This window comes from Crocuta crocuta, unplaced genomic scaffold (assembly GCF_008692635.1).
Source record: "Crocuta crocuta isolate KB4526 unplaced genomic scaffold, BGI_CrCroc_1.0 scaffold25, whole genome shotgun sequence".
Taxonomy (NCBI): Eukaryota; Metazoa; Chordata; class Mammalia; order Carnivora; family Hyaenidae; genus Crocuta; species Crocuta crocuta.
Window position 1 is genome coordinate 8,340,473 of NW_027532015.1, and position 138,850 is coordinate 8,479,322.

At 39.9% G+C, this 138,850-nt stretch overlaps 2 protein-coding genes and 1 pseudogene across 2 annotated transcripts in view; 1 reads left to right on the forward strand and 2 right to left on the reverse strand.

The window, feature by feature from the left end:
* Positions 1 to 4,570, reverse strand: part of LTV1 (LTV1 ribosome biogenesis factor) — a 14,899-nt gene extending 10,329 nt beyond the window's left edge. The window contains exons 1-3 of the mRNA XM_077776017.1: positions 4,227 to 4,570; positions 3,092 to 3,223; positions 1,108 to 1,281 (exon numbers count right to left, since the gene is read on the reverse strand). Of these exons, the coding sequence (XP_077632143.1) occupies positions 1,108 to 1,281; positions 3,092 to 3,223; positions 4,227 to 4,229 (309 nt within the window). The 5' untranslated portion in view covers positions 4,230 to 4,570. The remainder of the gene's footprint in view (positions 1 to 1,107; positions 1,282 to 3,091; positions 3,224 to 4,226) is intronic.
* An 11,278-nt stretch (positions 4,571 to 15,848) lies between these two features.
* On the reverse strand, positions 15,849 to 121,392 carry PHACTR2 (phosphatase and actin regulator 2). The gene is made up of 15 exons (XM_077776161.1): positions 121,345 to 121,392; positions 120,246 to 120,404; positions 117,761 to 117,830; positions 113,761 to 113,928; positions 84,210 to 84,290; positions 79,197 to 79,355; positions 68,154 to 68,688; positions 67,928 to 67,984; positions 61,962 to 62,167; positions 60,578 to 60,734; positions 56,195 to 56,250; positions 50,234 to 50,295; positions 47,488 to 47,625; positions 34,023 to 34,099; positions 15,849 to 22,443 (listed from the first exon to the last, which is right to left on the reverse strand). The coding sequence occupies exons 1-15, from the start codon at positions 121,390 to 121,392 to the stop codon at positions 22,428 to 22,430; spliced, it is 1,989 nt and encodes a 662-aa protein (XP_077632287.1). The 3' UTR covers positions 15,849 to 22,427.
* A 2,705-nt stretch (positions 121,393 to 124,097) lies between these two features.
* The window catches only part of LOC144241582 (NADH dehydrogenase [ubiquinone] 1 alpha subcomplex subunit 5-like), a 16,321-nt pseudogene continuing 1,568 nt past the window's right edge, over positions 124,098 to 138,850 (forward strand).

Consider the following 138,850-nt stretch of genomic DNA (forward strand, 5'->3'; position numbering starts at 1 on the left):
GTCTCTCAAAAATAAATAAACGTTTAAAAAAAAAAAAAAAGATGAAGTTGAAGCACTACCAGACCCTATCCCCTCCCTCACAGGGTCAAGGAAGTAGGTGAGACAGTAAGATACCTACCCTACACCTGACAGTAATATCGCCTTGGGAAAGCAGCAGTAGAGAAGGTGGTTCTGCTAGGACAGAGATGTGGGAGTGGGCTGTGGGAGTGGCCTATGAAGCCTTACAAGAGAGCTACCACCTAGGAATTGAACGAGAACAGCTGTGTTTCCTACTTTCCTCTGGGATAATACCCGGAAACGCAACCCTGTTGACTCTTAAGCAACAAGCTATAGACTGAAGGAACTATGATCACACTTCACTGAGGAAAAGAATGCCTAGACCGTGACAAGACTGGAAAATAAGAAGCAGGAGACATCAGTGCCCTTTTTAACTCTTCTTTCTGTCAACAAACCCAATAAACGAATATCTTGTTTTAAATGCTAGGTGATATAAAAGTTTCACAGGGAAAATTTACTGTATACCAATACTAAATAAAAAGATAAAGTCATACGACACAGGTATCCTGAACATAAATGAAGAAACAGAACTTAAATTAGTAGTACTAATTTCGTAGAGATACATACTCTAGCTTGTACTTGAAACGAAAAATTAAAGCGGACTGCATTTTTGTTGAGAAGAGTAACAGGAACTTCATTATAATATCTACTGCTTCTATTCTCTTATGGTTGGCCCACAGATTTTTATAACTGTTAAAGATCTGAACATTCCACAAAAATTAAGTTCTGTCTTAGAAGACAGTTTATGACACTAAATAGTTAACATACACAATGTCAGTTGCTTTTCTTCTATTGGAAGGTGCTATCTAACACGACTACATCTATTAATCAAAGGTTCTAACCCTATCAAAGGCTGCAACTTTCAACAGCTGCCACCAGAGAATAGGAAGCCTAGTCTCTCCTGTGAGCACGCACACACACATAATTTTAAGTGAGGGCATGGCTTATTTTTGTGTTCTTCAGATTGACACCACTTCTTGCCCTAGTTATCTTGACTTACAAATGGTGGTTTCTTCACTCTCTCCCACATATATTGATAAAAAGTCTTACTGAAATTTCTAAAGTTTCTTCTTTTTCATCTCTTCGGCTAGGTACACTGAAGGCACATGTGGGAATAAGCTCTGAGGGCCCAGATGGTTCCTTCAGGTGCTGCAGATAGTCATAGTCATCATCGAAGAACACCCCATACTTCCTCTGTTCTGCTCGCCTTTCTTCATCATTTACCTAGGATAATAAACAAAATGGAATTGGTACCTCTTCCAAGCACAAGCCACAGGAACCTTCTAGTGAGCACAGCTTTCCGAATAGGAAGCATAAGGCACAGGAAACTGAGAGACAACTCAGGAAACAGATTCTAAACCCAAGTGCTATGTACAATTTAAATGAAATAACAATTACTGCTTCTACATTTCTGTGCAACAATTCAAGCCAAGGTAGAAAAATAAAAAAAAAATAACAAGTGTTGGTAAGAATGTGGAGAAAGAGGAACACTCATGCACTGCTGGTGGGAATATAAACTGGTGAAATCACTGTGGAAAACAGAAGTTCCTCAAAAAAGTATAGGAATCTCATATAATCCAGTAATTCCACTGCAATTTACTCAAAGAAAATGAAAACACTAATTTGAAAAAATATATGGAATCCTATGCTGACTGCAGCATTCTTTACAATGACCAAGATATGGAAGCAACCCAAGTGTCCACTGACAGAGGAAGTGATAAAGATGCAGCAAATATATAAATACATATATACACAATGGAATATTATTCAGCCATAAAAAAAAAACCAATGAGTTCTTGCCATCTGCAACACAGACTTAAAGAGAGTATTATGCTAAATGAAGGAAGTCAGACAAAGACAAACACCTATGATTTCACTTATATGTGGAATTTAAAAAAAACCACACACAAGCAGAAACAGATCCATAACTACAGTTAACAAAACTGATGGCTGCTGGCGGGGGGTGGGGGGCGGTTGGGCAAATAGGTGAAGGGAAATAGGATACAGTCTTCTAGCTATGGAATGAGTTAAGTCATGGAATAAAAGGTACAGCATAGGGAATATGGCCAATGGTACTATAACAGCATTGTTTAGTGACAGATGGTACCTTTGCTGTGGTGAGCACAGCTTAACATACAGGCTTGTCAAATCGCTATAATGTGCACCTGAAAGTCATGTAACACTGTACAACTATAGTTCAAATAAAAAACTCAGGCCAGGGCGCCTGGGTGGCTCAGTCAGCTAAGCGTCCAACTTTGGCTCAGGTCATGATCTCATAGGTCATGAATTCGAGCCCAGCACTGGGCTCTGTGGTGAGAGTTCAGAGCCTGGAGCCTGCTTTGGATTCTATGTCTTCCCCTTCCCGCCCCACTTGCACTCTGGTCTCTCTCTCTCAAAGATAAATAAAAACATTTTTAAAAAGGTTTTTAATTAAAACTTTTTTCTTTTTAAAATTCAGGCCAAGAAACACACACACACACGGAAATCTGTCATGTACTTGGAGGGCTAAAAGACCCGACAGTCCTGACAAGTAAGTACAATTTCTTATTAATTACAGGCAAAAAAACCTTCCCAACACACAAGTAGGCTTTACTAAAAAGCTAAATATGGTCAATGTTCCCCAAGACTTCCTATCAAATTTACCAAAACTTACACTGTGACAATTATCAAATCAACTTTTTAAAGGTTTCCTAGCATTTTTAAAAGCTAATTCATGAGTTAAGTGAGGAGGTGGCAAAATGCAGCCTGTGGTTTTGAAACAACAGGAAAGCCCTAAATAATCATGCAGCACTGTAGCTGGTTTAGTAAATATCCACTGTAACTCTACAAGATTTGCTCATTTAAACAACTCAAAGATGCTTTATCCTCTCAATCAAATATCCATGACGTAAAAATCAGTACATTTACTGAAAACTAAGTCATAGGTTTTGTTTCCCAGAAGATCACAGGTTGTCGGATAAAGGCAGCTGGCTAACAATTTAAACAACTACTGACAGTCCGCTTGCAAACCGATTGGCTGTAGAACAGGACCTACTTTCTGTGTGGGCAACAGAACCCTCTGGGGTGCAGTCTCATCCGCGGCTAAAGGATCTCGCTGGCTCCGGTGGACCAGGTGGAAAGATACAGCTTTCTTCTTCTCTATAAAAGGCTTTTTCTTCCTGTGAGGCTTCAAAGGAACAGAATCAGAGTCAGCCATTGAAAAAGAACAAAAAAGACCAGAGTCCACAGAGGCACCTTCAGGAAGTTATATAAAGGGTCTACAGATTTTTAAAACTTCCATTTTTGTGGTAAGCAATATCAACAACGTTGGAGAAAATCTTTACTTCCCTTCCTTTGATAAACATTAGATGACACTTACTCTGTGCCAAACCTTGTTATGGGGGCTGGGGATACAGCAATGAGGTCACAGATCCTATTCTTATCAAGCAAATCATAAGTAAAAAAAGATTTCAAGTAAAGAAAATAAAACAGAGTGAAGTGCAAATGAGAGTGACTTTAGACTGGGTGCTCAGAGAAGGTCCCTGACAGGTTGACCAGAATGACAAGGAGGAAGCCGTCAGCGGAAAATCCGGGGAAGACCATTTCAAGCCAAGTTATGCACCTCGTGTACCAACTATTAAATAAAACCAGGACAGCACGACTACAGTAAGATGCATCATCTTTCTACACTCGTATTCCCCTACCCAACTCTGACTTTCTAAACTGAGAAAGCACCATCCCAGGTGAGTAAGCCATCTTGCTTCGGGCCCAACCTTAGACCCTCCCACAAGTTCCCTATGCCGAGAACACCCGACGAGCCGACCTGGCACTCCAACGCCTGGAGAAACCGGCCAACTCCCCCTCCTCTCGACTGCACGGGGCACAAGGTGACGCGTTTGTGTGTCTGCGTTCACAGATTTTTTTTTAGCCCTCTTGGGACAAAAGGAAAGCCATTCTCTTCTTTCCACTCCTCGGGGAGGCCTGGCCGTGGGAGAAGTACTCTACACTGCAAAGTATGCCCGGGGTGGTGAGGGTGGCCCACACGGGGCACTGGGCCGCCAGGCCGCCTCCCCGCACCTTTGGGCCGGCCCTCCCAATCCCTGGCGGCAGCAGCCCCTGGCACCAGAGGAAGCCGCCTGGCGTCTGCAAAACCAGAGAGCCCCGTCCGCGAGACAACGAGCCCTGCTCACCATGTTGCAGCCGCGCGGCGCTCACCCCACAGAAGAGCGACTACGACACGCTGTTACCCCCGGGGAAGAGACTCGCTACAACCAAAACGCCGGCGAAGCCCGGATTCCAGCTGCGTCTTTAGGCCTCAACACACGTGCAACCCCGGAACCCAGACAGGAAGTTAAGCACCGGCGGTGGACATGGGCCAATCGCCGAAGAGCTGAAGGGGTCGCGGCCGGAAGTTACCCATAGCTGGCTCCGTCGCAACGATCGCGAGAAGCTATTGGGAGGTGGGGCTGTTTTCATCCCCGGGAGGGCGGGGCTTTTCCGGCCAAAATCAAGTTAGCTGGGAAAGGGAGTGTTGGGAGCCTTTGTGGCGGTGAGGCGCGAAAGAGGGGTTGCTGTTTCTAGGGGAACTTGCTTTTGTAGCGCCCTCTACCGAGAGCAGAGGCAGGCAACGTATGTAGCGTCCCTATTGACCATTGTATTCCCAGCCTATCCCATCCATAACACACACACACACACACACACACACACGGAAGGTGGCCACCCTGCCAGGTCAAACACACACACACACATACACACACACATACACACACACAAGGACACAAACACACACGGAAGGTGGCCACTCTCCCAGGTCAAACACACACACACACACATACACACACACATACACACACACAAGGACACAAACACACACGGAAGGTGGCCACTCTCCCAGGTCAAACACACACACACACACACACACACACACACACACACACACACACACACACACACACACACACACACGGAAGGTGGCCACCCTCCCAGGTCACCGAGGTTTCAGGTTCTGTCTCCTCTGGGCCGGCGCGGAATTGGTTGCCTTAGCAACGGAGGATCAGGGCCTTGCTATTCTAGGCTGCACCAAGCTTAATCAGGTCTTTGTTCAAACATCCGGTGCACCAAACCCCGAGATTCTGTTGAAAGTAGAGGCATTTGAACTAAATAAATATATTCGGAATGTCTGGTGTTTGCATACCTTATCTTATAAGAAGGAAACTAATGTTTATTTTCTTCCAAGTCGTTCCTCAAATGTTTTAAAGTGGTTTAAGCAAATAGGCTATAATCACACCTTCTTAGGAAGATGTCAGGCAGGTGCCTGCGCATGCTTCCAGCTTTTCCTGGGAAATAAAGGTGGGGAAATGCATCCATAGTTTTATTGCCAAATCTTTCCTCAAATTTGTGTTTACTCTTCCCATTACCTGGCGTGTTTCCAATGTCTGAATTATCTTGGATTGTGTATCTCCGTTCTCCTATTACTATTACAAATATTTATGGAGTATTACTTTTAATACAATACAAATTATAGGAACAATTTAGATTAGGACCACAGAATTTATCTTGGAATAATGCTTTGTAACAGATATGATACCTAACACCCCTATGTGCCAGGTGTTTGATATAGTTAAACTCCATGAGGTGTTTTGATCTGTTTTATTTACTACTGTGTCTGTTTACTCTCAGGGCCTAGAATAGTGACTGGCACATATATTCAATAAATTGTTTAAATGAATTAATGTGCTGGCACTTTACCTGAATGATCTCATATCTTCCTTACCAAATACTTTGAGAGGCACTATCATTTTCATTATCTTACAAATACTAAAACTGAGGCCCAGGAAAGGCCCTACACCTAGTAAATGGCGGAGGGGGATTTAAACCTGAGTCTGACTGACCCTACCACTTAAATAACTGGTTGGTTTTTAAATTTTCTGTTAATATTCTGTTACTGTATATATTTACTGATCTAATAATACACCAAACACACTGTGCTGCTCACTTTGTATTCATTACGTAATTTAACTACTTTGATAAATCTGTAGTTAGATGACACTTAGCCAATCTTATAGAGCCTGAAGTTCAGAGCATTGAAGTGATTTGCCTAAAGTCACACAATAGATGGAGACGTTTAGATGTTGTAGTCCATCAGTTTAGTCAAGAAGGCCACACCCTTAACCATGTGCTACACTGCTCCATAAAGCAGGTGATATCCAAAGATATCACTTCATTACCCCTCTTATCAAATTTATCATTTTTAGCACTCTAATCTGATCATGTCATTTTGCTGTGTAAAACCTTTCAGTGTCTATCCCGTGGCCTCAGGATGAAATCCAACCTCTTGCATACCAGCCAAGAGTTTCTATCATCTGGCCTCTACCCATCAATTTAGTGTCGTGTCTCCTAATTCCCCACACACCACTCTATGACTCAGCCCTGTCAAACTGCAGTTCCTAAATGTACCTAAAAGAGATGGGCTTTCTCCTGCCCATCTGAAAATTTTTCTCTCGCCTCCCTGTTCAAGTGTTAGCTTAGCCATTTCTCCGCCTAGGAAACTTTCTTCAAAACTAGGGCCCACCCCACATGCTCTCACTGTACCCTGTGATTACTCAGTTACACCAAATTATAAACCTGTACCATTTTCATCTGTCTTAAGGCTCAAATCACAGAAACCCACCTGAAGGCAAAGAGTTTTGTCTTGCCCAATTTACTTCCCCCAGGACATATAGCATAGTAAGGACTCAATAAGAATTGCATTGTTTAAAGCACTTTACATGTATTTACTCTCTAAATTCTTAAACAGGGATTTAAAGGGATTTAAAGGATATACTATACAAGGATTCTCTTGTTATAAATAAAATTTGAGGAGCATAGAGTTAAGTGGACTCTTGCCCAAGAGCACAGAGCCGTATGTGATGAAACCAGACTGAGAACTCAGGTATGACTGGAGAGTCACCCCTTAACCATTACAACATACCCCATTTCAAAAAGCCAGCACATATGGTGAGCTTACATGCCTTAGAGCCTCTTCTGGATGCTATATGTGTGTGAGCTCATTTAACATTTTTTAATACAATATCTAGAACAATGCATTCTTTAAAATAGTATATATACAAAACCTTGGCTTGTCCTAACACAAAAAACATTTCCTATCATCAAAACCATCCATAACTGAAATAGTAAAATAATAAGAACTCCAAACCATACTTCTCCTAGTGTCTTATTAGTATGCTCTCCTAAATGGCATCCATTTCAAACTAATTAAACAGAATTTTATTTTTAAAGGTTTTCTTAGTGTTTATTTGAGAGAGAGACAGAGAGACAGAGAGACAGAGCACGAGTAGGGGAGGGGCAGAGAGAATGGGAGACACAGAAACCAAAGCAGGCTCCAGGCTCTGAGCTCACAGCACAGAATTTTAATTAACTTAATTTTAATTTCTGGTTTAGTCTAGGCTTTGAAAAATTTTGTATTTTCTATGTGAAATAAACTTGCCGATTGAACCGTTTTTACCATCTTACCACCATTTATATCGTGTTTAGCAGTGGCTCTCCATCAGCACTGCCCAAGGACCCCTAGCACCAGGAAACCAATGGACACAAAAAGTGGAGAAAGCTTGCTTGCATATAGCAAACTAACTAGACACTGATGCAGGAAATTTAGGAAATATAAATTAAATGCTTGACAATATTAATAGAGCTAATGGAAATAGCTAATAAAAAGGGAAAGAGCATCAAGATGGATGTACCAGAATGTTCAGGGTAGCACTGTTTTTTAAGAGAAAAATAATGCAATTAAAATTCTACTAGTCAGGGATTAATTGGAAAAAAAATTAATAACCATAGTTTCTTGTGAAGCTGTTCCAAGAAAGAGGCAGATCAACGTGGTCACTTACACAGCCAGAAAAAAACAGGTTGTAGAACACCATGAAAACGGCATTTATTGTTATTGTTAAAAATTATAAATAGAAAAACATTTGACATAGAACTATCATAGTGCAAGCATTGAAATCTCTCTGGTTGACTATGCACCAAACCTATCATAGCAATTTTCCATGAGGAGCTGGGATTACAGGAATGTTAGAGGCCTATTTTATATATTTTTTTCATTGTTTATAATTGTAAGCAACAGGAAAACACACACTAGTTTACATTGTTTTATATATTTTATTGTTTATTTGTTCACAGTGAAGATTTGAAATATTATGTTTGGTATCTAAAAAAGGTACAGATACTTAAAAACCAAAGTGGGGCCCCTGGCTGGCTCAGCAGGTAGAGCGTGTGACTCTTGATCTCTGTGTTTTGAGTTGGAGCCCCATGTTGCATGTAGAGATTATTTAAAAATAAAATCTTTAAGGTGTGCCTGGGTGACTCAGTTAAAGAGTGAATCTTGGGAGGCCTGGGTGGCTCAGTCAGTTAAGCATCCAACTTCTGCTCAGGTCATGATCTCATGGTTTGTGGTTTCCAGCCCAGCATTGGGCTCTGTGCTGACAGCTCAGAGCCTAGAGCCTGTCTTCGGATTCTGTGTCTCCCTCTCTCTCTGACCCTCCCCTGCTCACGCTGTCTCTCAAAAATTAAATAAATAAATAAATAATAAAGAGTTTAAATCTTGATTTGGCTCACAGTTCATGGGATCGAGCCCCATGCTGGGCTCCATGCTGACAGCCAAAGCCTGCTTGGGATTCTCTCTCTCTCAAAAATAAATAAATAGGGGCACCTGGGTGGTTCAGTCAGTTGGGCATCCGACTTCAGCTCAGGTCATGATTTCATGGTTTCTGAGTTTGAGCCCCATATCTGGCTCTGTGCTGACAGTTCAGAGCCTGGAACCTGCTTTGGATTCTGTGTCTCCCTTTCTCTTTAACCCTCCCCTGCTCACATTGTCTCTCTCTCTCAAAAATAAATAATAAACATTAAATAATAAATATTAAAAATAGAATCTTAAAAATAACACAAATGAGGCAGGTTAAATACTAACATAATCTCGTTCAATAAATACTGTTAAAGAATAATTTTTTAATGGTAACCCCTGACTCTCATAAAAAGCATAAAGTGAGGGCACCTTTGTGGCTCAGTCGGTTAAATGTACAACTTCGGCTCAGGTCATGATTTCACGGTTCATGGGTTTGAGCCCCACGTTGGGCTCTGTGCTGACAGCTCAGAGCCTGGGCCTGATTGTGTCTCCCTCTCTCTTGGCCCCTCTCACACTCTGTCTCTCTCTTAAAAATAAATAAACATTAAAATATATATATATGCATAGAGTGAGCACATGTAAAGATTTAACAAATTGTTATTGAGGGAAACATAAGATGTTACAATTAGTTCCGAGGACAATCCATAGAAGAGAAACATTTATAGAGCAGGAATACAGAGAAGAATGTGCAAATGGAGACAAAACTGGCTTCTTTCCCGGTGACCTAGGGAAGGCAGTTGAACTTCCACTGGACAGAATTTATGTATGTGTCCGGAGCCAAGAATTATTCCACATTACCATCAGCTTTCTACAACTTACAAAGTTGTAAAATAGCTCAAAGGCAAGGAAATGTGCAAAGTCCTTGTAAAGCCAGAAATGGAAGGGTTTGCTGGTCTGAAAATGCATCATTTTCCAAAGAAGCAGAAATTAAATGACAGCAGTAGTGTGCTTGGTGTACCAGCTGAAATTAGACTGTGGTTTGTTTCACTTTTATTGTGGAACTTGGGGTGGTGAGCGGGCTTCTGTTTTCTCACCTGAATGTAAAACGGGAATGATAATATAATTATTAATACTTACCTTATAGGAATTGTTGTTGGATTGAATGACAAAACATGTTTTAAGAGCTTAGGCCTGTGCCTGACCTGTGCTCAGTGCTCAGCAAAGGTTAGCAGGTTGGTGTAAGTTACTCACCTAACTTTGTTACAGCTTCAGGATGGCCATCTCCTGAAGCCAGGGCTCCCCCGCACCTTGGATTTGTCAGGGAACACGTGCTGTGCATCAAAACGGATTCACATCATGGGAATCTCCTAGTTTGCGTTTTAATCCAACTTGTCAACTTCCTTTGGTCCTAATCCTTTTGATTTCTCTCAAATCCCAGTACCTTTCAGGTCCTTTATATTACATACTTAGATTATTTTGCTAGCTTCTAGTCCCCAGTAATTGTTGTGTGTTTTAAAATTCTTTTTAATGGCACAAACTCATAATATTTCTTGGCTTTTTGTTTTACGGACTCCTGTTCTTTGAGTCCAAAGTACATACATTTCATTGGCGAATACATTTTGGAAATATTAATCCTTTTTTTTTTTTTTTTTTTTTTTTTTNTAATTATAACATGAATTTTAAGTTTTCTTTGGTATGATTCAGTTATGCTCATTCTAGCTTTGGGCTATTAAAAGCTCACAAATCATTATTAGTCTCCCTTCTTTTAAGTGTCAATGACACTATTGAAACAGGTGATACATTTAGAAAAAATATGGGGTAATTAAATCATCCACGTCTTCAACTTACAAATTTAGCTGTATGCTTTCAGCAAATGAGAAAAAATTAAGATTACCATCGTTACTATTGAGTGATTCTCCCTGCCTTCCATCAACGAGCTCATACTAGGAATGTGGGTGAGAACTTGACCACTATTCATCCGTTACTATATTCCCTGTGCTTATGGTATGAGCATCTCATTGTGCTGAGTGTAATTCTTATGCTTAAAGGTAAGGTTTGTTTGGTTTTCAAGTACAGTTTGCTTGTTTATTCTTTTTCTTTCTTTAATATAGTACTTAAATGTAAACTAACTTCCTCATCTGTGGCTGAATTACAGAACCAGCCACATAATTCACTGTTGAAGTAAAAATAGGCTGTGTGAACCTATTGAAATATATGTATGTTCATTGTATTTGAGGCAATATATTTTCAAGTATAAGTTGCTTTACAACTTAACCCTCTAGATAAAGCACTACTCCATTTTACTTAAAATTAACCAATAAAACCCAGTTAAAGTAAAAAATATATGTAGCCTCCAAAGCACTCAGATGTGTAAATGAAATGATTTTATGGTCTTGGAGGCAAAGTCTGTTGAAGAAAAAATAGTTTATTGAATGTTTATTGTATTATTTAGTCTTCAGCTACATCATCTGTTGGGAGGATAATTCATTTCCAGAGTTTGTTACATGTGCGAATGATTCTCAACTTCCTCTATGTAGGTCAGACCTTCTTCCTGACCTTTAGGCTCATATACCCACCTGAATACTTAACATCTACCCACATGTGCTGCTGCCTCGTTTCCCCAGTGTAGTGGTTATCATGTTTGCCTCACATGTACCCACATGTGGATGTCCCAATGGGCAGACAATTCAAATTGAACTTCACGTCCAAAATTAAATGGCTCACCACTCCATACCGCCTCCAGTCTCCTGGCCTGGCTCCCTGTCCCCACACTCCCCAATCATACAACCTTACCTTTGCTGCTTTCTATTTCAGTACATGGCATCACCACCATCCACCAAGTTGCCCGAGTGGAAAATACAGGGTTAGTCTTTACTTTTCCATCTCTCTCATTTCCCACAAGCAACGATCACTTTTGCCGTTCAGCTGCCCCTTGAATTTGTCATGTCTCTCCATTCCCTTAAAAACCTTGTTTGAGGCCACCATCATCTTCCAGTCAGATTACGGCAATAGGAATGGTCTTCATGCTTCCAATATTGCCTCCTCCAACCCAGTCTTGACATCATAGCCAGTGTAATTAGGGCAAATGATTTTTTGCTGATTTTAAGGGATGTTGCCCCTGAGCTTAAAATTCTTCCTCATCTTAAGGATAAATTCCCAACTCTTTTAGAAAGCTTACAAGGACCTTCAAAATTTAGCCATTGTTAAGCTCTTTAGTCTTTCATCCCTTTATCTTCCACCTTCAGCTCAGCTTTCAGACTTTTTAAAAATATTTATTTTGAGACAGAGTGTGATGGGGGAGGGGCAGAGGGAGAGGGAGACACAGAATCTGAAGCAGGATCCAGGCTCTGAGTTGTCAGCACAGAGTCCAACACGGGGCTTGAACCCACGAATCATGAGATCATGGCCTGAGCCGAAGTCAGATGCTTAACTGACTGAGATATTCAGGGCCCCTCAGCTTTCAGACTTAATTGAACCATCTTGAGCATGACTACAGAGCTCTAGCCTTAGGGACAAACAACTCCAGACAAAGGTATGGGATGAATACAGAATCTAAGTGGATATGATTTAAATGAATTGTGTCTAATCAGAGAGAATATGAAAAAGAAAATGCAAAATTTCAACAAGCCAGTAAAATATTGCTGAAGAGAGTCAAGTGCAACTTAGGACTTTTTTCTACTTACCAGACAAGAGAGCTGTTTAGGATGTAGTTCAAATCTGTTTTAATAAGCCAATCCTCTGGGGGCCTGGGTGGCTGGCTCAGTTGGTTAGTGTCCGACTCTTGGCTTTGGCTCAAGTCATGATCTCATGGTTTATGAGATCGAGCTCTGCATCAGGCTCTGCACGGAGAGCATGGCGCCTGCTTGGGATTCTCTCTCTCCCTCTCTCTGCCCCTCCCTCACTTGCTCATGTGTGTGTTAGTGCACACTCTCTCTCAAAATAAATCAACTTAAAAAAAAAGCCAATCCTCTCTGAAGACGGTGGATTTGGAGACTCTTAAAGTTATGGGGACTGAAACTTCATTCTGAATACATCTCTGTGGTTCAAGTAGATTGTTCTCAGAAGTAAGAAGACCCAAAATCTCAGTCATCGATTTTTGATCATTAAGCAAATGGCAAATTATCAATCCAGTAGTTTTGCTTACCTATGGTTTTAAAATCTACGTTTCTTTGTGTCTAAGTGTTTCTACAAGCCTAGCTAGGCTTAGAATTAAATGTGGATACTAGATGAAAGGCAAATATAAATATAGTATTTTTGTGTTACATTTATGTTTTGTAGATATTGGGACAATCTGTAGGTACTTGGCATGAGTGTATTTGTAATTTTTTTTAAAAAAGAACATTGTAGAACATGACCAATTAGCCATGCAATTCCAAGTTAAACTACATAGTTAATTTTGACTTGTAAAGTTGATTTTTTTTCTAATGTTTATTCATCTTTGAGAGAGAGTGTGAACAGGGCAGGGGAAGAGGGAGGTGGAGAAAGAGGGTCTGAAGCAGGCTCTGCAAGGACAGCAGGGAGCCTGATGTGGGTCTTGAACTCATGAACCGTGAGATCAAGACCTCAACTGAAGTCAGATGCTCAACTGGCTGAACCACCCTGGTGCCCTTAGATTCGTAAAGTTGAAAAGCGTAAGAGTATTAAAATTTTTTTTAATGTTTATTCATTTTTCAGAGACAGAGAGACAGAGTGAGAGTGGAGAGGGGCAGAGAGGGAGGGAGACATAGCATCTGAAGCAGGCCCCAGGCTTGGAGCTGACAACACAGAGCCTGATGCGTGGCTCGAACTCACACACCATGAGATCATGACCTGAGCTGAAGTTGGACGCTTAACCAACTGAGCCACCCAGGCGCCCCAAGCATAAGAATATTTTTACATTTGTAAATAATACTGAAATTTACACAAAAGTTTGATTACATTTCTAACGTATTCAGCTTAAAAGTGTTATTAAAATGCTTCTTATAGTGTGACATTTGGGCCTTTGAAGTGCTTATAATCAAGTCTGTTAAATTTATATATGGTATTGAACACTTTATTTTATTAGAAATGTTTTTCTAACATATATTTTTGAGAGACAGAGTATGAGTGAGGAAGGGGCAGAGAGAGAAGGAGATACAGAATCTGAAGCAGGCTCCAAGCTCTGAGCTGTCAGCAGAGAGCCCAACACGGGGCTCGAACCCATAAGTTGTGAGATCATGACCTAAGCTGGAAGTCAGACTGAGCCACCCAGGTGCCCCTGGTGTTGAACACTTTAAAGAAACTATAATGCAATGGCTGCAGAAGACATCTGAACACTACCTAGAAGGATGGGTCAATGTCAATAAATACGAGAGAATTCTAACTCCAAGGCCCTGATGTTGGAAGAATGCATAATATACTTGGAGAACAATGAGTTTCATTCACTTAGGCACAAGTGAGGAATAAAAGGAGAGAGTAATCTGGAACCATGGTCTATGGTGAAAACATAGCAGATCTTGAGGGCTAGCTTGAAGCACCTGGGAGGGATTCAGTAGGCAGAGGGGACTCACTGGAAAGTTCTGAGAAGAAATCATAAGAGGGCTATCCTTTAGGAAGAATAATGTGGGTAGCAGGATTAAGAACAGATAGGTTGGGGAAGACTCAGAGAGGCAATGACTAAGATTTCAGAGGTAATCAAGGGGCTGAATGTAAAGAGGTAACAAATCTAAATTGACAGTGGAAAAGATGACTTCTAACTTAAGGTTGAGCTGCTGAGTATGCCTACTTGATAATTAGGGACAAATTCTTCCCAACCTTGAGTGCTTCCTATTCCAGAGTGTTTGACCAGGGCCAACTGAGGTCAAAAGTCTATCCAGGAACAAATCCTTGGGTCAAAAAGCATTGAAATGCCCGTTCTCTCCACCTTAGGATATTTTTCTAACTATGAAAAGTTATTATCTACAGCTTTTCTCCTTAAAATCCTAGAAACGGTAGCTGTTTGGGGCAAAAGAGCAAAAAAGCCTTCACACAAATTTTAGGTTCTTAGCCTTTCTCTAGAGTTTCACGTGTTCTACTCTTAGTGACCACCTGTTAAAGGGCAAAGAGTTCAAAACCCATCAAATGAGCAAGGACTGGGCTTGCATGTGAACAGCCACTCCATACAGATGTCTGAGTCGGGGTCCAGCAAAGAGACAATCACAATAAATCTGATACCATCACAGTGTTATGTAAAATGAAAAAAAAAGTTTATTTCTTACCTCTATTGAGTTTTAAAAATCAATGTTTCAATGTAGACCCTAGTTTACTATAAGCAAAAAAAAAAAAAAAAAGCATAATAGTTAAATATTACACTTACCTTGGGGATGTATAGCTAATTTTAATAGCATACTTAGGGCCAATTTTTCAAACCTACTTCACAAATTTTTAGCCCAGGGGCACCTGGGTGGCTAAGTTGGTTAAGCATTCGACTTCAGCTCAGGTCATGATCTCATGGTCCATAAGTTCAAGCCCTGCATCAGGCTCTGGGCTGACAGCTCAAAGCCTGGAGCCTGCTTCACATTCTGCGTCTCCCTCTCTGTCTGCCCCTTCCTCACTCATGCTGTCCCTCTCACTCTCAAAAGTAAATGAACATTAAAAAAAATTAAAGAATCTTTTTAGTCCCAATCGTCTTGTATATATCTTCTGTCTAGGATATTGATACACAAATTCCTTGTCAACTTTCCTATCACACCTTTGCCCTTATCTCAGAGTCGAGGGAGGCTGAGTTATAATTTGTAACCACTGTTGAAAAAGTGATAAATACATTCCAATTCCTTTTTTGGCCAAAATATGCTCCCAACCTCTCTTTGCTTATAATACATAAAATAGTAAGCATAATGAGGAAGTTTGTTTATTTTCTGTATTATAAACTCTAAAGGGACTAGCTTTTATTTTTACACAATATAATGTCAATAAAAACATCAACATCAAATATCCTCAGATATTAAAAAAACAGCAAGTCTTAAAAATATACTGTAAGTTGCTGTTTAAAGCAGTAATTCTTCGACAGATATTTCAAATAAAAATTACAAATCACAAGACCTTACATACAAAAATTTTTGAATTAGGTGCAGCTGGAATAATAAACAATTAGAAGGGCTACCTTATTCTTCCTTTACAGGGGAGAACTCAGTGAGATTTTAATTTAAAAATACCGAGCACTGTCTCAATACAATAGAACTGGAAGAAACTAAAGTTGGGGATTTCCCAATTATTTTATTGAGGTAACTTTTCCCGATTTTATACATATATGCATTTATATATACTTAAGAAAGCTAAACAATGTTCTAAGGCACTTGGAATTGTGCACAGCAAAGTTTCCTATAATATTATACAACTAAATAGAGCATAATTTTGCTTTTTAAATAACACAAACACCAGTAAGGAATAAAAAAGATAATACACAGTATGTCTTTCCGGTTGCAATAGTGGAATACATATACATATCTGTGGATACTTGGAGGTATTTCTACCCATATACTATAATACAGTACAGATCAAGAACAGCAACAAAAAGAGAAACTGTTGTGTTAATCAGTGTACAGTTCCAGTTATTTACACTCACAGATATTGTACCTGTGTAATATGTAGAATCAGATCACTCACTGGAAATCAGGAATCAGTCAGTCAGTCTGATAACGGTCACAGCTTACCATTCTTAACCACTTAAACCAAAGCTTGAAATAACAAAAGAATGCATACAGTTCTTTATTCAAAGATCACTATTACATAGAAAAAAAGGACAGGTTAGGTTTTTGCTAGGTACTAAATCTGGTAAAATTGGCGCAGAATGTTTGGAACACATTGGCACATTTCTAAGCCACAGAAGAAATCTTTAAAAAAGTAAAAATAAGAATTAGTGCCTATATTTTAAGTAATGAAAGTGGTTTGACCCTAGATTTATTCAGATTGTTTTCAAATGCTATATTGCAATGGTGACATCTCTTTCTGAAGGCTCTCTAAGCAATGCAATGATACAGTCAAACTATAATAAAAGCATCCAGTAAGGGAAAAGTCCCCTAAATTGGCAAGTGGCACAAATGTTATTGGCATTTTAATATACCATGAAATTGACCTGAGGGTGGAGTGGCATTCTGCCTCATTTACTCCCTTTAATTTATTCTTAAAAAGAAAAAAAAAATACTGGTATTTAACAAGATAAGAATTCTTAAGCACCATCTAAAAGTTCACAATATAACCAACTTTATCGACTCTGAGTTGCTCTGTCTCGAAAAAGATTATTTAGAAACTTTAATAATTAATAAAATTTTAGTGGCTAAATTATTCCATTCTATTAGCCACCATTCATGTGAATTATTTCAGGACATATTTACTATTCAGTTTTGGTGATAAAAAGTGACAAAGGACAAGTATGTTTATGTATTGTTCGCATAGTTTAATGTGTCACCTAGGTAAAATTCATCTTGTTTTGTGTATGACCATGACTGAAGTTGGAACGATATGCATGCAATCCAGTTAATCCACTCTTCCTTCATACTTCAGAAGTTTAGAAAAATTGAACGACATGACTATTTATACAGGGAGAGTTCAAGCATTTGCATGTAGATTAAATGCTTCTTTAAGAGGGTAAATGGGTGGCTACTTTGTAACTCAAGGGATGTACCTTACCAGGTGAAATCTAAGATTTTCATGGACCACAGGTTTTGCTGATGTGGGTGATTAGTTGTGTGTTAAGCCGTACAATTCAATCCTCATGACACTGACAAAGATTGTGATCAACAGTGTAGTTCTGAAGTGAAACTGTGAGACCAAAAGCGAGAAGAAACTTTGCTTCATCTGAAATTTCTCCTGAACAGAACAGAGGGACTAGCCAAGTGACTATGGGCCTCTGGCACGGCCAAGGCTGCCTGAAAACTTCCTCCCTGAAGAACTCGCAAACTAAAGCATCACTGGGGCAGAAGGCTTGAAAAATAAAAGGGAAGGAAACTCCTCGGGGCCCAAAGTAATGCAAGGCAGTCAGGACCATGTTCGGAAATAAGTACCCTCCCTGCGTGTCCTCAACCCGCACTAGACAGGGGTATTCAAGGGAGGTGGTACTGCCTTACGAGGGCATTTGAACACTGGGGAGGGCTTCTGGCTTTTGGTTTTACAGTGACTGGGCATTCCACTGGCATTTAGTTAACAGGGGCTTAGGATACTAAATGTCTTACAACGTGGGGAACATTTCTGTAAACAAAGAATTGCCCAGCTCCAAATGCCAAAGGCACCCCCCACCGAGAAACACTGATCAACAGTGCTTTGCTCATAGGCACACTTGTGTGAGCAACGCGACAAGCTGGATGGCATTTTTTGTGCGGTAAATCGTAGCATCACTAAAAATGACCCTCGTGGGTAGGGTTGGATTTTGGCGAGAATAGCTGCCACAGGATTCTTCTATTTTATTTTATTTTATTTTATGCCAGAAATCTTGCAGAATCTATATGGGATTTGTTGATTTAAAATGACCTGATGACCTATGCTTCCATTGTCTTCTAGAAATGTTAGCAGTGGTTTCCGTTTTCATATAAAGTTTAGGCTTAATTTTACCAAAAGTAAAAGGAGAGTGAAAATGAGAATGGTTTGGGAGTATTCTACCTTTGTCCCCACCACCCCTGGGTCACTGCCAAGCTCTTTGAAATCTGAATCTGAACTACCTAAAGATGAGTTTCCTCTCAGAAAAATGGTCCTATTAATCTGATGATGACTTTTGCCATTGCATTCCCCTCTAGGTCATATTTCATTTCCAGAAGTTCATTCCGATTTGCCAAGCAAAACAGTGTGACATATGCTGCCAATAAGAAGACAGAAAATGCTCAATAGTGGGGCAGAACCCATTTCAAGAGGCCAAGGGACAACCCTGCAAATAAACTGCATCTTCGTGGCTCCTTGCTGCTCACAACATACCCCAATGATATGAAGAAATCAATTCTTGTCACAAATTATATACTTTCACTAGTAAGGTTAGGGGTAATAATATGGCTGGAATTTAGGAATGCTTCAGCTACCTTACTGATGAAATGACATAAATGTATATATCTTCCATCTCACCTATTTTAAGGAAGACTTCTCACGGTGTTTAATGTGCTGCTGGGACCACTTAAAGAATAATAAAGAAGAAATTTTTGAGCCAGAAAGGAAGAAAAGAGCATTTTCACCCTTTAAATGTATATATACAACTATGTGGTAGGGAAGGCTGTCTTCTACTGTGAATGTGGTATCATTTTTGCAAGCTGTGTCTGTCTGACTACTGAGTATAAATACAATGCCTGCTATGTGTTAAAATGTGGTACATATCAGGATATGCAGTGTTAATGCGGATTGTTTTCTCTTTTAAGTGTAGGCTACTGTATTTTTTCAAAGTACCAATGCAGACTGAATTAATGGTAGGGTGTGACACCCAAAATACGGGTTTTAAGAAATGATCTCTCATTGATAATATTTAGTGATTTTTCAAAGGTGTATTCGATTCCTTTACTGTCTTAAATAGATTTCCACTTACATTTCAGGACTTTCTAACAGAAATATATCTACCAATGTTAGAGGAAGAAAAATAACTACAGTCATTATGGTAATAAAGGATATGAAAATGAAACCAGAAAGTCTGATTTTCTGGGTAAATCAGAGAGACAGATGAGTTTGCTTTTTCCTCCATTTAGAACAGCTATTCAGATACCCAAAATGGTTCTCTGAATATTATAGATTTAGTTTAAATAATTTAAGGAGTGAACATAAAGGTAAATTACATCAAACACAAAAAATGCAAGACATTTCACATACACAGGGAATTATCAGGCGGGGCTGCTTTAAATTAACGCTGATCACCAGAGGACTAATTTTGTCAGACCACGGAGACAAAGCCCAGGGCATCTTCTTACTACCTTAATGTTAATGTTCTTTTGCTCAATTTTTCGAAAGACAGAAATGGCCCCTTTGTGTTTTACAGTCTGTCTAGTTCTTTCCTGCCTGGGATCTTCCTGGATAGGAGTTTGTTTGCTTCCCTTATCATATCTTGGGGACTCAGAAAAACTCACTCACTTCCTCTATGTGAGCCTAATGTCTCATGTTAAGTAGGGAAAGGTCTGGTTTGTATTACAACAGCCCGATTCATGCACATATTTATTTTCTTCAGAGAAATGCAGCTTATTGGTTATATAGCAGAAATGCTGGCATTAGGCCTAGGGTGGTCCACAGACTTTGCATTCTTTTGGGGCTTCCAAAAAGACCCCTGATGGGCTACCAGGTGAATATGCAGTGTTTCCGCCTTCTCAAATTAGCTATTAACATAGAGCCTTATTCTGCAAGATACAGGTTAGCTCATATTCCTTCCATTTGTTTCCATAGCTTTTTATTTAAAGAATCATTCTCATGATATATAATTGGTGGTTCCAATTCTTAAATATTAGACTAGCGGTGGTAGTATTTTTGACTTTTTCATTTCTAACTTGTAAACTTTTCTCTAATTGTGTCAATTGGTATGAAGAAAAAATGTGGGTAGTTCATAAATCTGACATATCATACAAGCAAGACAGTATATTGAAGGACCAGAGTCGCATTTTTGAACTGGGTGCATCTCATTGGAGGCAATAAAAAACTGCATCATAGGCACCATGAACGGGGAAAAAATTGCTCCTTTTATCAACCAAACAGAGACTTGTCATGGCCTGTATCTCAAGTGCTAAAATGGTGATAAATGTCTTGTATTTAGCATTTTATAGAGGCCTTGTAACTAGAAATTAAGACTATTTAAAGGTTAGAAAATTAAAACAACATTACATTCCTTGGACTTTTTCCCAAGACACAAAAGTGATTATCTCATAATATTATAAGGACAAAGATGACTTTGGTAAGAATCAGAATAAAGTTAATGTCCATGGCTGGATCGGGGCACTATGACATGGACAAACCTTTCAGCCAGAGTAAGACACTTAGGCATGCAGAAAATTTTTTTCAAAAGCAAACGTCCATCTTGTACATAAAATGACAGCAGCAAAGAATCTGAGTTTATTAATGCACATAGCTGAGTGCAGCAATATGTGCAACTTCTTTTCTTGGTTATAAGATGGTCCTAGTTTTTTGTAATAGGCCAACTGGGGCTAAAAGTTTTGATTTTCAAGAAAAAACATTCCATTTCAAGTGGTTCTTTAAAATATAAATGAATGACAAGATCCAACCTATCCACCAGATTAAATGTTTGCTATTTTGGTTAAAATTGCAAATTACAGTCTTCCATATTATGAATCAGAAACATTTCAGAAAATTCTAGCCCGAGCTCTGAGAATAAAATAAAGTCCACTATGTCTTGTCTTGTTATTATATGTCTCGTGTGTTTTTAATACAAGGAGCACAAGACAATCACGAAAGAACAACTAAACTCAAGGGAGTATTTACATCTGATCACATGGACTTAGGAGCAGAAGCCATGATGTGCCCGTGACTCCATGAAAAATAGCAAGCTGGCAATTGAGGCTGTCTTAATGTAAACAGTACTGAGTGTAGGCTCACAGAGAAAACTTCCATGACTTTAATCCCACTGATCCTTTTGCATTGGAAGTCGATGCTACATTTATGGATATAATCTGCAGACTCTTAAAATCTAAGACAAGGTCCTCCTCACTTGCCACTTAGCAGAAATTTTCTGTGTTCTGTTAAGCTTTGGGTGAGTACTTTTTTTTTTTTTTGATCCATGTACTTAATATTTTTAATAGCAGCAATCCAACTTAATGCAGCCTTGAAAATGAGTAGTCCTTTCTGCGCCCACTCAGAGCTAACTGCTGGCAGAACACTTGGATTTGCTTAAGTTTTAACTTTGGACTCATTTTTTTTTAAAGAAGGTGGTGTGACTGTCAATATTATCCTCCTTAGATCAAGCAAGGTTGCTTTGACTTTGAAGATAATCAAGCTAGGGAAAGACCCAAAGATTTATTTCTAGAGCTTCCTACAGATTTATAGGGTCACATTCATCTGACTTTATTCCCATTTCTGTTATCCTTGTAGAAGTTTGGTATATTAGATTAGGAGTATAAAAAAAGAAAAAGTGTGTATAGCTATGTTACTTGAAACATGCAACAAAATTTGGGCACTCATGCTTGTTAAGAGTCAATAAACATCTCTTGCATTTAAGAAAAAGATGCATGAAAACACTCAGACTTATTTCTGGCAATTGGATTCACTGGCAAAACATAAAATAACGGTACTGTACTGCACCAACATAACGGTGAAACGAGAATATTCTTCTAGGATCAGGTCTTTAAGGAATCCACATTGGGTGATTAGATTCCCAAATCTCTCAGTAAGTTCTCAGCTACCAAAAGCCTACTTCAAAAATATTTATGCCTTGATTTTTTTCTTTTCTTCATTAACATAATGAAATATTTCTCTTTTTTTCTGATTTTCAACCCCTACCCCTTTCCAGTGCCCAGCAATTCCAGTCCCCATTTCTCTTTAATCTGCACTCTACAATTTGGCTTTCTGGTAACAGGGAGCCAGTGATTGTCTTCTGCTCATCTTCTTTGATTAAAACTCCTGATGGAGAATAACTGGTGTAACTGTGGTGTTGCTTACCATCAGTACACACGTTGGACAGCAAAGTCACTGCACCTGTCCCCTTGCTTACTGGCCCCATCTTGGCTGTACAGGTGGGGAGCAGTTTCCATACACTTCCTTCCCCAGTTAAACGGAAACACACACATTCAAATCCCAGTGCAATATCAGGTTTTCAGGAAGAGAGGCTTCCCCCAAAGATGATCAGTCTATGTTTCCAGAGTCTCACACTTCGTTATGGACGGTGAAACCTGACAGAAGAAACAGAAACTCTGTGAGTCTGTGGTATAGAAATACACTCTACAGTTAGTAAAGCAAATAAGGTACAGTAACGTGTATAATTAAAGGCAGCTCTAGACATCTCCCGACGGAATTACTGCTGGCACAACAGAACACTGTTACAGATGTTAGGCTGGAAAGCAGAGATAGCCCCTCTATAAAATACTCTGGTTATATCAACAAGGATACAGAGCAATCAATACACAAAATAAGGCAAATCTTGAGCGTCATTCTGTGATCTGTACTGAGCTGAGTGGGCTGTTTCATACAGGATTTGGTTACACCTGGGATGTAGTCATACAAGGAAACCATCAACAAATAATCACTGTTTCATTATCTTCAGCATCTCATCGCTTCCCATTGAAGAGGCTAAATCTACTTTCTTCACCTGAATTTCCAAATACCTGCCAGGCATTTCCAACTAAATGTTCCACTAAACATGTCCACAACTATATAAATGGTCTTTTCTTATAAATCTGCCTTGGCACCTTGAATATTGTTAAAAAATCTACCTTTTAAAAGATTTTTAGTTTAGGACCCTCAGATTTGCAACTCATTTCTCTTCTTCACCCTCCATACCCAATCTTGCCTTGATTGACCATCTTTGAGTCATTAACGTGTTCCCATCTTTTGCTAGTGCTATTTTAATGGCATGCTAGCTAGACAGTTGGTTTCACTTCCCTCCATGTGAATTCCCAAAACTTCCTTGCATTTTTGGAGCCCTGTGTTTTTGTGCACATGCTATGTTGCCTAGTATTGCCATCCCCTTCCTTCATTTCCCATCTATGTTTTCATATCAAGATCACAGTCAAAAGCCTTCTTCTCTATAACATTTCATCTGATCTACCTCTCAGCCCATATTTCTGTGGTTCCACACAGAAAATTTATGCAACTCTATTTAGTATTTCATTTGTCTTTTATAATCTAATGTTCACTGGTCCTTATAAATCCGTCTTCTAATTCATTTCCCTGCCTCAGGCTCAGATTTGTGGAGGTCAAATCTGTGCCCCACATTGTCACTCGCAGTATCATCATAAACACTAATCTGATCTTTCCAGTTCTTTGTTAACATCATTGTACTGTTCAGCTTTCCCTATGAAATAAAATTCAAATTTCTTAAGAGTAGTGATTGAGGCCTTTCAGGATGTGCCCCAACCCATGCTTCTAACTATATCTCTATTACTACTTCCAAAACACCTTCGCTTCCAGGGGTGCTTGGGTGGCTCAGTTGGTTGAGCGCCTGACTTTGGCTCAGGTCACGATCTCACAGTTCCTGAGTTCGAGCCCTGTGTTAGGCTTGCTGCTGTCAGCGGAGAGCCCACTTCAGATCCTCTTTCCCCCTTTCTCTGCCCCTCACCTGCTCTCTCTCAAAGAAAAAAAAAAAAAAAACCCAAGAAAACCCCTTATGCCCGCAAGTGCTCTCTACTTTTGTGTTCTACCTTTTGTCCTATCTTCCTTCCCATCTCTGTCTCCTGCAATCCCACTCTGTGGGTTCTCCAAACTCCCTTTCCTCCACTTCTCATGGAAGCATTAATCGCTTTCTCTTTTGTGTTCCCAAAACACTTGGTTTATACCAGTTACTTATCAGGGTTTATGATCTTTATGTAAGTGCTCCTCCATTAAGATCATGTGGCACTGAGGAAAGATTTGCTTTTAATCACTTTTAATCATGGAGTGCAACATCTGGCACATTAATCAACTTAAAATATGTTGCCATGTAAAATCAAAGCATGAAAAAATGAAAAATCAAAGACATAAGAACAGTTGAAGCAAGATTGGCTCTAAGTTGATAACTGGGAAAGCTGCATGATGGATGCATAGGGCTTCTTATATTATTACTTTTGCATGTTTGACTTTCCAACCTCAAAATAAAAATAAGATATACCAAGCTTTCCAACGTTAGCAAACTTGTTGTGACCCAAGTAGGGATGTGTTCACTTTGAGTTCAATTCCTGATGCCAGCTGTGGCCATAACCTCGGAGAAGTACATGAACTTCCAGGCTCTACATTTGTTTGTTTGTTTGTTTGTTTGTTTGTTTTAAAATTTTTTTTATAGTTTATTTATTTTTGAGACAGAGAGAGACAGAGCATAAGTGGGGGAGGGGCAGAGAGAGAGGGAGACACAGAATCCGAAACAGGCTCCAGGCTCTGAGCTGTCAGCACAGAGCCCAATGTGGGGCTCAAACCCACGAACCGTGAGATCTGACCTGAGCCAAAGTTGGACGCCTAACCAACTGAGCCACCCAGGCGCCCCCAGGCTCTACATTTGTTAAATGGAGATAATGTTCCTGTTTCAGTCGCCTGGGTGTCGTTTTGGCCCTCTGATCATGCAAAATCCTTACCCAACTGAGGCTCTTTGCACTAGCTACTCCTTGGAAATCAGCTGGTTCCCTTTGGAAGTGGAATGGTTTTCTCTCCCCCCACAGGGCTGATAGCTCCCTCTTGTCGCTTAAACGACAGAATACGTTTTATCCCCTAAGAGACCCCTTTCTTTGCCATCCTATCTATATACCCACTTTTGCCCCTTCAACAGCATCCTGTTACATTCTCTTTTGTTTAAAAATATTATTTATTTATTTTTGAGAGAGAGTGAGGGAGCAGGGGAGGAGCAGAAAGTGAGGGGGAGAGAGAGAATCCCAAGCAGGCTCTGTGGCATTAGTGCAGACCTCTACACAATGCTCCAACTCACAAACCATGAGATAATGACTTGAGCCAAAATCAAGAGTCGGATGCTTTAACCAACTGAGTCACCCAGTACCCTTACATTTTCTTGATAGTACTTAGCACAAGCTGAAATTATCATTTTTTATTTACTTGTTTACTTGTTGGTCTCCCTCAGTAGAACATAACCATGTGAGAGTAAGGACTTTATCTGACATGTTCTAAATTCCCAGAGTCCAGAACAGAGTCCGACTCACTCTATGTGCTCAATCAATATTTACGGAATGCATAAAAAACTGAATACATCTATACTGGCACTTAAAAAGTTATTTGATAAACTTTATATAAATAATTCTTATAAATGAAGAGTCTAATTATAAGCCCCTCCCTTAATTAACGACAATTACATTTACATTTATCTACGATACCCAGTAGAGTAGGACATTCCATCATGATTTCTAGGAACAGTCAACCATAACTTGATGAAAAACACAGAAATTCTATGAAAGCATTTCAAAAGAGTAATTAAAAACCTCTTAAACCAACCTATTTACATAAACCGTAAAAGAGGCAGATAATAACAGCCGAAAGTACTAATGTTTACTTTGTGTCCAGCACAAGTCCAAGTGCTCTACATATATTACCTAGCTTAATCTTCAAAACAACCCTGTGAGGTATGTAATTCTGTATCCCCTCTGTACAGATGTGGAAACAGACAAAGGGATGTTAAGTCATGTGCCCAAGGCACAGAGCTGGTCAGTGGAGGCTCCAGGCTTCAGACTCTCTTCTTAACCTACACCAGACTGTGAGAACAAAACACACCTTCACTCATAACTTTCACTAGAAGGGTTTTCTTGGTGCCCTCTGGGTACAATGTAACAAAGAAGGGAATCAGTTACACTTCCACATCTGTCTGTTAGTTCTGATCAGTTTTGACCACAGAAAAATCCTGTTCCACATCCCAGGCTCCACTTTGATTGTACACTGTTCTCCCAAAAACAGCTGCCTTTTGCTACAAAGCGAACTCGATGGCAATGGGCTCAGCACAAACTTTTTGCAATGACCAGAAAAGTGAGTCCAGTGATGGCCTCGGGGTTGAAACGAGCAGTGCCACCTCCCTCCTTGCAGGACACACAAGCGCTGTCCTTACCACACCAGAGGAGCACGAGTCCTGCGGGCCGTGACAATACACACAGACTGCGCCTGTAGGCCCTTCACCCCATGAGCCATCGAAGTTCAGCTTTTCTAGGAATTAAATACAAACCCATCTAAGGGAGCAATTCTCTTAGCCCTCTCCTAATTTGCTGGGCCTTGTACACCAGACATTCCGCAATGCTTTGATTTTCATTTGCTCCTGGGTTTAAAGGACAAGCGTGGGGAAAGGGGACGTGACAGGTTAGTCTTCCCACCGGTAATGTCTGTGGGATGAAGAGAGTGAATTAATAACTGATGGCACAACAAAATGAGTTGTCATTGGACCAGAAGAGTTGTACAATCTTCTGAAGACCAGCATTTTCCTGGAAAGCATTCTATTTTTAATTTCGAAAAATTAGCAGGACATCATAAAGTTGTTTTCTTTTTGTTTTTCTGCAGGCACTATTTGCCTGCTCCACGTCTGGACTGCGTGCAAGGTCACAGGCCATCAGCACAGCTTCCAGGGTCAGCTAAGAGAAGAAGGCGACCAAGCAATAGTGTGAAGGCAACAATGTGCTAACAAAGCCAGGGGTCAGAACCGTACCCTCTCCAGGGCGCCTGGGGGGGCTCAGTCAGTTAAGCATCCGACTTCGGCTCAGGTCATGGTCTCACGGTGTATGGGTTGGAGCCCTGCATCGGGCTCTGTGCTAACAGCTCAGAGCCTGGAGCCTGCTTTGGATTCTGTGTCTCGTTCTCTCTCTGCCTCTGCCCTACTCATTCTCTCTCTCTCTCTCTCTCTCTGAAAAACAAATAAACAAAACAAAAAGAATGTACTCTCTCCATATGGGCTGCCAGATCTGGTAAAAAACAAAACAAAACAAACCCCAAAAACTAAAAAAAAAAATCTCATATTTTCTTACACTATCCAATCAAAGAAGGACATTTATATCCTGGTTAAAGTAGGCACCTTTTCTTCCAATTCAGCTCCAAAATTTTATGGTTAGAGGTACTGAAAATGTAAATTGTTCTTACGTTTGTTACTACTAGATGGTTTGCATTCACTTTAAAGCAGGAGAAGTTCGGCTTTACCTTCTGAGAAGTCTGCCTCTCTGACGGTATGACAGTTTGGCTTTAGGCTTCCCACTGATGGAGCAACAAATAGATGTATTGTGCTCGAAGGATACCGAAACTTCTCGTCCACTCTTTTCTCAGAACTCTCCTAGGACTCAAAATTGAAGTTACCTATATTTTTTTCTTCTTATTATTAAAACTGGAATACATTTTTCTTATTTTCATACTGTTGAGAGGAAGTGAATGAGAGGGAGAGCTATTTTTAAGTCATGGGATTCAGGTAAAGATCATTCTTTTCCATAAAGATGATTCCTCCACAAATTAATACATTACTCACCTCCTGTAAATTCATTCAGATAATAGGAAATAGAAAATTACTCACAAATGTAACGTGTGTGTACTTTTGTGTTTGATATAGACAGAAATCCTGAATAATGGACGACTCCTTTACTTAAAAGGGTTTAATGGTCATGGCACATATGCGTTAAACACATGGCAGGTTCTAACCTTAAACCACAGCTCCTGGTTCTACCCGAGAAGCCAGACCGCACGCTGGATGGGCTTTTACTGTTCCAATTACTGAGCCAACTACTTTCAAGTCTAGAGGTTAAAGCTGCATTTTGCAGCTCTTTTCAGTTTCTGTCCAGGTAAATGAGGCACCCATGGAAGAGAACAGCACTGCAAAACAGCATTCTCATTCCTCGCTGGAGGACCCCTTATTTATTTTAATTTTAATTTTTAACGTTTAGTTTTGAGAGAGAGAGAGAGGATGCACGTGAGTGGGGGAAGGGGAGAGGGAGGGAGACACAGAATCCAAAGCAGACTCTTGGCTCCGATCCGTCCTCACAGAGCCTGAGGTCTCCAACTCACAAACTCACGAACTGTGAAATCATGACCTGAACTGAAGTCTGATGCTTAACGGACTGAGCCACCCAGACGGCTCGCCCCTTATTTAATTTGGATTGAGGTCCCACGTGTAATTCCTGCTATGTCATATTTTGATAAGCATATCTAGAAGCTGAAAAAGCAGTTGACTTTATCTGTAAATCTACATAGGATAGTAATCACTCAAAATGGTACAGAACAAGATAATCATTTTAAAAATACATGCCCACACCTAAAGGCATATCTCAACATAACCGCATTAAGAGTGTTTTAAAAAGTAGAGAAAAGAAAAAAAAACTATAACCCCATTCTACAAGGAACCATTAAGAGTTTTTGGATGTTATTTCTAAATTCTTTTCTATGCATCTGAATTTAAAAAAATGTTTTTTAAGTTTATTTATTTTGAGGAAGAGAGTAAGCAGGATGGGGCAGAGAAGAGACAGAGAGAATCCCAAGAAGGCTCTGCACTGTCAGTGCAGAGACTGATGCAGGGCTCAATTCCATGAACGGTGAGATCATGACCTGAGCTGAAATCGTGATTCAGACGTTTCATTGCCTGAGCCACCCAGGCGCCCCTTTATGCATCTGAATTTTAAATAAACATTCTATTACTACTTATAGTTTTATCAGTATCTCAATTTTCCACTTAACAATATGCCAGTGATCTCTCAAGGCTCACTTTGATGCTAAGAGTGTCAATTCAATGATTCTTTGCTTTAATAAGACAAGTAAATAATTTGTAAGCTAATAAAATTACACACATGGGAGTACTACACACTCTAAAATATGCTCTTACTTACTAGATTCAAAGTTTATTTTTTAAAAGTAATATTCTTTCTTGATTATAAATGTAATCCATGTGGACACAAAAAAATTCTGGAAAACAGAATATCCAGAATATTACAATTACTCATAATCTTACCATTTAGCTAGCTGTAACTATTTCAAAATTTACTTTTTGACAAAATTTGACCTTTCATACAATTTGTCTTTATAATTTAGAGAATCGTTTTAAATTGCGGAACTGCAACATTTACTATGGAAAGGGAAGTGGCTTTACTTTGCCATGGTGGTCTCCTTCCAGAATGCAATAATCCTATTAAATAATACACTGCCCTTCAAATGGTCTTTTGGGTTTTGAACAGTAAGAGGGGTGGGCAGCTGCTGGTGGCAGAAAACAGAGGATGTGGCCAGACAGCAGGAAGCGTTCTAAGGGGCCAGCGTGAGAGCTCGGCACCCCTCAGGCCATAGGATGAACTGTCTTGGGGACCATTAGCCCTCCCCCTTGTTACATGGCCCCAGAATGCATTGCAACGCCAGAGAGCCAACCAAAAATACTGGGAGACTTCAGGGAATTAGATGAAAGAGTGAATCACTGCAATTCTTCACCGCTGCAGATCCAACATGTCATGGAATATACTCCATGATGGAGGTTTCAAAAGGGTCTTCTCAGTACACCAATAACAAGAATGTGATGACGAATGTAGTGCTAGCATATTATTCAAGGAAGGCTACTGTGGAGGCATCCTCACTCACAGAGAAGTTAGCGAGTGGATCCTTCATTTTTCTTTTAAATGTTTGTTTTTGATAATAAATTCTTGGATTTCAAAAATTCAAAGAGTGAATTTTCCTCATGCCTGCCCCTACCCACCAATCCTCTGCCCCAGAGGCAACCAATATTATCGGCTTTTTGTGAATCTCTTCAGAGATACAGAAGCAAAGGAAATGCTCTCTACGGGAATGTATCCTTCCAGTGTTGACTGATACACCACAGTGGGGGAGATTATCTCTGGATAAAAAGGTGCCCGGGCAGAGAGAGCAGGGCTGTCTCAACCCTTTTATTAAACACTCTAAATCCACAGGGAGTTAACAGATTTAGGTTTTGAATGGCAGGCTTACTTGATATAAGGAGATAATGTCTGGCACTAATAAGAAGAGCTAATAAGTGAGCTGTCCTCTATCTAGGTTGCATTTAAAGGGCTAGGGAATGATCTGAGGCCTGTATGCTCTCTCCAAGGGGTTGCTGCTAAGAGCAACATCATTTTCTACATAGGCAATTTTCTACATGTACAACATTACCATATTTTGGTTTTATTTTGATTAAACTAAGCGGTGTTTACCAAACCTTTTTCCTCTTAAAAGAAATACTGAAAACAATGTGAAAATCATAAGCATGATTTATATAAGTCTTAGAGCCAAAATATTTCTCTATTGGAATGCAATTCTAATGATGTAATACAAATTAATGGAAAAATAGCAGTAGACATTTGCTTTGCTGCCAGGTTTTAAAGAGTACTTAAGCAAGGCATATTTATCTTAGTGATATGAATATTTAATTTTTCTATATTTGGACAGACATTTTACAGGCGTTAATCAATATAGTTTTTGGGAAATTTTTAAAGCTTACCTTTGTTACCATAAAAAAACCCTATAATTTTCTTTTGAAATGCAGCTCATCCCTATTTACATCTATTAATATTTACTTAAACAATAAAGACATCAATAGACTTTTATAGTATACAACAAGTATACTCTAAATTTCTGTAGATGAGTAAATATAGAAAAGTAGCCAAGGGAATTTTGAAGGTAAAAAAATATGCTATTAGATATAAAAACATACCACAAAACTATTCTAATTAAACAGTGTGGCATAGTGCAAAGATAAACAATAGCTCATGAGAGCATAATAAAGAATCTGGGGGTGCCTGGGTGGTGCAGCCAGGGAGCATGTAACTCTTGATCTCAGGGCTGTGAGTTCAAGTCCCACACCGGGTGTGGAGCCTACTTTAAAAAAAAAAAAAAAGAATCCAGGAACTGACCCATGTGTATATTAAAAGAAAACTTTCACATCAAGGGAGAAATAAATGGGGCGACTGACTACTGATTTAGAACAAAGTAAAGTTAGTTACTCTCTTTAATCATACATTCAGACAAATGCCCAATGGATGAAAGATCTAAGTGTAAAAAAAAAAAAGCATATATAAGAACTGAAGATAATAGATTTAGGATCTTGGCCTTCTTCCATAAGACACAGAACAATGAAGTAAAAGTAACAATTCAGACACATTTGAACACGTAAAGATTTAAACAAAAGACCATTAAAAAAAGTTAGAAAGTTAACAATAAATTGGGGGAAAGTATGGTGGCATATGTAATAAAAAGCCAGTATTCGCAATATCTAAGGAGTTTTTACTTATCAATATGAAAGAAACAACTCAAAAGAAAACTAGTAAAAGTAAATAAAAAATGTAAATGGTCAATAAAGTTATGTACAGATACCCAACCTTATAGAAAAAAATGAGATATTATTGTTCATTCTCTAGACTATAGACCCCTCACCACCACCACCCCTGCCCCGCCCCACCAGTGCTAATGAGAGTGATATACTAGGGGATGCTCCTAAACTGCAGGTTACAGAATAGCATTTTACGAAATTTAAAAAATACATCTCCAGTGACCTAGCAAATCTACTCATGGGACTATGATAGAAATACTGGCATGTATGCGAAAGGATTTATTTACAAAGAAAGTCAAGGTAGCATTGCTTTACTAATGAAACACTACAAATTCCATAACATCCATCATGAGAATAAATGTTCAATAACTTATGGTATATTATCTACAAAATGCCATAAAGTCATTCAAGTGAATGAGATATACACTAATATGGAAAGATTTTCTAGATCCTATTTTGTGTGGGACTCAGAAGGTATACAGAAAGGCACATGTGTACAAACACATAAGTCATACACACACACACACACACACACACATACACGTTTGTAAATGCACAGAAAAATGACCAGAAGGATGTACACCAAACTTTTCTTGGTGATTACCTATGAGAACTGGAATGAAGTTGGGGAAGGATGGAGCAACGGAAGTTTTCATTTTTACTGTATGGAGTTTTGTACTGTTTGAATGCTTAATTAGAATATATTGGTCCATTACAAATATATATGCAAAAAAATAAATGACCTTTACTCTCTTTGCAGCCTTGTTTTTTAAAACTTGTTCATAGCACACAATAGAAAGAACTTCCTTCAGTATACATTTTTATTTTTTATAAACAGAACTTCCATAGAAATGCATTTTAAAAATTTAGTTATTTTCTTTTGTAGTTGAGTCTTCATATAATGTTATCAAATGAAAACGAGGTAATCAGGATCTCTATGATTTCTAGGAAAACTACATAGAAGTAAAGCTATCCTGAATGATAAAGAATAGGTTGAGTGCAGTCACTCTATCTCAGGGGTCAGGACTCAAAAGCACAAACATGTGCATGTGATCTTTCCAGTTACCCGGAGGTCCCGCCAACTCGATGTCACCATAAATATTCAGCCACCTTATTATGATCAACTTTACTGGAGAAGTATGGCCACAGGTGTCAAATATCAGCATGAACTTTCGCTGACCTCAGAAGTGGAAGGGAGAAAAGGAAGGGACAAATAGGTACGGCTTGAAATGGGCATGTAACTGGTCCAGGGGTAGATCAGCGTAGGATGCAGCCCTCAAATAGAGAAAAATCCTATACATTTGGATGGCTAAAAGCCCTGAATGCATTTACAAATAAACATGATATAGGAGGAAACAAAACAAATAAACCTCCCCTAGGAGAAAGGGGGAGTTTCTTCTGCATACCAGACATTATTGTAGAAGCAATAGCTTTGGAGCAAGGAGGCTCTCATCAACTTTAGGGAAGGAATTTGCTGTTGTATTATGAAGTTATACCATGACTTCCTTTATTACAGGACATGCTCAGGATGGAACAGCTCACCAACAGGAGCCACTGCAGACAGAGTGGCACCATAATGTATGGCTGTCCTGCAGAGGCTGCTTCTAGCAGCCAGAACCAGTATTTGCTTTCCAGAAAGATCTACTGTGGTCTTCTTCATGTAATCATATGTCCTGGTGTGTTTTTTAAGAATTCAATTTTATTTTAATGTTTTTATTTATTTTTGAAAGAGGGAGAGAGACAGTGTGAGCGGAGGGGAGGTAGAGAGAGAAGGAGACACAGAATCTGAAGCAGCCTCCAGGCTCTGAGCTCTCGGCACAGAGCCTAACATGGGGCTCGAACCCGTGAACCGTGAGATTATGACCCGAGACAAAGTCGGACGCTTAACCGACTGAGCCACCCAAGTGCCCCAACAATTCAATTTTTAAAGATTTAATTGGCATGGACATTTTTGGGAATATACATGCTATATAAAAAAAAAAAAGAAAGAAGAGCACATAAATCCATTAGAGAGAAATAAACAGAACACTTATTAAGTGGTGGTAGTGGGGGGAGGGGCGGGTAGTCAGACTGTATGATCATATTCAGGTCCTTCTGGTTTCAGCAGAAGAAGAAACTGAGTTAAAAGGATAGGATTACTGCAATCTTCCACAGAACCAGTGAAAACTGGATTCCTAGTCTAAGTTACATCTTCTAAAAACTGAGTTTCCATCTTCTCTAGGTTATGTCTACTGTGACCCCAAAGCAGACACATAGGTGCCCATTGCGGCTCTTTCCAGCATCTGTTCTGGGCATAAAACTTCAACGGAGTCTCTTTAAGGACAGAATAAATGATCCTAATGCTTTTCTCCTGGCCCAGAAAATAAAGCTAAGAAAGAAACCCAAACATAGCCCTTTGGAATGATTCAGACTCCTGTGAAAGAAAAAACAGAACAAAACAAAAAAAGGCTTAATTTTAGAAATGTTCATTAGATGGTGTTAGGCTCATCTATATTTAAAAAAACTTTTAGTTGTGGTAAAATACACATAACATAAAATATGCTGAATTGCATTTTGCCCACCTACCTTGTAAACTGTCGACTCTCTTCATGAACTTCCATTTCTGTGCTTTTAAATTCATTTAGTTCTTTCCTTATTGCTGCCTAGAAAAGAGATAAACATAATTGTATTTAGGTCACATATTTCCTTAGCATAACAGCGTCAACAAAGCAGACATTCTTTTAAGAAATGTCTTGCAAAAAGTGATTCTTAATTTCTACTAGGTCTTTACCTAGTAGAGGTAAGATAAATGTAGTATCTTACTATAGCCAAAATAAAACCAGGTCAGATTTCCTTCAAGTGTCATTGACAAGGAGGAGAGGAGAAACGGCCTTTGCTAAACTCATTCTGGGGCCTGGTCTATGAGTCACACACATCCCCCACCCTCAATGACCACAAGGATAGCGCAGGTCATAAGATTTTCTCAGAAACAATATCATTTTCCTATGAAAGTTCTGCATTTCACATCATGTACAGCGACATGGCCTTGAGTAGCTGCCACTGAACTTCTGAGAAGTCAGTTTGCTATTTATTCTATAATATTGAAAGTTCAGACAATTAGAATGAAAAATTTCAGCATAGCACCTAAAGCTACTCGGAAAATGTGTACTAGAATGTGATTACTGTTACTATGTAACAAACACATAACCCATGTCATGTAAATGTTGGGATTTGAAGAGATGCTTATGTCCTTCAGGTTGAAATGCTGAAATAATCATAAGAACGTTAATGTGAGTTATCTATTAACAATAGTCATTAGACCATGGATGATTTCTGGTTTCAACTTAGTGCTTATCTTTTTTCTTTAGTTTATTTATTTATTTGGAGAGAGACAGGGAGAGGGAGAGAGGGAGAGAATCCCAGGCAGGATTCACACTGTCAGCGTAGAGACTGATATGGGGCTTGAACTCATGAACCACGAGATCATGATCTGACCTGAAATCAAGAGTCAGACGCTTAACCAGATGAGTTGCAGAGGCGCCCCAACTTTTGCCTATCTTTATTTCCTAATTTCTCTACAAAGAACTTTTCTCTCATGTAAATAAAAAAAAATTAATAAAAACATTCCCATATCCCAACCTCTATGAGAAATGGACTCTTCAGCCAAAACATAGAATAATATTACAAACCACAGAGTCTTGACTGAGAGATAAGAAAATCTACTATGTGGTTGGAAAAGGATGAATTTTAGAAAAGGGAAGAGAGAGGAGGAAGCCTGGAGGCCTCTCTCTGGTTTTCTCCCATCACTGACTGTCACTCTGCAATATACAAGCTTTCCCCAAACATGCTTTTCAATGTTATATTTAAATCTCGTCATCATACTGTCTCATCTCCCTACATGTATTCCTTAGCTGCTCTAGTTTCTATGGGGAACCTGTGGCTGGGAGCTGTGGCAAGAATTCTTGCTACCGAGTCCTGAGACACATGAAGCAAGCAGAGAGATGTTTGTGGGCCTGAGTCCCCTGTGCAAAGACCATACATCTTGTCTCCCAAGGGAGATCAACAGTGAGGAAACTTTGTTGTACTCAGCGTAAATATTGATTCCTAAACCAGGAGCTGAAGTAGTGAATATACCCTATACCAATTGTCAATTAGCATCTATCAGAAAGACTTCCTTGAAAGGGAGTATTTTAATAATAGAGAGTGGTAGAGAATTCTGTCTCCATGTTCATTTTAATTTTCTCCTCTGAGTGTAAGATTTCAGTAAAGAAGTACAGAGTGGTACACTTGGGTGTCAGAAGTCATGGGTTGTAGTCTTGCCCTTATGCTTTCAATAGCAGTGGCCCTCAGTAAATTATTTTGTTCCAAAACTTGTTTTCCCCTGGAAAATGGGGATAGGAATTCCTCACAGTATTACAACACTCAAGAGCATATGCGGGGGCTGCCTGGCTGGCTCAGTTGGTTGAGTGACTGACTTTTGATTTTGGCTCAGGTCATGATCCTGGGGCTGTGGGATCAAGCCCTGTGTCAGGCTCCACACTAAGCATGGAGCCTGCTTAAGATTCTCTCTCTTTCTCCCTCTCTCTCTCTGCCCTTTCCCCCTGCTCATGCTCTCTCTCTCTAAAATAAAAAGAAAAAAAGAAAGATCTGTCTTTTTGGAGCTTGTACTGAATGCAATATATTTAAAATTAAATATTTAAAAAAGAACATATGTGAAAGTGCTTTGTATGCCAAATATTCAAAAAATGTCATTATTGTGAAACTTTCGAAAGACGAACTAGACTTTAGTTTATGACTGTGACTAACAGCTCTTTCATTGTTATTTGGAGAGTCTACTACATGCAAGATAATGTCACTGAAGGGGACTCAAAGACAAAAAGGCAAAGTTCTTCTTTTCAATAGTAAGTTGGCTACCGATCTAGGAATCTGGCAAAAGTCAATGAAAGCATTCTTTTAGGATCATTTGGGATATCGAATCCACAAAAAGAGTACCAGATCGTTTATTTTTAATTGTACATTGTGTGCTATGCATCCTTTAGATCAGTAACATTTACAATTTATTTATAACCATATATATATGTATTCTTCCTGAGAAATTCAGTTCGAGATTCTCGGGCATATCCTACACGCACATCTGAATTGTGACTCTGTCATTCCCTCATCAAGAGGTGGAGTCTTTAACTCCAGCCTTGAATCTGGATGAGTCCTGCTACTACTTTAAACGAGAGAACACATGGGGCGCCTGGGTGGCTTAGTCGGTTAAGCGTCCGACTTTCGCTCAGGTCATGATCTCGTGGTTTGTGGGTTCGAGCCCCGCGTCGGGCTCTGTGCTGACTGCCAGCTCAGAGCCTGGAGCCTATTTCAGGGTCTGTATCTCCCTCTCTCTCTGACCCTCCGCTGCTCACGCTGTCTCTCTCTCTCCCCTAGAAAAAAAAAGTTAAACAAGAGAACACAACGGAGGTGAGGCTGTGCCAGTCTGGGACGTAGCCCTTAGCTGGTTTGGCATCTTTTGTCTCCTTCTCCTTGGAAGTCAGCTGCCATGTAAAAAATGTGACTGATGTCAGGAGACCACACTGTGGGAAAGTCAAGGTACAGGATGAGGCCAGGGAGGATGAGGCGCCGTGTGGATGGAGAGAGAGGCCACGGAGCAATAAGGCACAGCTGTGACAGTGAAGGAGCCATCTTGGAAGTGGCAAACACAGTTAAGGTGGTTAAGTCACTAAACAGTTGATAACCTGAACACTGTTTCATCTTACAAATGACAGAATGGAGGCACTGAGAGATGGAGTGACTTGCTAGATATTAAAAGGGTGTTAAGGGACAAAAATGGGGCTGATACGTAGGCCTTTTACTTCAAGTCCCACAGTCTTTCTAATGAAATGAGCATCAGAGCCTAAGTCATCCAGATAATTGCTTCAGACTTCGATGTTGTGCGTACCGGTTGTAATTAGGAACAATGAGTCAGTTACAGGCAATGAATACGATGTGAAATTACAGGGAGTGATTATTTAAAAATAGATATCAGCAAGAGGTAACTACTGTCAATTAAAGAAATGCAATACTCCTTTCAAAAATTCGCTGCCGAACCACCTCTTATACTCCAAGAGTTGCTTCCTCTTACTATTTAAAGACGGTTATGATAGGAAAAGAGTAATTAAAGATGCTTTATGTTCAGAAAATACACGTGCAATAATCTTAACTCCCTTCTATGCAAATGAGACCAGAGTCTAGGCCTAATGACTTTTCCCATAAATGTAAATGGGACTGTTCTGTAGAAAGACACAGGATAAAAGAGTTAGGCTGCTGTAATGCGATTGGAGCCTGAATGGTGCTGAGCCAGACCCAAAACTGGTAAGTCACTGAGCTGAAACCAGGTATTTCTAAGATTAAAACAAAACAAGCAGCAGGAGACAGCACTGAGAGCAATTACACAGCATTTTTTGGTACCATGAGAATAACAGAGAGGAAAGAGGAAACAAAAATGACTGAAATGAAGTTTAAAATTGACTAGTGATGACCAGTGACGGAAGGTCTGCTTAATCTCCTCCCGTCAGCTCAGGGGTCATCCTGGCCAGGAACAATAGGTAATTTGTTGAAAATGTGGGCTCTGCTGCCTTCTCAAATAGCATGAGCTCGGAGGCCAGGGTTAACTAGAGCTCCCATCATTTGATGCTTTTTTGCTTATTTCTTTGGTAAAAATCTGATGTGGAACAAGGAGGGAATTTCTTGACTACTCATCAAGTTCGACGCTATGCGGAAGTGAGTGTACTCTTCATTGCTGCCAGGACAATCAGAAAGAGGCCAAGAATATCTCGGCAGAGAATCAAAATCTCAGTCTTTCCTGTGACCTGTTTAGATAGTGCATTCTTGGAAGGGTAGTATGTTCATCTTTATGTCCCTGTTATCTAGGACAGCTCTATTTTATGATTTTATTTTATTATGTTAAGTTTATTTATTTAAGAGAAAGAGAAAGAAAAGAGAACAGGGGAGGGACGGAGAGAGAGGAAGAGAGAGAGAAGCCCACACAGGCTCTACGCTGTCAGCGCAGGGCCCGACACAGGGTGCAAACTCATGAACCATGAGATCGTGACCTTAGCAGAAACCAAGAGTCAGATGGTTAATCAACTGAGCCACCCAGTTCTTTTTTTTAAAGTTTACTTATTTATTTTGAGAGAGAGAGAGAAAGAGCGAGCGAGCATGAGCAGGGGTAAGGCAGACAGAGAGAATCCCAAGTAGGCTCCTCACTGTCAGCACAGAGTCCATTGTGGAGTTCAATCTCACAAACCATGAGATCATAACCGGGGTCAAAATCAAAAGTCAGTCATTTAACCTACTGAGCCACTCAGGTGCCCCCTAGGACAGTTCTTAATTATTACAAGGGTTTTAATATATAAGTAATTACTGAGTAACTTCTAGGCAAATCCATGTATTATCTGAATTTCAATTCTCTTTCACTGGATAATTTCATTCATTCATTTATATCTTTTAAGATAGAGAAAGAGAGAGAATTTTAAGCAGTCTCCATATTCATCACGGCCCCTGACACAGCGCTCGATCCCACAACCTTGCGATCATGACCAAGAATCTCACACTCAACTGACTGAGCCACCCAGGTGCCCCTCACTGGATAATTTTCCACTAGATTGTAAACTGAGGCTTCAATGCAGAGTGAAAATGTCACCAATGGGGAACGAAGCTTAGATTAGCAAGCCTGCCCATGAATATAACACTGGTAAGCACTACCATTTATTGATGAACTGGAACTTCATGAATACATTAGCTAATTTGAGATGGATATAATTGGCTCTATGAGGAAGGAAACTCAAACGATTTGGCCAAGGTCAAACCACTCCCAAGTGGCCAAGTCAGGAATCAAACTCTTACGTCCTCAGCTCCAAAGCCTGCCTTCTCCTCGGTACCTGTGAGCTTCATTGCCTACCTCAGGGAGATGGCAACTGTCAGGTGAGCCTTGGTCTTCAGTCCAAGTTGATGGCCTTTTCTGGCTCTGCCCTTCCTGTCATCCTAGGGCTCATCTATCTACTTCAGCACAGACACAGACAGACACCATCTGTATCTTAACTGTATGTATGTATATCTGTTTCTAGTGCCGTACTCAAGTACATATATTTTAAAATAGAAAATTCTATTTCATTTTTTAAATATTTATTTTTGAGACAGGGAGGGAGAATGAGTGGGGAAGGGGCAGAGAGAGAGGGAGACATAGAATCTGAAGCAGGCTCTAGGCTCTGAGTTGTCAGCACAGAGCCCAATGCAGGGCTCGAACTCAAGAAACGCGAGATTGTGACCTGAGCCGAAGTCGGACACTTAACCCACTGAGCCACCCAGGTGCCCTGAAAATTGTATTTTAAAGGTGAATTCGGCTCAATCAAATTCACAATTAAAAGGCATTTCTCCTACCACTTCTCTTTCCCAATTTGAGCAATTTAATAAGACTACTGGATTTATGAGATTCCCTACAGCAACTACCACAGTGTTTTCACAAAATGAACACTGGTTGGTTACTAACTGCTTCGCGATCCCTTCTCTTTACACTTGAACTTCAAAGATTTTTTTTAAATGCAAAGTCATATCTTAGTGGGGCTACGAAATAGTACCAGGAAAAGTGAGAAGGATGGCTCCTTTAGGAGGCAGGAAGTCTAGTGTTTATTTTGAGAGCATTGGTGGAAAACAGTTTCAATATTTTTTTTCTTTAAATGGGATTTATAGTTCAAAAGTTAAAAAGTAAAACTTTTTTATACCATGAAAGTTAAATTACAGATTGTTATACCTAACTGGTATAAAATAATTACTTATAGAAGAAAATATATACTCATTGAATAAAATACATGATCTGTAACCTGATCCTTATTATGAAGAGTTTTATTTTAAGGTAAAAAGCAACAGAAATCCAGAAATCCTTGTTATAATAATGATGTTCAGCATGTATTATTTTCATTCTAAAATAAAAAACACGCTAAGACCATTAATAGTATCTCTGGGCAGTAAGTAACATTTCATTATATTCCTCTCTTAACATGCAAAGAAAACAAATAACTTTATTTTTTTTCAGTGTTAGGTAGGTAGAAAATAATATTTTTTAGAAGTTCTTAAAAGTACCATCGATTGGTACCCATTATAATTATTATTTCTTCTTTTTATATTTTTGAATATTAAGATTTTTGCAGACAAATATGAATCATGTGTTTACACAATCTACTATACATTAGCGGCATTTTAAATTGTTTTGTTTTTCTATCTTCTATCTTTAAAAAGTATACAACATTTTTTAATTTAAAAGAAATGATTCTTGGGGCGCCTGGGTGGCTCAGTCGGTTAAGCGTCTGACTTTGGCTCAGGTCATGATCTTGGAGTCCGTGGGTTCTAACCTCGTATTGGGCTCTGTGCTGACAGCTCTGTGCTGGAGCCTGTTTCAGATTCTGTGTCTCCCTCTCTCTCTGCCCCTCCCCAGCTCGTGCTCTGTCTCTCTCTGTCTCAAAAATAAATAAACGTTAAAAAATTTTTTTTAACAAAAATAAAAGAAATGATTCTTATTTGTCTTCAAGAAAAAAAATTTATAATATAAATCCAGTTCTAAAAATGCCATCCTTTAGAGTGTCAGGAGAAATGGGAGAGACAATATCACAGGGAAAAAAATAAGCCTCCTATGTGAGGTGGGGGGGTTCTGGCTGGGCTCTGGGCCCTACTTACTCTGTAGGGGAGATGCCAGTCATGTGCCTTCAAAGTATTCTTGAACAGACACTAGGCCTGCAGAAGAAGAAAAACTGACCAAGTAGATCTCCCCTGCAGCCTAGAAGTCCAGCACAAAAATCTATTTTTGTTTCAACACAAAACTAAAAAGAAAAATCCTCTCCTTGTAACTAGAGATGGGGGAGGTTTAACCTTCCAACAATAGACATAAGTTAGAAATGACTATTTCTAGAGTATGGAGAATTTAATCATTTAGACTCTCACTGCATCCATACTTTGCACCTGCTGTGAACTTTACTCATTTCCCTGGCAACCCCCTACCTGCCTTTGTGAAGTTCAGCATTTGACTATCAGCCAACTGGGAATGGTGGGTGTGGCAATTACATTTGTAAAAGATGGCAGCAATAACACCTCCAGCCCACATGTTCTTCTGCAATATGACCTTGCCAACCCCTCACTGCCCTCACCCTAAAGCTGGGCCGATCTTATGACCTACTGGTAACTAATAGAATATGGAGGAATAGGGCTGGGTGTCTTCTAAAAAGAGGGTTAAAGTCATACAGCTTTTACCTTGTTCTCTTGGGACACTGGCTCTGGAAAAAGCCAGCTACCATGTAGTAAGTGTGACAACTCTGAGGCCACTATGAAGAAGAGGCCGTGTGTAGGTGCTTTGGTGGACAGCCCCACCTGAGCCCAGCTTCTGAGCCATCCTCTCTAAGACAACTGATGTGTAAAGGAACCATCTGGGACCCTCCAAAGCAACGTATTTGTCAGCTGAGTAACACTGAGTGGCCAGAGTCAGAACTGCCTAGCTGAGCCCTGACTAAATCCCCAACCCACAAAATCTGTAAAATGGAATAAAATAGTTGTCATTTTCAGCCACTAAGCTGAGAAGTTCACTGCACAGAAATGGTGACCCACTAAGTTTTGGGAAGTTCATTGCAGAGAAATGGTGACTGGAGCAGGATCAACTGAGAGTCACTGGATGAGAGGTGAGTGACCAAAAGTCTACTACTAGGGGAGAGGAATGTAAGAAAACGTGTACAACAGCATACACTATTTCTTTTATTTTTTTAAAAGTTTATTTATTTATTGTTTTAGTACTCTCTACATCCAACATGGGGCTTGAACTCGTAACCCTGAGATCAAGAGTTGCAAGCTCCGGGAGCCTGGGTGGCTCAGTTAGTTAAGCGTCCAACTTCAGCTTAGGTCATGATCTCATAGTTTATGAGTTCAAGCCCTGCATTGGGCTGACAGTACGGAGCCTGCTTGGGATTCTCTCTCTGCCCTTTCTGGGTTCACTCTCTCTCTCAAATTAAATAAAAAACTTAAAAAAACAAACAAGCAAACAAACAAAGAGCTACATGCTCTTCTGACTGAGCCAGCCAGGCACCCCTACACTATTCTTGCAAAACAACACATCTTGACTAACCCTTCTACTGAACAACAACTATAATGCCGAATACGACATTTAAAAATTATATTTTCTTAAAAATGTTTTTTAATGTTTTATTTATTTTTGAGAGAGAGATAGAGACAGCATGAGCAGAGGAGGGTCAGAGAGAGAGGGAGACACAGAATCTGAAGCAGGCTCCAAGCTCTGAGCTAGCTGTCAGCACAGAGCCTGACACGGGGCTCGAACTCATGAACCATGAGATCACGACCTGAGTTGAAGTCGGACGCTTAACCGACTAAGCCATCCAGGCACCCCTTAAAAATTATCTTAAATGTACTGATTAGCTGGTAAGAAAGTAAAAAATACTTCAGTGGAAAATAATAAATGAAGATGAAGCCCAGAGAAATGGAGTAAGCAGAGCACTGAAACTGGCTTTGACCTTGAGGGCATTTGCTATGTGGTGACTTCAAATGGTCATCTTCATAGCTTAATGAGATATTGAAGACGAGACGAAACCCGCGCAAGGTGGAAAGTCTAATACATGATCCTCCTGCCATAGAGAGGGGCCCTTACGGCATAGCTGTACTAGAAATTCTGATCCCCAGAGAACAGCACAGAAAATTTCGTACCTGATGTTTAGTTGGTGAGGGAGAATGAAATCTATACTGAGTATATGAATCCATAAGTAGCCCTCATAAGGTTTACAGTGTGAACTCACTGAACTAAGGTGGTCTAAAATTAACTCACCTTTATGTTAAAATAATATTAGATAAAATAGTCTTTACAACAGAAAGCATTTCTTGAATAGAGTCTCATCTTATGTTGGAAAAAAACAGCCAAATAAAGGCAAGAAACTTAGAAAACATACTAGACATGATCTATTCTACAGAGTTAAAGGCATATCTTATAACTTCTAAAGATATCAATTCTAGGTAAATTAAGAACTTAAATGTGAAAAAGCAAAACTATAAATGTTTTAGAAAACAGCAGAGCAGAATACATTTGGGATTTCGGTATGGGAAGAATATTTGCAAAGAAACAATATCACGAGCCATAAAGTGGATAAATTCACTGTACTAAAGTTAAGAATCTTTTTGTCAAAACATACCATAAAGAGAATGAAATGTTATAAATTGGGAGGAGATGAATATGTATTTGCAATATATATAACTAAAATATAGGAAGAACTCCTATGAATCAACAAGAAATTTATAACCCAAAAGAAAAGTTTCCACAGAAGTGGAATCCAAATGTGGAACAGGTATGAAAATATGTTCAACCTCATTAGTAATTAATGAGAGGCAACGTGTAAGTGCAATGAGATATTATTTCAGAACCACCAGGTTGTCAAGCAAAAAAAGAACAAAAAAAGAACAAAAAGACTGACCATCATATGTTGGCAAGAACATAGGACTATGGGAAGTTTTAACCTTTGCTGGTGGAAGGGTAAACCAGAGCAATTATTTTGGAAAGCTCTTGCCACTGCCTAGTTTAGCTGAACATTCCTACGTTCTAGGACCCAGCAATTCCATCATAAGGAATATATGCTAGAAAAAGTCTTTGATCGGTGTACCTGAAGACGATACAGGAATCTTCATAGTATATAGCTTGTAAATGTAAAATCTGGAAACAATCTAAATAATCAATAACTGAATGGATATTTACTTTCTGACTGATACATACGACAACGTATTATATTTCAGTGAGAAAGAGTAACAATGGCCTAGTGCATCAACCCAGATTCTTTGGTGTTGACTGAATGATGCAACACCCAGAAGTACATTGTATGATTCCAATCGTTTAGCCTCCAAAACTGGCAAAACTAAGAAATATACAGCAATTGCTTAGAGGTATAAATAAGGTGGTTAAACTCCTAAAAAGGAAAAAAAGGCAATGATTAGAACTCAGGGTGCTGGTTATTCCTTTTCTAAAAAATTTTTAATGTTTATTTATTTATTTATTTTTAAATATTTTTTATTTCTAGGAGAGAGAGAGAGAGAGCGTGAGCAGAGAGAGGGAGTCACAGACTCTGAAATAGGCTCCAGGCTCTGAGTTGGCAGTCAGCACAGAGACCGACGCGGGGCTCAAACCCACGGATCGCGAGATCATGACCTAAGAGACAGTCGGACGCTTAACGGACTAAGCCACCCAGGCGCCCCAAATGTTTATTTATTTTTGAGAGAAAGAGAGAGCGAGCGCACATAAGGGGCAGAGAAAGAGGGAGACACAGAATCTGAAGCAGGCTCCATGCTCTGAGCTGTCAGCATACAGCCCAACGAGGGGCTCAAACCCACAAACTGTGAGATCATGACCTGAGCTGAAGTTGGATGTTCAACCGACTGAGCCACCCAGGTGCCCTGTTGGTTATTCCTTATGGAAGGGAGGGAAATACAATTGGGTGGAGCACGCGGAGCCCCGTTCGGGTACTAGTAATACTCAGGGATTAATACAACAGGTCTCTTCTTTTTATTATTTAAATGGCACATTTGTTTCATACATTCTTTGCCATGTAATATAATTTACAACTAAAAAATCCCAAAAACCAAAATGCTGGAAGAATGTATATGACCAGATCTGAGATAGGGTTAGGTTGGGAAAGAAATGGTATCCATTGTTAACACTCACCCTAAAGACTGCATCTGACCCAAAGCCTCGTGTTTCTTTGTGAGGTGTCAGACAACACGTGAGGTCAGAAGTGAAGTCTGCTGTTGCTGAACAGCGAGGGGAAAGCGCAGGAAGGAAGGCAAATAAAGCAATGGAAACAATTCAGAATTATGTGTGAGGCAGGAAAGCCACGAGCAGAGGGCTGCTGGTTGAGGGCTGTGATCAAGATAAAACACACTCAACAGTCTTACTGTGTTTCACATCAGCCCAAGAGGGGCTCCCAGAGGGAGACGTGTTTTTCACACCCCGTGACAACTTGCTGGAGACCTGGATGTGAGGAGTAGGAAGCAGGCAAATGGCAGGCTCCCACTGCCCACGCCATGCTTAATGAGATGCCTTCAAGGCTCACCTCAAGAGGGGAGGGGCTTGCCCCCAATCCTCACACCCTTTACCCTCCCTCTGGACTCCATGCACACTGCACTCACAGCACTTGTGTCCGCTGAGTCTACCCTCTGACTAGAACACAACGCTCTCAGGGCCAGGCACTCTTCCTTTTGGTAACCTAGGGAAGGGCACAGGGCTGGCCTTTACAAAGGGAGCCGTAGGGGTGAGCGCAAGAAACCACAGTAAGTAGTTTACAGGCAATTCTTCGCAACCCATAACCTTGACATTTCCTTCAAGAAACAAGGCACCGACTAGCAGTGAGCTTGACACAGGACCCGAGTACCAGTCTTCTTCAATCCCTGGTGGCTTCCCTCAACCTGAGTGATTTTAGCTGCCTTGGAGAAGCCTCTGCCTTTAGGGGGTTCCTCAGCCTGTGCTCTCCATCCCAGCCGCACGGGTCTCCTTGCCTTTTCCACATACATACATTCTCTCTCTGCTGTTCCGTTGATTATGCCCTACTGTATCAGTTACCCACCTTTTCTCTTATATATTCAACCTTTCTTTTTCTTTTGCTTCCTTCTTTGTGGCATAAAAGATTCCTCATACATATAAAAGCCTCACACAAATAAAAGCCTCCACCATCATCACTGTTCAAGTGATTACCTCCTCCTACGGCTTCTCCTTCACAGCCAAGACTCTGGAGATTATATTTTATTCTCCTGGTCTCTGCTAGTCAGGCTTCCACCCACCAGACTGCGAAAATGTCCCCTCTCACCACACGACTAACCACTTGTGACCTGATCTTCTCCTTCCAAGGCTATTGGGCTACATCTTCTCCTCTTTCCCTACCTCACAGACATTTCTTCTCTGTGCTCTACCTCCTCTTCACCAGTGTTAGGTCCCTTGGGTGCTATTCCCAGCCTCCCTCCATTCTTTATTCTTATTCCAAACACCAGTCCTTTGTGATCGTTTTCCTCCCTACTTTTCACTTCTTCTTATGAGCAAATGATTTCTGATCTCTGTCTCCAATATGTGCTTGACATGCAGCAGGTGCTTTACAGGATGAGACCTATTAAAAAGCTTCAGCACAGCGTTTACTTAAATTACGGAGCTCTAGCATTAAGACTGGGTGTGACATGAGTTTATTTGATACCAAATTTTGCATAGAAACAAAAATTAGAAATCATTATTTGGGATATTAAGAAAACCCTACCCTAAGCAGTTGAAAACAAAAGTTTGGCAAAATTTTTTGGCTTTGGAATCAAATTACTCATAAAAAAGTCTTTCTCTATGATGGAACTCACCATACATTCAGTTTTTCTGGACTGTGAGCTATGAGAGAGATTTAAGAGTTGGTAAACCATGGCCTGACAGGGAAATCTGGCCTACCATCTGTTCTTGTAAATAAAGTTTTATTGGAACACATATATATCCTTCACTTACCTGTTGTCTATGGCTGCTTTCGGACTACAACAGCAGAGCTGAGCTGTTGCAACAAAGACGGTATGGCCCACAAAGCCTAAAAAATTTACTTTCTGGCTATTTATAGCAATAGTGTGTCAGCCTTCATATAGATTGATACCTTTTTCACTGTTAACATATCCCTTTAAAATGATAACTTGTATAAATTATATTTCTAAGAGTAAGGAAAAATCATGCCTGTGGGACCACCATGCCTTCCATCCAGGTATGAATGCAGTTACATGGTAACTAAGAACTCATTTTTTCTGAGACTTAGCTGAAAGCGCTCCACTGCTATTACTAAATGGATCACTTAGATAGCTCAAATAACCAAAGGCAAAAATCTGTTGAGTTTTATTACCAGAAAACTGGTAATAATCGTGCCTCTTGGGATGACCGAGTGTATGTGTGTATATAAAGTGGGATATTGAAGCTTTGACAAAAGCAGTAAAATCACAAACAAGTAAAAGCATGGCTAAGACCATGAGGATTTCTTGCCTTGTCTGCAGGTGTTAACCTGGCCCAGGGCTTGTCCGCCCGGCGATCGTAGTCGGGAGACTCGGTGACTTCCACATACTCGTTAAACCGCAGGATCCTTCGAGCTTGGAGCTCGGCCACGGTCGGTCTCAGGCTGAGCTGCAGGGGCATAGGGAAGAAAGGACAAGTGCAGGAGACTATTATTCACAGCCTCATGGTGGCAAGTCTATAGCGAACTTCAAAGGTATGGTTACACAAGGTCACTTTCAGATATCCAAAAGAAAAAAAAAGGCAGCAGCATCTTGGGAGTTTCTAATGAGAACCAGAAAGCAGTGTGCCCTAATTCTGAGACTATAAAAATCATCATTGTTAGATAGGTCACAGGCATTGGCGGCCATCTGCCTTATGCTATTTTCCCCAACTTGCCTGGCGTTGTGAGAAAGGCACCTGTCATCCCTGACACAAGGAACACGGAGCCACGCAGACACAATAGCAATCCAGATATAGGATGGCTGGCTAGGAATCATCCAGACAAAAGCACTGTACCTTCTAGAAATGAGAGCTCTCTTCCTATTATATTAAACCTCTATATCCAGAAATGTACATGACAAGGTTATGACAAGGGAACTAGTCCAGTGAAGAGTGTGTCTGTGGTGGTCTTCTGGGGGAGACTAGAGACCCAGGCCCAGGCAGGACATTATCCCGGTGGGAAAGGCTGCCGTGCAGAAATGCGCAGCGGCACGGAGTGCATTCAGGGGGCCACAACTGCTTAAAATAGGCTGAGACCTTTATGACACTTCTAATGACTTGGATTCCTCCTACGGTCTTAGGCAAATTCAAATTTATAGCTCCATTTAATCCACTCAGCCCTGTGTATGTGCTCTCCTCTCTTGGTGCTTTACCAAGCCCAAGAATGAAGAGAGATGGTTCTGAGACTAAAGATTACTCGGCACTAGTTGACAGGCACGATCTACTCTCTGCTACTAAAGTTCATGTTTCTGTGGCCTCTCTCAGTCCAGAGATCTCAACGGCCCAAGTTCTCTTTTACCCATGGGGTCCATTTCCAGTATCTTTTTTACCCATATATGTACTTTGTATACAGCCAAACCATTCACTGTCTAAGTGGCCCTCTTTGGAGGGGTTCCTTATGCGTACAGGAAAAAAATACCCTTTCCTGAGCCTCAGTGTCCTCTTGAGTAAAATCAGAGGCTGAAGTCGGTCAATGATCTAACATTAAAGTCATTTGAGTACTACTCTAAGGGCCTGGGTCTACACTCTGAGTTCACCTGAGCTGGGGTAGGGCAACCGTGGCTCCTTCTGGCTTCATAAAGCCCTCTGGCAATGAACAAAGGGAGGAATGATCTACATGGCTCCCTTATACTCAGATGTTGTCCAATCTATATTGCTAGCTTCTTACCACCTCTTCAGGGCATGTGGGCGTAAGGAGGTAGAGAAACCAGCGCCTCTGGGGAGTGCCCAAATGAGTTCCCCATCCAGTCTTGTCCTTTAGGACCATGTTATTAGTGTGATGAAATGGCCTGTGCCTATGGCAGAGAGCTCTGTAGAGTGGAGCAAAGTGGGAGTCCAGGGGTCAGGTTAGGCTCTGTTGCCTCTCGGAGGGGCCCAAATGGATTGAGGAAAGATGATTATGTATGGCAGGGGTGAGGCTGGAACAATGAGGGGCTACTGCTTATCTGTAGTTGGTAACGTTATAGCCACTGAATGCTAGAAGAGCCATCGCTAGCAATTCAGTTTACAGAATCTTTGTCAGCTTGATCATTACTTGACATTTAGGATCTTTGAAAAAAAAAAAAAAAAGGAGATGAATTAAGGATCTTGTTCCCTAAAAATAAAAGCCAAAATCTCTCAAAATAGTCTCCAACTTTTCCATGGGAATGGAGTTTCTTCTGTGAGCCTTAGAGTGCTTTTGCTGTGGGCTCCCCAGCCAGCTCAGATAAATATGGGTCAGGTCACACACTTCATTGCAGATGTCGTATTTTACTTAACCTGCCTTGTCTAGGCGTGAAAGGTATAATCTGAAGAATTATAAGTAAATCTTCATTTATATTTGTATTAAGATTTATAATGAAATATAATGAAAGATCAACTCTAATGGTTTCCAATAGTCTTTCCAAAGGCTATTATTATTCTAACACTTGAAGAAAAAGAGTGATGACCTTGGCGTCAGATTTATATTTTCATGAGTGGGTGGAAACAATAGTCTGAGTTTTGGAGGTAAGCCATTTGTCAAGTTAGGCAGCCTTGCAACAGGCAGGTTGGGTAATGAAGTTCACTTAATAAATTCCTGACCCAGCTCACCCATGGAAAAGTGGCCAATCTTCAATTTAATACTTATGTAGTATTTCCAAGACTACACAAAAAAAGTGAGCATTTTTAAAACCTGTATATTGAAATGTTAATAATAGTTATCGCTGAATAAAAGACACTTGCGTGATTTTCTTTTTTTTGTTCCTTTTTGCATTTAAAAAATGTTCACACAGATGCATGCTATTTTCATAATTAGTAAATGTGATTTAAAATTTTCGATTGTTAATTCTTCCTATTAGCATGTCACACAGTCATAAATATAAACATAATTCATATTGTATGCATTCCATTGATTTTAATGTCTTTGATTAGGTAGTAGCCTAATCGGAGTAATTATTCCTCAGTATCAAAGGTAATAAGGCAGAGAGCTGATCTGCATTTAAATAATGAAGTATTATCTCAAAACACACATGCTCATGAACAGTCATGGTTTTATCACCTTTCTGCTGAGTCTGCGCTTAAGTTCCATTTTTGCTTCTTGTTCTTCCTCTTCATTCTTTTCTGTTATAAATGGGGGCAGAGAGGAAAGGCATGAAGACTTAGTTACTAGAAATTATTTTATAATCAGAAAAGTAGATCAGACCACATCTACTTGACTTAGATAATGATCAAACACTCTGACATAAAAAGTTGTGAAAAGATTTTGTAGAAAGGTCGATCATTAATTTATATATATATTATTTTTCTCCTTATAGGATCAGTTTCCCTAATGTAACCTTTTTGTAGTCAGTTTCCTAACTGTAAATCTTTTTGCTTCCTGACTTCATATGTGTTCTGAAAAAAACTGTAAGGGTGTCCACACTGGTGAAAACCTTTCATTGCCGAACACCTCATGGGTTTATAAGCACAATCTATCAGAATTCAGATAAAAATTTACTTCTGGATCTGGCCTTCATATGAAAATCTGAGACGTATCAAAAGAGCAAATTAGAACCATCTGATACATGTCTGAGGTGATTTCCATTCAAATCCAACCAAAATACTTGATTTGTCTGCTTTGGTTTCCACAGAAGCAGAATGCAGTCATTTCTTTGGACTCTGCCTTCAAACCAGAATGTTCTGAATGGAGTTATTAGGGTGTACTGTTGACGGAGAGGATTTATTTTCTTGTGACTTTGACTTTCCAAAGTCTTCTTTTTCTCTAGTGGTTCACTAAATAGTAAAATTTCATGGCCATTTTAATGAATGCTGTCCAATGAATGGGATTAAGAGAAAAATGACCAGGGATTTTAAAGAAATAAATACCCCTTCAGGTCTTAATCATTACTTATTTGATGAACTTCTCTCTGTTGCTTCCACTAGCTCATCATTTGTTTGATAAATGAGCACAGATTTTACTTCTTGGATGCTGATGCTTTACAAAAGATGGTCTCTTAGGAGATGCTGTTATGAATTCTATTGAAGAACATCACATGATATGAAGGCTCAACCAAAACGATGAAAAAGAAAAGTTTGCTCTATGAAAAGATAAATTTATTTTAAAAATTCAAATAGACTTCTTACCACTAAGATTGTTTTTATAATGAATAAAACATCAGTATTCCATATTTGCACCGATTGTATTTGTTAGTTGAAAAGCCTAACTTCTCGATGAACTTTCCTTATCTGGACAGGGAAAAGTTCCCACAGTCTTCCAAAATACTAATTTTAATTCCTAGGAAAGAGAATGCTCAGTATGGCTATTTAGACAAAGAGTAAAACGGAAGCTGAAATCACCCTGAGAGATAAGAAACAACCAGTTAGTATACTTTCAGGAAGTGCCTGTATGTAAAACAAATTTCGTTATAATTCAGATTTCTCCCTATGAAAACACTATAGGTTTTTCTAATTGCTTCGCAAAATATATATCCTTTGATAGTCTTAAAATATCTCCTTAGGGTCAAATATTTACTTTATATGAACTGGGTAAGGCATGTAGGTTACAAATTATTCATAACAGACAAAAGCCAAATTTGTGGCTCATGTGAGTCAAATGAAGGCTTTACAAGGTCAGCCTTTAATGATATTACTAATAAAAAGGAAAATATAATTTTCAAAGCATTTTCGTCAACTTCTCCTATACAGTAATTGAGCTATATTTTTAAAGGTACTTTTCAGAGACAAAAAGTGGATATCTAATATGACTCAAAGCCAACAAATGTTTTAATTTTCATGAGGAACTATTGGATAATTTCATTTTATTAAGCATATTGTACATCTGAGTGATCGCAAGTTATCTATTTTAAAAAAAGACAGGCCATGAGCAGTTGAGGAAGTTAAATAAACAGGATTTTACCATTTGGGAATTCTTTTTTAACATCAGGAGCTGACTTCCTTACATATTTCCATGTTTGAAATCATGTGTTTAAAGATGTTAAAGAAGGTGAGAGGTGGAGGGAAGTCAACATGACTGACCTTCTGAATTCTTTTAAATACTTATAAAATCTCTTACAAAGAATCAAGGTTAAATCTTAGTTTAAAAAATTCACTGAATTTTTAAAAAATTTAAATTAAATTAAGTTAAATTTTATTATTTCTTTTTTGAGAGAGAAAGAGTAAGAGAGTGAGCGAGTGCTGGTGAGCAGGGGAGGGGAGGAAGGAGAGGGGGAGAATCTCAAGCAGCCTCCACACCCAGCGCAGGGCTTGATCTCACAATTGTGAGGTAAGATCATAACCTGAGCTGAAATCAAGAGTGGGACACCTAACTGACTCAGCCACCCAGATATCCCTTTTTTTTTTTTTTAATGTTTCCTTTGTTTATCTGTTTATTAAAGGACTAATCATAAAGTAGGATGTACACCTTTCTGGTCACGTTAAACAGACTGCAGGGATATTCATGAAGGAAGTGACGTGGCTCGTTGACAAATCTTGCCTTTAGTAACTCCATCAAAGCAGAGGGGGCGGATATTTCAGAACTGCCACAGGAAGTATTTGCCGTAAACACAGAAACAACACATGTGGTTTAACAGCCACGGGCACTACAGGAAACCTGCCTGGCTAGCCAGTGTTGCCCAGAGCATCTCAGGGATGAGCTAAAGGGGGAAGACAAAGAAGCACTGAGACATGAGCAACTGGAAAATTATATCCTTGAGTCATTGATTCAGATAAACTAGGTTAAAAAAGCCAAATGTTTGGGGCATGTGGGTGGCTCAGTTGGTTGAGCCTCTGACCCTCGACTTTGGCTCAGGTCAGTCTCTCACCGTTTGTGACTTCAAGCCCCACATGGGGCTCTCCACTGATAAGTGTGGAGCCCACTTGGGATTCTTTCCCTCCTTCTCTCTCTGCCCCTATCTCAATCTCTCCTTTTCAAAATAAATAAACCTAAAGCCAAATATTTTTTGTGGGTTTCCCATGGTTTTAGAAGGGTGTTTTTAACAAATGAAAATGTATTTATACAGTTACTTTGAAATAAAAAAAATAACATCGATCAATGCAAGGACAGATATGTGATAAAGCAAAATGTGATGAAATATTAATGACAAATTATAAATAGTACATGTATAGTAAACATAATTGTTTATCATAAAATTCTTTCAGTTTTTCTCTGTATTTAAAAAATTTCATAATAAAATGTCAGAAAAAAATACACATAGCACTCAGTGGCCTAAGACCTGTTTTCTCTATAGAATATACAGGTTATAGTCATAGCTAAATAGATATGTGTCTTCCATCCCTGCCCTGTAAAAGATGTTCCATGAGTTTCTCTTTTCCTGATAGGCAAACGTTGACCTTTCAAGCACAAAAACTTGCTTTCCATTTTAACAATATTAAGGAATTGGCTCTAAAATGTACAACTAAACCTAACCTTTTATGTTTTTTAAAAAAGCCTAGATGCAGTAAAATAGGGCAGAGATGGAATAAGATGTGTTACGGTGAGTGGTAAACTAAGAAATAAAATGCACCTGTGGTGTCCACTCAAAGTGACCTGCACCAACTGCCACATGACTCATGTGTATGAAACTAATGATGACCGTGGATTTTACAGCTGCTGAATTAGTTTATGCTGTGAATGAATTCCCTAGTCTGTCAAGGAAAGATGACCTAGTTAAAACAAGTGTCCTTAAAAAAAAACGCGCTATGTCACACACAGACTTTTCTTTAAATAATCAGTCATACCGCTTTTGAATAAAAGTGGAGATGAAATAAACAAAGACGAGTCATCTATGCAGAAGAGCCCAGAGGCACACAGGGGCTGAGTCCAGTATGACACTCAGTTCCCCAGGACTGCTTAGTGGATTGCTCCGGATTGACCTCTACCACTTCTCTCTTCTGCTTCCCTTGGCCATACAATATTATGTCAGGAGATCATAAGCCAGTTATCAGCCTCTCCAGACTGGAAATGTGTCTTTTGTTTCCAGAATAAGCATGGTTAGATAAACTAAGAAGGAAGTAAAAAAGGGCTGGAGTCAAATCTGAAGTTGACTTTGGCGTTTCCCTCTTCCCTGACCTCCAGGAAAACGGGGTATAGAAGCCAAGGCAGCACTTAAGATCAATGTGCGATAAATTTCTACATCTACAAAACAGTTCCTCAAATAACCAAACACCAATGTGGTTTGGCACTATTTGTCTCACAGAAGCAGAAGAGAATTACCCAGAATTCACTCTTCTTGTTTTTTTTTTTTTTTTCTTTTCTCCAGGTATTGCATCAGGCATCCAATAAGACATAATCTTTGTGTTAAATTTAGGGGCGTACAGTCTGCTCTTGAGCTTACCTAAAACTTAATTCAAGCAATATTTTCCAGGGACCTACTACCAAAAACCATGAGCTTTTTTTGGTTTTGGGTTGTTGTCAAAATTAGATGTTGCTTTCATCCTTCCTCATAAAACTAAAACACAATTTTATTTGCTTTTCTAGCCATGGCTTTTTCCATCTACATACTGGCTCTTCTACACACTGATGGTCACATTAAGTCCTTCTTTGGGTTCTACTCCAGTTTGCTCACAAACAGCCAGAAAAAAACATTCCAAGGAAAGAATACCATAGACTGGCAAGTCCCCTTACTGTTCAGTCTCTGCTGTTGGGTTCTGTTAATAATGGCAACTGTAGTATAAATGTACTATTAAAATCTTTCATTCCTGGGGCACCTATGTGGCCCACTCGGTTATACATCTGACTCTTGATCTCAGCTCAGATCAAGATTCTTGAAGGTCGTGAGTTCGAGCCCTGCATTGGACTCTGTGCAATGGTGTGGAGCCTGCTTGGGATTCCGTCTCCCTCTCTCTCTGCCCCTCCCCCACTTCTCTCCCCACTCTTTTCTCTCTAAAAGTGAATAAATAAACTTAAAAAAATTCTTTCATTCCTTAGGGAAAGAAAACAAGTCAGACTGAAAAATGGGGATCATCCAGACAAGAATTATTTCTAAAAGCCTGATTGAAAAATTTTTGATTTCCAGCATGCCTGTAGCTTACTACTATTGCAGTTCTGTCCACACCTCTACCCAGCCCTGATCTTTTTTATATTTCATACAATAAAAAGCTCTTTTGAAACTGGGTTAATAATATATAAAACTGCAGCTAGGCTCAATTTAAAAATATCCATTACTTAAGTCACTGTGGTTGGTAACCACATCGATACACTATATAACGACAAACTGTGCTTCTCTTAGTTTTATAGCTTTAACATACGAACTCCAGTGAAGTTGTACTGGACTAGTGAGTAAGAAATAAAGTCAAAGAAAACAGAAGGGAAAAGAGAATGGGAAAATAAAGTAGGAAAATGAATGGAGAACTCCTTAACGGCTGAGAAATTATAAATAACTCAAAAGGGAAACAGAGTTCTCATAACAAAGGAAAATGAAAAGAGCTCAAAAATTTCTTTTACCATAATTCTGTTTTAAATTGAGTCATTTGTTAAACCTGGCAATAAACTGTATTATTAATAATAATATAGGAATGTTTGATTTATATCCTTTGGGATTCTTTGGCCTTTTCTTTGACATTTATTTGCAAGCAAACTAGAGCATTTTCTTCTATTTAACATTTGGGTAAAAGAATACATGGACTATATCTCATCTTTCTTAAAAACAACTGTCACAAGCATAACTCTGGTCTAAGGGATATAAGGCGCAAAGTCATAAAATGAAATAAACCTTCAGGAAATTTTTTAAAATGCTTATTTATTTATTTTGGGGGGGGGAGGGGCAGAGAGAGAGGGAAAGAGAACCCCAGGCAGGCTGCAGACTATTGGCACAGAGCCACACACAGGGCTCGATCTCACCAACCATGAGATCATGACCTGAGCGGAAATCAAGAGTTGGATGCTTAACTGAGCTACCCAGGTACTTCATTTTTTAAAATTATATACAAATGTGATCTAAATGAGCCATTTTAAACATTTGTGAATAAACATATTGATGTTTCCTTCATCTCTACAGGGAGCTTGTTAATGGTTACAAGAGGAATCACCGTATAAGATACTCACGTTTTAGGATATTTCTTTGCTCTAGTTCTTCAGTTGTAGGCCTCTGGCTAAGTCTCCTATGATGACAAAAAGGATATATTGCAAGTTAAAAACAAGACCTCCTTGGTGGGAAATGTGAAATGTAGTAACAAAGAAACAAAGCTTTATTCTTTTCCTGTTTTAAGAAACACAAATCCATTTAATACCTACAAAATAAAAGTATCCTTTCTGTTAGTCTGGAGACTAAAGATTGTGGCTGAGACTGCTACCTACTCCCCCTGATCCATTCTTCCTCCTTCCTTTTAGACACAGAATTTCCTGAGCTGTGGCTGTGGGCCTCCCCCAACTACAGACTTCTGTCTCTCTAGCAGCAAGGTGTGGCTTTGTGACCAAGTCCTTGCAATGGGATATGAGAAGAGTGGTATCTGTAACTTCTGCTTTTTACCCTTAAAATGACTATTCCCTTTTCTTTCTTGCCCTTCTCCATGGGCTAGAACTCAAACATGGTCACATGAGCCAGCCTGGGTCACGCATGGGGATAGAAGAGCAACAGGCGACTGGAGGACTCAGTTGGTTAAGCAGCCGACTTCAGCTCAGGTCATGATCTCGCAGTCTCCAGGTTCAAGCCCTGCATCGGGCTCTGTGCTGGCTCTATGTCTCCCTCTCTGTCTGCCTCTCCCCTGCTTACTCTCTGTCTCTGTCTCTCTCAAAAATAATAAACATTAAAAAAATTAAAAAAAAAAAAAGGAAGAGCAACAGGATGGAAGAATCTGAGTGTCGGCTGACTGTAAGGAGTGGGTGGGGTGTCCCACCCATCCTGGATAGCCTACCTACCTCTGGACTGTTATGTGAAAAGGAAATAAACATGTGGAAGTGTCTTATTTGGACCACTGCACTTTTTGACCTCTGTTAGAATAGCCTAGCCTGTCCCCTAATTAATAACAGATCATTAGAATCTAAAGACGTCTTCTGCTTAAGAATTCATACTAACTCAAAAGACTGTTGATCTACACTGGACAGTGTAGTATTTCCCGTGAAACACTGCTTTTGTGACCTCAAATGGATTTATAACACATGTAGTAGAGTTATTTTAAGATATATGGACCCTTCTTACCTGCCTTTAAGAAAAGCCAGGCTCATTTTTAATTTTTTTTGTTTTTTTGAGAGAGAGACAGAGAGACACAGAGAGAGCACACGTGTGTGAGAGTGGGAGAAGGGCACAGGGAGAGGTAGAGAGACAGTCTTAAGCAGTCTCCACGACCAGAAAGGAGCCCAAATCAGGGCTCAAGCTAATGACCCTGAGATAATGATCTGAGCTGAAATCAAGAGTCAANATGTGTGTGAGAGTGGGAGAAGGGCACAGGGAGAGGTAGAGAGAGAGTCTTAAGCAGTCTCCATGACCAGAAAGGAGCCCAAATCAGGGCTCAAGCTAATGACCCTGAGATAATGATCTGAGCTGAAATCAAGAGTCAAACGCTTAACCTACTGAGCCACCCAAGCGTCCCAAGCCAGGCTCATTTGTGACTAGTAGCTACTTATTTGTACACAAAAGCTGAAAGTCCTAACAACACTTTATAACTTTTCTTGGTCTTGTTTATAGTGTTAGTTTTTTGTTAATTACAGAAAAAAATTCTTCTGGATATAGGTTGAGTTTTCACAAATTAAACTAATGTCTATGAGAGGTAATCTTACTTTAAGATACTATGAATTCTCAATGTTCCAGCTGTGGCAGGAATGGCGTGAGGAACTGAAATCAATGATATTTTCAAGACCACTTTAAAAATTTTGTTAAAGTTTAATCTTCATCAAAACTACCTTGAAAATAACTTGCATAATTGAGTCTACAAAAGAACCCAGTGAACTACCACGTCAGCCACCCAAGTACTCCGTTACATACCTGAACTATCTCATCCACCAAAGACCTCCTCCTCCTTTTGTTTATGGAGTTCCCTCCCTCAGGAATGCCTTTCTCTTTCTCTACCTATAGAAATCCTACAAATGACTACAATAGTCCCCTTTGGTTGGGTGTCTGACCTGTCCTGTCCTATCCTGTGACTTCTCTGCCCCTGTACAGCAGTCATACACAGATCCCGTATCTATTAGACCACTTACCACACAAGTAATAATAAAGATAAGACAATAATCACAGCTCTCGTTACCTCATACTTTTAAAGTCCTGGGTACTGTGCTAGATGCTTAATTATCGTGGATCCTCAAAACAACTCAGCAAGGGAGTAGCCAGTTCTCATTTTACAAATGAGGAAATGAAAGATTAAGTCACTTGCTTCAGATCAAGTACTAGTGAAAGTTAGAGCAAGGTCTCATACCTAGTTCTCTTGACCTACATGTTGGTGCTTTTCACATGATCTCAACCATGGAGTATCTCATTCTGTCTCTTCCACGACACATGGAGTTCCCTCAGGTAGGGACTGTGGGTGATTTATCTTTAATGACCGTGATCAGGTACGCAGTATTTATAGAAAAACAATTCTGTAAAATTTATATATTTAAAACTCTACTAGATAAGGTATTTTCTGGATGTGGTCTATGTGTATACTTTCAGACACTCTCAAGCTTTGGGGGGTTGGGGTAGAATCCTTATATAAAACAGAAGAGGGTGTTCTGGTTGGAAGGTTAAGCTTGGAATGAAGGATTCCCTCCCATCCCACCCCAAACACACCCCCACACTGCCCTGGAACCCCCCCCCAAGAAGCCAGAGTAACCCCTCCAAGAAATCCTTGATGAGGCAGTGAGAAGTCACTGTTCTATGATCACTTCACAACGTCCTTCATCAGCGCCCTGTTTCTGAGCATTTGGTTTATTTGTCACTGCTATAAATAGCCTTAAACATCTTTGTAAAATATACAGGTTTGCTTTTTTTCCGTTTTGGATTATTTCCTTCTTGTATATTCTTTCAAATGAAATTACCATGTAAAACAATAGACTGCAGTACAATTTCTTTTCTTCCACATTGTTAAATTGTTCTTCAGAAATACTGAACAGAGTTGCCGACTTTGGGTTTAATTTTTAAAAATGCTTTACCTGTTTCAGATATATGTAATGACTTAAATCAATAATGAAAAGATTTAATTTTATTAAGAGCATGCTACGATTCAGGCACTCAAGTGCCTTCAGTGTATCATCTCATTTACCCACCCAAGCCATTCCTGGACCCATGTGTCAAACAGGTAACAGCCTCCAGAGCCCCCACATGCCAGCCCTGTAGGTACAACAAAGTCAGACAAATCTTCCACTTCTAAGCAAGGAGAGGGATTTCTTCCACCTCCAAATCCTGCCCTGGGACCGCAGCCTGCTCCATTCTCCCAAATGATGCATTGTGCTGCTTACGCAGAGTGAGAGAAGTCAGCAAAACTGCTCATACTAAAAGACGCTTAAAGTCATCATCGAAAACAAGGGCTTGGGCACTCACTTCTACTAAAACTGCCAGTTAAGGGCGCTTGGGTGGCTCAGTCATTAAGCATCTGACTTCGGCTTAGGTCACGATCGCACAGTTGGTGAGTTCGAGTCCCACGTCGGGTAAGCATACGCTCCACTTTGGGTAAGCTTGTGCTTCACTTCTGGTGAACATGAGCCATGTTTCAGGTGAGCATGAGCCCTGGATGTGCTCTACTTTTGTCTCTCTCTCTTCCCCTCCCTCTCTTTCTCTGCCCCTCGCCCACTTGCACCCTCTCTCAAAAAACAAAAACAAAACAAAACAAAAAAACTGCCAGTTAAATGGACTTCCAAAGTCACTGGTGACAAAAGTAGAAACCCTATAATGGCTGGAGGCAGAAAGAGAAATCAGATAACCATTTATTTGAAGAAAAAAGGGGGAGGTTTTAATAGGAAGGGCTTGGACTTGGATGGAGCAGGACATTAAAGCTAACTAATATTTCTACAATCTCAAGGCCCGTAGGGCAGAGCTTCATGGCAATCATAGGAGCGCCAGAGAGTCCGTGGATTAGGCCAGGAGTTGACCAATGTATTACCTGCAGGCCAAGTCCAGCTTGCTGTCTGTTTTGGTGAATAAAGTTTTATTGGAACACAGCCACACCCATTTATCTATGTATTGTTTATGGCTGCTTTCATGCTCTACCAGCACAGTTGAATAGCTGCAACAGAGACCTTCTGGTCAGCAAAATCTGAAATATTTACAAACTGGTCCTTAATAGAGAAAAATTTTTGACACTTGGCTCAGGCTTTGGTGACCCCAAAGCTGCTGACTGGTTGGACCAAAGGGCAAGTTCCTTGAGTAGGTTCACCATCCAGGACCAACTTTAGAAAACCACACAGGCCATGCATGCCCTTATCCAAGGAATTCAAAATGATCTCAGTCGGGCAGGAAACCGCAGAAGGGAGAAAAGTATGAATTGGTCACCGCTATACTAAAATTTCAGACATTACCTGACAAGCTTGGTTCCAATTTGCTGCCGGATTTCCTGCCTCTCCTCTTCAGATGTGCGCTGCAAGATGTTTTTGTCTTCTAGTTCCTTTTTAGATGGTCTGTTGCCAAGTTTGATAGCAAGAGTATCCCTTCGTCGTATTTTACTTGCCAAAGCACCTGAGGATTGGAAAAGGAAGAAACGCAGAGAAAGAGGCTTTTAGCAAGCAGCACTCGGGTTACATATGGCATGGGCTTTAAACAGAGTCCAGAAGAAATTCTTTGTCCACATGCAAGAGTGGAATTTTAATTAACCTCAGGAAAAGAAAAAAACCCAATTTTGAGTTGGATATAGTTCATTTTGGAAAACTGAAGCACTATTTTTAAAAATGTTCTGAAAAAAATGTTTGGGCACCATGAAAAAACTCGCAAGTGTCACCTCATCATTTGGAAAGTGGTATTTGAAGTTTATTTTGCTGAGACCGCGTATCATGGAAATTACTGATTGTGTAATGCTTTCTTTTTTAAGTCTTAAAAACTCAGCTACATTGTACTGTACAGTAAACTCTTGTCTTCTTCTTTCTTCCACTTAGAAATCATGCTGGAAACAGTTTACCAATGGTAGCAGTGTCTTTAATCCTGAAATAGCAAGAATCCCTAATATCTCAACTGAGGATCGTTAATAACAGGTGGATGAAGAGGATTTTGTTGTTGTTCGGTACAAATTAGAAGGAATTTGACGAACTGATATTCAATCACTAACAGCTTTCCACAATGTGTAAATTCCATCCCACAGTGAATTCCTCCTAAGTCATAATGTTCATAAGTTAAAAAAAAAAAAAAAAAAAAAAGCACTTCTACTTTCTGAAGTTATAGATGAATGGTTGGCTTAATCTACTGTACTGTCATTCCTTTCTAGAAGGTATCCTATCCTATTGCGGAAGAGTTGATTGTTTTGAAAAGGTATTTGTCATTCTTGACTCATTCCTCCTTCTCCTCTCTTTAAACCCAATTATAAAACTGAGTGGAAGTCTCAAACACCTCCAATAAGTAATCCAGTGAATCCTGAATTTATACTTTTTATTCAAGAAAGATTTCAGGGTGGAAAGGCCATCTCTGACCATCCAAACTGCCTCTGTCATTAGAAAGCTTTGATTCCTTGTGCAAATACAAATGTGTGTATCTTCCTCATAGACAAAGACCCTCTGGCCTCTGTGGAATCCTTAACTAGAAAGGTCTGTCATCAAAAGTTAAACCTTAGACATAGACATTTCTAGTAAGAGAAAAGAATATGAGGGGAAAGAAAACACCAGATATCTGATGGCTCATGGCTCTTGTTCTTTACAAAATGCACCTGCTTCTGTCCACCGCTCACTTTCCTCCCCACCTCTTGAAAACAAGTCTTACTTTCGCCACTGCCATCCTCGTCCTCATCCTCTTCATCATCGTCATCGTCAGTGTACAAGACAGGCCCATCGGAGTCAGAGTCATTGGCCTGGTATTCCCTTTGGCCTTCATCCTCCGGGGCACTGAAGGATTCTGAAGATTCTCCCACCAGCCCAGGAGTCAGGAGATGAGGTGCCGCCTTTCCCGGCTCATCTTTGGTTGTAAAACTGTAAAGGCACAACACAGCGATCAGGTGAAGCTCAGAGCCACCTTTGGGGACAACACCAATGCCCTGAGAAGGAGCTCTAGTTTCCTGAGAATCTTTCAAGTTGGTAAAAGGAGAAAGCAGGCCCGGGCAACTTAAGGACAGCGAAATGGCAGAATAGTACTCTATTACTTCATTCTCAAGGTTTTAGACTCTTCATCTGTAAAACGAAAAGGAATGACTAGATGACATCTGACACATTTAGTACATGAATATGGTAAAACTGTATTTTGCAAACTGATTTTCCTGTAGCAGTGGGGGTTCAGTAGAAAGAACAATGGAGTAGAAGTTCCTGGATATCTGACTTTGTACTTCAGTACCTGTGAATCCTACTCATCCAAGTCTCAGCTAAAGCCATAGCCTCTTCAGGAATCTTTCACTGGCCTTCCATGTAGATCCTTGCCCCTCTTCCCAGCTCCTCAGGTGACCTGAAGACAACCTCACTGGAGCACTGAGCACAGTGCACCTCGACCACCATTCACTCGTCTGCCATCCCAATCCCCAGAGTTCCTTCACATGTGGGATTCATTCATACTGATTTGCAGTCTAGCAACTAGAAGGGTGGTGACATATTCCATCGATATATGAGTTTTCCTACTTTTTAAAAAAATGTTTATTTTTGAGATAGAGAGAGACAGCTTGAGGTGGGGAGGGGCAGAGAGAGAGGGAGACACAGAGTCCTAAGCAAGCTCCAGGATCCGAGCTGTCAGCACAGAGCCTGACGCGGGGCTCAAACCCATGAACCATGAGATTATGACCCGAGCTGAAGTCAGATGCTTAACCAACTGAGCCACCCAGGCGCCCCGAATTTTCCTACTCTTATCACAGCCAATGTGTCAAGTCAAAAAAATCATACATCCTCTGTGAGATGCTTTAGTTTCCCCATTTGTAAAACTGTTTCTCACAGGAATACGTTAGCAACGCGAGATGGAAAAGGTGGAAGTTAAATGGACTCTATCGAAGAAAGGACTCCATAGAAGATGTGTATGGATGCAATAATCTTCTATTATTGAAGCTTGGTAAGAGTCTCTGATTTAAAGTTACTACAAATATACGAAGCCTGCCAATTTCCACAGACTAGAATACAAAAAATGCTTTACATCAAAAACATATCAAAACCAACGTAACCTTCATTTTAAGAATCAGGAAATCCTCAAACTGCCTTCTAATAAATAGAATTTATATTTGGAATGTCACATGTCAGAAAGACTGCTTCATGCAAAACATGTGCTTACTGTTTTCATTAACTTAAAAAACCAAAAAACAGTTCTATGAGTAATAAAAATAGGTAAACACTGTCAGAATCTCAGGTATGGACAATTGCACTCTGTGGTGATAAGTCTAAGCACTCTAGAAACTCTCTATTTTTCATTTATTAGAAAACTCCAACAGCTAAAATTCTCATTTTCAAGGGGGAAAATATGAAATTTCATTTTTTTATTGTGTAAAATATGCACGGCATAAACTTAACCATTCAATGGAATACTACTTGGCAATGAGAAAGAATGAAATCATGCCATTTGCAGCAATATGGATGGAACTGGAAGGTATTATGCTGAGCGAAATTAAGTCAGTCAGAGAAAGACAGATGTCATATGTTTTCACTCATATGTGGATCTTGAGAAACTGAACAGAAGACCATGGAGGAAGAAAGGGGAAAAAGTAGTTACAAACAGAGAGGGAGGGAGGCAGACCACAAGAGACTCTTAAATACAGAGAACAAACTGGGGGTGATTGGGGGTGGGGGAGAGGTGAAAATGGGTGATGGGCACTGAGGAGGGCACTTGGGATGAGCACTGGGTGTTGTATGGAAGCCAATTTGACACTAAATTATATTCATAAAATAAGATAATAAATTCCTATTGTTTTAAGCCAAAAAATAATAAAAAATTAAAATGTATAGTTCAGTGGCACCGAGTACGCTTACGCTGCTGTATAAACACCTCCACCAACCATCTGAGAACCTCTGCCATCTTGCCAAACAGAAACTGTCCCATTCAACCCTAATTCCCCATTCTCATCCCCAAGCCCCTGGCAACCACCATTTTACTCTCTGTCTCTATGAATTTTGCTAGTTTAGGTGATTTACGTAAGTGAAATCTTGCAACATCTGTCTTTTTGTGTCTAACCTCTAATTTGCAGATCTTTCACTTTCATCCACGTTTTCATATATGCCAGAATTTCTTTTCTTTTAAGTCTATTCTGAATAATAGTCCATTGAACCACATTTTGTTTACCTACTCATCAGTCAGTGAACATTTGGGCTATTTCTACCTTTCAGTTGCTGTATGAACACCAGTGTACACATATCTATTCAAGTACCTACTTTTAATTTAACTTAATTTTGTTTTTATTTTTATTTTTTTGCTATATACACAGTAGTAGAATTGCTGGATTACATAGTAATTCTAAGTTTAATTTTTTGAGGAGCCATCATACTGTTTCTACAGTGTGAAATCTCATTTTAAATGTGGGAAAACTTTTCTCCACCAGGATGTCTGGCACTGGAGGCCATCCCTATTTGAACAGTCATTGTGGGGGACCACAGCACACTTAATAGATGTGTCAGTTAATAACACAGTCTGAAGAGAGGAACAAAAGATACTTCAGGCCTGAGGCTTGATATTTGCTCATGTCAGTCTTCACTAATTTATTGTGATATCTATCATTGTAACGTCATCATTTGTATTTTATAATGGTTTGTAGCTTTGAAAGACTTTTGCATACATTTACAACTTACGATCTGTATAAGGGGCCAGAGAAGTAGTTATAGTTCATGGAACCCAGTAAAACCATGGGTGTGTTACCCAAAACAAGGTATCAAGTCCCGTCTAGAACCTAGACTTAAGACTCTTAATCTATGTATTAAGTGTTATGTATATGATACTATAAGTTACATTAATCTATTATGTATTATGTAGATTATAATTAACTTAGTTATGTAGATTATATTATTATGTAGATTATAATTAACTTAATATTAAATATTAAACTCCAAATTTGTTATCAGCCAACTCATGATTTGGCTTTCACTTCCCCCCAGAGTTTCTTAGGCACATTGGACAAAACAGTGAGCTCAAAAAGTGTTTGTGGAAATGGACTGAACACAGTCAAGTCCCCTCTGGATATAGGCTCCAAATGGGTTTATTAGTTTCTGCCTTAAATTATCCCAGACCTATATGATACTAATGAAGTTGCCAATAAATAGAAATCTAACACATGGTTACTACCCTGCAATATGTGAATAGAGGAAGATATTTTTACACATAGCCACTTATCTTCTTTAAAGCTTTGATATTTGTATTCCAAACAGAAGCCTCTTCATGAGATGACAGGATTTTCACACATTCGTTGACTAAACATAACTGAGGGAAAGTTCTAAGTAAAGCAAGTGACTAAGAGCTAGAAATTCTAACTGAAATATCCACTTAAACACAGAAGAAAGAAAAAAAAAACGGAAGAAAAAATTTGGAAGAAAATTTGAGAGACTACTTATTCTAGGCTCATTAACTCCAGAGCAAACAAACCATTCCTGTGGAATGAATTATAATTTAAAATTTTAACTTTGAAGAATATACAGAGAAGAAAATCTCGATGTCCTCTTCTAGGAAAGGATTCCAGTTATTTGGAGTGACAAGAAAATCTATTATAAATACCTCGATGTCTAATGCTGTCCTAAGCTTGCTCTCTGATCACAGGTTCAGTGGGAGAACAGATACTCACCTCTTCTGTCTGACAATCCTATGCATACTTGGGCTGAAGACTGACATTAAGCTGCCCACATGCACCACAGCGCTTATTAGCACAATATAGGGCCTTCCCTAAATGTTTGAGGAAGTGGACTGGACACAGTCAAGTTACCTTTGCATATGGGCTCTCTCATTGCCTGAGACTATCTAAGCTGTACCTTGTTCTTTAGTTTATTGAATAATAAACCGATATACTCAATCTATTCAGACCTGTCTTAAACAATTGTACTTCTTGTGCACATTAGACATTATCTTAGTAAAAATGAATTTTAAGTATAACGACTTGCTTACTTCTTATCATTGGTGCTGAGTACACTGCCCAGCACATAGAAGGCAAGTAGAAAATATATACTGAAAAATTGATTCTTGAATTCTGAAGGCTGCAATTCATTGCAATGCTGGAAAACACTCACTATAATTAAATGAAGAAATTTGCTGTGTGCTGGAAGTATTAAGGACATCACAGCCATTCATTTCAATGTTTTCTCCCATATTGTTTTTTTTTTATTTTTAAAATGTTTTATTTATTTCTGAGAGAGAGTGAGCGTGAGTAGGGGAGGGTCAGAAAGAGAGGGAGACACAGATACTGAAGCAGGCTCCAGGCTCTGAGCTAGCTGTCAGCACAGAGCCCGACATGGGGCTCGAACCCACAAACCATGAGATCATGACCTGAGCCTAAGTCAGACGCTTAACCGAATGAGCCACCCAGGCACCCCTCTCCCATATTGTTTATTAAAAGGTCAAACAAATAAAATGATTTGTAATTTAATATTGTTTATCTTGCCTTGGCTTTCCTTTGAACCATGCTGCTCAAAAGGATAAAAACAAAAACAAGAAACAAACAGAATTGAAGTTGCAGAAGAAATAGAAGCAACTGCTTTGGAAACGTAGAGTTTCTTAGAGCATGGAATTCGACATGCAACTCTGAGTGCGCATTCTGGTTTTGCGTCTTACTGAGTGGGGAATTTAGGACAAGCTCTTTTATCTCTCTCAGAGCCCATTTTCTCATCCATTAAACAGAGATATTTCAGAAGACTTATGTGAATTAATGCTAACTTGACAGTGCCTGACATTAAATAACTATTCAATAAATGAAGGTGATTATTATCAGCAATTAAATAACTAATGCTGATAGTCTCTTGATCCAAATCAACTTAATTAATGTACTAATTTTTTTAAGCCCTAACATGACAGGTTATTTTGAAAGAGAAAATATGAAATTAAAATTATCATGAGAGTGAATTTAGGTTTTATTCTTAGAAGCAGGAGAGAAAAGGTTGGACTTAAGAGCTCTAATGCTTCCCTACACAGAACTGGTTATGATGTCTCTTATACCCAGACAGCCTTCTCTTCATACCTGAGAGGCAGAAGAACTAATGTGTCTTTTTGGCCTGTAAGTAGAAAATGTTTAGGACTCTGGGAGGGATTAGATGCAGGGAACGAAGAGGAATGACGTCTCTTAGGATGAATCCCAGGTTTCTGGCTTGGGCAGCTGGATGATGTCATGTCTATGGCATACCAGATTCTGTACCGGTTGCTGGGGATTCAGAGGCAAACATACAATGTTTAGCTCTGCTCATGAGGAGGAAAAATGGGCTGCCAGAAAAGAGTAGATGCAACAACAAATTCTGTCTGGATGAGTACGGAAATGTGTCAGAGAGGAGGTTAACAGGTGAGTTGGGTGCTGGATTGAGGAAGCAAGAAAGGACATCCCTCTGAGGCTAGAGGATAAGGAGATGGAATCTGAGAGGTCTTTCCTGATGGTCTTTATTTTCTTAGAGAAAGAGAAGGCTAAATGGCTTGTAATCAAGGTAGGCAGGAATGGGTGAGCAATCTGGACACAAGTCGTAAAGACTTAAAATAACCACTTTTAGGAAAGAAAAGGGAAATGTACAAGGAAAAGTAAAGGTGCTGCTGAACAGTGATGAAGCAGGCTCTACATACACTTAAAAGCCAAAGATAAGAAGTGGTACCTGTCATTAGGAGAGATGTCATTTTCTCCAGTTGCCTGAATCGTTCCTGGGGCGGGGCTATGGAAAACCAATGGTTAGATGGTATGTGTGTTTACCTAACAATCACCGATTAAATTATAAGACAACACCACGTAGGTTGTTTCATTTCCAAAAGAGTGGCTTAGTGACCTTCGGGACTCAACGAAACATGATACAGACAGAACATGGGGTTTTTGCCCCGACTCACCATTTTGCATTTTCTCTGCTAACACTTAAGCCAGTGCCTGAGAGGCCAGTGGTTCTGTTGGCTGGTTCTTCGGTCCAGAGAAGCTGACTTGGGTCTAAGGCAGGGACGGGCAGGTCAGCTCCGTTGCTGACCAGGACAATAGGTGTGTCTGGGGTAACAGTGCACTGCTGCTCGAGAGTGAGCGGAGGGGCGGGGGGAGGAGGCGGTGGAGCCACGGGGGCTGGAGGGACTGCAGCCTTGGATTTGCCTGTGCTCTGCTCGTCGGTCCCGGGGACAGTCTGCTCAGGTTTGAGACTCTCCACCCTTGTCTCTGAAGGTTCTCCTTTAAGGTCGGACGTGCCAGAAGTGGTTGCATCGGAGGACGGTCGAGAGGCTGGCTGCTTGCCGGTTTTTTTCCTGCCCTTTGTGATTCCCACCGTCCCTGTTTTGCTAGAAAGTGTCTCCTTTGAAGCTTTGGGACGAGATGAGGTGGAGGAAGTAGATGGTGAAGCTGATGCTTTGGACCCAGTTGTTTTTTTTGAATGAGAGGAACCAGCTAAAATAGAGAGAGTTTTCATTAAAAGTCAAAGAAGCCTTTTAAATAAACAAATGAGCTGCAATGGTCAAACCATGATGTTCTCTTTAAAATGTTAACATTTGTTGATTAAAAGGAAATAGGCTAATAATGATAATGGTTATTTTCTGTCCCCTCCCTACCTCAAATCTTGGAGGGAGCCAGTGATGCTGAAGGCAAAACCCTAAGGAACAAGAGTCCTCTCCTAAGGGGACCAGGAGTCTCTCTAGTGTTTTTAGCTGGGTCCAGCCAAAGGGAAATCCACCTTGTCCTACAGTCACCTGAATAAGTCCTTATATGCTCCAAAGAAGGGACATTACAGTGTGCAGAGGACAGACAGCAGCTGTCTGGGTATAGCACAAGGGTGGACTCATCACATGATGTCTACTTGGGAATGGTGTGGCCCACATTCAGAAATGGCCATGGTATATCCCTCTGGCTCCTTTCTGGGCCTGAAACAAATGTACTCAACTCCAAACCCGTTATCCCCATGGCTCCAGAGAGAGAAGCTCGCCAGGCTGGCCCACACCTCCATCTGCAGTGGTGATGGGCAGATGATGGGCAGATGGGCAGAATGAAAACATATGGCGACTTATGAAAGACAAGTCCCCTTCAAAATATCAAGAGGCAGAAACATTTATTTTTTACAAAATAATGCTTAAATGGTAGCATCCGAATAACGTGAAGGGAAAGAAGTGTCTTTCTTGGATCTTATGACACTTTCACAAATCCAATCTCCTTACCATTTCTGTTCCTGGAGGGTCTTCGTCAGAGGATGGCTGTGACCATTAGAAGTGGCCTACTTTTCGATAGGATTGCCTTCAACCAAACCATTTTCAGGAAAACAAAGCTTAACTCTGCTTTTCTTTGTATCATTTTGGGAGACACAGTCTTTTGTTTCATGACCTTTACGATCTATAAATTTCTCCTAATTGCTTCTTCTATTGTAATGTTATATGTTCTTTTTCATGAGGGGTTAAACTATCTTCCGCAGAACTATTAGAAAATACCTCCTCATTAGCATCATGGGGCCAATCCACAATAGATGTGACTGTAACTTACCTTTATGCTTATAACTTTATTGAAGTTGATTGGGAGGGTCAAGAGATGAAGAACAAATAAAAGAATAAACAACGAGATGTAAGATGTCATCAACTCTGATATACTAAAAAAAAAAAGTGAGTTTCACTTGGTGACAAGATACAGGCTTGAAAGAAACCTCTATTCCTTGGGAGCTTTATTAATTTAGATATATACAACTATAATTCATATTACCCCAAGTCTGGGCATGCTAACACTACTTCTTTGAAGCCAACAATCTTCATTGCCTAATAAGACAAAAGTATTAAGCATACTTCTACTATCTAAGTCCCAACAAAGATCTAAGGATTTGATGTGTAAACATGTTCAATTATTTTCTTAGGTAAACTGAATAAATCCCTTTCAGATGAATGTGAATTTTTTTTTAAAGAAAATTCTTTCTTTTAAAACTGCAAAGGTAACTTTAGCTGCACTTAAAGGAAAAGACAATTTTTGCAATGCTTAGAGTACAACTTCCAAGTCACACTTTTCTAGATACTTCTTTACATATCTTCTAAAATGACAAGACTTTGCTGAAATCAACCACCTTGCATAAATTACCTCGGATTAAGGCCATGACTAAAAAAATAAAGCCATCTCTCCTCAGTTAAATACTTCTGTATTTACACTGTGTGTAACAATAAGAAAGAAAAAAAATATGGGAGATATGACCTTACTTCACTCACCAAGTGGGTGAATGTGCTAAGCCAGTATCTGGTTATCTGGAGGTCTATACTCATTTAGAAACTCAAGAAGAATCTTAACTGATAGCTTTTACAAGAGTTTAAATCATCTTAGTAAAAATCAAGAGTTGTATTTGAAGTTATTTTTCTGGAAGGTCAACATTATTCAAGTAAAACAAAGTTATTATGTAGAAAATTCTAAACGGTTACAAATGGAATATTAGTTGGATTCTGAAGGAGTATTATCAACTGTTGATGAAAGGCTCTTTGCACAATGGGCTTGTTGGTATAATTCAATGCAATCTGTTTCTCTGTCATGGCCTAAGAGAAAAGTAACACTGTTATTCACACTATGGGCCAGTGGAACCTCTTTTAATACAATGGATAATAACATGACTGTAGTATTCTCCTAGGAAGATCATGAATCTACAAATAAGCCTTCAAGTAAAATATCTGGAAATAGCTCAAAATCTCTTATGCAAGCATCCCCTGCCCGAGCATTAATCACCAGCTTTCTTCTGAGAGAAGTAAGAGAGAGTCTAAGCCGAGTCAATAATGAGCTGCTATCACATGGGGCAGGAGGAAATGGGGAAGTCTGTGCAATACCCAAGCATGGGGTGCTTATTCGGGACTTTTCTTTAAGAAGTGGATCACTGCCTGCCTCAATTCAAGCACTGCTCCCAGGGTCTGCTAGGCAGTCTGGGAAATGCAGAGACACCAACAAGAATGGATGCTGACCTGTGAGGGAGGCTGGTGCCTGAGAAAATGGCCCATAGGCACTGTGAGCACAATGTTCTGAGACAAATCATTTCAGAGCTTTTTAGAAAACACTCAGACACAGGGGGCATCTGGGTGGCTCAGTCGGTTAAGTGTCCGACTTTGGTTCAGGTCATGATCTCACAGTTTGCAGGTTTGAGCTCCTCCTTGGGCTCTGTGCTGACAGCTAGCTCAGAGCCTGGAGCCTGTTTCGGATTCTGTGTCTCCTTCTCTCTCTGACCCTCCCCTGTTCACACTGTCTCTCTCTCCCTCAGAAAAAAAATAAAAACATTAAAAAAATTTAAGAAAAAAGGAAAACACTCAGACATTCAAGGTCAAAGGCTGAAGAGAGGAGCACAGGCAGAGAAATATCTATTTGGATTTGGAGGTCCACTATACTTTCAACTAAACCATTTTCTGAACTTGAGCATGACGGGTATAAATGATGGGGGGGAAAGATCAATATGATGGCATATCCTGGTAACCACTTGCAGGAAAGCTGCTGCTAATTTTAAGGAAAATAAGGTTTGCTATAACACAGGAGAATTTTTATGCATATATTAATGGGAAAAGCCATTTAGGATGTAGACTTTGATTACTGTCCTTTTTAAAGCTGGTAGACATGGTAGCTTCTTTATTCTACCTCACTATAAGGCGGGGAGCTCCACGATGCATGAAGCATATCTGACTTGAAAGGAAAGTGGGACACACGTTACAAGCAGTTACTGTAGGTCACACAGACAACCTCTGGCAGTGTGCACTTGTGACTCATAAACAGACTACCAGGATGCTGTTCCTTACAACACACTGAAGTCTGGAAAACAGGGTGGAGGGTGGACACTGAGTATGTGACTTTCAACTCAGATGAAATAGCTGTGACTGCATCGTAGAGGGTGGTGGCGTGGAGCTGACCTGAGTGATAGGAATCTTCGTCATTTAACAGTAGTGAAATGACTATGTATGCAGAAAGATTTAAGATATTACGATCCAGCAAAAACGTCAAAGATGTAAGCGTCATATTCTTCTGTGTAACTTAAGGTAATGTGGAAGGAAAACTCAAGCCAAAAAGCCACCCATCAACTCAAATAGGCAGAAGGCCAGTCGCTGTGTAAATAACGTCGTATCAGATCACTACCATTCATTAGACACACAACACCCTGAATCCTTCCGCTGGTTCTTACACAGATAGTGGATACTTGGGATGAAAGAGGTCTATTCACCCAAAAACTAATGAGGTCAACTAATTAACTGGCAGACTTTCCTTCGGTAGAGACAGCAACAAAGGAATCTCCTGTGTACTGTCTATGTCAAAACTAAATCCACTGGTGTTACATTCTACGACACCAGACACCAAAAGGTCCATGGTTTCTAGAAGAAGCAATCAGCCCCGCCCCAGAGCCAAACACCCTAGACTGAAGCCCCCAGGGGGCATACTCACCAGCCTCTCGGGTCGTGTTTCGGCTTGCTGGCTTGGGTGGAGGGATGGGGGCCTGCTTACCAGGAGCCTTGGTAATTTTTTTAATAGGAGGCGCTTCGTCACCCTTGGGGCTTGCCCCAGCAGCAGCCTCTTTTGGAAGCCCAGGTGTTTTTTTGTGTTTAGGTTTGGGTTTAGGCTTAGGAAGAGCAGGAGGAGGTGGAGCAGGAGCTGCCGTTGTTTCAGAGTGGTTTTCAGTGTTCTCTACAAATGAGAAAGTGAACAGAAGCACACTGATACAGACACACACCAGAGAAACGGAAGGAGCAAGACATACGGCGACAGTGGCAGGAACACACGGCTGCTTGGCCCTCGAGAACCAGTGTGGGCTCTACACCAGCGCGAGCACAGGTGGGGGTAAAAAGGATCAAAGGTACAAAGGCTGAAAGCCAAACTGGGGTGCACTGTCTGGGTACATTAATCATTCCTGTGATAAAACACACTTGCCCAAGTTACTTTGATGAAGTTCTGCTGAGGATGAGGGTCAAGGTCCACTGCCAGGGGCTGACACCAGCCCTGAAGTCAGTGGCTGCTGGTTGAGGATATGGGCTCGAGGGCGCAATTTAAATGTTAACAAAATCCAAGGGCACCTGGGAGTGGCAGGTCAGTGCACTGCAGTAATGCCGTGGGGGCTGACAGCGAGGAAATGACTGGACTCCATGACCTTCATGCCTTCTGCATAGAGACGTTCTCTCAGGAGAACTCAAGTCCCCACCAACCAGAAAAGGATTTGAGCTGTGTCTCATTGCGGTTAGAAATCAAATAACTTTGTAAGTTAAGGGAGACTCTGTAGAATCTTCCAGGAAGCACAATGCACTGAAGGATAAACCACTTTCTATGATTACAATATTCTCAAGCTCTCCCAGTAACACAAGGGCGGCTTCCTGCTTCTCGGTCACTTCCTCTGACCTTTTCAAACTGTCACAACTCCAGGTACAGAGGGCGCAGAATCCCCCCAAGTCTCAAATTTGTTTTGTCGTGTAAACACAAGTAACAATTTTGAAAAGCCGAAGGTTGAAATCCATTAAATAAAAATTCATACCTAAAAACAGAAGCCTCTCACGAGATTTTGCCTAACTGCAGGAGAAATGGTTTGAGGCTCTCGTTAGCAAAAGTGGAGATGCGGAGTGTTCATTCATGTACTCACATCCGTACTGTCTCTAACAGTAGCTGACTGAAATTAAAATAAATTAAAATACAGTTCTTGTCCAAAGAGCTAAGCAGCATTTCTTTAAAAATGGAACACAATTAAAGAAAAAAAAAATAAGACAGTGTTAGACAAGACCAAGCCTTTACTAGATAAATCCTCCCATTATTGAACGACCAAAAAAGGACTTTATATTAGAATGCATCATATTTTATTATGATTTCTTTTGTCTCATGTCCCATTCTCATGAGTGTAAACTGAGGATTCCCCCCATTTTTTTGGACTTCATCTCATCAATCCACATATATAACTACCATAAGAATTATTTTTTTAAAATTACTTAAAAAAAAAAAAAAAGAGGGGGGCACCTGGGTGGCTCAGTCAGTTGAGCGCCTGACTTCAGCTCAGGTCATGATCTCACAGATCGTGAGTTCGAGCCCCACGTTGGGCTTGCTGCTGTCAGCGGGAAGCCCACTTCCCATCCTCTGTCTCCTTCTCTCTCTGCCCCTCCCCCACTTGCGCGCGTGCGTGTGCGGTCTCTCTCTCAAAAAGAATGAACATTTTTTAAAAATTAAGAAAAAAAGAATGATTCAAGTTATAGTAGTTAATCAATAAAGCCTTTATTTTATCTTCTCCTGGCCATGAAAACTACCATAGTTCTTTCCTGTCACCAAACTTACTCATATTTATGGTCTGCACTACTTATTCAGTATTTCCCAGAGGCTACTTTGTATGTATGTCTTTGTGTTGTATACGTATTGTATCTTTGTAACTAAGTAGTGACTCTCCTAACCTACCTGGTCTGAACCAGAGGGCCACTTACAAAAGTCAGGGTCAAGAACAATACAAGTTGATGGGACACATAAATCACTTCATTTTAACACAGAACATATAAATCTATGTTGACTTGCCACTCTTGTGACGTGGGTCAAAGGCCCACTTGTTACATACTTCTGTAGATGATTCTCTGTAAGATTAGACGGCTGCATAACGCACCAAAATCAAGCCCAGTAACACCGTCCCTGGTGAGAGCCAAGGACTCCTCTCGGCACCAGGCATCTCCATTCTCTTTCACCCTACAAACCTGCACAGGTCTTTGCCTGTCTGCATAGGCCTATCACTGAAGAACTGACTTCTTTCTACCTAAGGTTTTAAATTCTAAACCTGTGCCCCAAAGAATGCAGTTACTGGGTTTGGGAGGGAGGAGATGGTGGTTCTGTGACAGCTGGGAGTGACAATCCCACCTAGGCTGAAAGTGAACGCACTGAGTGTGAGCCCCCGGTGTTCGTGGATGGGCAGCATCCACACTCTGTCCTCTGCGAACTCTGCCAATGCTCTGTGTATGTTTGTCAGAGGGCGAATACTGAGGTCTACTCTGTGGAGAACTGTATGCAAACTGCATGCTCTTCTGACTCCACTGTAAACTCCTTTTGTCTAAAATGTCGTATCCCTTGGGGCGCCTGGGTGGCTCAGTCGGTTAAGCATCCAACTTCGGCTCAAGTCACGATCTCATGGTTCATGACTTTGAGCCCTGCGTTGGGCTCTGTGCTGATGGCTCAGTTTCTGTGTCTCCCTGTCTGTCTCTCTTTCAAAAATAAATAAATAAACATAAAAAAAGACTTTTTAAATGTCGTATTCCATTAAACACAATGCTTTGAACATGAGTTTCTATTCAATGAATGAATGTGACTGGCTGATAGTTATTACCAACATGTTAGTAAACAAACTCTCCTTGTATCTGGGAGGTAATGAATGAATGAAGTCATTATATCTTTGATTATTACCACATGATCTGAAGACATGATATAAACGGATGGTGTATGAGTATTATCTTTTCAAGAGGGGGTTAAGGATGGGGTGCCCATTCACTCTGGGTTGATACAGATACTATGTTTCAAAACAGTATGGTCTGCAGGATAGCTGTTTACTATAATTCCAAGTTTGGCTCCTTCCACCCCATGGAATGTTCAGGTCAACACTCGGAGCAAACCTGAGAACAGCATGTGGCCCTCACCTTACCTAGAAGGCACCTTTGCTCTTATTCCTCTCCTTCACATGACTACCTCCTTGTCTCCTTCAGGTCTTAGTTTGGAAATGTCTGCTTCTAAGAACCAAATGTGGTTCTCACCGCAAACTTTTTGGCTCCCTGTACTCAGGTGTTTTGATGCTGGTCTACTGGGGCCACAATCTGCTTAAAGTCAAAGGGCATTTCTGACTCACCATTTGTTTTCTAGCCCCAGCAAAGTCTTACCCATGGTAGACCTTCATTCTTCTTTGTGGAACAAATGCATGTCAATCACTTGTTATTTCACTGAAAGTGCTCTATAATACCTCAATGGATATAATATCAAATAAGTTTCAGATTTCTTATATTTAATACCAATCTATCTTTAACACAGTACAGATCAGTTTTTCCCATATATTTAAAGGCACTTATATATTTAAAGGCACTGACTGAGAAAGAATACTAGGAGACTAAAAGCCCTGAAGGTCTTAAGGGAAAAGTCCCCAGTGTTGGACATCGGAGGCCCAAGTACCAACTCGAGATTCCGGTGCAGACCAGAGCCTCAGGAACACCCAAGTGTCCTGGGCAGAACCCACACTCGGTGTAATGGAAAGGGCACTTGCCATGTATTTTGTTTTCTTTGATACTGATGTTTCAACTCTTAAAATACAGACAGGTTATCTTAAAAAGGGGTACAAGCATTGGGACTTTAAAGGCACATGATTTTGGAAATATAACTAATTGACAGATGAAATAACACGCTTGGAAAAATTGGCTTCACGTGAAAGCAGAGGGCACATTTTACCTGCCAAAAGGCAATTAAGATTAATTACATGGGATTGTGGATTTGCAAGGTAGTGAGACCATGAGAAAAGCAGAAGGGAAAGGGTTGTTGCTTGGAATTAGATGGTGTCTTTGCAGAGAAATAAATGGTGATCTTGGTTTATGAGGTATTTTCTATTTAACCTAACACTGTGTAATGTGAGTTATGAGTGACGTTCTTTCTTATTCTCCGGAAGTAGCTTCCACACCAAATGCTTCCCACCACTCGCGGCGTAGCTCTGGCTAGATGCACCATCCACAGTGAGGGGGAGGCTTCACTGCCTTATTAGTGATTCGGCAGCGTGTCTAGCATTTCTATCTCTTCAGGTACAGACTAGCTGAGCAAGATGCCGTCTGGACCCTATTTGACCCAAAAGAACTGGATGTAATAAGTAAAGAATAAGAAAGCAAAGACACTCTCAAATATCCATGGACCTATGACTATGAGGCTTGCCATCTTTTTAGAGCATCAAGGCCTGCTGGCTTTATTAACATAAAACTGTCAGCAACTTTTTATTAGGTTGATAAGAGAAACACTTCTTTTGAAGTCTGGAAGTCAGTCCAATGACTGACTGACATGCCACATGGAGCAGGCAAACACTCACGATGAATTGTTACATAATGAAGGGTGTGATTTTTCTCTCTTTCTTTTTTTTTAGGGTGTGATTCTTGAATGTGAAAAGACTATCAGGGACAAACCACAGATGGATTTGAAATTTAACAGTTTGGTGAAACAGGACAGTTGGACTTAAAAAAAATCACTATTTGCATGAATACTTTCAAATTAATCCCCTTGAAATCTATTTAGGTCTATTTTCTCTTTATGTTCCAGGAATATTATCATTAAAAATACTAATCTCTTATAACCAGTACTTATAAGTTTAACCAGAGTCTTTCGATGGAACAATACTACGTAAAACCCCACGAATACTATACTTAATACTGAAAAAAGCAAAATAATAAATTTCTAACAGATTGTTAACAAGGCTTCTAAAACTTTTACAGGCAAATTTATATGCAAACAAGGGGTGATGGATTTTCAGAGAAGATAATTTTAAGTTACAATATCTGTCAAATGCCCTTTTGTTTTTTGGGGTGGTTTTTTTTTTGGTCTTTGAAGGATTTGGGTCAAGAACAGAGGAAGAGATTTGCTTTCAGCAGTTTCTAAGAAACTACAGAACTTAAGCTGGGTCTGACAAATTTTTGCCATTCAACTCATAGGCAGACATTATAGAACAGGAAATAGTCTGACTCCTAAGGACTGGTTTCTGTGCTGCATGGAATCATCTAGAACCAGTGACTAGGAACTTGTGAATGTCTTGAGGGGTCCTTGATAGACAGATATTGTGCTGCTATCTTAACCGACCATAGCCATATTCACTCTAGAAACCAAGGTCTTTAAAGAAGCCTTCAGAGAATGGCATCATTGCCCCGGCATATGTTGAAATTTCCAATTACACAGACAAATCATAAAGCGGGTCTCTGTGGTTAATTCGGTAACCACGATCCCCAGCGTCTCAGGGAACTATTGCTGGGTCTCTCTCAGACATGGCTAGAACCTGGACTAGGGCCTACGACACTGGGTGTCTGGATGCCGCCAGCCACGTGCCCACCATTGGAGAGCCATGCTATGCTGAAAGAATTATCTTGCTTTTGATGCTCCTCCACACTGACATGCTCAGAGGGGTCAGCTCTAACCAGTAGAAAAAGATAGTCACACTGAAGCCATTTTTTCTTAAAAGAAAAAAAAAATAACAATAATACCGAGAAGGAGTTTCTGATGGGGGCGTCTGGATGGCTCAACTGGTTAAGCATCTGACTCTTGCTTTCAGCTCAGGTCACGATCTCACAGTTCATGTGATCAAGCCCTATGTCAGCTCTGTGCTAACAGCACGGAGTCTGCTTGTAATTCCCTCTCTCTCCCTGTCTCTCTGCCCCTGCTCCACTTGTGTACTCTCTCTCTTTCAAAATAAATAAATAAACTTAAAAAAAAAAAAAGCTCTCCAGAAAAGGATAATATTCCCAGAAAGGGGGTGTCTGGGTGGCTCAGTTGGTTAAGTTTCTGACTTTGGCTCAGGTCATGATCTCACAGTTTGTGGGTTTGAGCCCTGCCTCAGGCTCTGTGCTAACAGCTCACAGCTTGGATCCTCCTGCTTTGCATTCTGTGTCTCCTTCTCTCTCTGCCCCTCCCCCGCTTGTATTCGGTCTCTCTCAAAAATAAACATTAAAAAAAAAATTCCCAGATCTCTAATGATTGAAGAGACTATCCCTTCTGATTACTACTGCTAATTGATGCTTGTTAATTAATTAAATAAAAAATAAATGATGTGCTTACAAAATGGATGCACCTACCGAAGAAAATCATCCTATTTCTCTCCACTAGTTATAATTTCTCTCTTCTTTGTATTTGCAAACCTGTTCTCTAACTGGTCTTAAGAATCACTGTTTGGAGCCTAAGACCTGATTCTCAATATTGAGCTGCATTGAAGTAAAAGAATACGGCGGGGTTTCTCTTGATTTTACCTTTCTTATCTTCTGCCTTTTCCTCCAGAGGTGGCGCTTTTTCAGCTACACAGCCATTACCTTCTTCAGCTTTTACTACATTTTCCTCTCGGGTAGATTCCTCTCCGATGGGTATCATGTGCCCGTTTGAATTTTCAAAGTTAACTGTTACATCTCCATCTAAAATGGGGAAAGAAACACCTAGATGTCTAACTTGATGGTTTTCTTAAAACCCAGCTTTCCAGTTATTAGGAGTGTAGGGTTTGGGTTCATGTGTCAGGCCTTGGGAACCAAATACATCCTGTGTTGTTTCACCATGTTTTAGTAAATAATGTATTCAAACGAAAGAGCTAGGAAATCCTTAGTCTTGGGGGAAAACAGTATTGGGGGATGTCCACATATTATTATCCTAATCATAAAATACCCCAGGGCAGCAGAGCCCTTCTCTTCTTGCACTTAGGTTTTGTTGAAGTCAGGACTTGGGAGTCTGTCATTCAGACACTGAACGGTTAAAGGAGAAATCTGAAAAAATGGAATAAACATTTTAACAAGCACTAAAAACACAAGGTGACTATAAATACACAACACAAAATGTAGTTACACACACAAATGATTAGAGGCAGAATATGAAAATTTCCCACTTCCACTGTCTCCAGATTGTTGCATCTGTGATATGCTAACTTTACATAGAAATATAACTGCCACTCTGTATTCAGGAAAAGCTGGTAGTGAGGCTAATTTTGTTTTCATTTTCTCAGTTATGGAAATATTAAAATGTAGTCAGGTCATTGTTACATATAACTGGCTAAAAGCCTTTAATGTGACCTAATAATCTGAAAACATTAGGGGAAAAAAACATGTAAAAAAAAGTAATTACAAAGTAACATTTTTTACAAATCACAACTGAAAATAAGATTTCTAATATGTTATCTAAATCAGGAATAACTAATTTTATCGCTGAACTTTCATAATTTCTAGAAGCTTCTAAAGTGAATGATATTTTGCATAAACCGTTAATTCAGTGATATCTGAAAAGATTAACCTTAGGTCATATATGGAACGTTTCAAGAGGCTTTGCTACCATTGTAAAAATTAATAATAATAATAAATAGTTGAAGTTTTGACTTTGCAAACTTGAAGAACTGCAGATTAGAGCTATTTTTATGCAGTTTTTTATTAATCTTATTTTGGCAATCGTTATAAATAAAGCAGAGATCATCTCTCAAATTTTCATTAAATATGTCTGAATTGCTTTGGCTCAACAATAAAATCCCTTGACCTTCTCCACAAAAGCAGGCATGACATTTTAATAAGAAAAATACTTTTCATGGAATTATGTCATGCTCAAAATGAAAAAGAAATCATTGCTTAGCCATACAACTTCCAAGTACCTATAATCTGATTCCTGTATAAAAGTAAAACAGACAAACTTATTTCAATAAAATTAAGGTTACTACTTTTCAAAGAGTATATAGGTCAAAGCAAAGAGAAACCAAAAAATTTCTTCATTCTTATTAGTAGATCTCAAGGAATTCACTATTAAAAACAAGGGAGGGGAGACATAATGTAATGCCCAGGTATTAGACACAGGAAAACTAAAAACTAATGTAAGAATGGAAAATTCCAAACAAAATGGAAAACCACTTCTTTATATAAAAAGCCTCAATTTTTAGGCAACCCAAATATAAATTTACCTTTGATTACTCTGGCATTAATTGATAACAAAAATATGTTGAAGTTATGTTAATGAAAATTGAATTATATTTTAACACTTATTATGCTAGAATTCTTTAGTAGGTTAAAGAACTGACTTATCTAAAACAAAAAACACTAGAGAGAAAATTAATAGTCAAGGTGCAATAAGAACTTGGATTATCACATAATAGAAAGTCAACAATGTGGAAAGATACTTACTTTGAGGTATGAAATAAAGCTACGCATATGAAAATAACTGTTGAAAAAGGAGACATATATGTGATAAATACAGAATTCAAGAATAAAACACAGTAGAGCTGAAGTTATTAATAATTAATTGGTGTGTGTATTGAAAAGGTTTTCTAGTTCTGAGCATTACTGTAGAGTTAGAATAAGTTAAGTCTTTGATATAGTTGATGTATGTAAATAAAATACACACGCACATGCCAGCAAAGGACAGCAGGGAGACAGTGAGGTTAGAGCACTCGCGTGCAAAGGCAGAAGACAACTCAGAAAAGGTTGTAAGCTTAAAGTGAACCAAGAGATACACAGACATAAGTAGTGAAACAAGGGGGCAGAAGAGTGTTTGGGGGTTTTACCTCCTTCCGGTCAAACAAGCGTATCTGGGATATAGTTCACAGAGAAACAGAGATAAGGAGAAAGTCGTGTGAGACCAAAAGGTGAGTGACTCATCAGAAGGTGAAAAAGTATACCCCGGGAGAGAAAGGAGGCTGGAAGGCAGGAAGAAACATCTCCATGCCCTCGTGTGAAAGCTAAGAGAAAAGATGGAAGGAAAGAACCAGAAAATAAGCACTGAACTTGGACTAGACCTTGGAATTCTCACGAGAGAAGACCAACTGTTGAGCTTTTAGATGGAAGTTACATCTTCCTGTAAAAAAGATAATCTAAAAGGAATAATAATAAAAATAATAATAATGGCTGAGAGAGAGGGTATGGGGTGGGGTGGGATGGGTCAAACCCAAGGGAGCTAGAGGGACTCAAAAAGTCTATCTGGCTCACTGAATAAAGGGGATAATTGACAATAACTGTCAAGAGCTAAAGCCAGGTCAAGAAGATCAAGGCAAAGAATGAATCTTCACTGGCAGAAGACAGGAGGCTGTCACCAAGCACAGCGGCTTCCAGTCTCTGGCTAGAGCTGGAAACAGCCTAAAATTCTCGAGATAATTGTTTTTGGAAAAATGACAGAAAACTGTTCTCTTCAGCCCTTGGCTGAAAAGGGAAAAAGACTATTTACAATAGGCATCAGCAGGAACTTTCAAGGTTTAGGTCATTTCTATAGCTCCATACAGGGGCCATGAAAAAGGCAGAAAGTAAAATTCAGTAATTTATGGCTTCCCAAACGTTAAACCTATTAAATTATGTTTAGGTGAAAAAACTGTTTTATTCTTTTGTGCTTTAAAACTTTTAACGTTCAGTCTGCAAAAGTTACAAAAAGTTAACTAGTGTCTGATTTCTGGGAAAGAAGTATAGGAAATTATAAGCGATCAAGTAAATAGTTCAAAAGATTAAGCACAGCAAAAACCAATCGACACTAAGCATTTCTTTAAACTGACCACTGCCACTTGTTTTTAGAAAAAGTAAACTCTTTGCTAGCTATGATTTTTTAATCAGGTGAAAAGGGGGGTCTTTACATCTGTCTTTCATACTCAGTAATAGTTTCATCATAAATTTTCCCATTTTTCTTTTCTTTAAAAAATTTCCAAATTGGGGTTCCTGGGTGGCTTGGCTGGTTAAGCACCCAACTTCAGCTCAGGTCATGAACTTACAGTTCGTGAGTTCGAGCCCCGCAATGGGTTCTGTGCTGACAGCTCAGAGCCTGGAGCCTGCTTTGGATTCTGTGTCTGTGTCTCCCTCTCTTTCTGCCACTCTCCTGCTCGTTCTCTCTCTCTCTCTCCCTCTGTCTCAAAAATAAATAAAGATTTAAAAAAAATTTTTTTTTAAACAATACCAAACAATTTCACTGGCCCACCCCAGAAAGGGGATTGCTCGGTGAGTTTGTAATTTCTCTCCTGCCTCCCAAGAGATTAGAGGGGAGACAGATTTTGATACTGCAAGTCCACCTTCAACTAACAAAAAGTTAGGGATGTGTATTTTTTTTATGTCCCAGATAGGAAATACATAGCTTCCTGGTAACAGAAAATTAGAGAAGACATAAAATTCATTCATAAAACAGTATAATAGGTCAGAGATTGAAATCAAATGGCTAAAATTGTGAGGGCTCAAGAAAAATGGTATTTTTCATTCCAGACTGCCCTAAATTCTTTGGAGCAGGAGTAAAATAGTAAAGCATTCCCTAGTCCTGCTCTGGAATTATTCAGATGTTGGAAAAAGTGTGTCATTTGGATTTATAAATAGTGAATTCCAAAAGATGTTCTTTGTAAGAACATTTATCAGGAAAAGAGAAGTACAATAATTTCAATTCCAAATTAATAGTACTTTATTTGTTTCCATAAAAGTGCAGTAATAGAACCTTAGCCCAGTAAGTGTCCAGGGGATGCGGTGAGGGAAGGCATGAGGTAAATTAACAATTTTGCAGCAAAAATTCCCTTTAGTTTTAACAATAGAGGGAGCAATGAAAAATATTTGGTATTATTTATTTGGAGAAATAATCAATCTCAGTGTCTTCTGAGGCCTATCTTGGTTTCTACCTAATCCTTGTCTTTTTGAGCAAGACTCCCTCTTGGAAGGATAGAGGGAAAAAAATGGGGAAAAGATTAGGGGTAGGGAAAAATACTTGGAAATAATAATTGTTAGTGAAAAGGTGAAAGACAATTAGATTCAAAGAAATGAAAAGAGCACAATAGTAGGAAAATTACTTGAGAGAATGCATAAAGCAGATTAATTGGTCTATTCATGCCTTATTGATTATACATTTGAGTGTATTATAGAGAATAAAGGACAAGCGCCACATTGACATTTCTTTTCTCTCTCTTTTTTTACTGGTAGATGGAAGAAACCAAAAGACCCCAGCCAAGCTAAAACTTTGCATTTACTCAAACAGTTGAGAATAACTTGTATAGAAAGACTGAAGCTCAAGAAAAGGAGTCCTATAAGCATTTGTATCTTATCTGTATCTTCAGCTTCAGGGTCAGTGACATAGGGTGAAGGACTCACCAAGAAGGTCACTGAATTTCTTTTCTAGAACACCTTAGATTCTCTGCAGCCCACAAAGGCATTCTGAATGAAAACAAGAGTCTCAGAGTGCCATACTCACTGCTTTATCTCCCAAAGACCATGATCATCTTAAATTTCAAAAGAAAATGAAAGACCAAAGAATGAAGGATCAAGTTACTTAAAATGTACGATTAATTTCCTCACCTTGATCAGGCAACTCCTTAAGAACGCCCCTTCTTATCAGCTCCTCTCTACTTTGTCTTGTGGATATCTTCCTTTCTAATACTTTTAAAAAGAATAAGCATAAGTAAGAATCAAGTCATAGCTTAAAATAATTATGAAAAACATTCCAAGTAGAATTGAGCACATTTGTTCTGTTCACGTGAGGACTCAAACCGCAGTTTTTCTAGTCGCCTTGGAAAACATGTGGTTGGAGTCAGTATCATGAGGACCAGGGCAAAGGACAGCAGCCCATGCTCTGAAATCCAGCCACCGAGCCTGGTCCTTCAAATAATGATGTTTGGTCAAGAATGCAGACACATTATTTCATACCAACTACAGAGCACACTTTGAAATAGTCTTTTTTTTTTTTTTTTGGCAACCTAAAATACGCTTCTATGAATATGCAATGTATATAAAAGATATGTATGCTTACATTTAAACCAAACAAACATTCAGTAAATATTCAGGTAACTCATCTGAATCTCAGAGAAAAAGTCTACTCTTCCAGTGTTTTCTCTCTCCCACCACTATCACAAAAGTCCAACACTTCAGATCTCTGTGGCTCATTTCCTTGCCATACTCAAAAGGTCTAGCATCTTCCAGTATATCCCCTGACAAATCCCAAATCTTAAGAGGATGGAATCAATTCATGCTTTCCCAGGTACTTAAAGGGATGGAAATCTCAACACTGCTTCTTCCTTCTTGAAGAATTTAAATTTCTGTTACAACTTCAGAATGGAGCTGAGGAGCTCAGGGAGGGACTTTAATAGTATTCACTTTATGTGTGTATAGTATCAGTTTCCTGAACCTTGCATGTCTGCCTCTACTCCCCACTTTGAGGAACCAAAGAGGTGTGTAAAATTAACGTCATCTACTAATCCTCTGAACCAAAATTCTCCGAAGTGGGTTCTTATAGAAGTCACTTCCTCTAGATGCCCTGTTAGAAAAAGCACCTTGACACCGCAACAAGGGGCCACAGAGAGGGCTCTTTAGGGAGAAGGAAAGGTACCCTGGTGGAGACTGGGTAGCCGCAGCAGGACTGGATTCTGTTTCTCCCTAAAATTCCTATTCCCGACCTCAAAATCTGCAAATCCTAGAGCCACATGAACAACATAATTTCAAGATCCAAACTAAACCCCATTACCGCAAGCCCTGCTCTGACACACAGACACAGACCTCCTAATAGCACTAAGCAGATGTTTTTTGGGGGTGCTCCAGGCGGCCTCAAGCAAGGACATTTGAAGACAGAGGAGGGAAGGGAGAGGTGTTGTCTTGGGCCAAAAGCTTTGGGCCAAGCACCTGAAAGTCCTCAGTAAGTGGTTAGTAATGGCATGAGTCCCAGAATACCAACACTTAGTCTCTCTTGAAGAAATTGAAATATTTTTACCTTTTCTGATAACTATTAATTGTGTATTCCTCTTTTATCCTGGTTGCCAGAAATGCCAGAGTAAAATCTGATATTTAACACAGATTTCATACGACAACTCGGACGAAATCTGTTTCCTCCTTCTTAGAGACCTGAATTCATTTGTATGTTATTTACACAGCATATGTGCCCTTTGTTCCCGGTTTTGCCCAACATATTTTCCGACAGAATCAGGATATAAACAAACAAGACAATGAATAAATGAGTGAATGAACGAATGGTCAAAAAAATAATAAGTACCCTCTTATTGGTTCACACTAATAATAATAAGTAACATCTTAAAGAGACACACACACAACGTTCGCCTCGCCCTTTAGATGACCACCCACCCTCACTCTCCACCCTCTCTTCCAGAAGCAAGTAACAACAGCTCCTGTAAATGTTGGTGATTTCAATGGTCAAAGTTAACTGGGTGGGGGAAGGGAGGGCAGCCAGAGCTGTTCTTTGATGGGAGTTCTTTTATGTAAAAACAGTGCTGTTATTTCAGTACAGCTTCAGTTTGTTCAGGCTTTTGTCAATGTGCGCTCCTGTCAGCACAGGAAGCCAAACAACACCCACAATGACACTGTGGGGCACTGCAAAGACAGTGCAGGTGGTTGAAAAGGACCCTGACCACTACAGTCCACCAAGGACTGTGCAAACCCATTCAGGCTTGACTGGCGCTCTGAGGCAACCCAGGCCCGAGACAGATTGAGGCAGAAGATGGGGCTGAACTTGTCCGGGGAAATGACGACGGGACTTGAGGCGGGATAAGACCACAGAAGAAGGAACAGATGTGGGTTTAGGCAGCCGCACCGGGGTCCAGACAGCTGGTCGACCTCAGAACCCAGGACTTCTGCGGCCGGCCATGTTGGGGTCCGGCCTGCTGGTCAAACCTCTTCGGACTGCGGGACTGCTCCTGCACACTTGCCCCAGCCCCCAGGCCTGGAAGATGGGCCGAGGGCTACCACACTTGAGGACACAGGTGGCAACTGCAAGACCAAGGGCCATTAAGCCACATTCTGAGAGGCCAAATGCAATTGTTGATTCACAACATAGTCTTTGTGGCTGTCTGCCCCTTGACCTTAGGAAACATCTTTTAATTGTTTGCTGTTTCTGCAAAGTGACCTAAAACATGAAATGGTTGTCAGGGGTCCTGGATTCTGGTCCCAGAACTTTCCCCAATGAATTGTGTGACACTGAGCAGTCTCTTCAGGTTCCAGGGCCTTTGATCTGCTATCTGTAAAGTGAGGGATGCTATTCAATGATCGCTGACGGACATGTTGTGTGATCCTGGATCGTTAATCAAAGCCATGCTGTGATCTCTGCTTTGGGTGCCTTTAAAAGCTTTCACTCTTTCACTGAAAGACCATCTGAGAGTCCAAACGTATCTTTTGTTTCTGCCTTTCCATTATGGATCCCAGAGGATGCTTCAGTTTTAGTTTTAAGCTTTCTGTTGCTTTAATTCTAATTTAATCTCAGTCAAAAATCCCTCATCCTTCTCCCTTGCAAATTCTGGAGCTTTGAAGCAGCTTGGCCTCCTGCCAGGAATTAAAACAGACAGCTTTGTTCTTTGCTTTACCTCTTATAAACGGGCCCTGATAGGAAAATGCCTTGGCAATTTGTTTGGTCTTTGGCTGAGCAGGTTTTTAACACATAGTGCAGATAACTGTGTACCGGGCCAATGAGAACACACTGCAGGCGACTGAGCATGGAAAGTATGTTGCTAGGGCACAAAGTTCCAACCACCGCTCTCCCAGAAGAACAAGTATCACACTCTTCATCTTCTAAAATATTTGCCTCATGTTTATATAGTGTCTGTATGTTTGCAAAGCACATTCACTGGACACTTTTTCATAGGCTTGGAAGCGCTCTGCATTGGAATGAGTCTGAGAGGTCACTTTCGTCCAACACACCGCACAAAGCAGGAACCATTTCAGGAACATTCCTGAGATATGCTCACCTGCGTGAAAACATTCAGAGGCAAGATGGTCCACTCCAGGTGTCTGTCACCCTCATTCTTAGGAAGGTGTTCCTTATACCCCACTCCCTGTGCACATTCATCAAACCCATGCTCCCCATAGCTCTAAAGTAAGTCATCTGTGATGGGAAAATAGCATGAGTTAGCTCTGTGTTCACTGAGAGCAAAGTGGGTTATTGAAGCCTCCTAGAACCTGATGCCTAGTATCCAACCAGCTGCTCTTTGACTTTGAAGTTTGCCCTAATCTGTGCAATAATACCAATAATGTTGGGGGGTGGGGGCAGCTCACTCACAAATACTGCTGGGAAAGAGACTTAGCCGGGAGGTCAGATCATTAGATGTGGTAGCTAGGTCTCTCCATGAATGTATTGTTACCAGATGAGTAAATAGCTCACGGTTACTCACTTTTATCCCAATTAAAAAAGTGTGTGTGGTTTTTTACGAAGATCAAGCAAACCCATGGTTTCTGGTTTCCTCCCCGGATTGGGTGAATTACAGCTTTGACAGTTCACAGACAGTTACGACAGCACACACTTTTCTAAGTCAATGGTGCACTGTGCCCTCACTTTCCCACCTTCAGGCTTATACTCTGGTGTTTCAAGTATTTGAAGAGGCTGATCTTCCAAAAACCTCCACTGGCTGTCCATCTATCTCACTGAATTCTCTATTCCTTGGTATGGTCTCCACAATGGCCCCCAGAGGCTGTCCCCCACATGATGCCCCCCCCCCAGGATCCCTTCCCCACCTTTCCCTCCTGTCTCTGTCTGCTCCAGCCCCTCCACTCCCCTTGCTTGTCACCTGATGCAAGCAGCAAGCTCCTGCAAGATAACCTCTGTCCCTACAGGATGGGATTTCCCCAGCCCCCCACACGGCTCATTCCATCACTTCCTTCAAGTCTTTGCTCAAACGTCACCTTATCAGAAGTCCCTTCCTCGCACACCCAACGGAATAGCGTGTTCCTGCTCCCGCCTCTCCCTACCTTATCCTGCACAGCATGTCCCTCCCTCCTGAAACGGGACCCACTCCCTAAATGGAGTCTCGATGAGAACCAATGATCTTGTTTTGCTTACTGCTGTTTTCCCAACAGTGCCTTGCAGGTCGTTGGAACTCAGAAAACATGTGCATTGGTTGCATAAATGAATACAAGAAAATAGGCTAATAATGCTAACAGTCTTGTTTTCTGCCCCTTCCCCACCTCCAGCCTACGAGAAAGCAAACAAGGTTGCGGCAAAACTCTACGAACAGGAATCTACTGTTTTCCTGAGCCCTCTGCTGCTTGGCTGGGCCCGCCGAAGGGAAAATCCTGAGCTCTCGCTCTGTCCTATGGCTCATCTGAAAAAGTCTCTGTGTGCTCTGAAGAAGGAAGGCTGTAGTGTGCAGAGGACAGACGGCAGCCAAGTAACAGGATGTAGCACACGACCGGGCTCATCATAAATTTTAAATGATTTATGATGTCCTTCTGGGCACGAAGCCTGCATTCAGGAGAGGAGGCCAGGGCACATGCCACCAGCTTCTTGCTGTGGATGCTTGGCCAGGATTTTATATTACTCTGGAAGTATCTGGGAGAGTAAATCTTGTAGTCAACAAGCCACTTGTGTTTTCTTTTGGCGAGGAAAGAGAGTCCTAATTCTCAATTCTAACACCGTTTAATGACGGAACAAAACAGAAGAGCAATTAGACTATTAAATAAGCGTACCGTGTTATCTTCTTGGTTCTGAGTACTGAATGGCCTCACTGTACGACTGTGACAGAAACAGAGAACTGCTTGTCTTGTGTTGAAAGGGTTCTATAAGAGCCTGGCTTTGCTTTACCTCTCCTCAATAGCAGTTACAGAAAACAGAATGTCAAAAAACAGCCTTCTTTTTAAAAGACCCTTCAATAAAGCGTAGCGAAGTCATTTAAAGAAACAACCACCAAAATGCCACCCAATGGGGCCTTTGCAAAAACCTTCCAAAACATCTCAAGAACATAAGGCAGTGAAATAAAGCCAACATCCCCCACTAAAAATATTCAGGGGTCTGACCATTTTCTTATTTACCCCTGCCCCTCTTCTACTTAAAAATCCTACTGGCTATGGAATAAGGCAAACTCATCTGAACCCAGCCAAGCTTTACCACCGGTCCTGGGGATCCATTTCCCCCTTCCCTCTTGTTCATCTCCCTTTTTCACAAGCCCAATGTTAAAGTCAAACCTTATTTCCCATGGTTTTAAACACTTCCTGTACCTCTGCAGCTCCATTGCTTCACTGTTTCTTTTTCTTCGAATCAGACCTCTGCCCTCTCTCCCTCTCTGGTGGGAATCCTTGGAAGATTCTAAGACCTTTTCAGACAGTGCCCCCCACTCGGCGATCTCACCATCCGAGATTCCGTAACAGCTATGTTCCTGACAGGCTCCAAAGTAGTTTCTCTGTGCCTGAGTTTTTTCTCATCTAACACAATGGGAGTACAGCTGCTACCTTTTCTGGTTCTTTTGGAGATTAAATGAGTTAAAAAGCTAAGGTGCTCAGCAGTTCCTAGAATCTGGAAAGCACTAAATAACTGTTAGCTATTACTATTACTTCTGTTCTAGCACTTCTCCATTTTTCATTGCTACACATGTAGAGAGTTGCATATTGACATGACTCTGAGCCCTTTGAGAGATGTCTTGTGTATCATCTCATCCCCATGATGCCCCAAATAATATATTGCATTAAGTTTTTGCATTTGTTTTTTGAGGGGAGGGAGGGAAGACATGTCTAGCACCCTTTCCTAATCTTTTCTACTTCTTTTAGACATGGCCTTTGAGGAACCATCTTCCTCCTCTCTCAGTCCATGTGATTTGTGTGAGGCTAACCCCAACCCTGGGCTCCAGGGCTCACAGGCTTATCCAAGGGCCCAGGATCTTCCTGGCATTGGCGACTGGTCCCAAGAGGGGATGTGCCCCAGATGTACCAATGACACCCAGCCCAAGAATTTCTGGAACAGGAAAAGAAGGCTTTCTCTTTCTTCTGTATCCGTCAAAACTAGCTGCATAGGCGCCTAGAGCCCCTAATAATCATTTTGCCTCCATAAAAGGAGAGTCTAATGATAAAAAAAAAAGAGCCAATATTGAAGAACATAGGCTCAAAGAAGGAGATGGATTCCTAATCTTAGCTTTTGAGCACCTGGATCCAACCATACCTGAAGGTGGTTGCCCCTGGTCTTTTCCCTTTCATGAACCGATAAATTCCCCATTTGCTTAAGTCTATTATTATTCATCAGCAGTAAAGAGCTTTTACTTTTGAACAGTCAAAAGAAGGTATTACATAGATGCTTTTTTTAAAAGTGAATTTTCTTCCAAGAGAAGCCAAAGATTCTCTAGAGTTTCAAGGCAGAAATATGAAAGAAGAACTACATAGACCTCTTTCCCCCTCAAGAATTTGAAACTGGACCAGACCTTAAAAAAGAGGAAGATGGTAATTTCTATGTCCCTCCTCCTCTTGGGAAATCAGTACCACAACTTCCTCCAGAAAGCTTATAGTAATCATCCATTTATTTGGTGCTTAGATGGCATTTTTATATTTACTTTCTCATCCTGCTTCCCAGTATTCCTGAAAGACAGGCAAAGCAATTCTTTTTAGTTCTCTCGAATAGATAAGGATATTGAGACTTAAAGAGGCTAAATACATTTTCTAATCATATACTGAGAATCTGGTTGGACCCAAATGTGTTTAACCAAAAGCCTACTGCTTACATTCTCCAAACTCAGCTGATAATTTTCAGCTTTCCACTTTCCCATGACAGGTATAATGCTTTCCAATTTTCCTTCAAGACGTGAGGTAGAAAAACTTTTTTAAAGTTAATTTTAAATGAGCAATTTTTAGATGGCAGTACATTCTCATCATTCAACTTATAAAAGGATACAACACAAACTCTCACCCTCACCTTGCACCCCACTATTCAAATTGAACCCCACCTGTACTCCGCAAGTAAATAATCTTTCATCAGTGCCTCGTGTATCCTTCTAGACTTTCTTAGGCAAATCCAAATATTCATTTTTATTACTCTCTTTTTCACACCAAAGGTAAGCTGTTTTACAAACTGTTCGGCATGATGCTTTTTCATTGAATGCTGTGTGTAATACTTCTAAACTTTCAGGTGATGGGGTGACAGAAAAAGGCCGGGTTGAGGAGAAAAGATGTGATGATCTCTGCCTCGTGCAAACAGCAGCAGCTGAAATCACTGCTGTTTGCAGAGGGGGCGATCTGGGAACGGCCATGGCAAGTCAGCTCAAGGGACTGCTGGATTGTATTCCCAAGGGGTAAGATTTAGGCCTAGAACAATGAGCAAGTCACCGATCCCAGATGGGCCAGGAAGTACAAATAATCCCCAGAGCCTCATCAGAGGCCAGGGTGTGTGAGCTACGTGAAACACTGCTGGTCTTTCTTCCAGTAAGGCTCTCACAAATGCGTGAGGAACACAAATGTGTAAGACAGGTGCTTCTGGATTCAGCCTGTCTTTCCATTTCTTGTTTCTTCATGTTAAAAGATGGCAAACCCAACACAGGGTAAGACCACAAAAGGTATAAATAAAGAGGTTTGGAAGAAAGAGAATGATAATCATCCTTAGAGCAATTAATTCTAACTTCACACTAAGAACAAGTAGAGACCTGATATAAAAATGAATCTCAGCTCTAAATGGTAAAGAGGTTTTTCAAACTAGAAGATTGTGAACAATACCTGTTAGAGAATAAGTTCACGGAGAGCCTGAACTTCTAGTTCTGAGCCTCTTCTCCTCCATCTCCTCTAAGACAGTCTTACACATTTCATGGACTCAATAATGTTGATTGAGATGAGATCATATCTCATTTCACCATTGATCAGACAGCCAAATGGCAGGCAAGAGTGGCTGTGAAAGAGATCTTAGTGATACTAAACTATTCTAAACGATGACATTCCCGCTTGTTTAAATAACAAATTCAACTGCGCAGGATTCAAATTCAACTGTATCTGAAATTATTCCTATCTTAGGCCAAAATTTTTTGAAGGCGTTAATGTGTAACCTTTAAAAGCCTGTTTTTATTTAGTGAACCCAAAAGCAATACATAATAAAACATCACCAACACAAATCAAAAGGTGTGAGTAACCGGTTGGAGTTAATAAGAAGAATGGGTAGGCATTCCCCTCACTCCATGTTTACCAGCTTCATACACATGTCTCAGCAGACTAGGATTCTTAAGGTGATTAATTTTTTTTAAAGCAGCTAGAATTTTAAATAAAATTTTTTAATGTTTACTCATTTTTGAGAGGGAAAGAGAAAGAGAGAGAGAGAGGGACAGAGAATGAGTGGGGGAGGGGCAGAGAAAGAGAGAGACACATAAACTGAAGCAGGCTCCAGGCTCTGAGCTGTCAGCACACAGCCCAACGTGGGACTTGAACTCACTAACCACGAGATCATGACCTGAGCTGAAGTCTGACCCTTAACCAGCTGAGACACCCAGGCACTCCCAAAATTTTGTTTTCTTAAACAACCTAAGCATCCATCGGTAGATGAATGGATAAAGAAAATGTTTACACACACACACACACACACACACACACACACACACACACACACACACAAACACAGAGGAATATTACTCAGCCATAAAAGAGGGGGAGATCTTGCCATTTCCAACAATATAGATGGACCTAGAGGGTATTATGCTAAGAAAAGTAAGTCAGAGAAAGACAAATGTCATATGATTTCACTTATGTGTGGAATCTGAAAAACAAAACAAACAAATGAACAAACAAAGCAGAAACAGACCCACAAACACAGAGAACAAACAAGTGGTTACCAGATGGGTGGGGATAGGAGGATGGGCTAAAGAGGGAAAGAAATTAGAAGATACAGCCTCCCATTTATGGAACGCGTAAGCCACAGGGATGAACCGTACAGCACAGGGAATATACTCAACAGTATTGTAATAGCATCACATGGTGACAGATGGCAGTTAACACCTGCGGTGAGCACGGCAGAACACACAGACTTGTCGAATCACTGTGTTGGACACCTGAAACGTAACATTGTGTGTCAACTGTACTTCAATCATATAAAATTAGGAAAGAAAAAAATTGGAAAGCTGGTATTAACTTTCTTGGATTAATGCAAAAAAAAAAAAAGTTTTGTTGAGCATGTTAACCATTGTCTTCTATCACCTTGCCTGTATTACACAATGAACAGTATTTCTTTGGCAAACCTGGTCCAGACCTGGACTAAACCAGGACATATAAATGATACCCGATTCCTATTGGAGCCTGCAGTTACTACTAAAGTTTTTATTTTCCAAGACAGAACACCAAAAAAATATTAGGGGTGTAGGGAAATGTACCTTTTCATTGTAATTAAAGTGATAACGTTTAAAATTTCATAGCAGTGCTGTTTCCATTTGGACATAATGCTCCCTTTCAGGAGTCTCCCTGTCTGCTCTCTATTTCCAAATTTCTGATTATTAAGCTGGTAAAGGAGTCTCATCATTCTTCTTTAAGACTGAAAAGGCTAGAAAATAGGGGCAGCTGGGTGGCTCAGTCAGTTAAGCGTTGGATTCTTGATTTCAGCTAAGGTAATGATATCACAGTTTCATGAGTTTGAGCCCCGTGTGGAGCTGTGTTACACTGACCACGAGGAGCCTGCTTGGGATTCTCTCTCTCTCGCTCTCTCTCTCTCTCTGCCCCTCCCCTACTCGGGCTCTCTCTGTTGCTCTCAAAATAAACTTTTTTGTTTTAAAAAGGAAAAGCTAGAAAATAGAAAATGAATCAGGAAGCATATATTCTAGCCTTTTTAAGAATATATCTTAAACTTAAAAATATATATTTCAACTTATTAGAAGGTGATCATGGACATGCTCCAAACTCCTCCAGGCCTTTGTTTCTGTATATGAAAATAGAGATAGGAAAAGCTGACTTGGATGGAAAACAGGATGATTAAAGCATTTCATAAAGTATTTGATACAAAGTAGGGACCTTATAAATATTAGTTTTTTCTTCCCTATGTTCTACTTTCTCTTGTATACATGTGTATATCTCTTTGATAATATTCTTTTGATATTTTTACCTTGACATGGTTACTGATCTAGAAGGTGGTGTAGCACAGGGATTAAGAATAAAGACTCAGGACGCCTGGATGGCTCAGTCAATTAAGCAGCCAACTCTTAATTTCAGCTCAGGTCAAGATCTCGTGGTTCGTTTGCTTGAGCCCCATGTCGGGCTCCCTGCTGACAGCGTGGAGCCTGCTTGGGATTTCTCTCTCTCTCTCTCTCTCTCTCCCTCCCCCTCCACCCCCCAGTCCACACTGGGGTGCCGACGTGGCTGCTGGCAGAATAGGGACCCTGGGGGACAGGGGTTAGGATTCTCTCTCTCTCCCTGCCTCTGCCCTTCCCCTGTTTGCACTCCTTCTCTCAAAAAAAAAAAAAAAAAAAAAAAAAAAAAAGGCAAGAAAAGAATGAAGACTCAAACCAGGCTTATGAAGTTCAAACATGGGCTATGCCACTCATGAACCCTGAAACCTAGGGCCAGTTATTTAACTTCTCTGTGCCTCAGTTTATTCATTAGTGAAATAAGGGTTATAGTGAGCAACCTACCTCACAGGGTAATTGGGAAGATACTTAAAACACCATCTGGCACACAGTAAAACCTCAACAAGCGTTAGTTATTATTACTGATACCCATGTATCCTGTTCCTACTTTAAGTTTAATCCCAAATAAAACTTGAAGTGAGTAACAGAAATCAAAGTTTGTCTACTTTTATTTATTAACACGTTACTTCACACACTCTGCATGTAGCAAATTATGCAAATTATTCAAAGGGAACTTTTTCAAATCTCATGGGGTTGAACATTTTATTTTTTTTAATGTTTATTTATTTCTTTTGAAAGAGAGAGAGCACACACACAGGCACAAGTGGGGGAGAGGCAGAGAGAGAGAGAGGATCCCAAGCAAGCCTCACACTGTCATCAGGAGGCCCAACATGGGACTCAGTCTCTCGAACCATGAGATTATGACCTGAGCTGAAATTAAGAGTCAGATGCTTAACTGACTGAGCCACCCAGGCACCCACAAATGGAACACTCTAACACTGTATTGTGAAAACAGCAAAAAGCAAGGACTATGTATGTAATGCCAGCAACATGTCAACATCAGATTTAAATAGATAATTAAATTTTAGTTAGTGTCATAATGTTTTACACTCGATTCACCTAGGTTTACTTTAAGAACAAATTACAAGGGCTGAGTGAGACACAATGAGGAATTATTGTTTAATGGTAGAAAGTTTAAGTTTTGCGAGATGAAAAAGTTTCGGAGCTCTGTCATATAACAACGTAAATATACTTGACACCAATGAATTATATACTTAAGAACGATTATTAAGATGGCAAAATTTATGTTTTGTGTTTTCCACCACAATTTTCAAAATAAATGAAATTGTAAGACAGTTTTGGACTACACTCATGCTAAGAGCCATTCATCTAAGGTGAAAAATAAATCAGTAGGTATTTTCAAAGAATTCTAACCACCCTGATGGTTACTGTGTTCATCAACTATTCTCCAGTATCCAGTCCTCTCTCCAGCTCTGCTTTTTATTCTCTTATATTTCTCACATAGCCTCTCACGCCCTGTCTTTTAGTGGGTACTAAGTAAACACTTGTACTTTAGAATAATGAAAACCTCAAGAGCATCTGTTTCAAAACCTGGAGAGTCTGGGTCTGGGAAAGCAGGTAAAGAAAATTTAGCACAAAAATGTCATAAGCCTCAATGAGCAGACTCTTTTCACTTAAGAAAAATAAATAAGAATTAAGACTGCAATTTATTTTCCAAGTGGGAAACAAATCAGGAAAACACAGAAGCTAAAAAACAGTCGCTTTTCAGGACTTAGCCCTTAGCGATAAAGACCAGATTCGTATCACAGGATGAAAAAAAATAAAAACAAAACCACAAAGGGAAATAATATGCAAAGGAAATAAAATAATGGACTTTCCTGACACGGTTCTCTGACCCAGGCCAGAAAGAGTTCTGTGGCACCTTTAAAAAGTATTTTAAAAGTGGCACCACTCCAAAGGAAAATGAAATTAGGAAATTATCCACCCAAGTAAGGCTTATAAACAATCAGACTGTCTCTTAAAGCAATACACACTGACTATGTCTCATCCCAGTGTAAGCCTTTTTTATCATGAGGTCAATGGGAACATAGTTCCTCTCCTCTACATCCCCCTCAGGAATTAAATGTGGCAAAGAAAAAAAGAAATGCATGTTAACAATTCTATATTCCATTCTAGTGAGTGTGGTTCTTAAAAAAAAAAAAAAAAGAGAGAGAGAGACAGATTCATTTATAATCAGAAATCAGTAAAATCAGTAGTATACATGGCTCATTTAAGAAGGTTTTCATAGAATGCTCAGTGAAAATTCCTTNAGACCTGAGATCTTAGTCTGCGCCATAGTTCAACAAATTTAAATCTAAAGCCCAGTTTGCTTTAAACAAACCATATCCCATTTTCTAGAATGGACAAGAAGCAAGGGAGTCTCCTCAACTCCATTTAGAAATAAGATTTTATGGTTTCTATTTATCTAAGGAAGGTGGGTCCTAAAGGTTTGGCCATTCATTGTGAAGCTGGCTAACTTAAACCCGTGATAGAAGGTTCTCCTATTTATGAAGCCACTAATTTCAATTATGAAAAATATACAAGAAGTTAGCACTCATATTATTCTTTCCCATAAATGGGTTTTATCCCTAGAATACATCTATAATGAATAATAAATTCTCCATAAATGAAAAGGTGGGGCCTTATTGCTTCTTTTCTTCCATCTATATATGAGGGAAGATTGAAACAAGAAAAATTCATTCTACTGGGAGAAAAAAAACTGAAGAGGAATATTTAGTCTCCTTCATTTTTAACATATAGACAGCAAACTTGTTTTAATGCCATTATATATCTTTACAGAAAAAAAAGAATTAAAGAATTTAAAAAAAGAAAATACGTATGATCCAATTATTGTATGGTCTCTTACCTACAAAATTTTTAACACTCATTTGGTCTAATTTGGTTAATTTATAAAATACACAGGTACACAAATGGTCAAACTAAAACACAACCCAGGCCTTCTCTTTGTATCACGGATGCCGTGACATTGACCTTTTAAAGGCTGTTGCCGTACAGAACAGATAGTAACAGTTACTTAAGTTCATTATCCATTCACAAGGGAATGGGTCCCCAACCTGTCCATTAAATTTGGTGAAATATTAATTTTGTCTATTTTGGCTTCTTAATTCCTTAAGGCTCTTAAGCAGCTCTCAATGACATGAACAGTAAGATAGAATTGGAAACTGGTGTAGTCACCCCCTTCCCCCCCATTCTAGCACTTTCCAAATCACATTCACTAGCAAATACCACGTAGATGGAATAGGACAAGGCCTATCAAGAGCCTTTCATTAATTCATTCGACAAACATTTACTAAATGCTTTAACATTAGACAGATGCCATTCAAGTTGCTTTCAGATTTTATCCAAGAAGAAAGCAAAAATCCCAGTTCTCATGGAATTCATAATCTAGTGGGAGGGGGGACCAGTTAATAAAAAATACAATTAATTTCTAAATGTTAGAAGGTAAGATGTGCTGTGGAAAGAACAAGGTAAGGCAGATAAAAAGGAACCAGGGATGCCAGAGGACCAACCTGACACCCACTAGGATGGCAATAATAAAAAAGCAGATAATAACCAATGCTGTCCAGCACGTGCAGAAATTAGAACCCTCACACACTGCTCAGGGGAATGTAACACGGTGCAGCTGCTTTGGAAAACAGTCTTGGCAGTTCCTCAAAGTGTTAAACACTGAATTACCATATGACTCAGCAATTCCATTTCTAGATACATAACCAAGAGAAGTGAAAATACGTGTCTCCACGAAAATTTGTATACGAATGATCATAGAAGCATTATTCATAAAAGCCAAAATAGAAACAGCCCAAACAAATGTCCACCAACTGATGACGGATGTGTAAATAACATGTGATATATATACAATGGAATATTATTTGACAATAAAAAGAAATTAAGTATTGATAGATGCTATAATATAAATGAACCTTAAAAACATTATGCTAAGCCAAAGAAGCCAGTTGCAAATGGCCATATATGTCTTGTACGATTCCATTTACAGGAAACCTCAAGAACAGGCAAATGTATTAAGAGTGACTCCTCAACAGGTTTCTTTTTAGGGTGCTGAAAATGTTTAAAATTGACTATGGTGCCAGCTGCACAGTTTGTGACTATTACTAGAAACGACTGAATTACAAATAAAATGGGGGAACTGTATGGTATAGGAACTATATCTCAAAAAGGCTGTTAAAAAAAAGAGCACCAGGAGAGAAGAAAGATTCTGTAGAGACTGAAGGCAGCCTTCACTGAGAAGTTTGCAACTGAACACAGACTTCGTTGAGTGAGCCACGGTCAGACGCTTAACCAACTGAGCCACCCAGGCGCCCCTAAAATCCTTTTAAAACAGAAATATCTAGGCCCAGATTGTCTCATTGGTATATTCTTTTTTAACATTTAAAGAAGAAATCACACCAATTGTACAGAATCTTTTTAAAATTTTTTTTCAATTTTATTTATTTTTGACAGAGAGAGACACACAGAGAGAGACAGAGAATGAGCAGGGGAGGGGCAGAGAGAGAGGGAGATCCAGAATCCAAAGTGGGCTCCAGGCTCTCAGTTGTCAGCACAGAGCCCGACACAGTGCTCGAACTCTCGAACTGCGAGATCATGACCTAAGCCGAAGTTGAATGCTTAACCTACTAAACCACCCAGGCGCCCCAGAGAATCTTTTCAAAGAACATAATGAACTCATTTTATGAGATCAGCATCACTCTGATCCCAAAATCCAAAAATAGTACAAAAGAAAACTGGAGAGCAATATCACAAATCCTCTATAAAATATTATCAAATAAAACCCAGCAACATATGCAAAGAACAATATACCACAACACAATGGAGTTCACCCCAGGGATGCACAACTGATTCAGTATTCAAAAATCTATCAATGCAATCTATCATAATACTCATCTAAAGAAGAAAATCCACATGGTTGTATCAATTGATGCAGAAAAAGCATTTGAGATATTCAACATCTGTTCATAATACATGCTCTCAGAAAATCAGGAATAAAAGGGAGCCTGCTCAACTTGATAAAGTGCATCTATAAAACACCTTCAGCTAACACCATTTTTTTTTTTAAGTTGAGAGAAAGAGAGAGAGAGAGCACGTGAGGGAGGGGCAGAGTGAGAATCCCAAGCAGGCTCCGTGATGCCAACATGGGGATCGAGCCCATGAACTTTGAGATCATGATCTGACCGAAGTTCAAGAGTCAGATGCTATTGCCAGGCACCTCCACCTAAAACCACACTTAATGAAAGCTTCCTTTTAACAATGAGAAAGAGACAAGGATGTCCCATTTACCACTCCTATTTACTATACCATACTGGAATTCCTAACTGGGCAAGAAAAGATAGAAAAGGAATATAGATTGGGAAAGGAGAAATAAAACCATTCCTAACACAAATAACATAATCATCAACATAGAAAATCCTTTAAGAAAAAAAAGAAAGAAAGAAAGAAAAAGAAAATCCTGAAGAAGCTTCACTAGAACTAAGTAAGTTTAGCAAGGTAGCATGATACAATCATTATTTCTGTAAACTAGCAATGGATAATTAGAAAAAGGATTTTTAAAAACATATATCATTTCTAATAGTTTTCTTAAAAGAAAGAAAATAAATACTTAGGTATAAACCTAATACTGTTTTCTGAAGATTTCAAAATGCTAATGAAAGAAATAAAAAAGCTAATTAAAATGGAGAGACATACCAGCTCATATGCTGTGAGAGTCAACATAGTAAAGGTACCAATTTTACACAAATTACAATATAGATTTAATATATTTCCAATAAATATCCCAGAAGGAAAATTTTGAGCATATAAAGAATCTGATATCAAAATGTGTATGAAAAGGCAAAGAAACTAGTTAAAACAATTTTGAAAATGAAAAATAAAGTGGGAAATATTATATCTAATTTTCAGACTTATCAAGTTACAACAATCAAGACAACATGATATTGGTAAAGGAACAGACAGATTAAGAGAACAGAATAGTGAGTCCAGAAATAGACCCACACAAATGTGAGTCTTAATTTTTGATAAAGACCATTTGGCCAATTAATTTTTGGCGAAGGAAATTCTAGGAGAAATTCTATGAGGAAGGATAGTCTTTTCAACAAATGCTCTTGAAAGTTCTTACAAATGACACCAAAAATATGATCCTAAGAGAAAGGAGTAATAAATTGCATTTCATCAAAATTAAGACCTTTGCCGAGTAACAGTCATTGTTAAAGAATGAAAAGACACTGGGGCGCCGGGGGGGCTCAGTCAGTTAAGCATCTGACTCTTGATTTCGGCTCAGGTCATAATCTCATGGTTTGTGAGAATGAACCCTGCGCTGGGCTCTGCACTGACAGCATGGAGTCTGCTTAGGATTCTCTCTCTCCCTCTGCCCCTTTGCCCCTCACCTCTGCTCATGCTCTCTCTTCTCTCTCTCAAAATAAACCTTTTTTAAAAAAACAAGCTACAGTGTGACAGAAACTATCTTTAATAACATATGTAATAAAGGCATAATATCTAGACTACATAAAATACTCTCAAAATTCAGTATTAAGAAGAGAAATAGCTCAAAAAAAATTGGCCAGGGGCACCTGGGTCGATCAGTCAGTTAAAGAGCTGACTTGATTTTGGTTCAGGTCATGATCTCATGGTTTGTGAGTTCAAGCCTGGCATTGGGCTCTGTGCTGACAACGTAGAAACAGATTCTCTCTTGGGATTCTCTCTCTTGCCCCCTCTCTCTCTGCCCCTCCTGCTTGCTTGCTCTCTTTCTGTCCCCCGTCCCCCCAAAAAAAACCTGACCAGAAGACTTTAACAGATATTTATCAAAGGGGAGTATATGGAAGAAAAATATGCTTACTGATTTTTTAAATGATACAAAGGTGACTGAATGAAGGAGAGGATAATCTTTTCAACAAATGGTATTAAAATAACTGGGCATTTATACGCAAAAAGCAAACCTTGACCTAAACCGTTTATCTTACATAAAAATTAACCCCAAACTTGACCACAGATCTAAATGAAAAATGTCAAACTATAAAACTTTAAGAAGAAAAAACAGAAGAAAGTCTTTGTGATCTGAGGTTAGGCAAAGAAATGAAACACAACACAAAAAACATGACCTATGAAGAGTAACTGATAAACCAAACTTCATCAAAATTATGAACTGTTGCTCTGGAAAAGAGATTAAAAGACTAACAAGACAAGCTGCAGTGGGAGAAAAGTATATGCAAAGCACATATTCAACAAAGAACTTCTACAGAAAAAATATAAAGAACTCTCAAAATTCCACAGTAAGAAAACAACCCAATCACAAAATGGGCAAAAGACCTGAACAGAACCTTTACCAGAGACAATATCCAGATGGCAGATATGCACATGAAAAACATTAAACATTAGTAGCCGTTAGGGAAATACAAAGTAAACCTATGACAACATACTACTATACCTACTAGAATGTCTAATATAAAAAATAATGACAGGATATCCATGGTCACTGGGGCACCTTTTACAACAACCAAGAGGTGGAAGGAGCCCAAATGTCGCCTGACAGATGAATGGATGAACAACATGTGGTAGACACATACAATAAAATATGATGCAGTCATAAAAAGAAAGGAAATGCTGATGCGCACTCAACATGAATGAACCTTGTGGACATTTTACGCGGCATGAAATAAACCAGTCATAATAGGATACCTACTATATGATTCCATTTACGTGAAATATACTAAAGTAGTCAAATTCATACCTGTAGACAGTAGAATGGGAATTACCAGGAGGTATGGGGAGTTGTTCAATAGGTATAGAGTCTCACTTCTGTAAGATGAAAATGTTCTAACGATGTATTTAATAACACTGTAAAAATACTTTACATTTCTGAAATGTTCATCTAAAAATAGTTTAGATGGTACATTTTAGGATATGTCTTTTTACCACAATAAAAAATAATAATGACAATACCAAGTGCTAAGGATAGAGGGCAATGGAACTTTCCTACATTGCTGGTTGAAATGCAAAACTCCAGAAAATAGTCTGTGGCAGGCATCTACCAAATCAAACACACACTTAATGAATGGCTTAAATCTCACTCCTACCGCTTTTTCCTAGCAAAATGAAAACTTTCGTTCACTCACCAAAAACCCTTTACGTGAATGTTTATAGCAGCTCCATTCATAATCACCCCAAACTGGAAGCGGGGTACATCCAGAGCAGAGAACACTATCCCAAAATCATAAGGAACGACTCATACATGCCGCAAACCAGATGAATGTCAAAGGTGAAATGCTGAGTGAAGGAAGCCAGGCTCCAAACTTTTCACGTGAATGATTTCAATTTTTATGACATTTGTGAAACAACAGAACGATAGTGAAGAACAGCACCGTGGTTGCTGGAAGTTAGGAGTTGGGGAGGTGACAGAGGTGGGGCAGGGTGTGACTATAGACGACCTCTTTTAAGAAAATCATGACCACAAAGGCAGTAATAATGAACTAGTCAGTAGTTCCTTTGTATATTTGTTTCCAACTGTAGCCAATCACAACTACTTCTGAGAAAAATCTCAGCAGTCCAGCGTCAGACTTGTCAGGAAAGACAGCTATATTCTTCCAGGGGCTATAGGCACATTGGCCCATGGCCGTAGTCAAAAAGATGCAAGGCAGAGAAAAGTTTTAGAAAATCAAAACCCTATTTGTGTTTTCTGAAAGGCCTAAGGTTTGACACAGCAAGCACAAACCAGTGCTTGGTGGAAAGCTTCATTCCTGGGGCCCCAGTTCGCTGGGGCAAGTTTATAGGAAATGATTCCAAAGGGGCCGCCAAAAAATGACTACAGGTAACCTTGAGGCTATGTCTGGGGGCGCCTGGGTGGCTCAGGTGGTTAAGCGTCTGACTTCAGCTCAGGTCACGATCTCGCGGTTCGTGAGTTCGAATCCCACGTCAGGTATCAACACAGGAAAATAACTCTTTGAGAAGTGGTGGGACAAGATTTGTGGTAATTGGAGATAAATCTGACCCAAATGGGAGGTCTAACATAGGAGGGAGCTCTCTCAGCTGTCAAGAAGACACATAGAACGGCGCAAGACACATGTTGGAGAACATGCAGTAACGTACACAGAAAGGACACATGGCCGTTGTCAAAAGGGGGTAAATATGGGGGTGCCTGGGTGGCTCAGTCAGTTAAGCGTCCGACTTCGGCTCAGGTCATGATCTCACGGTTCATGGGTTTGAGCCCTGCATCAGGCTCTGTGCTGACAGCTAGCTCAGAGCCTGGGGCCTGCTTCAGATTCTGTGTCTCCCTCTCTCTCTGACCCTCCCCTGCTTATGCTGTCTCTCTCTCTCAGAAATAAATAAAACATAAAAAAATTAAAAAAAAATAAAAATAAAAATAAAAGGGGGTAAAAATGGATCATCCAGCCTGAAGGATTCGGCTGTTTGTCTATATATAGAAACTGAAGTGAGTGGAAGATATTTAATTCCTACTGATAAATTCTTCTCATTTTAATAACAAGCTGAATTCCTATTCTGGATGCAATTCTAAATGTAAAAAATGTGGTTGGCGAAGTACAATCGTAAGAATTTGGGGGAAGTCCCCATGTCATCTTGGCATTAAAAGAGCTGAGAAAGGAAACATGAGGTCTAGCTATACTGTGGGCTCTGAGGAAGGACAGACCTTGTCAGGATTGTTCCTCAGTGTCCTCAAACAGGCTCCCTTGGGCTTGGTACTCAATAAAAATGTACTGAATAACCTCGGCAATTTAGTATGGCCCCATGGTGAGAAACTCTGTATTGAGAATACATCAAGGGGATGAAAGAATCTTAAGAAAAGATGGAGGGAGCATTATGTAACACTGTGATCAGGAGATCTGTATAAATATATATACTAGAGCCAGGGGATAGCTGGAAAAATTGGACAGAATTTGTTTCAGGTCAATGTAAAAGAAAAGTTCCACAATAATTAGAGTGAGGAATTAGGGGCTCAGAAGCAGAGCCACTACATCTTGTCAGGTTTGCTGGAAACAGGCATCTACTCCTGCCTTGGAGATAGATCCAGAGGACTGGTATGGCACTCGATAGCCCTAAAATTCTTAATTTCAATGTACAATACAGAAGATATTTTCCTGTAGTTTTAATAAGTAGTGTTCAGCTGTGTGTGAACAGATCCTAATAGTACCTAGCTTCAGGTGTATTGTAGATCAAACTGAATTTTGTAAATTAATTTGGAAACGTACTTGTCACCCATGTAATTTAGCAAAGCAGTATTGCAGACACCACTAGCATGTAAACGAAGGACCACTTATCCACAGAGGCGATCATACATTAATTCTTTGAATTTATAAAGGCAGTCTCTGCAGAAGTTGATATCCAGATCCACAAAAAAACCCACCAACATATGAGGGATTCTAAACTTGGACTCCATAAAGCTGGATATCTGATGCTCTGTCAAAATCTGGCTCCTAAATTCTAACTTAAGAAAGAAAGCTGTAGGGGCGCCTGGATGGCTCAGTCGGTTGAGCATCCTACTCTTGATTTCAGCTCAGGTCATGATCCCAGGATTGTGGGATCGAGCCCCACAGTGGGCTCTGTGTTGAGGGTGGGACCTGCTTAAGATTTTCTCTCTCTCTCTCTCTCTGTCTGCCCCTCTCCTCTACTTGTGGCCTCTCTCTCTCTCTCTCTAAAACTCTAAAAATAAAAAATAAATTAAAAAAATAGAAAGGAAGCTGTAACAAAATGTTTATATTACAGAGTTAAATTCCTTTCCTGGATTCCAGCCTCTCTTCTAGAATTGTATAGAGTGAAATTACATGGTTTGTCGGGAGACATGGTGTCAGCAATAGCTATCAAGATTAACAACCATGAAGTTCATGAATGTGAGGTATTTTAATTGTTAAATGACTCGTTAAAGTTTATTAAAGTTTATAACGGACTACATTCGGTATACTGATAGCATTGTTAGATAGAAGGAAATACATGCTCTCACTCCTGTGATTACTTAGTAGGATTTCCCTGAGTGCTTTTCCTCCCCTCCTTTGTGTCTTTGTTCAAGTGTCACTTTACTAGTAAAGTTTTCTGACTATCACATCTTAAACTGTAACTTACTTCCCATATTTCCTATTCCTTGCTTTGTATTTTTCCTTCTCATTTAGAAAAAAATTTTTTTTAATGTTTTATTTCTAGGAGAGAGAGAGAGACAGCGTGAGCAGGGGAGGGTCAGAGAGAGAGGGAGTCACAGACTGAAACAGGCTCCAGGCTCCGAGCTGGCAGTCAGCACAGAGCCCGATGCGGGGCTCGAACCCACGAACCACGAGATCATGACCTAAGCGAAAGTCGGACGCTTAACCGACTAAGCCACCCAGGCGCCCCTTCCTTCTCATGTTTTAATATACTGTCTAACTCTGGGGGTTTACTTTCTGCCTCTTACCCCTACTAGAAGATAAGCCCCATAAGGGAAGGCAGTACTGTCTTTGTTCCTCGCTGCATCACTGTCTGTAACAGTGCCTGACGCATATAGTAGCTGTGGATGCTGAACAAATATCTGTTGAGAACACAAATGAGGGGAGCCCTCGGCAGAACTGGTTGGGCTGTGTGGTCTTTGGTTGGTTTTATCACTTCCTTCTTCTACTAACTGTAGGGAGATTCTCTTCCCTTCCTCCAATATGGTGCTAAAGTAAATGATACACAAAAGTACTTCCATCATTTTAGTAGAACAAGATAGAGAAAATCAAAATGCTGTCATTTATTAATGCAATCAGACCGGTTCTTAACAAGTATCACCCTAAGCAAATCTTCTAACTTTGCCCTACTTTCTAGATAGAATAATCCCATGCAGCAATATTATGCTGCTATGGCTACAGAGAACATTACCTTTAATAGGACCCATCATCAAATTTGACCTTTGCCAACCATTTTTCTACGCATACGCTGCTGAAATTAGGCAGGTAAGTATAACCTAAATTATTCTTAAGACCAAATCCTTCTCATAGTAAAACTCTGGTATATGAAGCAAACCCACAAAGTAGGATCACCTTTCAGTGCTCAGTCCTTACTGATCTGGGTAGGACGTTATCTTCTAGAGATACAACATAGTAATGGTCAAAAGTATTGGCTGTGGCACCATGTTGCCTGGGTTCAGACACCTCCTTGGTCTCCATCCAGGTGTGCCTCCTAAGGCAAGTCGCCTGAATTTTCTGGCTTTAGTGACCTCATCAATAAAACCGGGACAACAGTAGCACTAACACTTCATAAACTTAGGTGATTAAATGAGTTAATGTGAAGAAAGTTCTTGGAGCAGAACAAGACCTGGCACGTGATATCATTATTACTAGGGAATGCAGAGTATCAGTAAATTAAAGCCTTTGACCAGATGCCTCTCTACAAATCACTCTCCATTCTGAGAATGCTGATAACTTGCAACAATGTTATCTAAAAATCTAGATAGGCATTCCTTCTGCATTACTAACAACACAACTATAAAAGCCACGACTATAATGAAGATAAATTTCTTTAGGAGTATAACTTACTTTTAAAATAAGGGCAAAAGACAGAAAGAGAAATTTTCCCTAATTATTTTATTGACTTCTTTATAGTTGTACATGGCTGTAATTGTGAGTACACGCTTTCGGTCAATATTTTCTTTACTATCTTTCTCTTTTCCATTATGATTTTTCAATCTTCAATTTCTTTTACAAAGTCCTAAGAATCCAGTGCTGTATTTTTACAGTGGATATTCAATCAATAAGCAATTCAAGGCACATACCAGGTATAAATTATTACATAAAGCACCTAAAGTGAGACAAAAATGAGTGAGCAAGTCTCTGCCCTTAAATATTAAAAAAAAAGTTTTTAATATTCATTTTTGAAAGGGACACAGATAGAGTGTAAGGGGGAGAGGAGCAGAGAGAGAGGGACACACAGATTCCGAAGCAGGCTCCAGGCTCTGAGCTGTGAGCACAGAGCCCCATGTAGGGCTCGAACTCACGAACTGTTTTATCATGACCTGAGCTGAAGTCGGTCACCTAACCAACTGAGCCACAAAGGCGGCCCTACCCTGAAATAATTTACATAGCAAATTAGGAGCAGATGCTTAAACTAGAAAAGTCAAAATATACATATTTTACAGAATCACAAGAAAAGGAGGGAAGGCTCCTATTCACTTGATACAGAATCGAGGTTAAGAATATCTTTAAGAGGAACACCTGGGGTGGCTCAGTCGGCTGAGGGTCTGATTCAGCTCAGGTCATGATCTCATCATTCGCAGGTTTGAGCCCCACACCAGGCTCCCTGCTGTCAGCACAGAGCCCACTTTGGGTCCTCTGTCCCCTTCTCTCTGCCCCTGCCGTACTTGAGCTCTCTCTCTCTCAAAAATAAATAAACATTACAAAAGAACAAAAACAGTACTTTTAAGAATTAGAAGAGATGTGTCACGCCCCTTGCATGACATATTATTTCTCCCAGGTGTAGCTGTGTGAGGAGGGTGCTCGGAAAGAAGAAAGGGAGACATGAAGGCTTAGGGGCATGTTCAGCAAGTGACCCTGTGTGACCAAGAGCCAATATAAGTGACAATTTGAGAAAAATAAGGGGAAAGGTCAGTCTGGGTTACACTGAGGAGAGCTGAAGAGTCTGGAATTCACTTAGGAAACAATATGGGGTCGGTCAGTCGCACTCTTGAGCAAGAAACGACAGGACCAAAGTTCCATCCGGGGAAAATTCTTCACGGTGGAATCCAAAATGAGCTAGAGGAGAGAGGGCCGGGATGCACAGTCTGCCTGCCTATTTCCCCAAATCCACAGTGAGCCTTGCTCTTTCTGGCCACCTCGCACAGGAGCCCCTGCACCTAAGGTCTGGAGTCTGTGGGGACCACTCCCCAAAACCCATATACTGCCTTCTACTCTATACAGTGAGTTTACGTCCTGAATCCCTTGGTAACTTCCTGTCCTACTTACTGACTCTATTCTCTGGAAAAAAAAAAAAAAAAAAAAAAAGAAAAGGATGGGAGTTCTGTTTGAGTTTTCCTAATTCCCATACCAGGTACCATCTGCCTGTGAATACTCCCACCTACGTAAAAAACGTGCTGGTTACTAAGACTCGCCTGGATTTCCCACTCTCCTTCTCCTGGATGCTCTGTTACTCTACTTTATTGGGTGGAACCCAGGACATTTTGCTATGAAATACCCACTGTTCTATTTGCCTGGTCTGACACTTGGGAAGTTGTCATTGTGGTTACTCTGGGGTTCCTGACAGCCCCTGGCATCCTGAACTTTCTCCATCAGCCTCACCAGCTGGGTCAGGTTCCCCTGTGGGCAGGTTTACTGCCAGAACCTCACCTCTCCCTACCTTCTCTCACATTCTGTAGCTAGTTTCTATAGCTAGTACAGCTAATATCTAAATACAGCAAAGAGGCTACCTGCAATAATACAGTGATGAGGACCAAACAATGGGGACTGAGAGGAAAGGCTAATGGTAGAGACCTTGCACTAGAAGAAAACACATGAAAGGTTTTGGAACTAATGGAATGTAGAAGATGGTAAGAGGCAAGGAAAAATCAGAGGACTCCATGGTTCAAAGTAAGGATAACAAAGAAAGCCATGTCTGCAACAGCATGGATAGCTGGGATTGCCAAGGGATCTGTTTTGCTTTGGAATGTATTTTGTACATAGTACTTTTCCATTCCCTCTTCCCTCACTCTGTGCTCATTCATAGCATCGATGAGTAGTTTACCACTTTAGAATGAAAGCTCCAGGAGAGCAGGTACCTTGCTTACTCACTCACCAAGTACACCCGTCTCCAGAACAGTGCATGGCATACCTCACATTTTCAGTGCAGATGTATGTAGAAATTAGGAATGGACCTGGGGTAACACGCACTCCTCAGGCATTGCTACCCATCAAGTGCTTGGGTAGATGTGGCTAGGTCTTGGTTGGAGACTTAGTTTGAAAGACGTGAGAAGAGATGAGAAGAGCACGTTCAAAGAAAGAGAAGAGTTAAGACACACAGCAAATTCCCTAAAAGGTTTAGGGGATGTGAGAAGCAGGAAAAGGAGGGGAAGGAAGGGTAAAGAGAGAATGAAAAGTCAAAGACAACTAATATAATAATGTCATTTGTAAATCAAAGAAGGACTAACCAGTGATGGCTTATGTTGCAGAGTTTGGAATGGATGACCATGAGAGAGTGCCATGAAATTTCCTGGTTGGGAGGTTTGGAATGTCATCAGTGGACTGCTGGACATGGGCATGTGGCAGAGGGAAAGGAATGACCCCAAGGAGAGAACGTGGGCGCAATGACACAGGCTGTATTTTCAAGACGTTTGGTCTTTTTTTTGGGGGGGGGGGGTGGAGGAGGGAGGATGCAAGCAGAAGAGAGGGGCAGAGGGAAAGAGAGAAAGAATTCTAAGCAGGCTCCCTGCACAGTGTGGAGCCCAGCGTGGGGCTCAATCCCATGACCCTGGGATCATGACCTGAACAGAAATGAAGAGCTGGAGGTTCAACCAACTGAGCCACCCGGATGCCCCAAGATATTTCTCTTAATGGTAACAGACTATGCAGAAGTTAGAGAAACAACTGTGTGTAGACAGGGGATTTGTTTGTATTCTTAGCTTTGGGGAGAGAGAAGCATAATTAAAGATCCAGAGGGAGGAGCCTTAGCCACTACCCCCACTCCACTCCCAGAAAAACAGATAGAAAAAAAAAAAAAAAGGAAGAAATGATTATATAGGAAAAGAAGTAAATGACAATTTGAGTTCTAAAAACACACAAGGGATGTAACTATAAAGAGCAGAGAAGGGCTCTCTCACTCAGATGATGACAAGAAGCACTGGGGGAAAATAAATGGAAAGAGGACTATTCACCTATACTAGCACCTAACAGCCTACGGTCCAGCCTAAACAGAGTTGAAGATACAGGAAACTTTCCACTTTAAAATAAGGCCAGAGAACATGAAATCAGGGCACAGGCCCAGACAAGATGGCCTTCCAAAATAGAGTTGACAGCCAAGGACCACCAAAGCAGGCAGAGGATAGTACCCTTCTTCTATTTCTTCTTCTTCCTCTTCTTTTTTTTTTTTAGATTTTTATTTTTAAGTAATCCCTACACCCAACGTGGGGCCCCAACTCACAACCACAAGATCAAGAGTATCATGCTCCACTGAATAAGACCCTTCTTAACTATCACCACCATAGGATTACAATGGCATTTATTACAGTGGCATTGATAAATCAGTGTTGCATCTTATACATACTAAACACTCCTACAACAGAAACCCAGACTAGGATAAGTAGTATTAATCACTACATAGTGAAACACAGTAAGATTCATATCCATGCAATTATAATACCAGGAGCTTAGGAGAAGGAAAAACAAAGAAGATTTATTATCCTTGGAAGAAATGTATCTTCTTTCAGATCCCGACATATCGTGGGATGTGCCTACGGTATACTTTATAGTTTACCAGACAGTGCATGGCCTTGGTCATATCCAAACAATTAGATTTCATTGTTTGAGAGAATTTATTAAAGAAGAAAACACCTTTCTCTTGGTTATTTCCAAATGCATCAGTTTTCCTGAGGACATGACATCTTTCCTCAATGTGAATGAAACATATATATTATTTTGTGTCTCCCTGTATTTTTAGCCTTTAATGGTATACTTCATAAAGCTCAGCATTAAAATAAGCACATGTTTAAGGTGACAATAAAATACTTTATATTGGGACAGTTGATAACATGAAATTCAAGTAAAACAATATTAGTAATATGGGTTTAAAAGGAAATGACACAAAAAGTGTAGGTGATAAATTCACAAAGAATTGTTAACATATCTATTCGGCTTGTTTTTATTCTATGTCTATATTTTATTCTATGTCTTGTATTTTACTTATTGATGCAAAAAAAAAAGAGAGAGACATCTAATAACCTTTTCAGGTTTTTAATGCACTTTGGTAGTCTTTAGGAGCTAGGAATACAGTATCCACAAATAACTCCTTGGAGCTAACAAATCCTTTGTGACTCTGAAAAGAAAACAGAAGGCAAAGATGGGTAGGCTGTTCTCAATAAAGATGAGATAACATAAAATAGCTCTTGATGCCTGTTTAAAATGATTTATCTTAAATATTCAGGGTTACAGACCCTCTACTGATAAAATAATGAAAAAGAGATGACAATGAAAAGTGACGGATAATTTCTTTGTAGCTGTCTTTTCTACATTAGGGAGAGAGAAGTGAGTAGCCTAGATTCAAGTAAAGGGCAAACTAGACAAATGAAGACACTTCCTTCCACCCTCCCTTCTCAGTATCTTCTTACTACTCCTGTCTGGAGCCCTACTCCCATCTTGGGTAGCCATGGTAACCTGAAGAGCCATATTCTCTCAGTGCATAGGGAAATGCAAGAGCGGGACACTTAAGAAGATCAGTATGGTTCCATTCACAACTGAAGAACAAGGGAGAACAAGATACCAAGCCAGGGATTAGAGGGAGACAACAGAATCTGGAACTGAAAGCACCTTAGAATTCAACTCTAACTCTGATCTGACTTGCTCAAGGTCACACGGCACCTAGGTGGCAAGGACAATATCAGAACCCAGGTGTCCTCACTCAGCACAGCACACTGTTTACTTCCCACTGACTCCTCATCCCAGAAGTCAATTAGACACCACAGAAAATTTAATAACCAAGCTAATCTTATTTCCCCCTAAACCAAATCTCTTTTTTTTCTATCTTTTCATTATAGAAATTTCCAATACCGCCAAGTAGAGAGGTAAGAATAATAAACCCCATGTACCCATTGCTGAGCTTAAATAATTACCAACTTGTGGCCAGTCTTCTTTCATCCATACTCACATCACCTCCAGGATTATTTTGACATGAGTCCCAGATATAGTATCATTATTTCTTTTTAAACATTAAGTGCTCAAAGAAGTTATATAGCTACACATGCATTAGAGACAATTTCGTTAGGAAGCTTTGGTGTCCCTATTCCATACCCTTGTGCTATTTGAGGTACTTTCTGTCTTTCTTTTTTTAAAGATTTTATTTTTAAGTAATCTCTACACCCAATCTGGGACTCAAGCGCACAGCCCTGACATCAAGAGTTGCACACTCTACTGACTGAGCCAGCCAAGTGCCCCTGAGGTATTTTCTATTTTATTTCATTGCCCTAGAACTAAAGGCCAACTCTTTGGTCAGCACAGACCAGTAAGATACGCTCTGTGACCCTGCATACACTGACAATATTAACCTCGGGGCAATGAGGAATTCTGATGAAGGGATTGTATTAGGCAACAAGCAGGGAGAGAGTTGAACTTACATCATGAGATAAATGCCTTTCTACCTTAAAGATAATCCCACTGATATCAGACACTTGTTTAAATTGGGCTTAACTCTGGCCTGAGATTAAAGCCCATTTCTTCTGTGAGTCCACATGAAAGTTACCAAATAATGTAATTCTTAAAGTATAACAAACCCACAAAATGATTATAATAAATCTTCACTCCAGTAGTGATATGACTCTCTTAGGAAAGAAACCATTTATATGTCCTAAAGGCATGATGAAAATTTTAAATTTAACAATAAATACAGCAACACTTTGACTTCAAAATTTAAATTTTGCCCACAGAACAAATACATTCCAAAAAGACATTTAAAAGTTTCTAAAATTAACAAACAGGATTGTACTGGTAGAACTAAGCAGATAGATAATAGTGTAGGTGTGTGTAAATGGATACTTTCGCTACCATGTTGACCATTAACATTTCCACCTCTAATTTTCTATTTCAACTCTCTCTTCCTCCACACTAGTTTTCTGTATGAATTTACAAGTATATATTTAAAAACAAGAATATATTAGAAAATCAGTGAGTGGAAAAGGAGGCGAATCAAAACTCTTAGGTTGTTTCATCCTAACTACTTTCATTTCAAATATGGATTCCCCCCCACCCCCCATGGGGAAAAAAGCCTTACAAGACACAACTTTTTATCTTGTCAAAGATTTAACAATTTATCTTTTAACAAAGTTCTGATATCCATACCTGCTGAGGTTTCTCTGAATTTGTCACTGGTCTTCTTTTTCCTCCATTTCCAAGGCTTAAAGATTTTACCGATGGTGGAGAGTTTCCCCTTCCTCTTGAAGGGAGGTGTTTGGGAGCCTGCTGTTGGACCATCTGAGTTTGCTATGGAAGCTTTGTCTAGTCCATCAACTGTATAAAGAAAAATAAAGTCAGAGAAAAGCTGTAATAAAAGTTTGAAACGACATCATGTGTTTCTTCCTGTACTGTAATAGCAAGCATGGCCGCTTTAATTGGAATCTCACATAAAGTTTATTTTCCCCTGCTTCCCAGCAGGTAGAACTCCCCTGATCTAAATCAGCAATTCAATCAGTCACAAATTACGGCCCCCTCAGATAATCATTTTGGGGAAAAAGAAGAGAAGCGAGAGACTTACATACTGGCTAGGGCCAGACAAATAAGGGACTGTGACACACAGATGATGCCATCTGCAGCAACTACATCAATATTTTGTGAAGGAATAGAATATTCTGCGTAGTAAAACCTTGGTTTGTGAGCCTAATCCATTCCAGAAACATGCTTGTCATCCAAAGCACTTGTATATCAAAGTGAATTTCAAGAACGCTTGGCTCAGTTGGGATCTTGTGACATTCAGTGTCACATTCGTATTGCAAGACACTGCTTGTTTATGAAGTTAAAATCTGTTAGAAATGGGGGGCGCCTGGGTGGCTTAGTCAGTTAAGCGTCCGACTTTCGCTCAAGTCATGATCCCGCGGTTCGTGGGTTCGAGCCCTGCGTCGGGCTCTGTGCTGACTGCCGGCTCAGCGCCTGGAGTCTGTTTCAGAGTCTGTCACTCCCTCTCTCTCTGACCCTCCCCTGCTCACGCTGTCTCTCTCTCTCTCTCTCCTAGAAATAAATAAAACATTAAAAAAAATTTTTTTTTAATTAAAAAAATTGTTAGAAATGTTTACTTCTCTTGCAGAACACTTGCAAAACAAGTTACTTGCAATCCAAGGTTTCACTGTATTCCTAAAATTGAATTTCCTCAAAAGGCTAGTATGACATTCTCAGTAATGAATATTACAGTTATGGTATAGTTAAAACCATAGCTTCTCCTCCACAAAATTAAACCGAGTGCCAAGAAGCTAAATTCTAATTTCAGTACTAAAATTATCTTTTGCTCCTATTGAAAAAAAAAAAGGGTTTCAGCTTCATATAAACTGGTAATTTTCACTAACAACAAGAAATGTGTGGAAAGGTGGCTATCATGTGTGATAGAACTTTAGTGTCTTAATCATTTTATTAATTAGAAAAAGGCCCCAAACCCTAAGTTGTCTTGCATGATGTTCAGAACAGAAGGAAGACAATGATGGCTTATGTTATTCCAACCATTACATTTGAACGACAAAAAATTGGAAGCAGCCCAGAATGGATAAATTATGGTACTGTTCATGCAATGAAATAACACTCAGCAGTAATAATGATAAAAACCCACTGACATATTCATACAAATACATGAATGTATCTCAAAAACATTGTGCTGAGAAAAAGCCAAACACAACAGAATACATACTGTATGGTTCCATTTATATGAAGTTCTAAAGGAGCCAAAATGAATTTATGACAATAACAAAAAAAAAAAAAAAAGAAATAAGAAAATCAGAACAGAATCAGTTGCTTCTTGGAATGAGATGGAAGTAAGAATTGAAGAGAACTTACTGGGGTGACTGAAATTATCTCAATAAGGGATAGATCATGCAAAACTCATCAAATGGTAATTTTGATATTGTTCATTTTACTTTATATAAAATTTACCTCTAAAGAACCCATAAATAAATAGTGAAGTCCAATTAATGATATGCATGCTGATATGTTTAGAGGTAAAGTGTACTGCTTTCCATCAAAAATAATTAATAGGGGTGCCTGGGTGGCTCAGTCAGTTAGGCATCCAACTCTGGATTTCAGCTCAGGTCATGATCTCGTGGTTTGTGAAATCGAGCCCCATGTTGGCTCTGTGCTAACAGCACGAGTCTGTTTGAGATTCTTTCTTTCTCCCTTTCTCTTTGCCCCTCCCCCACTCAGGCGCGCACACACACACACACACACACACACACACATACACACACACACTCACACACACACACTCTCTCTCTCTCTCTCTCTCTCTCTCAAAAAAAATTAACTCTAAAAAAAAAACTAATGGACAGATAGATGGAATGAACAGAGAGATAAATACAATAAAGTAAAATAGAGCAAAACATTAAGTGTTGAATCTGGGGTGGATACATGGTGATTAACTGTGTAATTCTTTCATCTTCAAAACATTTGTAAGAAAATATTGGGAAAAACAAAAGAAAAATTGAATGGCAAGGACTTCTGCTTACAAGAAGATAGAGTAGACTCACTTTTTCCTATTCCTTCTGCTAAATGCAACTTAAAAACCTTGGACGCTTCTTATAAAATAAACGTTTAAGACTTTGTAAAGTGAAAAGCAAGTAGATCACCCTGAGACCTCAGGACCCAAGAAACAACATGGAGGTAAGACCCCTGGGGTTTCTTTTTGTCTCATATATACCAGACTTGTAGCTGAAGCAGTCACCAACCTGGAAACAACATCAGGCATAGACCAAAAAGCCTCAACAAAAGCCTACTCTCTCTAGTCAAAAGAGGAAAAAGGGACAGCCTAGAAAGATGGAAAATTTTTAGACAAGAACTGCTCTACTCCAGCTAAATACCACAGAAGAAACTATGACCATCAATGCCAGCAAAGGCTGAGTGTGGAGACTAGACATCTACCCTCACAAAGCTCTAACAAGAAGCCCCAACTCATCTGTCAGAGAGATGTCAAGAAAGACAAAGTATGGAGTCAGGACCTTCATGTCTACCAGATGGCGACGAACCATCCTTTACAGTGTCAGTAGACACCGTGTGGGAGCCTGGACTTCTATCTCTACCCAGCAGTAACAAGTGTCTCTCTTCCTCCCTACCTGCAAATATTGGGGTGCTATCAAACCACTGCCCAGTGGGAACAAGACCATGGTATGAGTGGAGAGCACACAGAGATCTGGAAATACCACCATTCTCAAAAGTAATGATGAGCATCCCTCACCCCCCATTTCTACCATAAGGCATTAACAGAGGATGAATGGAAAAGCTGGCTTTGACCTCTACCTGGCAGTAATGAGGCGGCACCCCTCCTCCCATTGCTGGAAAGATGGCAGACAAAGCCAGTTTAAAAAAAAAGGATTCAATAAGATTTTGAGTCCCATAATAAAAAAATGTCTACATGTCAATCAAAAATCAGTTGGTTAAGAGTCCGACTCTTGGTTTTAGCTCAGGTCATGATCTCGTGGTTTGTGAGTTCCAGCCCCGAATCGGGCTCTGTGCTGACAGCACAGAGCCTCCTGAGATTCTCTCTCTCCCTCTCTCTGTCTCTCAAAATAAATGAACTTAAAAAAAAAATTTTTTTTAAATCACTTGACATACCAGAACTAGAAAAATCTTAAACTGAATGAAAAGAGATCATCAACATACACCAACACCTAAATACTTATGAGCATTTTCCAAAAAAAAAAAAAAAGATAAATTCCATTCTTCCCTCTAGTGATATCTATTCTAATTTTAGGTAGAAGAAATGCAAATCCTGCAGTGACTGATTCTTCCATATATGTTTCCTGACCCTATGTTACCCTACTCATACTGGCCAAAGCACAAGCAGAGAGAAATATCGGACAGACTGATTTGGAAGCTAAGCCAGAGTGAAAATGTAAAATCCTTATTTACTTAACTTCCACTCTAGTCCAACCACCTTCCTCAAAGAAGGGGTAAGTCTAGAGAGGAACAATGTGTATAGTGTTTCTTCTTTTTTGAGATTTTATGCTGAGGCTTAATTTTGAACAATTTAAATGTTGTGAAACATGTAAGGGCTGACTATCACAAACATAGGAATGAGAGTCTACATCTCAAATTTGTCTCTGTGGCTATAGACACACATCTACTTCCCATTTTCTTCCAAGCCACATACCCCGTTCCCTGACACTCCATAAAAATTCTGCTTTTGATATAAACCATTTTAGAATAATCTTCTTTTTCTCCTGAAAACAAAAATAAACAAAAGTTACATAATTCTCTAGATGACAGATGGGGAGACTGAGTGAGTGAAGAATTAAAGCGTTAATGTTAAGTTCACAGCTGCATAAGAAATTAATTGCTGTTATCTTTCTTTATGATGCATTTACAGTTCCAGTCTTTATCTCTACTCTGGAAAGGGCCTGGGCCAGTGCCAATGACCACAGCAGTGCACACATAGGCATATCTTTTTTCTGACTGAATACATTCACCTGTAATTTTGTAATTGTCAGGTTAGTAGAGCAAACCACATTTGCAATTAGTAACCATATGATGGCACAGATGGCCACACTCCATTGTACTTCTCTTAAATCATGAATGTGTAGGGGATTTTCATCTGCTTTTGAGTAGTATGAACATAATATAAACCCTCTTCTCTCCTCCAAACACCTTGGACACTGCCAATTCCACTGAATTTTGCATTTACATGCAGAGAACAACAAATTGCTAGGTAAATCCCAGATGAAAGCCTAAATTTCCTGACTGTTTTGAAGGTTAACTGTGATCAACTTTTATGATACAAAGAATATCCTGTTCTTCATCAGAAGTTTCTTTTTCACACTTGAGATCGGCATTCTAAACTACATAAAATATTTTAGATCTTTAAATATTTTAATACTGTGAAATACAGTCATTAGCTGTTCTAAAACAGACATTTTAAATAACAGCTAGGTCTATCGTCCCACCGAAAGGAGCTTATGACTAACAGGACTTCTCCACGTCACCAACTGGTGAGAATTCAGAGAATATAGGCAGGTTTTATTTTTCATTTAAACAGAAATGTATCAAATAGGCAGCTAATAGTAATGTACCAATGCTCTGTTCCTTGGTTGTAACAAATTTATTCTACTGATAAGTGAGATGAACAATAGAAGAAATCAAGTAGGGGGTATGTGAGAACTCTCTGTACTATCTTTGCAACTTTTCTACAAATTTAAAACTATTTTAAAGTTTTATCTATTTAGAGAGAGAGAGAGAGCATGCACACACAAGTGGAGGAGGGGCAGAGAGGAGAGAAAGAATCCCAAACAGGCTCCCACTGTAATTGCAAAGCCCAATGTGGGGCTCAAACCCATAAATCACGAAATCATGACCTGAGCCAAAATCAAGAATGGATGCCCAAGTGACTGAGCCACCCAGTTGCACCTAGAACTATTTTAAAGGAAAGCATTCATTTTTTATAAATATGACATTAGCTAGCATGAAGGTGTATGGGGATGAAGATTTAAGAGATTCTTAAGGGTGAGAGTTATCAGCTGAAGGGAACCCTTAGGGGGTACCGCCTTTTACTAACAGTAAACATTTCTACATAAAGACGTTTTTGGAAGTTAATATGCTTTAGAATTGCCCATCTTTCTCTCTAAAATCTCTTTTTGTCAATATTTTCAATTCCTAGTATTTTATCACTAAGAGGTATTTACAGGTCATCAAATTAGTATTTCAGCACTTTTTAGCACACAATAGACCCAAATAAAGGTAATTGATAATCAAAATCTTTCAAAAGGGTAGATAATGGGATTTGAAAAATGGTGTCAGGAAGTATTCACCCTTGCTTACTGTGAGACCATACAGAGAGGAGATCCAAACATACCCCCAATACTCTCTCTCTCTCACCACGCTGGGATTGGAATCTAACACAGAAGGACAGCTCTGGGAATGAAAAGGTTCTTTGTTCTTTATTTTTAAATCATTAAAGCTGAACTGTTTTCAGTAATAGAATTTTATTTAGGAATCAAAGTAAATTTAAAGAACTGAAACTTATTTCATGACAATTGAGAACACGTTTTTATCCATTTTTTCCCCTACACTCATGGGGACGGGAGGAGAGCGAATGGCCCGAGTCAGGAACAGAAATCCCATCACTCATGCTGGTGTGAAAGGTCTGATGAACAAGTACCCCGCAATGAACCAGCCACTGACCCACCTTGGCTTTCATTCTCTCCTGAAGGTGGCAATTAGTAAGCACTAACTGATAATCACTAATATTTACTGAGCATTTACTGCCTGCCAGGCACTGTGCTATTTGCTCATGCTAATTCTCACAATAGCTCTGAGATAGAGATTATTAGTCCCATTTTGGAAATGAGAAAGGTGAGAGTCACAGAGACTAAGTATCTAGCTCAGTATTTGGCAATGTGTGTGTGTACGGGGGTGGGTTTCATAGAGAGAAAGACTAAATAAAGATTTATTGACTAAATTATATGATTGATAATGATTAAGTATTTTCCTCGCGTGACACACTTGGTGTGGGTGGCGGGGCTTGGATTTTAGTCAGAAAACAATCCTGTTTCAACTGCGTGGCAAGGCGTGTTTTAACTCGGGGCTATTGAACCCACCATGAAGGTACTGGGAGATCACTGACAGTGAGACAGGATTCTCACCCTCAGGGAGCTAACAGGATGGTTGGGGAAGCAGGTGTGATCAGTGCTCGGGGCAATGACAGCCAGGTGGGGAGGCCCGGTAACAAGGGGTAAGGCGGCAGAGCCCAAATGTGGAAGCCCTGAGGGGAGCAGCAAATGCAGACTGAGGTGACTGGGGAACTGTTTCACAGGGAGTAAGAGACTTGACCTTGACGAGGGGGGGACCAAAAAGATGAGATGACCTTTTGCTGGAAATCAAGGAAGGAACAGCCCAAACGTTGATCAAATCAAGGATGGCTGATCTTTAAAATGTAAAGCCAAGAAAAATGTTCTCATTGCTATTTTGCTGGGCTCAGAACAGACACATGATACGTACTTACGGGAAAAAATGAAAGCAAATTTATAAGGTCATGTTTGAACATGTGAAAGGGTTAAATGTGAAAATTTTTAGAAAGGAGCTAGAGAATTCGTGAACTTACTATATATTAATGTATATACCATTACTTAAAAAATCTGAGAATAATGCAATTTTAGAGTTAGAAAAAAATCTTGATTGGTGCAGGAAAAAATTGCTTTTCATCAGCTGACAGTTTAAAAAATAGTCAACATTAAGGTGGGAATCGTTGCTAAAAATAGTTTTTAAATTATTTACCCATTTAGAATAAAAAGATAGGATGTAAACAAGAAATAGAATTTAAAGAAAAAGAACAGAATGTGAAAAACACTGCTATCAATAGAGGAAAAAGAAGGAATACTAATCTCCCTGGAGGAGGATTGCTCTCATAACTTGATTCTGTATTTGCCAATTTCCAGTCCTCTAAAACTTGAAAAGAGCTATGTTATATCAAGGGACGTGGAGTAAGATTAGTCATTCAAATTAATACTATGGAGCTTTTTCAAAATAATTTTTAGTATACATACATATAGGAAAAGAATTTATATAAGCAATCACCATCCAGTTCCAAGTCTAGAATCACTTCCAGACCCAGGAACTTCCTTGTGCTTCCCAATCAATACCCATCTTCTCCCATCCCCCAAATAATCACTGTTTTTACCCCTGTTACCACTGATTTGAGTTACCTGTTCTTGAACTTCAACTTAGTGGAATTATACAGCATACCTTTTGTGCCTCTCCTTTTTCACTGAATTCTATGTCTGTGACGTTCATCTAAACACATGAGCTATCCAAAGCAAAGCTCCCTGGCTACAAAATGGAAATCTGCTGTCTTAGCAAGACCTGAGATGACAGAGCCCTTGACAATGATGAGCTTTATGCACAGCTCTTCTATTTAGAAAGGATATCATTACTAATTTCTTTATGTGGAAGATGCAAATAGCATCTCCTTTGCTTTACCAGATCTGTGGGAAAGCCAATGTCTTTTGAGATTGACCTGAAACTGTACTAAAGTAGAAGCTCACATATGCAAGATTAAAGATGGAGAAGCACTTTATTTTCTGTAAATAATGACAGCTTTATGTTTATTCTTACTCTGCATATTAGGGTAGGCAGCAGTTCTGAGCTGTGCAATTCACGGAAACACTTGAGTCTGACAGTATCCGTTCTGGGAATTACAACTGTGTTTACTACAAGGGTTCTACATTATCCCACACATATTAAAAACCTATATGTAAAAAAACCGAGACCTAAGAAGACTATGGGACTTTCCAAATCATTAACTAATGGCAAAGACATAATCTAGGTCATGTGATTCCTGATCAGGGCTTCTTTCCCCACTCTGTGATTCTGTCCTCATTGGAATATGACTGGTGAACCGGAAGCACCTCCTAGTAGCTCCAAAAGAGCAGTAAGGCTCTTTTTGCAGAGCAAAAAGCAAAGATATTGTGCAATCAGAAAAGGCAATGAATCTCAGTTAATGTCCTGGGTTTTAAGCATCCAACTGGAATAGTTAACTATAAGCCAAGAAGAGAATTGGGTCCCAAGCCCTGTGACCTTTGAAAAGGACCCCAATATTTCATTGCTGAAATGAGGAGACTAGGTTACATGATCTCTAGACTCCTTTCCAACTTTAAACATGCTATGATTCTCATACTGATTTGTGCTGAATGTATCGATCTTACAGGCCACAGTAAGACATGTTCTAAGTGCTTTATGAATATTGCCTCATTAACTGTCAACACAACTCTGTGAAGTGGGTGCTATTAGCATTCCCACTTCATGAATGAGGAAGGTGAGGCCCAGAGAGAACCAAGTAATTTGCCCAAGGTCACAAAACTGGTATACGGGATTCAAAGTCAATAGTTTGCCTCCAAAGAGTATCCTCTGTACAAAATTGGACAGAGGGACATGGGTAGGAATAGAGCTCTACTTTAAGAGAAGGCAAGACATAAACCCTAATGAATAAAAACTCAGGTCTACCTCCAACCACTTCCTTGGACTAATCCAAAGAATTAGAGCAGGTACTATTTTGTGACTTAAACAATGCCCAGTGTCTTCCCAGGTAACTTCATGCTGGTTGCAGACACACAGTGTGCTCTTCACTGATATTAACTATGGTCTTTTGACTGCACGTAATCCTTATTTACCATAGTATTAATTTTAGGCATTTGATATCATCAGGTTTTTAACTTGTTTTTCTAATGGAGGCAGCCATTATTTTTAAACCCCCATGGGGAAAAGCTACTAAAGACTTCCATCTGTCTGCAAGCACCAACAAAGAATTTCAGAGCTTCAACTTATGACCGATAGGCCTGCTGAATGAGTATGTTTGTCCAGCTGTATGACATCCTGATGCTCTGACATGCACAACAGCCCCTAGACTTGCTACAGGATATTTAACAGATTAAATAATATCACTCGTATCAGGGCCCTGAAGAAACTCTGATTGAGTAGAAAAAGGATCGCTTTGCAAAAGGAAAATCACTTTTATTGGGAAGTAAATACATTTCAAGTTTCAAATGCCACTGTTATCACAATAAGCAAAGAGTTCTGTCTATGAACACGTTTGATGGCTCTGCTTGGGAATAGCAAGAACTTTGCTGCAGAAGTGAAAACTAAGAAGAAAGGAAACAACCAACATTCAACTTTCCTTCTCCTACCCTAATCATCTCTTATAACTCCCTGAGTCTGAGTGGGGAGCAGGTCACGGCGTGTGGAGGTTACACCGTGTTTGTGCAAATGAAGAAAAGGTAGACACATCTCCAATGGGCAAAAGACCAACCAAGAGAATTTGACCTCCTCTATGTTAAGATAATGACCACTCGGTTTGCTGAGCGTGGGCACAGGGATGCAACTCAAGGGGAGAAACGGGCAGACCTTATGGATAAGGTATAAAACTAAATCAAATGAAATTTTATATTAACTAAGTGGCTAAATTCTGCCTGAGCAGAATTATGAAAAATTTCCCATTGTGGATGAATGTAACACAAGTAATAATAAAATAACACAATAAATCTGGACCAACATCTTTAGGTTAAAAAGCTGGTGGATAAATAAGAGCCTTGAGAATCCACATATAATGTGATAACTTTGTCTATAGTCCAACAGTCCCCCGGCAGTCACCCCAAGTCACCAAGGCTGGTATCTGTGAAGAGAACGGTGGCCACATGCAGAATTCCAGACTACCTACCGAAGGCAGAAATGAAAACTACAGGCTTATCCCATGTCAGGCAGCGTTGCTGGGAGGAGAATTTATGTCGTAAAGAATCCCCAGGGCTCCCAGATTTATATCCTTATAGTTCAGTTAAGAGGTGACTGCAACAACCAGGCATCTGAACTTGGAGAGCAGTGAAAATGAATTAGAAATGATGAATGGATCCAAGGGACACTGAGGAAAAAGAAGTGAGGAGACGGGGGAACTGTCTGGAGAAGTCATGAAGAATTCTACAGCCTGAACCTCTCTAAGGTGTGGTGGAATGCAGAGAGACAACTTGGAGAAAGACCTATGGCTTGTGTTCAGGCACCCTGAACTTCAGGTGTTGGCAGGACATTCAAGGGAAGATGTCCAGCAGACAGTCAGAAATACATTATTGGCACACAAGCGGGAAGTCGATGTTGAAGTTATCTGGGGGAGTCTTCCAAACAAAAGCGGCCAGAGGTAAACTCTTAGAAAATGACTACATTTAGGCAGTAGGCTGTATATCTTAAAGAACCTTGGACTTCCCTTATGCTGAGAACAAGTTTACTTGTTTTAAAATCACAAAGCGTAGGGGATACTTGGACATGTTTATGGACCGAGGGGAAAGAGCCTGAAGGGAGAGAGTGTGGAACCCTAAGAGAGATCTGACTAGCCCTGTGGGAATGGACGTCTCCTCAGGATAACAGTGAGACTCCAGGTGGAAAAGGAGAGCCTGATCTCACATTTGATGAATGTGAGGAAGTGAGCTAGGAGTCAGAGGGTGACATGAAGAGGAACTCTGCAGGATGGTACATATGTCAAGTGAGAATACACACACTACTAGAAGCCAAGTAGGCAGGAATGGCAGTTGGGAGTGGATCAAACATCAAAAGGAGGGCAGACCCCCCACACCGCCATCACAGAGTTACCAGGGAAGCAGTGCAAGGAGAGGTGGGTTTCAGACAAAATTAAAAAGGGAGGAAGGAGAAGTCCACAAAAAGATAAGAATGCCAAAAAACTCTGTTCACTGTGGAATACACTGATCCATTCACAACTAATGTATTTAGCAAGTGTTATAGACAAGGTAATGCCCTGAGGCAATAATGGTGAGCAAAACTGGATTGGATCGCTGCCCTCAGGAGGCCTACAGTCTTATGAGAGGGGCTGACATTATTCAAGTGACCATCATTCCAATACAGAAACATGGCACGCAGTGACAGCCCGGGGCACGTGGGTGGCCAGAGGCGCTCAGACTAGTTCTTGGGATAAGCATGGCATGAAATACTCTCCCAGTTCTGTGTTAAAATTCAGGGCAAGGCAGGGGTTATCGAGATTCAGTCTAGTTTCATAACATTGCTTAAAAGGTAGAAATACCCTGTCCAAATTGGGCAGGAGACCATTTAAAAGCCACTGAAAAGCAAAGGATTAACATTCCTTAGTTTGTACACCTAATTCTCTAGAGACAGAGGGAGAGGGAAAGGGATGGGGGGCGGGGAGGGGAGAGAATTCCATTGGTTGTTTTTTTTAAAAAATAATCTTATAGTAATGATGCCTTTAGGGCTGATTTTAATTTTTTCTCTCATATAGTCACTAAGGATCTCCCACTTACAAGATGTTCTATTTTGGTTTCTTTCTCTAAAACGACATGTGTGTCAAGCAAGCGTTCTAGAGAGCGAATTATTCCAGCAGGACTTGGGTATGACACCATGCAGAAAGCCTCTGAATCCAATTAGGACACCATCAAGCCAACCAGCTGATGCCAAAATTCTTTTCTGATATACTTTATATTAAGATTTTCAATGCTGGCCTGAAGGAATGTTCAATGTGCACTAGAATGATGAAAGAAAAAAACCAAACCCATGACCGAACTTCAGAAGTAGCTGGTTGCAATTCATCAACTTTTCCAGAAGCCATAAAAATAACTTTTAATTGTTATTGTTCTTAAGTGAGTAGGAAAAAAAAAAAAAAAGAAAGATGGTATCTTCGAGGAACAAGTATATGTAGAAAAAGTAATGGTGCTCCCTACTAGATCATGAGTTCCATGAGGGCAGACACCAAAAGAATTTTATTCTTGGCGGTACCCCCACCCTGTACCCAGGCCACTGAAGGCACTTACTAAATATTTACAAAATGAATAACTAAATCGTGGACAAATGTTTGGCAATAGCGTACAAGGCCTGGCCTAACTAGGCTATGATTTATTTTAGCAGGTCTTTAGATTTTTCACACAGAGGAAATTGTTTCCAACAGTGCCTTCCTGTAGAACTCCAAATATTTTGAAAGATAACATAACAAACACTAAAGTTTGAAATTGAGAAAATATCAAAGCCAGCAGGAAGGATGATTAACACTCATAGGAATGGTACAGACATTGTCGACAAATTTTTCAGGTGAACAAAGCCTTACTTGCTGCTTACTGTGTAATTTTTAAAAGACAATCCATCAAAGACAAACAACTGGAAAAAAAACAGCTGGAATAATTTATGTGTGAAAGAGTCTTTTAAGAATTTTGTACTTTTAGAGGGCAGTGAGTAGCGCAACTTAATGTTTTCATGAGCTACCCCTCCACACACCCCACACTGACATTTCCTTCTTTCTTCTCTCTAAACATGTTAGGCAATTCAGACTTTTCTTCAGCCTTAATTTTCTTTCTCCTAACTGGGAGAGTCAGAAAGGCAATTTAGACTCACGGCAAAGAAACTGGAAAGGCACATTATCCCACTAAACTGAAACTAAATCCAAATTCCATTTGTTTTTCCATTCTTTTCAGGCATTACACGTGAGAATTTGAATCTCTTAGAAAATACGAAACCACACAGAAAACTCTAAAAACATTTTAAACCGGAGATCAAATTCTGTCAAAATATAACACTGTGGATGTCTAGCTCTGTATTGATACTTTAGCGGTTTGATTCACCAATGACATCAGAAACTTAGAGCTACAAAGCCCTTCACACAGCAGCCCTGTGTTGTGGTGGCAGAGACCTGACTATACACCGTAACGTGCTCAATTACTAGGAATCATTCTTTAAGACTGGCGACCAGCAGCAAAGTTTTGTTCCACCCTAAATAGAAAATACCACCTCTCCCATCTCACCTTTCAACTGAGAATCAAATATCTCCTGTTATACCAGTATCTTGAGAGGAACAAACACAAATGCAAGAATGGCTGACTCTTAGCGTGCTCTGTATTAAAACTCCCAGAGAAGTAAGAAAATGTTTTCTTTTGTTTTAGTCTTTAGCTTATTTGGCACCCTGGTGACACCTAGTATATGTTAAAAGAGAGAGAGAAAAAGAGGATGGAAGGAAGAGGAAGAAAGGAAGGAATGAAGAAGGAAGGAGAAAGAAAAAAGAAAAGAGAATAGAAGAGAAGAGAAGAAAAGGAAGAAGAAAGGAAGGAAGGAAGGAAGGAAGAAAGAGGAAAGGGAGAGAAAGAAAATCATTTTAAGTATGAACATAGACCTATAAGTACCACTGAGAGAAAACATGGGCCTTGGGGTCAGAAAGACTTGAATTTAATAATCTGTTCTTCCATCTCCTAGCTGGTAATCTTGGGCAAGTCATTCAACCTCTCAGAGTCTCTTCCTCATCCACAGAATGGGACGATACAGTTTACCATCTGGGTTCTTGCCAGGGTTAACAGAAATGATACCCGCAAAGAGTCATACTGAGTCACCAATATTTAAGAAAGGTGAATGTCTTCCACTGCTTTTTTTCCCCTACTCCTACACGAGCAAGTGAAAGGGGGGCTGTTAAAAGGTTTTGAGGGGAATAAATCATAGAAAGTGGATTATGTGCTATTTGGAGCAACTGGGAGACTGAAATGTCTTTGAAAGCTATTTTCCGGGTCTTCCAGGGGCTCTAGAAAAACAAAAACACCCTGTACAAAATGGACTCCTGCACAGAGCCACCTGTGTTCTCCACTCTGTATTCTCCACTAATCTCAGGACAATTGGTGAGAGCTGCAGAGAACCAGCAAGCACTCGCACTCAAGGGAAACCGCACAGCAGAAGAGTGGGGGGGTGGGGAGGGCGGATGGAGGAGGGTAAACAAGCAAGAAGGTTGACATCACCTACAAGAATGGGAGAGAATAGCTAGAACTGGATTTGGCTCTATTTCCCACCAGCTGGGAAGTTGCAGTTTATTTTTACACTTGTACCTGCAAAAAAATTAAAAAGTAAAGTAAAAAAACCAAAAAAACCAAAAAACCTATTTTATTCAAAAGACCTGTTGTTCAACTTGGTGAATCCTTATGAACTGTGTTGAAAATTCAGTTATTGAACTGTCGGCATCTAGTTGAGCTACATGTTGTTGTTGCCCTTAGTTGTTGTTGTTGTTTTTTGTTTTGTTCTCTTTTTTTTCAGCCTGCGCTATTTAAGTGTTGCTATAGCGGCCAAATATAGGAAGTTGCGTTTTAGTCCGGTTTCCAAATATGCCCAATGTCAAAATCTGAGGAGAAAAAAAGTCCCGTCCCATGATTCTGTTAAGCTCAAATTCCTTAGTGTTAAGAGCACCTTTAAATTCAACATATGAGTTGAAGGGTCCTTCAGGACTCGTATTTACTGAGAATCATCATCTACTGGTCTGGCTAAGAAATTATTATCAAGGGGACCTCTGCTTATTCTACACCATCCCCTTTTTGAGATCTAACAGGAACTTTGTGCTCTTTCTTTTTGCCCCTGGGACTAGAAAACCAGCAATAAAAATAATGTAAGCCTAGCACTACACCACCATAAGTCAGTATTCATTAAATCCTTATCAGTTATTTCCATTGAGTATAGTAAGATTCCATCTTTAGATCTTAGGATATGGAGGTTTGAATCTGATCAAGCCAGGCTTGAATCCCACTGAAATGCTCTCACTTGGAAGAACACCATTATTCTGTGACTTGTAACCATCCTTAGAATGAGTGTTTGCCCTATTCTAATCTGCTTAATACCTTAAAAAACCAAAGTATCAGGATCACAACGGGTGTGGAGCTTAACTGAAAATTCCTGCACATCCAACTCCTACTCTGTCACCATTTAGATTCAGATCAGGGCCCAAAAGATTACTGGATCTGGCATGCAGCTTCTCAGGAATGCCTCATATCTCAGCCATCTCAAGGTCTAACTTACTTTTAGGAAACTCCTGGTCCAAAAGATGCCAAAAAATTAAATACAGTAATCTCTTAGGTGACGGGAGAGTTTTAAACTCTTTCAAGGGAGGATCTGGGTTTGCTGGATTCCAAAGCATCCGTCTTACTTGCGTGTTTACATGGCTCAAGGGGCCTGTTCCACGTAAATTAAAAAACTTTTGGACCTCAAGGAAGTGGGTGTGTTTTTGAAGCACTATCTTCATGTCTTGTGACAAGATGAACAAGTCCACCCAATCGGTCCATCCCAGTAAAGACTTTCCTATGAAATTTAGCAAGAGATAGGAAGATATTATCGAAAGCCGGCTAGGTGCTGTGCAATGTGCATGGGACATAATATAAATGTGTTTAGTCACATGTGAATCATCTTTGAATTACCAACCTGATTCAATGGGGCTGCTGCATTTTCTGGCAAGACCATTCTTGTTCTGGCTTTAGTTTGACAGGTGTTTTAACACTATCTTTCTTTAGCAGCCCTATTCATTTTATTTCTTATTTTAGCAGCTTTTTGTGAAGAAACATGTCGCTCTGCTGGATATCAAACACATCTAAGATAATAAAAGCATACAGAGTAAGAAAAAAATCAAACACAGAAAAGAGGAATATATATAAGTAGTGACATTTGGGAATAAAGCATTTCTCTAAATAGTGTGCCTCACATTCAGGGATCTCAAAGAAGATTATAAAACCTAGTCAGGTGGTACTTATATAGTTGCAGACCACAATGGATTAGCATCTTCATAAGCATTTTTTTTCTTAGCATTACTCAATCAATTTGATGCTCCACTCACAATGTAATTATTTCTTACACAAGTATAGCAGAAACACAGTGTTCACATACACTACTTTCTAATTTTATCACATACGCTCTTTACGTTCCACGCCTCATCTCTTGAGTGGCACTGCCTAGTGACATTGGTTGGGTCCCATTGCCAAAAAACACCTTCGATGCATCCTTTTACTCAGGTCATATCTTAACTGAATATGTGGCATTGTTGAAGATGAGCAGGAAAGAAGCTACACTCTGTTAGGAAGCGGAATTGAAGAAACCAGGAAAAAGGCAATGGATCCAATGTGTTTATGGGCCGTTGTGAATGGATCTCAGTTTGTAAAACTGTTTGAAGGATAATTGTTATGGCTGAATTTTGTCCCCCCCCAAATTCATATGTTGAAGTATTAATTGTAAGAACGTCAGAATGTGACTGTATTTGGATAGTAGGTCTTTAAAAGGGTATTTAAGGTAAAATGAGGTCATATGTGGGAGCCCTAATCCAATTACTGGTGTCCTTGTAAGATCATAAAGACTGGATACATGTGTGGGTTCACAGACCATATGGGGATCTTGGGGGAAAGTGTGGCAAGGAGAGCGACCTTAGAAGAATCCAAACCTTGATCTTGGACTTCTAAGTGTTAAGTAGTAAGTTCTTAGACCCCAAAACTGTGAGAAAACGAAAGTCTGTTGTTTAAGCCAACCCTATCTGTAGTAATTTGTTATGGTAGCCATAGCAAAATAAATACAGACTTCTTCTCTTATCTGTTAAGCTGTCTATTCATACACTGAAGGTAGAATGAAAATGTCACACAGCTTCCCACCTCATCTCTACCCCACCCTACCTAACAGAGGAGAAAAGAAAAGTTCTTTCAAGGCTTCTGCTAGGATCGCTTTACAATGACGTTACGAATTAAAACACCATTATTTGGGGGCGCCTGGGTGGCTCAGTCGGTTGAGCGTCCGACTTTGGCTCAGATCATGATCTCACGGTTCGTGGGTTCAGGCCCCGCGTCGGTCTCTGTGCTGACAGCTAGCTCTGAGCCTGGAGCCTGTTTCAGAGTCTGTATCTCCCTCTCTCTCTGACCCTCCCCTGCTCACGCTGTCTCTCTCTCTCTCTCTCAGAAATAAATTAAAAAATTGAAAAACAACCCCATCATTTGAAAAATGAGGTGTCCATGTGTTGTGACATTCCATGTCCTGACGACTAAAGGGGGTTCGGGTTTTTTTTCAAGTCTACAGTTCTAGATCCTTCTTAAAAACCTCCAGTTTGATTTTATTCTTTTCATGTTTTCTTTAACAAACTGGCAGCCAAGTACTTTCCAAGCGACAGAACACTAGTTGCGCACATATGTATATAATTCCATTTTAGTAGACTTGAGGAAAATGAAACACTGCTCTGTTAGGCACACAGGAACATTCAACATGAGCTCAGTTAACTCGTTCTGGCTTAGTCCAAGTTTCCATCCTCAGCTGGCTCCTCAAACCTGGCAGGCCAGCACAAGTTCACTTCACAGATGTAGAAGAAATTTTGAAGAACACAGAATCCCTTTAAATAGATGAAATCGGCAATTGCAATCCTGAATCATTCTGTCAGGCTGCCCTCCTCAGCCCTGTGGGCTACCCGGCTGTGGTCAGAAACATTTTTATTCTGGAAGGAAGGTCCAAGGAGGCAATGCTCAGCGGGCCCTCCTCAGAACACCTTGGGCAAACAACAGTGGCCTTTCCTGGGGCAGGCTCAGAAACCCTTTAGAAAAAGCTTTTAAGAGACCCCCAATTAAACCTAGATTTTACTTCACACTGGGCAACGTACTGCAAAATAGGCACGTCACTGAAAGCAAAGACCCCGGAAGTGCAAACAGGCAAAAATAAAGAGCCAAACGTTTCCAAAAGGAGCATATGAAAAGAATTTTTAAACAAGTGATTGCTTCCTTTTGAAGTTTTCAGGATTTGCTGCCCACATTTCTAAAAGAGAAAAGGGCTCGGCCTCCTTTTTTGAAAATGTATTTGTCTAAAAGCTTTTTTACAGGCCCTCCCACGATTAAACACCTGTTCTAATCCAGCCCCTGCTCTGTCGCTTTGCTTCCTCCTTAATTAGCACACAGCCACCTCCGATGAAGTTGACAGGGGTCTTCCTAAAAAGGCAACTGACTCAAAACTCTGTGTCCTTTCCTTAAACGGTGATTGTCATTCTGCAGATAGCTTCTTTCCCTTCGCATGTTAACTGCATTTACCTCAAACCCAACTCTTGTGGGAAATGAACTATTTTGCAGTCTGTAATATTAGCAAAATGTATGTTGGAGCAAAAAAACTTCTGGCAATGCCATTTTACCAAAATTGTCCTTGACAATGGGAAGACTTGCTTAGGAACAGGACATATTAATAGCCAAATTCATCAAGGCACTGGATACAGAGCATCAGTGTTTTTGAACTGGACATTTTGTAACTTCTCGCTCAGGTCAAGAGAAGTCACACATTGTTAATGAAGGGAAATTCTCATGTGAAGCCGCTTTTTAAAACACTGCTAACCTCTAGAGGATGCTTCTCACATTAAGAACTTTCTGGAATGTTTGCTGAAAATTCAGATTCTGAGGCCCCTCTCCAAAAGATGGATTTTGCTGTTCTAGAATATGTGGCCCAGAAGAGGAATATTTTTCACAAGCATACTAAGTGATTCTCGCAATCAGGCAAGTCTGTGAAACACCATTATTATCACAGTAAACATATTTTTAAATTAGTCCATTCAGCTATAAAACATTAAACTTTCATAAAATATATTTTTTAGACTGTAATAACACGAGCAGGTCAAAGTTGAGTTCTCGTGTGACAATTTTTCAAGAAAGTCTCTTGAAATTAATTAAAAGCTATCTGCTGAAGAGAAAAAATTAATCTACATAAATCTACATAAAGAGAAAATGTTAATTGTGATTAATTGTAAGTGACAGTGGATAGTTTTACATATTTTTCAGCAAGTTTGCTTTGCTGCCTCATGACCCAGTCAAGCTATCCTCCAAGTAGAAAGACAAAATAAAAATATAAAAATATAAAAATTCTTCTTATAGGAAGTCTCAAAAAAAAAACATGCCCCATGAGCTTTTCCCAAGAAGCTACCTGGGAGCTCTCTCTACATAAGGAAATAGACCCGGAAAAAAATAAGACATTGATCTAGCAATCCGAATGTCCAACACAAGAGGTAAGTGATAAGCCTCCCAGGATGATATGAAGAGAGATCTAGGGAAATAGGCAGCAGGCGTAAAGGAAACCCAGTGCAATTTGGCCACAGTTCTTCAAGATGAACTTGACAGAATAACAAAAGTGTTTGAACATACTGAGAAGAGATTTACGTAACTGGGGAAAATTTGGGGATGAGTATGCGGGGCCCTTAGCAAGCAAACAAAAATACCAGTAAGGAAAGCAAATGCCATTCAGGAAAGAAAAAGTAATCATGGTTTACCACAGGCTTTTCATTCACTCTCATCAACTTTTGACATCGTTACACGGAATACTGTTCTAATCAAAAGTCCAGTGGGAGAATGCTGGGAAGCTGAGAACAGGATTATGGGAAATGCGTGATGGGGGGTGGGGGGGGACAGGGGTCAGAGAAAGTGTGGAATACAAAGCCTCATCTTCAATTTCCAAACTGTGAGTCCACTAACAATGTGTCAAACTGAACAATAGGTAATTAACAATGTAAGCATGCTATTTAGAGACTGGAGGTAAATACAAAGAATGGGTTTAAACAACTGTACATTTCTTGGACGCTACTGAACCTTCCACTCCGTTCCTATCACTCTACTAATATCCGAATTGGCCAAAAAGGGCTGTTCATTGACTCAACAGTTGTGTCAGGCACATACCTCAGAATAAGAAGGCAGATTAGGAAACAAGATAAGGTGCCTTCGCTTCTGGGGCTTAGGTTCTAGCGAAGGGAGGTACTGACAAAGACACATGTAAAGAAACAGAACAGGGGCGCCTGGGTGGCGCAGCTGGCTAAGCATCCTGACTCTTGCTTTCGGCTCAGGTCAGAACAGTTCCTGAGATCCAGCCCTGCGTCGGGCTCCCCGCTGAAAAGCTTAGAGCCTGCTCAGGACCCTCTCTCTCTGCCCCTCTCCTCCACCTGGGCTTGCACACAAGGCACACTTTCTCTCTCAAAATAAACAATACTCTTAAAAATATATATATTTAAAGAAAAAAGCAGGATTATCTGAGGGACCAGAGCAATGAAGGAGAAAGGCCTGTGGCTTGAGGAGCGGGGCAGGCTCCTCTCAAGAGGGCTGGACAAGGAAGGTCTCCATGAAGTTGGAGACTGAAGAAGTCAGCTTTGGAAGGAGCTAGTGGAGTGTCCCTTACATCCAGGACCTAGAGGGAGCAGCAACTTCCAAGGTCACAGGTAAGAGCAGGCCAGCCCTGTCTGATGACTGGAAATGGGGGGAAGGCTCTGACATGGGGGAGGGACCAAGGATCAGGGAGAATCCTGTGTGGCCTTGTGGGCCCGGTAAGCAATCTGGATTCCATTCTAAGGGCAATGGGAAGACACAGGAAGGCAGTGAGTAAGGAAGAGACGTGATTTATGTTTTAAAACGTTACTTCAGCTGCTGTGTGGTACATGAACTGCAGAAGGCCAAGAACAGAAGCAGGAGACGAGCTCCAATTCACTACGGTTGTGCAATGAGTGTGGGCAGGGCCTGGATGGTGGCAGTAGAGACAGAAGTGGGTGGGCTAGAGAGGTACTTTGAAAGCAAAATGTATAGGACACGTGGATGGTTCGGTCAGGAGGGGAAGGGAAAACTCAAGGAGGCTTCCTCCACTTCAGCTAGAAGGAGTGAGTGGTTGGAGGTAGAAAGTGCAGGGAAGAAGGGGTTGGGAGGGTAAACCCAAGCCTTCGGTTTAGACCTTTTACGTGAAGGATGCCCATTAAAGACCCAAGCCAACCTGCCCAATAGGCACTGGCGTAGCCGAGCCTGGAGAACAAGGTGACCGCAGGGTTGCAGATACAGACGGGGGCACCGCCCCACTCCCACTTCTCTAGCCACCCCCCCAGGTCGGGCGTTCATGTCACCTTGCTGGATTATCTGATCTCTAGGGCCTGCCAAGGTCTCCCCCGAGGAAATCCGTACAGCAGACAAGGCAGGCAGATTCACCCCCTGGGGCAAAGCTCTAATCATTTCTCATCTGATGAAAAAAACCTTCAGTGCTTCTCCACCACCTGTGTTCTTCCAGAGTCAGAATTATTGTCCCCTTTCTATACTTTCTGGCCTCCCTCATTGGTCCCCAGGGGTCCCTTCCCTCCTACCTTCCCTTCTGCCTGTCTCCACTAAGTGGATGCGCCTTCTAGCACAGACCCTTATGGGCAGGGTCTATTATGATTTCCCTCTGAATCTTCCCCCATGGCCCAGCACAGAGCCTTCCGTGTAATTACTTCACTTTTTTTAACTTTTAAAAAATGTTTATTTGTTCATTTTGAGAGAGAGAGAGAGAGCACGCATGTGAGCATAAGTGGGGGAGGGACAGAGAGAGAGAAAGAATCGCAAACAGGCTCCATGCTCTCAGCACAAAGCCCCTATGCGAGGGCTTGAACTTGCAAACAGTGAGATCATGACTTGAGCTGAAATCAAGAGTCACATGCTTAACTGACTGAGCCACCCAGGTGCACCAGTAACACCTTACAAAATGAGACAATTTGCAGGCATGTAGCCGCCAAGCACATACCAGCACAGGTTTCCAAGTTATTCTTAAGCAAAACACCACTTCAGTCCCTCCTTTGTCAACCAAAATTCGCTTAGTGTTAATGGCTGGAATGTTATACTTGCCAGGTTTATATGAATAAAAACATCCAGCCCCTTGAAACAAAAATAAATGGAGGACTAGTAAGCAAATATAAACGATAACAGAGCAAACTTTTAAAAGTAATGTTATTTGCCCATTCCCTTCTGGGGAACAAAAACTGTTGTTTTTGGTTTGGGTTCCCCTGCTTCAGATAGCAGTGGGATACAGCGTGGACCAGAAGTGTTTATTTGCTTAAGACTATTTCTACCTCAGAGAACTTTTACGTCAGTTGAGTCCCCTTACTCCCAAGAATAGGCAGTTAGCCTATAACACTGAAATCCCTCAAGACCAGAAAACGTGTTGGAACTTCTCCTTTATTCAAGTTAAAGAGGCTTAATTAGACCCAGAGCCCTTATCTCCTTCCCTCCTGCATTAAATAGGCAAAAGGTGAAGTCTGACTTCCTCACCGATTGTTATCCTTAGACTCCTGAAGGTAAAATACATCTACACTAAAAATATTTGGGATATTACTCACTGACCAGACCTGGTGAGCTGTGGACCAATGAGAAATAAATGAAATTCAAATGTTTGTTCATTTTCCTTCTCTCTATGTGAGTGACATGTGCACTATGATCAAACAGACTAAGAAGAAACCCCAAGAGAAGATGGCTATAAGGACCTATATTTTTGTTTTCATCATGGAATTCGCAAGAAAAAAAAAGTGGCTGAAAAACAGCCAATGAACTTAAAACTGAGTCTGATTTCATGACAACTAGAAAAAAAGCCAGTATGATTGCAGGTCAGCTCATGGCTTTAATTCCAGTGGAGGTCCAGGCAGACTCTGGATTGGAAGCCCGGGCCACTGTCATGTCCAAAGCAGATGACAATGGAGGCTATCACACTACGACTTCACAAATGAATTTCCTCTCCTCTGTATAATTTTTCTTCATGCACATATTTTAATAATAGAACCATTATTTTAAACCTGCCTTTTTTTTTTAAATTTTTAAATGTTTTTATTTATTTCTAGGAGAGAGAGAGAGAGACAGCGTGAGCAGGGGAGGGTCAGAGAGAGAGGGAGTCACAGACTGAAACAGGCTCCAGGCTCTGAGCTGGCAGTCAGCACAGAGCCCGATGCGGGGCTCGAACCCACGAACCGCGAGATCATGACCTAAGCGAAAGTCGGACGCTCAACCGACTAAGCCACCCAGGCGCCCCTAAACCTGCCTTTTAAAAGTATTATGTTATTTATTATATAAATCACTTTTCAAAATTATGTTTTACACCATTTTTAAGTAGCTTATTCTATCATTTGACTGTGTCCCACATAACTGAAAAAATTTCTTGGTTTTCAACAGCTATTTCCAATTTTTGACTTTCATAAACATTACCCCAGTGAGCAAGAAATTACTTCATTTACAATATGCTTCTAAACGTAGAACTGTTGGGCCTGGGTGTATGAACATTTTAAGGTTTTTTAATATATATCATCAAGCTGCCCTTCTGATAATGTTGTACCCATTTAAACTATCACAAGACAATTATCTGAGAATCATTCTAATCCTTGCTCAATGGATGGATGATCGATAGCATCTTTTTTCTTTTCATTAAATTGCTAATACTATTTCACATACCAATTGGTGACTTATGTCACTTCTTTGGTTAAGTAACGTGGGCAAGGTAACTCTTGAGCTTTAATTTTCCTCATCTGTAAAATGAGGATTATTAATAAACTGGATGTTGTGAGGAGATCAGACAGTTAATTTTTTGATAGTTCCTACAGTGAGTTTAGTGAGTTCATAATTATAGTCATCAGATACTTTGAAAAAGGGCTTTACTTGTTCTTTTCTTGTTTTTCTATTTGAGAATTTACCTTTTTCTTATCAACTTATTTTTCTTACCTATTTTTAAGGGTCTTAGTACATAAAGATATTAGTCATTGTTTTCAATATACTAAATGCAAACATTTTGTCAACTTTATTTCCTTTTTCAGTTTTCTGCTGATGGGGCTTTTTGCTATGCATAAGTTTTAAAATATCATTAAATCATTCACTTTAAATCAAAATAAGTTACAGAGATCCAATACTCAAATACAAGAAAGATAGCAAAGTGTGTATCTTTAACTCTAGTTTCTAAGAAAGGATTGATAAATTTGACCAAGTAAAAACAAGAGTTTTTATATGAAAAAATTAAACAAATTTAAGAGGTAAGATACACAGAAAAATATGAAAAGCACAAGGCTAATCTCCTTAACACAAAAACCTATAAGAAAAAGAGATACAAATGCCCCACTTCATTCATAATCAAAGTGAGAGATCCCTTTGGATCTTTGAAATGGATTGAAATGGATTTTTTCAAATTAATTATGCATAACATTGTAGTCATGTAGAGTTGTGCAGCATGTTCACTGCACAAGGACATCTAGGCAAGGGAGTATGCTGGGGCTCCATTCCTGCTAATGTTCCACTTGCTAAATCATGTGCCTGCAGGGCTGCCTCAAACAGAAGGAGTGACTTCAGTTTCTCACAAAGCACTATATGGTCTAAGAGAAAGCCTGATATGCATGCGGTGTTGGTGAGAGTTCAGAAAAAGGAATCTCACATACTAAGCAGATATATTGATACAGCCTCTTGGAGAGTAGTTTGGCAAAATCTACTAAAATAAAATATACAAATCTTTTGACACTACAATTCCACTGCTAAAATTTACTCGTACATGTATAGTTCAAGATGTTCAGATAAAGATGTTCATTTCAGCATTTTTCATAATAGCACATACATAAAAGAACCCTAAAACAATCTAAAAATATGAACGTATAATATAAAAACATAAGTTCTTTTAAAAATTATGATACACCTACATATTATAAAATTACTTGTTTATAAGATAAAAGAGATTTGGTGCCTACTTGGCTCAGGTCACAATCTCACATTTTGTAAATTCATGTCCCATACTGGGTGAGCTTAAGCCCGGCTTTGGTGAGCCCCATTCTCTCTCATTCTCTCTCTCTCTCTGTCTCTCTCTTAAAAAAAAAAAAAATAGATTAGGGGCGCCTGGATGGCTCAGTTGGCTAAGCATCTGACTTCACCTCAGGTCATGATCTCACTGTCCGTGGGTTCAAGCCTCACATTGGGCTCTGTGCTGCCAGCTTAGAGCCTGGAGCCTGCTTCAGATTCTGTGTCTCCCTCTCTCTCTGCCCCTCCCCTGCTTGCTCTCTGTCTCTGTCTCTCAAAATAAAAAAATAAAGCCATAAAAAAAATAGATTGAAGAGATTAATATGGAAATATTTTGAAGTTACATTACATGAAAAGCTCAAACTCTAGAGCAGTAAATGTAACAGGTCTTGCTTGTATTTTGATAAAGATAGATATTTGAGAGAAAA

Bases quoted from the DNA above. Each gene is read 5' to 3' on its own strand.
- PHACTR2 (XM_077776161.1), bottom strand. From the start codon at position 121,392: ATGAACGTCACAGACATAGAATTCAGTGAAAAAGGAGAGGCACAAAAG. The intron at 60,735-61,961 runs GTAAGACTTGTT...TCCAATCCTCAG, and splicing joins CGAGGATGGCAGTGGCGAAA to GTGCTTTGGCAAGTAAAATA. The intron at 47,626-50,233 runs GTGATAAAACCA...ATGCCCCTGCAG, and splicing joins AGCGCAGACTCAGCAGAAAG to CTCAGCCTGAGACCGACCGT.